Source organism: Melanotaenia boesemani, chromosome 2, assembly GCF_017639745.1.
Source record: "Melanotaenia boesemani isolate fMelBoe1 chromosome 2, fMelBoe1.pri, whole genome shotgun sequence".
NCBI lineage: Eukaryota > Metazoa > Chordata > Actinopteri > Atheriniformes > Melanotaeniidae > Melanotaenia > Melanotaenia boesemani.
The window spans coordinates 4,512,136-4,634,031 of NC_055683.1; the positions used below are offsets into that span (position 1 = coordinate 4,512,136).

General features: G+C 40.5%; 3 protein-coding genes and 1 long non-coding RNA gene across 12 annotated transcripts; 2 read left to right on the plus strand and 2 right to left on the minus strand.

Moving 5' to 3' along the window:
• Positions 1 to 11,125: 11,125 nt before the first annotated feature.
• Positions 11,126 to 21,880, minus strand: LOC121630181 (leucine-rich repeat-containing protein 70). Of its 4 annotated transcripts, XM_041970331.1 has the most exons (8): positions 21,694 to 21,880; positions 18,132 to 18,431; positions 17,488 to 17,601; positions 15,825 to 16,233; positions 13,414 to 13,559; positions 12,960 to 13,128; positions 12,683 to 12,845; positions 11,126 to 11,810 (listed from the first exon to the last, which is right to left on the minus strand). In XM_041970331.1, exons 4-8 carry the CDS (start codon positions 16,128 to 16,130, stop codon positions 11,518 to 11,520), a joined length of 1,077 nt encoding a protein of 358 aa, XP_041826265.1. In that variant the 5' UTR covers positions 16,131 to 16,233; positions 17,488 to 17,601; positions 18,132 to 18,431; positions 21,694 to 21,880; the 3' UTR covers positions 11,126 to 11,517. The 4 variants fall into 4 exon arrangements, with proteins under 4 accessions (XP_041826265.1, XP_041826258.1, XP_041826241.1 ...); XM_041970324.1 differs by lacking the exon at positions 17,488 to 17,601 and having other exon boundaries at positions 18,132 to 18,428; XM_041970307.1 differs by lacking the exon at positions 17,488 to 17,601.
• Positions 21,881 to 24,590: 2,710 nt separating this feature from the next.
• On the plus strand, positions 24,591 to 30,354 carry pex12 (peroxisomal biogenesis factor 12). 2 transcript variants are annotated; one of them, XM_041999119.1, is made up of 4 exons: positions 24,591 to 24,869; positions 25,073 to 25,196; positions 25,315 to 25,850; positions 29,723 to 30,354. In XM_041999119.1, exons 2-4 carry the CDS (start codon positions 25,074 to 25,076, stop codon positions 30,123 to 30,125), a joined length of 1,062 nt encoding a protein of 353 aa, XP_041855053.1. In that variant the 5' UTR covers positions 24,591 to 24,869; position 25,073; the 3' UTR covers positions 30,126 to 30,354. The 2 variants fall into 2 exon arrangements, with proteins under 2 accessions (XP_041855053.1, XP_041855043.1); XM_041999109.1 differs by having other exon boundaries at positions 24,593 to 24,869; positions 25,070 to 25,196.
• A 2,372-nt stretch (positions 30,355 to 32,726) lies between these two features.
• hdac5 (histone deacetylase 5) lies at positions 32,727 to 117,945 on the minus strand. 5 transcript variants are annotated; one of them, XM_041999083.1, is made up of 29 exons: positions 117,704 to 117,945; positions 92,454 to 92,586; positions 66,203 to 66,286; positions 65,648 to 65,901; positions 65,422 to 65,566; positions 65,214 to 65,319; positions 64,027 to 64,160; positions 60,711 to 60,842; positions 60,496 to 60,605; positions 59,224 to 59,340; positions 58,043 to 58,154; positions 57,859 to 57,969; positions 56,269 to 56,462; positions 56,065 to 56,177; positions 55,791 to 55,986; positions 53,299 to 53,410; positions 51,877 to 52,010; positions 50,824 to 50,944; positions 50,594 to 50,643; positions 50,405 to 50,512; positions 50,266 to 50,321; positions 49,350 to 49,437; positions 49,059 to 49,178; positions 47,947 to 48,044; positions 42,050 to 42,168; positions 41,826 to 41,959; positions 41,623 to 41,704; positions 41,359 to 41,533; positions 32,727 to 38,976 (listed from the first exon to the last, which is right to left on the minus strand). In XM_041999083.1, exons 2-29 carry the CDS (start codon positions 92,473 to 92,475, stop codon positions 38,937 to 38,939), a joined length of 3,267 nt encoding a protein of 1,088 aa, XP_041855017.1. In that variant the 5' UTR covers positions 92,476 to 92,586; positions 117,704 to 117,945; the 3' UTR covers positions 32,727 to 38,936. The 5 variants fall into 5 exon arrangements, with proteins under 5 accessions (XP_041855017.1, XP_041855024.1, XP_041855030.1 ...); XM_041999090.1 differs by lacking the exon at positions 117,704 to 117,945 and adding an exon at positions 80,840 to 80,916 and having other exon boundaries at positions 92,454 to 92,581; XM_041999096.1 differs by lacking the exon at positions 92,454 to 92,586.
• LOC121648776 lies at positions 33,303 to 51,874 on the plus strand. Its single transcript, XR_006012033.1, has 3 exons — positions 33,303 to 33,384; positions 38,764 to 38,769; positions 51,852 to 51,874. It is a non-coding gene; the product is annotated as an uncharacterized LOC121648776 (long non-coding RNA).
• Positions 117,946 to 121,896: the final 3,951 nt, after the last annotated feature.

A 121,896-nucleotide genomic window follows, 5' to 3' on the forward strand; every position in this document is an offset into this window, starting at 1 on the left:
TGTTTTTATGTTAGATTAAGTAAACACAGGGACACCCCCAAGTGGTGGCCAGGGGTGGCCAGTGCTACCCTGAACAAAAAGCTGGCCACCCCACTGGCCACCCCAGAAAATAGTGTATTTTTATTTTAATTTTTTTTTTTACTATTACCACTTCACAGCACACTTTGTTCATATTTGAATGTCAAACTATTTCAAAAGCTAATAAAAAGTAAATAAAAAGTATTTTAATCAGGCATACAGAGGGCACCTCACATGTAGGGTCCTACTGAAAGGGCCTTAGAGCAAGAACACCGAAGCGGGAAGATCAAAGACTGATGTTGCCATTGGTAATAGAATGGACGCAATCAGCTCAAAAGGCTCGTCAGTATGGTAAAGCGTGCACATTTTATTCTTACTTTTGTGCATACTAATGGCAGGTTAAGTGAATAAATTTAATAAGAACTTCAAAGAAAAACCCAAATACTTTTTTAAATGGAAGCTTTTTTCAAAATCTATGTTTAGTTCAAGGAAAATTGCTATTTTAAGCTAGTTTAGCCAGAGCATATATGTTAGCAACTGTTAAATAGCTGCTAGCATGAAACATGCTCATTTTATCCTTTATTTCCCATCCTTGTTTTTATGTTAGATTAAGTAAACACAGGGACACCCCCAAGTGGTGGCCAGGGGTGGCCAGTGCTACCCTGAACAAAAAGTTGGCCACCCCAGAAAATAGTGTATTTTTATTTTTTTATTTTTTTTTACTATTACCACTTCACAGCACGCCTTTTTTATATTTGAATGTCAAACTATTTCAAAAGCTAATGAAAGGCTAATAAAAAGTATTTTAATCAGGCATACAGAGGGCACCTCACATGTAGGGTCCTACTGAAAGGGCCTTAGAGCAAGAACACCGAAGCGGGAAGATCAAAGACCGAAGTTGCCATTGGTAATAGAATGGACGCAATCAGCTCAAAAGGCTCGTCAGTATGATAAAACATGCACATTTTATTCTTACTTTTGTGCATACTAATGGCAGGTTAAGTGAATAAATTTAATAAGAACTTCAAAGAAAAACCCAAATATTTTTTAAATGGAAGCTTTTTTTCAAAATCTATGTTTAGTTCAAGGAAAATTGCTATTTTAAGCTAGTGTAGCCAGAGCATATATGTTAGCAACTGTTAAATAGCTGCTAGCATGAAACATGCTCATTTTATCCTTTATTTCCCGTCCTTGTTTTTATGTTAGATTAACTAAAAACACAGGAACGCCCCCAAGTGGTGGCCAGGGGTGGCCAGTGCTACCCTGAACAAAAAGCTGGCCACCCCACTGGCCACCCCAGAAAATAGTGTATTTTATTTTTTTTATTTTTTTTTACTATTACCACTTCACAGCACACTTTGTTCATATTTGAATGTCAAACTATTTCAAAAGCTAATAAAAAGTAAATAAAAAGTATTTTAATCAGGCATACAGAGGGCACCTCACATGTAGGGTCCTACTGAAAGGGCCTTAGAGCAAGAACACCGAAGCGGGAAGATCAAAGACCGATGTTGCCATTGGTAATAGAATGGATGCAATCAGCTCAAAAGGCTCGACAGTAAGTATATCATAAAACATGCACCTTTTATTCTTACTTTTGTGCATACTAATGGCATGTTAAGTGAATAAATGTAATAAGAACTTCAAAGAAAAACCCAAATATTTTTTAAATGGAAGCTTTTTTTCAAAATCTATGTTTACTTCAAGGAAAATTGCTATTTTAAGCTAGTTTAGCCAGAGTATATATGTTAGCAACTGTTAAATAGCTGCTAGCATGAAACATGCTCATTTTATCCTTTATTTCCCAAACTTGTTTTTATGTTAGATTAAGTAAACACAGGGACGCCCCCAAGTGGTGGCCAGGGGTGGCCAGTGCTACCCTGAACAAAAAGCTGGCCACCCCACTGGCCACCCCAGAAAATAGTGTATTTTTATTTGTTTATTATTTTTTTTTTACTATTACCACTTCACAGCACACTTTGTTTATATTTGAATGTCAAACTATTTCAAAAGCTAATAAAAAGGTTTTAAAAAGTATTTTAATCAGGCATACAGAGGGCACCTCACATGTAGGGTCCTACTGAAAGGGCCTTAGAGCAAGAACATCGAAGCGGGAAGATCAATGACCGATGTTGCCATTGGTAATACAATGGACGCAATCAGCTCAAAAGGCTCGTCAGTAAGTATATGATAAAACATGCATCTTTTATTCTTACTTTTGTGCATACTAATGGCAGGTTAAGTGAATAAATTTAATAAGAACTTCAAAGAAAAACCCAAATATTTTTTAAATGGAAGCTTTTTTTCAAAATCTATGTTTAGTTCAAGGAAAATTGCGTTTTTCAGCTAGTGTAGCCAGAGCATAAATGTTAGCAACTGTTAAATAGCTACTAACATGAAACATTCTCATTTTATCCTTTATTTCCCATCCTTGTTTTTATGTTAGATTAACTAAAAGCACAGGGACGCCCCCAAATGGTGGCTAGGGGTGGCCAGTGCCACCCTGAACAAAAAGTTGGCCACCCCAGAAAATAGTGTATTTTTATTTTTATTTTTTTTTTTTTTACTATTACCACTTCACAGCACACTTTGTTTATATTTGAATGTCAAACTATTTCAAAAGCTAATGAAAAAGTTTAAAAAAAAGTATTTTAATCAGGCATACAGAGGGCACCTCACATGTAGGCTCCTACTGAAAGGGCCTTAGAGCAAGAACACAGAAGCGCGAAGATCAAAGACCGATGTTGCCATTGGTAATACAATGGACGCAATCAGCTCAAAAGGCTCGTCAGTAAGTATATGATAAACATGTACATTTAATTCTTACTTTTGTGCATACTAATGGCAGGTTAAGTGAATAAATTTAATAAGAACTTCAAAGAAAAACCCAAATATTTTTTAAATGGAAGCTTTTTTTCAAAATCTATGTTTAGTTCAAGGAAAATTGCTTTTTTAAGCTAGTGTAGCCAGAGCATAAATGTTAGCAACTGTTAAATAGCTGCTAACATGAAACATGCTCAATTTATCCTTTATTTCCCATCCTTGTTTTTATGTTAGATTAACTAAAAACACAGGGACGCCCCCAAGTGGTGGCCAGAGGTGGCCAGTGCCACCCTGAACAAAAAGCTGGCCACCCCACTGGTCACCCAAGAAAATAGTGTATTTTTATTTTTATTTATTTTTTTTACTATTACCACTTCACAGCACACTTTGTTTATATTTGAATGTCAAACTATTTCAAAAGCTAATAAAAAAGTTTAAAGAAAAGTATTTTAATCAGGCATACAGAGGACACCTCACATGTAGGCTCCTACTGAAAGGGCCTTAGAGCAAGAACACAGAAGCGGGAAGATCAAAGACCGATGTTGCCATTGGTAATACAATGGACGCAATCAGCTCAAAAGGCTCGTCAGTAAGTATATGATAAAACATGTACATTTAATTCTTACTTTTGTGCATACTAATGGCAGGTTAAGTGAATAAATTTAATAAGAACTTCAAAGAAAAACCCAAATATTTTTTAAATGGAAGCTTTTTTTCAAAATCTATGTTTAGTTCAAGGAAAATTGCTTTTTTAAGCTAGTGTAGCCAGAGCATAAATGTTAGCAACTGTTAAATAGCTGCTAACATGAAACATGCTCATTTTATTCCTTTATTTCCCATCCTTGTTTTTATGTTAGATTAACTAAAAACACAGGGACGCCCCCAAGTGGTGGCCAGAGGTGGCCAGTGCCACCCTGAACAAAAAGCTGGCCACCCCACTGGTCACCCCAGAAAATAGTGTATTTTTAATTAATTTTTTTTTTTTTACTATTACCACTTCACAGCACACTTTGTTTATATTTGAATGTCAAACTATTTCAAAAGCTAATAAAAAAGTAAATAAAAAGTATTTTAATCAGGCATACAGAGGGCACCTCACATGTAGGCTCCTACTGAAAGGGCCTTAGAGCAAGAACACCGAAGCGGGAAGATCAAAGACCAATGTTGCCATTGGTAATAGAATGGACGCAATCAGCTCAAAAGGCTCGTCAGTAAGCATATCATAAAACATGCACCTTTTATTCTTACTTTTGTGCATACTAATGGCAGGTTAAGTGAATAAATTTAATAAGAACTTCAAAGAAAAACCCAAATATTTTTTAAATCGAAGCTTTTTTTCAAAATCTATGTTTAGTTCAAGGAAAATTGCTATTTTAAGCTAGTTTAGCCAGAGCGTATATGTTAGCAACTGTTAAATAGCTGCTAGCATGAAACATGCTCATTTTATCCTTTATTTCCCATCCTTGTTTTTATGTTAGATTAAGTAAACATGCATAATTCATTAACTCACTTGAAATGGCACCACATGTAAGACATCCCTCATGTTTAAGTGTTTTCTTTCAAATGTACATGAACAGTTAGCTAAACAGCTGCAAGCATAAAACATGCTTAATGTTTTTGTACTTTTTCTCTTACTAATATTGGGTAAAGTGAACAAACTTAATAAGAACTTCTATATGATCGTCCCATACTTGTTTGATTAGTAATTTCAGCATAATAAACAACCTTAATCAATTAACTAACGTGATATGGCACCACATGTAAGACATCCCCCTCATGTTTAAGTGTTTTCTTTCAAATGTACATGAACAGTTAGCTAAACAGCTGCAAGCATAAAACATGCTTAATGTTTTTGTACTTTTTCGCTTACTTATTGATGCCTTGCAGCAGACGTCACAGACGCGTTCCACTGCGTTCGAATGCTTGCCGCCTCCATATTGAGTACCCGCGCTGAGTACCTGAACCACACAGGTAGTCGGAGATGCCGTCAAAATGCTGTGCAGTTGGATGTGACAAAAAGAAAGGAGACGGAGATATAGCTTTTTATCGATTACCATAGGAAGAAAAACGTCGTCAGAGATGGCTTTCAGCGATCAGGAGGGTTAACTGGACTCCGACTGCAAGTAGTCGTCTGTGCAGTGTACATTTCATATCAGGTGAGTTTCAATGCAAGCTAGGAGAGCTAGCTTTAGCTAGCGAGGTCTGATAAACAAACTTTTTAGAGAAGTAAGTGATTAGATTAAATCCGATTAGACCCTTTGTGCAACAAATGCATTTGATTAGCATTTCATATGAAGATCTTTCAACAGAGATAGCAGTTGTTAGCTTAGCTTACATATCGGTCTACAGCAACAAAAGTTAGCTTACACCACAACAAGCTAAGCTGCCAAAGGATGCTCCTCTGCAGTCTGTGCTGTCTTAATAATAACTGACGATCGGTAAAACAGCAGCGGATATTTTAATCGTTTCCCTGTTGTTTTATTTATGGCCACTTCTGTGCACTAGCAGCATTTACAGTTTTCAGCTTCTGTTAACTTCCGGTGGTAGGTCAATGTTGATAGTTTATTGTGCTTAGATCAACTTAAGATATTTCATTCATCTAGTTACTTGGTTGTAGCTGCCTGGAAAACAGGTTGAGTAATATTAACTGAAACCTCTGTCTCATCAGGTGCAGAAAGCCAGAACCCACTAAGCCCAGACTAACTCAGGCCCTGAAAAGAAAAAGGGCAGTGAGCAGAGCTGACAGAGGAGGGACAGGAAAAGCAGGAGAGGACAGACAGGAGGAGAACAGCAGCATCCCCTTCCCCCTGCTGGTCGCTGTTGTCCTCCTCCTGTCTGTCCTCTCCTTGGTCCTGCAGGTTGCTGCTGTTCTCCTCCTGTCTGTCCTCCTCCTATCTCTCCTCTCCTGCTTTTCCTGTCCCTCCTCTGTCAGCTCTGCTCACTGCCCTTTTTCTTTTCAGGGCCTGAGTTCGTGCCATTTGATAAATCCTCTTCTGTTTGTTGGGAGAACTTAGATGAGGAAATATTGTTGGCACATAGTCTGGGCTTAGTGGGTTCTGGCTTTCTGCACCTGATGAGACAGAGGTTTCAGTTAATATTACTCGACCTGTTTTCCAGGCAGCTACAACCAAGTAACTAGATGAATGAAATATCTTAAGTTGATCTAAGCACAATAGACTAACAACATTGACCTACCACCCGAAGTTAACAGAAGCTGAAAACTGTAAATGCTGCTAGTGCACAGAAGTGGCCATAAATAAAACAACAGGGAAACGATTAAAATATCCGCTGCTGTTTTACCGATCGTCAGTTATTATTAAGACAGCACAGACTGCAGAGGAGCGTCCTTTGGCAGCTTAGCTTGTTGTGGTGTAAGCTAACTTTTGTTGCTGTAGACCAATATGTAAGCTAAGCTAACAACTGCTATCTCTGTTGAAAGATCTTCATATGAAATGCTAATCAAATGCATTTGTTGCACAAAGGGTCTAATCGGATTTAATCTAATCACTTACTTCTCTAAAAAGTTTGTTTATCAGACCTCGCTAGCTAAAGCTAGCTCTCCTAGCTTGCATTGAAACTCACCTGATATGAAATGTACTGTACACTGCACAGACGGCTACTTGCAGTCGGCGTCCAGTTAACCCTCCTGATCGCTGAAAGCCATCTCTGACGACGTTTTTCTTCCTTTGGTAATCGATAAAAAGCTATATCTCCGTCTCCTTTCTTATTGTCACACCCAACTGCACAGCATTTTGACGGCATCTCCGACTACCTGTGTGGTTCAGGTACTCAGCGCAGGTACTCAATATGGCGGCGGCAAGCATTCGAACGCAGTGGAACGCGTCTGTGACGTCAGCTGCAAGGCATCAATAGCAGGTAAAGTGAACAAAATTAATAAGAACTTCTATACGATCTTCCTATACTTGTTTATTTTATAATTTCAGCATAATAAACAACCTTAATCCATTAACTCATGTGAAATGGCACCACATGTAAGAAATCCAACTTAAGCTTAAGTGTTTTCTTTCAAATGTACATGAACAGTTAGCTAAACAGCTACTAGCATAAAACATGCTTATTGTACTCTTACTTTTGTACTTACTAATGGCAGGTTAAGTGAATAAATTTAATAAGAACTTCAAAGAAAACCCAAATATTTTTTAAATGGAAGCTTTTTTTTCAAAATCTATGTTTAGTTCAAGGAAAATTGCTATTTTAAGCTAGTTTAGCCAGAGCATATATGTTAGCAACTGTTAAATAGCTGCTAGTATGAAACATACTCATTTTGTCCTTTATTTCCCATCCTTGATTTTATGTTAGATTAAGTAGACATGCATAATTCATTAACTCACTTGAAATGGCACCACATGTAAGACATACCCCTCATGTTTAAGGGTTTTCTTTCAAATGTACATGAACAGTTAGCTAAACAGCTGCAAGCATAAACCATGCTTAATGTTTTTGTACTTTTTCGCTTACTTATAGCAGGTAAAGTGAACAAACTTAATAGGAACTTCTATACGATCTTCCTATACTTGTTTATTTTGGAATTTCAGCATAATAAACAACCTTAATCCATTAACTCACGTGAAATGGCACCACATGTAAGACATCCAACTTAAGCTTAAGTGTTTTCTTTCAAATGTACATGAATAGTTAGCTAAACAGCTACTAGCATAAAACATGCTTATTGTATTCTTACTTTTGTACTTACTAATGGCAGGTTAAGTGAATAAATTTAATAAAAACTTCAAAGAAAAGCCCAAATATTTTTTAAATCGAAGCTTTTTTTCAAAATCTATGTTTAGTTCAAGAAAAATTGCTATTTTAAGCTAGTGTAGCCAGAGCATATATGTTAGCAACTGTTAAATAGCTGCTATCATGAAACATGCTCATTTTGTCCTTTATTTCCCATCCTTGTTTTTATGTTGGATTAAGTAAACATGCATAATTCATTAACTGACTTGAAATGGCACCACATGTTAGACATCCCCCTATTCTATTCTATTCTATTCTACAGTCATTTAGCAGACGCTTTTATCCAAAGCGACTTACATTTGAGTGTAAGAACAACACAAGCATGAATTCAAACAAGATGGGACATCATAATTAAGTGGTAGTCAGACTGCTTTGAGTCCAGTTGGACCCAAGTGCTGTCGTGTAGTGCTAGTGCAGTGCATATAATTTTATTTATTTATTTTTATTATTATTTTTTTTAAGTCATTTTATTTAAATACAAGATCACGATTTCATCACACAATATCAACTTAGTCATAAGTGCATGATTTCATCACATAATATCAACTTGGGCATAAGTGCATGATTTCATCACACAATATCATCTTGGGCATAAGTGCACATAGCTTCTTCAGTACTTGGTTGAGCCAAAGAGCTGGACAAATCTTTCTAACTCATTTAGTTAAGCTAAATGTGGAAATGCTCCTTAAACAACTGAGTCTTTAGCTTGCTCTTAAAAGTGGATAAGGACTCTGCGGATCGGACAGAGTTTGGTAGCTCATTCCACCACCGGGGAACAACAGAGGAGAAGAGTCTAGCTACTGATTTTGCGCCACGTTGTGGCTATTGAATGCCTCTCTCAGAGTGCGGGTAGAACTACAAACCCTGTCATGTTACACTCACGGGACGTCTGGACAAAAGTGTACAGGCTGCTTGGGTTGTCACAGTGTAAACAGTTGTATTCCTCCCCATGGCAAAACCTGTTAATTAGCATTGGGAAAACACCAGTTTACTGGAAGAGCTGGCATAACCATGGTATATGTATGCTGGATAATGCTATGATGGTGGAGTGTTTATGTCATACAATGAACTGCTGAAGAAATACAACCTGAATTGGAAAGGAACATTTCTGGAAATACCTGCAGATCAGGAACTGTGTCATGTCACTCAAACAGCAAAATGAAGAAAACCTCATTCTGGATTACTTCGCAAGGCCACTTCATCATCATCATGCTTCCACTTTTTTACAGAACAATCAGCTACGCCCTCAGCAGTGACTGTAAAAATTTAAAGGTTTTGTGGGAAAAGGACATTGGGTATGTGTTCGGCGATGAGGAATGGATGAAAATTGTTTCACAGACTGGAAAATACATCAGGGAATGTAAAGGTAAATTTACACAGTACAAAAGTATGCAGAGATATGACTGGACACCAGTGAGACTGAATAGAATGGGTCTTAAAAGTGACTCTATGTGCTGGAAATGTCCAAAGGATGCAGGTACACTGATACATTGTCTGTGAGGATGTCCAGTTATAAGACCCCTGTGGTTGATTATTGTACGAATCCTGAGTGATTGGTTGGGTGAAACAGTGCCACTCTGTCCAAGACTCTGTTTGCTTGGTGACAGAGGACGGATGTCTCATGTATCAAAAGGGAAGTTTTCCGTTATTATAGTTGGGATCTCTGTAGCAGCCAGGGTTATTCTTAAGCACTGGAAAACTCCAAAAACCCCACAAGTTAGGGAATGGGTCAACCTGGTTAAAATTGCCTCATATGAGTGTATGCTCTACAAACTAAATAGCAGGGACAACACTATCGCACCAGTCTGGGGGCCATTTTGGTCTTACATTACTATAACAGCCACCCAACAGGATGACTCCTGAAGGCTCTCTTACTGATGACTGTCTCGTGTTTTTGTATCTGGTAGCTACTGTCACACCCTGTGTTTATGTTTATGTTTATGTTCACTTATGTTTTATACGCGATAGCCCCTCATATGTCAAGGTCAATTTATGTCAACCTCTCCAATGTTAAAAGATGTTTAACAGAATGTTTTGTTACTCTGCCATGTCAAAAATGTTAATAAAAACTTGAATTATAAAAAAAAAGAAATATGCCATGATAATGATTGGTCATTAGCTTGTTTTTATTGTTTTCTTTGTGGTGCCCTATGTGTGTGTGTGGTGTGTGTAATGGGAGTGGTGGCTTTGCTTAACAGAGCCGCAATTTCTGATAATGAGTAATTCAAGTGACTGGTATACAGTATATAACACAGCTTTGGCAGTTACACCTTTCACCCACACACACCCATGGCTTGCACCACATTATGCTCATCACCATGTTAAATAGAGAATAATATAGAATAAAAATGCACCAGGTTTTATGTATATAACAGTGCCCTTGTTTGTCAAACCTGACGTTCTGTCAGTCAGATGGTGAGCCAACAATAGAATCAGGACTCATGAGGACCATATGTCTCTAGACTGCACGGAGGATTACTCCAGGACTAGTCGAGGGAAATAGGACACAATCATATTAAGGTCATACAGAAGCCCAGATGTCAAAGTTACCTCTAGACACATTAAATGTGTGTGCATTGGGCTTTGACCACAGATTTCAGTTTGTGGATGCTTTTCATTTCCATTTATTAACATTAATCAAATCTGTGAAAACCAAGAAGAATTTTTATGAAACAGAAACTGATATTTATTTTAGAACTGATGACAAACCAGATGACTGTGAAATCAGATTAAAACACCATTATAAAATACAAGGAGCGACAGCTTTTATGTTTATGTTTGTCAGTAAACATGAGCTGGTGCAGAATAAATTTCTCTACAAAACACTGTTTTCTGTGTTTACGCTTTGCCACAAACGCCCCTTTCCACACCCACCACTGTGATCTCTATAAATTGGTGGGCTGGCCCTCCCTTCACACCCGGCGACTCCATCATTGGTTTCTTTTTATTTACAAGTCAATCTTATACAAGACACCTTTCTATCTGTCATCTCTTCTCCACTTCGCTCACTGCACTCATCACACCAGGTCAACCGAATTTATTAAGCTCATTACTCCCAAGACCTCCACTGTTTTCGGCCGTAACGCCTTCAACTTTACTGCTGCAAATGACTGGAACACACTGCAGAACACTCTTAAACTTCCATCTCTGATATCTGTTTCTTTGTTTAGACAGAGACTTCAACAGATTATTGTCAACACTTGTTCCTGCTGACGATGCTGACTCCCACTTAGATACAAACATCTGTCCACTACTTTTTCTTTCACATAGATCTGTCCCATATACTGAGACCTACTCCCTTCCCCCTTTCATTTTTATATATTTGTACTTGCTCTGTGTTGTTAGGTGTATTTTTTGTATTGTTGTATTGTGGTTCTTGTGTATGCACAGTTGTATGTATGCACGTTATTTATTCCTGCTGGGGCCTCGTGGCCAGGTCATGTTTGTAAATGAGAACTGGTTCTCAAACATTTTTTACCTGGTTAAATAAAGGTTAAATAAAAATAAAATAAAAAACATATGATCGTTTGAGCAGCAATAAATCAATTCCAACTTAAAAAAAAAAGTCATTGTCAACATGTGCACCAGCTGCTTTTTTTACATGCCTTGTATTTCTGACAAAGTAGCTTCATGAAGAGTCGCCGACATATTAAACTGCAACTTTTACTGCATCACGTCAGACTGAAGGGGTTAAAACTTCAAAGAAAGCAGGAGAAATATTCTAAAAATGGTCCTAGGGATTTTAGATGTTCATTAAATTGCATGCTTCTAACTTTTTAGGGAAAACTTAATTTTTCTGTCAAATCAAACCATTTCTAACTATATGCTGCAAGAGTTCTGATCAGTAAAGACGCTGTCGGGATCTCAGTCTTCCATATATATCATTAGTTCTCTTCCTCATCCTCACTTGTGTTCTCATTATGGTGGACTCTGTGACTCGGTGTCCCAGTTCTTCTCATGGTTCCTCTTCCTGTTCCTCTCAGCCATCACCACAGCCGCTACCACGGTGACCAGCACAGTGACGGTGATGACCAGGACGGTGGCCGTCTCTGCAACACACAGCTGGCTGTCCACCCAGGCCAGCGAGGCCCCCATCAGCTGTGGAGGGTCCTGACACGTTACGTTGCGGTAGTCGTCGATGTGGAGATGCCGAACATGTAAAATCTTACTGAAGACACGATGCAGCTCACAGTCACAGCTCCACGGGTTTCCTGGAGGATCCGAAGAGAAACAGATGATAGGTAGAATGGCAGATTTCCATATTTTTGGTATCTGACTGCTTTAAGAACACATCTAAAAAAATTGGTAAAAACCTAAAAGCGTAGTGTGTGTCTACATCTGGCATCAGGGCCAGCAGCCGTATGAACATTTACTTTTCTTAACATATTTGTGACACTTCCCTCAGTGTTATGCAGGAACTAGTTCAAATTACAGTGTTCACTGAACGTGTTTGTTTTCCTGTGAAAGTTGGACTGAACAATATGTTTTTCCAAATGAGGTCACACACCAGTACTGCCTACATTTCTCTGGTGCTACTTCCCACTATGACGCATTGTGTACTCAAGCATAACAAACCAGGAATGCTCCGTGGCAACGCCGGTGCAGGTGAAGAGAGGTGCTGCAGACACAGTGTAAACATCAGGCGTCTCGTCTGCTTATGATCATTTATGGGAATATTGAAAATAAATCTAACATTTCTGTACAAATTATGTCGGTCTGGGATTTGAAAAATATCTATAATATTTCTACTTTTTGCAGCAGCTGAAAACAGCTGTTAAACAAAAAATGAACTTTGTTACACTGAAAAGACTTATTTTTGTCCTCTGTCCACACACATCTGTTCCACATGAGTATCTGCTTTGTGTGACAGAATTTAAGGTTTAAAGACACAACACTTTAGTTTCTTTTCTTTCTCAAGTCCAGTCTTTCACTTCTAACCTAAAACTAAATTAAATGAACTGCACTTTAAACTAGTTGATGAGAAACACTGATGACTTGCTTGGTTATATAATGTAGATGGTTGATTGATGCTATGAACTTAATTCCTCCCACCTTGTGTACTTGTGTTGACTAACCAGCTTACCAGAGAGCTGGATGTGTGTTGCTGTTGTATGAAGACTGATGAAGGTCTTAAATTTCAGATGATGCAGGTTGTTTCTTTCCAGATCGAGAACTGCCAAACTATAGAGAGGAGCCAGAGCATCAGTGTCAATCTGGGAGATGTTGTTGTTGCTCAGCTGGAGCACCTGGACACATAGATGGACAGACAGGGAGTCAGACAGACTGGCATACAGATAGTATGGGCTCACTAGTAGACCAGTGTTGTATGTATATTTATGATTTGGGTTGATTAGATTTACCTCAAGTCCAGGCAGCATATCAAGGCTTCCCTGCTGCACCACAGTCAGTCTGTTGTTGTGCAGGTAGAGCTGTCTGAGCCTCGAGAGGCCCCTGAACACACCAGGGCCCACAGACGCCAGCTGGTTATAACTGAGGTCCAACTTTTCCAAGTTGTCCAGATACTCCAGGCTTAGAGGGAAGAAAATAATTCACACAGACAGTGAGGAGGAGGAGTTTGTTCCAGCTGTTTGTCATTCAGCAGCCGTTTAATCTCCGATTAGGACAAAATAATTTAGTATTTCAAATATTTATTAATTAAATCGTTTTTATGCATAAAAGCTACAGAAATGAGTGAAAGAGTGTGAAAATGCTACAGACTGAATTTGGTGATGTTTTGAGACAAAAGATTGAGAAAAAAAAACAACTGATATGAAATGTCTCTGTTTAATACTAAGAAGATAGGTGGACAGGTACCTGTATCCTGATATAAAATGAAGGTTGTTGTGCTCCAGTCGCAGCTCTTTGAGAGCTGACAGACTGACTGAGAAGTCCACAGGAAGAGTTGGTAACAGGTTCCAGCTCAGATCCAACTTCTCCAGGAAGGACAAGGAGAAAAATGCCTGTGAAGAGAAAAGAAGGAAAACTCTCTAAACAGCTACTGTGTACAATAGGAATTGTGCCTTACAATAAAAATTAATGCAATGGTTTTCAAATCTCACAAAGCAATATTTGTTTTACAATAATAAATTAAACATGAAATGCTGAAAGTTAGACATTTTTCTATTTCATGAAAAATACTAGTTCATCTTGAAGCTGATGGCAGCGATACATCCCACAGTGACAGCACAAGGCTGGAAAAGCAGGAGTTGCTGAGCAAAACAGCCTGAGGAACATGTTCCAGCTAGTGAAAAGAAAGAGCACCTGAGAGAGGCAGAGTCTCTCAGACCAGAGGTGAGCAAAAGTTCAGCAATCTGCAAAAAAACTGCATCTTCAAACAATTTCCGAAATTTTTACACATGAAGTTGCAGAGACTTTGAATCCTGTTCCTGGACTGAGTGCCCTGCATGTTCTCGATCAGGACTGTCTAATTCCGGTCCTTAATGGGCCACAGTCCTGCAGTTTTTTGACGTTTTCCAGTTCCCTGATCACACCTGGCTTCAATCTGTTGAACAGGCTGAAGCCATTTCCATAAACTAGTTGCATCATATCAGCAAAGAAGGGAAACTTTGTAATTCAACATGCCAAACAGAGGCAGATCAGCCCCACATCAGCGTGTGCTTTCACACATTACGCCGGCATCATAAAATCAGCTGAGTGATGACAGCCTTGTTAATGCATGTAAACATGTTAGGTCCACCCATGTTGCCTGTGCTGCAGCCTGCTCTGCAGGCTCAGACGTAAATCAGCTCAGTTTCTCAGTTGCTTCATAAGTAACATGACGAGTTTTATTATTATTATTATTATTATTATTATTATTATAATTATTATTATTATTATTATTATTATTATTATTATTATTATTATTATAATTATTATTATTGTTATTATTATTATTATTGTTGTTGTTATTATTATTATTGTTATTATTATTATTATAATTATTATTATTGTTATTATTATTATTATTATTGTTGTTATTATTATTATTATTACCGTTATTGGTTGATACTGAAGAGGAACGAGACAAGTGAAAATGGTTGATATGTCTATGTGCATGTTTATGTGTGCATGTGTACAGATAAACTATGTATATGTGTATATTTTATATAATTTGTATAATTTGTTTGCTGTTGTTATTGACCTAAGGCTTGGTTGTACTACTTTAAATTTAGGGCTGGGCAGATTGATCCAAATATTGATAGTATCGATATCAAGGCTAGTGTCGGTATCGTTCGATACCAGCATGATGAGAGCGATAATTTTCTTGCAGGGGGCAAAAAGCCAAAGAATGTGAATGAGAGCCACCCAATAGTGGGTGCTGCTTTTTTTTTTAGCTAATTTGCATGATTGAGTTTATTTTTCTCAAACACGTGAGTGATAAAAGGGAATTATTCTTGATGTTATTTTATATTGTTTACCAAAAAAGGTAAAATTTTTAATTTCTCAGTTCTGCCATTCAGTTTGTTAATAAAGAATGTTTTATTTGACTAAAATCTTTATTCTGTGTTTTATTATGATCATTATTATTAAAGGCAAATCATTAAATGATTGTGAAAGCAAGAAGCATCGGTATCGTATCGGTATCGTTGATACTTGGTATTTGCAGTGTCACCCACCCTTCAGATATCCAGACCTTTTTTTCTTTATCTGCCCAGCTTTCTGTTATATTGAATGTCTATAAACTGTTATATTAAAAAATGTTTTAAATAAAATAGAAAAAAGCTGCATCAGTCCCAGTCTGAAAAAGCCTGATCTCTATGAACCCCATAAACTCAAGATGAGACAATATTATTCATGAAATGGTAAAAAGTTTCAATATTTAATTTGTTTCCTGTTTCTTCATTGTGAAAAAGTTTTACTTTTTACTGGGTTTACTGGGTACAGCACACCAACCTTGCTGTCCAGGAGCTTCTTTACTTTGTTTTCTGCTGTTTTAATCGACATGTTTGTGTTTTCAGCAAGCAGCACATCCATTTCACCATCCAGCTCAGACAAAAACATGGCCGCTTTTAGTAAATGTACAATAACGTTTCAACAGCCTTTTCTCTATACTAAACTCTTTTCAGAGATTACTATCCATCTGCCATCCTGAACCCTCTCAGTGCCTCATCTTGAGCTCTAATCAAACCATTCTACATCTTACAGAGGCTTCAAGTCATTTAGGTGTTTACACGTATGAACAGCTAATGATGTCTCTAATCATTCATTCAACTCTTTGTTCCTACCTGTGGTTGGATTTCTGTGATCTGGCTGCTGGTCAGCACCAGAACCCGCAGGGACCAGAGTCCAGTGAAAGCTCGGGTGCTTATGATGCTTAGATTATTTCCTTCTAACTCCAGCAACCACGTGCCATGTGGGAGGCCCCTGGGAACTTGCTCGAACCCGCGGTCGCGGCAGTCCACCAGGTCTGCATGCTCGTAGCAGATGCACTGGTGTGGACACACCCACGAACCCACGGCTGAGGGGAACAGGGTCCCAGGGGAATGAAAGGTGTAAATGAGGAAGAGGATGGCGGGGGGAAGGAGGTTCATATTTCCTGGACAGCTGAAGGTGAAGGGCAGCCTGATCAGAGTAGTTAGAAGCTTGATAGTTGACTCTTCCTGTTCTCCTCAGCGAGCATCACAGTCCCCGTAACTGAATAAAAAGAAAGTAAAGTTCATCGTGATGGATCTGTTACATGTTTAAAGTTGTTTTCATTGCTTTTATCCTGCAGTGTGTGGGGAAGCAGAAGAGGCTAAACCAGGGCTAACCAGTTCTGTCCCATAAGTCCTGCAGGTTTCCCATGTTTCCCTGCTCCAACACACCTGATTGAAATTACTGAGTCACAGTGCAGAACTTCATAGGCTGTTGGATTCATTTACTTTGAGTCAGGTGTGTTAGAGCAGGTAAACATTGAAAACCTGCAGGACTGCGGACCGGGTAGGCCCAGATCGAGGTCCTGGTCTAAATGAATTAAGCTCAGCTTTGGGTTTCTAGGTGTTTCCAGTGGAAATGTCGGGCTGTTTAGCTGCTAGGTGTTTAGCCCAGTAACACAGACTGCAGCTTAGTGTTTCACACCAGTTCAACAGTTTATGGGTTTGCATTTTAAATGGGCCAAATCCACAGAGCAATGTCATTCTCTCACAGTGTGAACTCTTTATTACTCTAAATATTTCATACTCCATACAAAACTCCATACTTAATATTTAGGTCCTGAAGTAGCAGCATAGTACAGGTGCGCCCTTCTGGTCTTTTTTGATATCAACCTGTTTTTATATATGTATATATTTATAATTTATACTTGTATTTTCTTTAATTCCAGTCTTTTTCTTGTTTTACTTTTTTAATTTTTTTCCTGTATTTACTTTGTTTTTATATTATTATATAATTTTATATAATTGTAGATAAATGCAGCTGTTAATGAGTTAAACAAAAAAAAAAGATAAATTCAGGAAACTGGACAGAAATTATTTTTATGTAAAATGATTTTGTTAATTCAGGAAATTATAACATTTAAATGTGGTATGTTTTCATACTGTCCAACATAAAACCATCTAATCACATAAAAATAAATAATAATAATTTTTATTTCACTTCATTAAAAATCAAACTTGTGCCTGACGGCTGTTTTTAATATCATTAATGTTATTTCACCACATTTAAATCAGTTCAAATGAGCATTTATAATGTTTATATTAGAAGTTTAATCTCACTTACTGTTGGTGGAAATGCTCATACACACATTCCTCTGGTGTAAATACTGACCCACTCAGTCAAACACACACCAAAGACATGCTGTCCTCCCAGTATCCAGACAGGATCAGGAGGGTCCTGTGCTTTTGTAGCTTTGAGAGAAACTTTAATTACTGTTTTTAAACTTTACAACTTCTGTAGAAAAATTTACTCAACAATTTCCAGTTGTTGCTGAAGAGATCCAACACTTCTCTTTGCCTCGTAAACCACTGGCTGCCCAAGCCTGACACCTAAACCATCCCACACAGTTAAGCCATAAACCTTCCATAACTGGGGAAAACAGAAGAAACAGCTTGTACTTTAATAATGCTGAACAACTTTGAAATCGTTTACAATCTATTATCCCAGCCTTTAATTAAAACTAAAGTCAACATTACCATAAAAACAAAGACAAATTGATCTATAATATAAAACACGGGGGCTTTCAGTGTTACATAAAACCTTTAGAAAAGATGAAAAGGAATTCTCTGTGGCTCTCGCATGACATGTCAGCATTAAGAGATGCATAAAATACTTTTTACATGTTTTGATCCATTAATGTATTTACATAATGACAGTCATTACGAGCAGAGCAGCAGATTAAATCCACTAAACCTGAAACTATAAAAGCACCAGTGATGGTTTCAGCTCGAACAGTGTGTGTCATAGATGTCCCAGATGTGCTGAAAACAAACAGAAAAATATTTCTCTGTCCAACATTCAGCTGGACAAGAAGCATTTTTCAGAGACATTTCATGACAAATCCACCATTTACACTACAGTGTACCACATTTAATTCCTTCTAAAGGTGCCCGACTCACCTCTTCCCCTGTGGAGGAACCCAGACATCTCCACGCTGGAGGCTGGACGTCTACCAGTCCACGCTGACGATGCTGAGACGATGGCAGATGAACAGGTGATGGTCAGAGAAGCAAGTGAAGGCTCGGGGATGATGCTTTGAGTGCAGACAGCTGTGTTAGTAATCCTCTAATCCTCTCCAGTCACCAAATGTTTCCGCTCATCCTCCGAACTCCGAAGCTCTGCTGTTTGTGTCTCCGCTGCCCTCCCTCTCATCTCAGCTTAATGCCGCCACGACGCCCTCCATCCAGCTGTTTCTCCTGCTTTAATGTTACATAAAGATGTCAAAGATGTGCATGTATGGATCTTTTAGAACCAGACAGACACAGATAGATAAGCACAAACTTACTCTTTCACATACACATTGATGTGACTCATATTAGTGGCTATTACAACCTGGTTGTGATGTTTCACTGTCAGAAGAAAGGTATGTTGGGATCATGTGTGAGTGTAGATGGTTGTCTGTGTTTACCCCATAATCCAGTGATGGTTTGTCCAGAGAGTGCCCTACCCATGACCTTTTTTATCTTAGGGATTTTAAGTTTTCTTGAGGATTTAACAGGAAATCAACATAGACTAATTTAAACCAGAGAAATAATTCTTGGAAGATTTCTTGCTGCAGCCTGATAATAAGTTCAAACTTTGAGAATCTAAAGCATGTGCAAGTTTTTCTACATCACTTCTTAATTCGGTTTATATTGTCTACAGTTTGTTTTATTAGATCCTTATTAGCTTCCCTCTTCCTAGAGTCCCGCAACATAACCATTCATTAAGATAAACAATCTCTCAGACACCTGCTCAAAGTACAAAACTAACAACATGGCAACCATGGCAACTATGCAGGAAATTAGGATGCCATGCGACTATGGCATCGTCACTCTGCATTCTCGCTTGTCAAACTAAGGAATTAATCATCACACTCAAAAACATCAATTTCTCACCTTAACAGTCCGTTTTACTCTTCATAAAGTTAACCATAGTATTATCTAACACTAACCAGTCTGGAAATTCATTATCTTGAATACAATATTATCCACTGATTGTAATTACATTACATCCTACCTTCCACACTTATCCAGGATAGATGGAGATTCGTTGGTCTGATGAGGACTCTGAAGAACTGAGCCGCCTGCAGTCTGGTCAGGTCGCATTTAGCTGAACGGGACCAAATCACTGAGCAGTAATCTAATGACTACTGCGGTATTTAATGGCAGCCATGCCTCCACCCATTCTCTGCAGGATCTGGCCAGCTTGTCTGTTCCAGGACGTTTGACTCTCTACAATCAACCCGGATAATTTACCTTCTGTTACTTGTTCCATCGCTGTGTCACATAGTTAACAGAGCACAGAATGCTGTAAATCCACAACAATACACTTTGTTTTATCCTTATTCAGAACTAATATGTTTTTTGTCCCTTTTTCTATTAACTGTATATCCTCCGTCATGTGAGAAAGGAAGAACACCTTCATTCAGTTTAACAGTCATAATTAAAACTAATCTGATCTTTATCATATCTTAAAACGTACAGCTTCAGATAAATAACAACACATAACATATTCTAAAGTGTTATTAATGTGCTAAAAAACAGATCCGAAATGCAGAAGCAGTGTGTAAAGCAAACTAAATCCACCCTCATGAAGCTACCAGAGGAATTAAGAAGGTCATTAGCGGCTTGGTTAATGAATCACCTCTTTACAAGCAGAAGCTCGTTCAGGAGGAAAGACATCACAACTGATCGTAGAGAAGCAACATTAAATGGTAAGTGAACTCCGTCTACATATATCCTACACAGTCTTACACCCGGTGCTACCCTGAGGCTTTTACCCAATGACAGCTCAGTGTGGACAAAGGAGGGTCATGTCACGCTAAGCCGGTGTTGAGCCAAGGCAGTTATCCCTGACAGAAATTGTATCCCCTGACACGGGATCGAGCAGTCGTTGCATCTAGCGTTAGTGTCTTCGTTGTGCTGGATTTCACCAAGTAAACTTAACTTAAAATAAACAGCGTGTTTGTTGCTCAAGTTATTGTTTGAGGTTTGTTGTTTTGTCGGCGAAGTTCTGCTAAGTTTGACTTAGCTTTCAGCGCGATATATTTCTTGTTTTTTGTTTTTTTTTTTAGTTTTGCGGGGCAATATTCATTTTTAAGACTTGACAACACCCACATAAAACACCAAAACAACACTCATGTAACCTAAGGCCTTTCCAACACCACAATGTTTAGCTGAGATTTAAAAGCCCTGCTATTAATTGTACGTATAAGGTACCTGAAGTCTGCCGTTTCCTCTCTCTTTAAAGCTCAAACACTGGGTGTTTTTCATTTATTTGTTTATTTAGCATGCAGGATAGATAATGAAATCAGAACTTTTCTCCAAACCTTTAATCTTGAAAATAATGTGTAGTTTCACATTTAGAATATATTAATACAGGCTCTTCATCTTCCTTTGTTTTATTTTTACAAAACGTAAGGGAATGTGTTGCTTAAGAAAATAAAAACCAGGTTCTAAAAACACCACTTTGTATTTGGAAAACAATTTGTTTGCTTTTAATTTATTCTCACATCACATGAATTTTCAAACGGTAAAATCTGTAGATCAGGATCTGTATTCCCAGCCAGTAGTGCTTATATTATATCCTACCTGTATGTGTTTGCAAGTCTGACCTTTAATTTTACAATAAAAATCCAAAGTAAAAGTTTTGGGCCCATAACAGAAGTCAAATAAACAGTTCAGCATAACGAACTGAAAACTAACTGACCTACCAAACTCACACAAGGGAAACTACATACACTGGCTGATCAGACCATTTTGACAGAAGAGGAAAAATCAAAACATAACTATCTTCAACTAACTTAATAAATTTAACAAATTCACAACAGAACTTAAACAATTTAGACTCTTAACTCGTTAGGGAAACAGAAATCTAAATAATCATAATTCTAAACCCCTCTTCCACCATCTTGTTGTGAGATGGAAGAGTCCAGTTAGGCTGCAGCCTCGTCAAAGGAGATCCACCTCAGCTGGGACTCTTAGCAGGCTTGGGCCTCCCACACAGCAACTTCCCAGGAACTAGTAACTCAAAGAAAATGCATATTAACTGAAAGTAAACCAAATTAACAAGGTGACAAGAATGAGTCAACTAAAAGTGTGGATGCAATTAGTTAACCAACCAACTTGCTAAGAAAAATGTGAAATATAAAAGAAATGGTAAGTATTACAAATAAAGTGTGTATTGAATTAACTGAAATGAAGGAAAAGGTTACCAGACTGGGCTCAACGTGTGTGGCTGCCTGGGCCGCCGTCACACAGGGATACAAATTCTGGCACCATCACTCACCCTGCCAGAATCTGTATCCCCTACCTTTACAGCAGATAGTATATTTATTCATCCAATGATTTTAACTCTGGACACCTTAGATCATACCTAATGTCTGTGGTAAACATGAGACATGCAGTCAAAAACTGGTTTCCCTTTCCGGGTGAGCACCTGCCAGGTAACCAGGTACCAGCAGTGAAGAAGATTACTTACACGACAGCTGTCAGTCTTCCCGGGAGTGGACGTCCCAGCAAGTTCAGTCCAAGGTCCACGTAACCCAACGAGCAACAGCTCAGACTCTCCGGCCTCAGTCAGCATGATTAATGTTAAAGTTCAGGACGTACGAGCAGAAAAAGACTGAACAGGCAGACAAGCGGTAGACTGTTTGTGTAATTTATAAATTATGTGGCCAATCCTGAAACGTGGATGTAACCTAATGAGATGCTCCTTGCACTGCAAACAAAGTACAGACGGAAGGAGAACAAGAAAGAGTAGAATTAACATGTCAGGGATTTTTCATTTAATGGAGTAAAAAAAAGTCACACAAACGAAGATGAATGATTCATTTGTTTACATGGCACACACACATAAATTCATTGGGCCTAATTCTCTAACATCTTCTCAAAAGTTAGATTAATTTTTTTCTGAAATGTTAGACTGAGCTGTGTGTCAGACTCAGTGCATCCTTAGACTAAAACTATCTTTGCTCTTAGATTGATGAATAACAATCTCCTAGTAAACTGGAAGGATGCACTAACTGTCCCAAGTCAAAAGCTCGAACATGTGGCTCTTCGTAGCTTAAAGCGTCCAGAGAAGAACTCATACTCGCTCATGGTCGTGAAGGATTTGTTCCACGTGTCTTACAGCAGCTGTTAATTTGCTGTTCTGGGTGCTGGACTGCGATAAAGAATGTGTGGTGTATGAAACTGGTGGAACTATTTATAAATAGCATGTTTTCAGTTAACTTCATGTAAATTAAAGAGCTGGCTAATTTATTATTTAATAACTTCATTCCCTTAAAATTGTTTATTAAGTCGCCAAAAGTATTGCTATAGTTTTGTTATTGTATTTTAATGAACGGCACAATAGAAACAAAACAAATACTGATTTTGTTCAAACATACCAGAACTTAAATGTGCATAAGAATCCTCCTGGGTCTTCATAAAGAAAGAAAATGTACATTACTAGTACTAGTCTTCATAGAAATGGGTAAAAAACAAATTTTCTCTTAAGAAACGTTGGTAAATGAGGTCCACTGTGCTAAATTAAGTAAGACAAACAGAAAAAAATGCCATATTTAACATATTGATATATAAATACTGACAAACGCACACACACATCCTGTAAACTTACACAAAACAAGTAGAAGTTCCAATAAACCAGTAAAATAAATGAGATTAAATGAAAACGTGTAAGCTATATTTACATCTAACATGCCTCACAACAATAATACCAACACACATAACAAATTAAAGAAGGAAAAACAGCTTTACACACACACACACACACACACACGTGTACGTACATATACATTACATAAAGAAACAGCGAGAGACAAAGAGGGAGATTTTTAAAAAGACTAGAAATTTTCAGTTGGCTTTGCTGTGTTCAGTTCTCACTGCTGGGCTTTTTATTTTTATTACAGTAAATGTAATGAGACGCTTTTCACTTAAGAACATGTTGAGTGTAGATAATAAGAGGTTATGTCATAATTTGACATTTAAGTGATATTAAAACAAATGCGTAGTTCTAATACATCCATTAGAATTCAGATATTTGTTGGAAAAGTAGGTAAAAGAGCTAGTGGTGCCCATTTAAAGTCGGTATACTCAGGGCTGTAGCCAGAGTTTTAAAAATACCAAGGTCCACCTCCCGTTGTGGCCCACACATGCAACAAAGCACAAAATCTATTTAAAATGGAAGCAAATTATGTTTCACACAAACCACTCTCTCTCTCTCTCTCTCTCTCTCCTGTCTCTTTTCTGCATCTGTTCTTTCCTCTTCGTTTGGCTCTCTATTCCCTCTAAAAATCTTCCTTACATAAATCCTTATGTATATATTACTTATAACCATATTAACTACAGCACACTGGAACAACATGACAGGCCCTAGTTTCAAGATTGCTGGGATCTCCTGTTTGATTAGAACAAAACCTTAAATCTAGCAGACAGATGGAAACTACTTTCCTAAACATCAGCCACAGTGTTACATGTCTCAGCTCCAGATTTTCTCCCTCTGTACCTAAATAGTACCTGGATAGCATCTGCCTGCAGCACCAAAGAACTCCAGAGTGATGTTTGTCTCGCACCTGTCCTCCTCCTCCTCCTCCTCATCTTCCTCCTCAGATCACCTCATCACCTCTGCTTCTGTGTTCTGGATGATTCTCAGATGTTTAAAGGGGTTTGTGGTCTTGCCACACATTAAACGGCTGTTTATGGAGCTTAAATACCTCCACACGACAACTCCTCGGACTGAATGATCAGTGATCATTGATCCCTGATCAGTGAGTGAGGGGCGCGTGAAGCCACACTGTGCCTTATTTCTCACATGACAAAAGCAAGCGGAAGAAAAAGTAGTTCCTACCAACCTGATAATTTAGTTACTTTTCACTGTGTTAATGTTAATTATTAATATGAGAAGGACATTTCGTTTGAGAATAAGTTCGAGAATATAGTGCGTATTCTGTAGAACTGTAGATGATTTTAAAGACGGTTTGTTATTTTTGTAAACTTTGGGGGCTCAAAGAAGGACTCAGTACATTAGTATGAATTTATCGACATCAAGTGGAATCTGCAACCTGAAATGGACGATGGTTTTACAAAATTTAAAGGAAAATGAGAAAAATGACAAGCACAGGGAGGACCAGGACAGGGGAACATGATATGGACACATTGACAAACAGCTCATTGAGCATATGAGGGTGTTTGTTAGTCTGTTTATTTGTTTGTTTGTTTATTTGTTTGTTAGTCTGTTTATTTGTTTGTTTGTTAGTCTGTTTATTTGTTTGTTTGTTTGTTTGTTTGTTTGTTTGTTTGTTTGTGAGCAACTTTCCGGTCTGCACTCCCTATCAGTTGGTGGCCGTAATGCACCAAATTGTTGTTTGCCAACCTCCAAAACACATCAGCAGGAAAAAGACAGCGTACGTGTACGTCATGACGTTGCGCAGTCGACTGAAACGTCATAGTGCGGAAGTAGTGCTGGCTTTGAACAGTGTGGTCAGTTTGCCTGAAGAGAGGTCAGTAACGGAACATGAACTGCTAATAAACAAACTGTGTTTTTGCTGTAAATTCTCGCGCAGCGCGAGCTCATCTTAATTCTCCGCGTGATGCTGACGGAGTGTGAAGAGACGTGAGTGACGCAGCTCTGCTAGCTTAGCGGCTAACAGTAAGGTATGTTGAAGTTCTTTAGGTTTTTGTTTTGTGTTCATGTTCATAATTGAACTGTGTTGTCTTAGTGACAGGATAATACAGTATTTATCTTTTTCTGAAGAAGTTTCAGTCCGTATTAAAGGACTGAAGTACATGTAACTTTAATAAAGTGTTATTATGAACCCAAGTTATAGTTTATAACGGTATCTGTGCATGTGCAGTAGCATGGCGGAGGCTGGAGCCCATCTGACCTCCACAGCTGCCAATGAGCAGCCGTCCATCTTTGAGGTCCTGGCTCAGGAGTCTCTGATGGAGGCGGTCAGACCTGCGCTGAGACATGCCATCAAGGTGGGGGTCACTAAATCACCAGCTTGTCTGCCTTATAAAAACCCTTCAATAATAAGCCTGTGTACATCCATGATGATGGTCGAACTAAGAGGACTCCTTATGCTGTGATCTCTCTCAGGTTCTGGCTGAATCCAACCCATCCCGCTTTGGCTTCCTGTGGAGAAGTTTTGATGAGCTTTACCTGCTGCTGGACCTCCTCCTCCAGAACCACTTCCTATTTCACTGCAGCGCCTCCTTCTCTGAGAATTTCTATGGCCTGAAAAGAGTTCCAGGCGGGCTACGGCTTCCTGTTAGCCTGGGGCTGCGCAGGACGTCCCGCTGGCGCTCCCTTGTCCTCCTGTGCCTGGTGCCATACCTTCGGGCCAAACTGGAGGCAACGCTGGCGCGGCAGAGGGACGAGGAAGATTTCTCCATCAAGCTGGCTCAGACCAGGAGCCAGAGGCTGTACCGGGCAACGGTGGCAGCGTACCCCTACGTCAGCTCCGCCTGGCAGGCCTGGATCTTCTGCCAGCAGCTGCTTTTTGTCTTTGGTGTCACCAGGACTCACAGTCCGCTGCTGTGGCTCGCCAATGTCAGACTGGCTCGACTTAATGCCCAAGATATCCGAGACATGGAGCGAAAAAGCAGCATCAATAACAACCCAGCTGACGGGAGGTAAATTCTGACTTTTTCTTCTAATTAGCTCAAAGTAACAGATTAAAGGGATGTTAGACTTTTTTTGTTTCGTTAAGTGCATTTAGTTTATTCAGCACCGTAACACAGATTATCTGGTGGAATGTAACTAGGTATTAATTATTATCACAGGGGAAGATTGCTGCATTAACTCCTTTAGTTATTTTACCAACTACGATTTTGACATGTGAAACCTTCAGGCAGAGATGGTGTAATATGGTGTCAGTTTACCAAACTGTTTGCCAACCACCAGGAAAAAAAACAACAGGAAAACACTTCACTGTTGCTAGGCGCTGGTTTGTGTGTTGCTAGGCGCTGGTTCGTGTGTTTCTATGTGCTGGTTCGTGTGTTGCTAGGCGCTGGTTTGTGTGTTGCTAAGTGCTGGTTCATGTGTTGGGGCTGGTTCATATGTTGCTAGGGGCTGGTTTGTGTGTTGCTAGGCGCTGGTTTGTGTGTTGCTAGGGGCTGGTTCGTGTGTTGCTAGGCGCAGGTTCGTGTGTTGCTAAGCGCTGGTTCGTGTATTGCTAGGCGCTGGTTTGTGTGTTGCTAGGCGCTGGTTCGTGTGTTGCTAGGCGCTGGTTTGTGTGTTGCTAGGCGCTGGTTCGTGTGTTGCGAAGCGCTGGTTCGTGTGTTGGGGCTGGTTCGTATGTTGCTAGGGGCTGGTCCGTGTGTTGCTAGGCACTGGTTTGTGTGTTGCTAGGGGCTGGTTCGTGTGTTGCTAGGCGCAGGTTCGTGTGTTGCTAAGCACTGGTTCGTGTATTGCTGGGGGCTGGTATGTGTGTTGCTTAGCGCTGGATCGTGTATTGCTAGGCGCTGGTTTGTGTGTTGCTAAGCGCTGGTTCGTGTGTTGCTAAGCGCTGGTTCTTGTGTTGCTAGGCACTGGTTCTTGTGTTGCTAGGCGCTGGATCGTGTATTGCTAGGCGCTGGTTTGTGTGTTGCTAGGCGCTGGTTTGTGTGTTGCTAAGCGCTGGTTCGTGTGTTGCTAGGCACTGGTTCTTGTGTTGCTAGGAGCTGGTTCGTGTGTTGCTAGGCGCAGGTTCGTGTGTTGCTAAGCGCTGGTTCGTGTATTGCTAGGGGCTGGTTTGTGTGTTGCTAAGCGCTGGATCGTGTATTGCTAGGCGCTGGTTTGTGTGTTGCTAAGCGCTGGTTCGTGTGTTGCTAAGCGCTGGTTCTTGTGTTGCTAGGCACTGGTTCTTGTGTTGCTAGGCGCTGGATCGTGTATTGCTAGGCGCTGGTTTGTGTGTTGCTAGGCGCTGGTTCGTGTGTTGCTAAGCGCTGGTTCGTGTGTTGCTAGGCACTGGTTCTTGTGTTGCTAGGAGCTGCTTCGTGTGTTGCTAGGCGCTGGTTCAAAGGGAAATTTATTGCTAATGGAGTACAAATATAAGGAACACTGAGAACCAAAAGCAACTGGCAAAAAGTTAAATAATAATAAAGAAAATGAGGTCTGGTCAGGCCTCCGCTCGCTAACTAGCATATCATCAGTCTACCATGACTTTGAACAGTCATCCAACAGAAGGTCCATCCACAAATCAGCAGCAGCTAGCTTTGTCAGCCGATGAAGTTTGATGAAGATCACAAAGTGGACCTCATCTATGAGATGGTAGCTAAACACATGCTTCCCATCAGGTTTATGGAAGAAAAGGGGTTTTGAAGTTTGATGGAATTAGTTGAGCCTGAGTTTAAAGTCCCATCAACAAAAACCAACGGACTGAAGAAACTGTCCGAAGATGCTGTTGGGGAGCTGAACACCACAGATTCATGGACGGGTACAGCAGCGTGGTATGTAACCCTCGTGTCATGTAAAATACACAGAGCTGCTCTGCAGACCAACATCATGACAGAGAGACAAAATGATGATAACCTTGTGCTTTTTGTGGCCACCAATCTCTCAACTTTATTTATACAACACTTTAACAAGCAGATAATTAATTACACAACTAAAACAATAGAAAAAAAATGAAGAGTTGACAAGAATAAAAACAAGTTGCAATAATAAGAAATAATAATAGAAATGTAAATGGCAATACAAGCAAATATGAATTAAAAAGTTAAAGTAGATTATGCATCATAACACAAGAGATTAACAGAAAATTCTCCTGTCAGAGTTTTTGTGTCCCAAACACAAACCAGCTGCTGCTTCCATAGAAGAGAAAACTTGGAAACTAAAGACTCTGCCCCCATTCTGGTCCTTTAAATGCTAGGAACCACAAAAAGACCTCACTGCTCTGGGAATGGATATTATGTTGTGGTTGATAGGATAGAACGAGGTTTTTTATATAAGATGGGGCCAAACCGGGAAGGATTTTGTAATAAACTAACAGGGAGGCTAAAACTGGAGAGATCAAACTTGGCTGGAGACTAAATGGAAAAGTAGCAGCATGTTAGCAACATGGTGTTAGCCAACACTGAACCCCTGCTGGGGGGGGTGGGGGTGTCATTTACAGCATAGAAAGAAAGCATATCGATAAAAAACTGTATTGATTGGTATTGATAAATATAAATACTTATTTGAAAAGTTTAAAAAATATTTTTAAGTGCAGCCCTGGCCATTTTATGCCATTGCTTTTAATGACCTACTTTTAATAAAAAAAACACTGAATTCATATTCAACCCTTCATTCAACCACCTTTTTAAACATAAATGAAAGTTTTTTTTTAAAAGAAAAAGAAATCAAGTTAAGAGACCTGTGTGACATCAGTAAATACTGACAAACATAAGGAATACACCAAAGCTCAGCGGGTCAGACAGGAAATCAGACACAGGAGCACAAATCCAGTAAGTTTCAAAATAAAAGCCCCTGTGCAGGTCGCTGAACTACGTAAACATGCCATTAATGGTCAGGAGGTCTCAGTGTTTGTTTTTTTCATCATGGATGACGAGGCCTTCATCCTGGAGGTGGAGAACCACGATTCTTTTTTCCCTCACCCGCGACCTCTTTTCCTAACAATTTCCTCCCAATCGTTTTCAGTACACATGCTCTCTGCTGTGGTTAGGAGGGGCAGGGACTTGGTGATGGAGCGAGCTGAGGTCTGTGTTTATGATGGGTTGGGAGGATATGATATGATAGGCTATAATGAAGGAGGACAGGAAACTGTTTTTCTATTGTACCGCACGTCTGTCAATCAATATATATTGTTATTGAATTATCGTCCAGCTGTAGTTTCATTCCAAGAATGATCCAGTAACTCGGTGATTTTGAATGTAATTTTTGCTTGAAATGCCCGTCGTTATGGAAACCATCTGAAGACTTTGGAATAAAACAGATTTTATCGGCAGCCTTGGATTACTAATGCGGTGGAACATCTGTTACTAATGCATCATCAACTTTCCCATCGTCTGCTGATCGTTTTAGCTTCAAACTGACTCCTTAACCCTGATTTCAATGTCTCCTACTAATTATGACACTGTTGGTAGCAGGATATCACTGTAAACGAACACCTTGCTTTCACTGTGTTGAGGGTTGCCTGTTTTTGTAGGATCTGTAGTTTTTGGTGAAGAAGAAAACGGTGGAGCCGCCGTTAAATGGAAAACCTGGCATCCCGTCTCTAACAGTTATGAAGCTCGGTTATATCATCGTAACTCATCCCAACGCTGACTTAAAAGATTCCCACACAGATTCATACACTTTCTACAGACGTCACCAGACGTCTCCGTACGTACGTTTGTCATTTCATGAGGAGCTGCTTTTGTCTCTGAGATGCTTCATGAATCCTTACGGAGCAGAAACTTGGAGTTCTGACGTGAAAAGTGACGAGATTTTAATTTCTGAGTGAATCCAGAGAAGATGTCAGGTGTTGCTTGTTGAAGCAGGCTGGGTGGAGGAGTTTGTAACGGTGTTGTCGTTGTGTTTCCAGCCCTCTGCAGCGAGCGTGGAGTCTGATGTCCCAAGCGGCGAGGGGCGTGGCCGTCTCCTTGTCCACCTCCCTCTCTCTGGGCGTCTTCTTCCTGCAGTTCCTGGAGTGGTGGTACTCGTCGGACAACCAAAGCACGGTGAAAACCCTCACCTCCCTGCCCGCCCCTCCACCCCCCCTCCACCTGCAGCAGGACCACGGCACGGACGCTCGGCCGGGCGCCGACAGCAGGAGCTGCCCACTGTGTCGCCGGCTGCGTACCAACGCCACGGTGCTGTCCACCTCCGGTTTCGTCTTCTGTTACCGCTGCATCTTCACGTATGTCAAAGCCAACCGCTGCTGCCCCGTCATCGGCTACCCATCTGAGCTGCAGCACCTGGTCAAGATCTACGAGCCGGACAGCTAAAGCTCCTCCATCAGGAGGAAACGGTGGCCTTGATCTCAGCGAATGTCCTCTGCTGTCTGGTGATGACGGCTGTTTGGAATACTGTGTATTTAAAGATGGACGCTGAAGATTTTTATAACTTTGTTTTTACTGCGAAATTCAGCTTTAATATGATCTGATTCAGATGTTAGATTGTTTTTAATATTGAGTCAAACTATTTGAAAATTCAGTAATAAATTGTTTTCTTGGTGATAATGGTTTTATTCTTTTATATTTATTTATTCATGACAAGTTTAAAAATAATCTAAATGAATTAGGACGAAGGTAACTTTCTGCCCGTCAGCTGACTTAAACTCTTCAGGATGTAAAAGTGTGATCGAGTTGCGGCTTGTTGATTCAACGGAAACCAACACCCACATCACAAAATCTGCCACCATTTTGATTAGACTGGATTCAGGATGCAGAGATAAATATCAGCTGATTTAACACGATCACATCCATCCAGATCATTTAAAGTATCAGTGAATTGATGCTGGACCAGACGGGGACGCCAGGAGCCAGTCCACCCATGTCCACAGAGGCTGCTGCCATAGCAACCACTGAGATCAGGGCAGGCTGGCGTCTGCGGTGCAGAACCCCAGCCAATCACCACGGCAACAACCCCTGGAACGAGCAGGCAAAACTCCCAGTGTGTAACATGTATTTTATAGTAATAATATATTTCATATTAATATAATAATCTATAGTGTGTAACATGTATTTTATAGTAATAATATATTTCATATTAATATAATAATCTATAGTGTGTAACATGTATTTTATAGTAATAATATATTTCATATTAATATAATAATCTATAGTGTGTAAAATGTAAAAAACAGAAAGCAGTGATTTCTAAATGTCATAAATCCATATTTTAACTACAATAAAACATGAAAACACACCTTAAACTTAGTTTTTAAATGGAGGACCGTGGGCCCATTTTTTGGTGGAAAGTGACGTTTAAAACTGAAGTGGAGAAGATTTGTAAAGTGATGCAGATAAACTTTTTTCCTCCACTCTTTATTCATTTGCAGGACTTTTGTTCCAGTGATGATGAATCTCGGAAGCGTTTTCTCCCTTTGGTGATGCCGGAAGCATCACCAGCTCTCGTCTCATAAAGCTCATAACCTTTCTTAAGTTATCTTCATCTCATATATCTAATCACTCAGTGGGTAGAGATCCGAATCTTCTTCAGCAGAATCCTCTGCCTCCTGTAGCAGGGTAGGACGGCCTTGGTGTCCACTGATTAAACCTTTTAAACAGTGAACAAAGTATCACAGCTTCATTCTTCACACCTTCATACAGGAGACTATGTATGAAATGAAAGCTTTCCTGGTGGAACCATGAAGAAAATACGACAAGTATTTGACTTTTCTCTCTTCTTACCATCAAATGTTTGCTTCTGTTGAAGCCGTTTTGAAGGAAAATATTACTGGAAACCCATGATGTCCTGTTTAGAATCTGTATGATACACATCTCTAAAGAGTGAAAGGAGGTTTATGGAAACAGAGGTTCATAACTTCAGGTGTTTTCATTTAGTCGAAGGTCAGTCCGCCAGCCAGACTCTTCTACTATGAGGCTGTAATAGAGGATGTGGTTTAGCAACGTCTGGCTGAAGTCACCTGGATAGAAGCAGATGATCTGAGAATCTCCCGTTCCACCACATCCCAAAGCTGCTCTACTGGACTGAGATCTGGTGGCTGTGGAGGCCGTTGGAGTCCAGAGAATTCATCGTTCTAGAAAGCAGGTGGAGATGATCTGAGCTTTGTAACATGGTGTATTATCCTGCTGGAAGTATTCTATTCTTCTATTCTACAGGCTTTTATCAGACTCTTTTATCCAAAGCGACTTACATTTGACAGTAAGAACAACACAAGCAAGAATTTAAACAAGATGGGACGTCATCATTAAGTCATGACTCCAAGTAGCATCAGAAGGGATGGACATGGTCAGCAACAATACTCAGGTAGGCTGTGGTGGTTTAACCATGTTGGTACTAAGAGGTTCAAAGTGGGCCAAGAAAATATCCCTCACACCATTACACCAGCAGCAGCCTGAAGCATTGACCAGGCAGGATGGATCCATTCCTGTTGTCTTTCTATCATCTCCAACCAGTCTGTCCATTCTCCTCTGACCTCTGACCAGACATCATCATCCGTGATCAACAAGACATCCTGGTCCAGACAACTGCTGCTCACTGGATATTTTCTCTTCTTCAGACCATTCTCTGGAAATCCTGGAGATGTGTGTGAAAATCCCGAGTAAATACCAACAACCGTTCAAAGAGCTTTGCCTCAGAGACTCTGCCTCTCTCAGGTGCTCTTTTTCACATCATTTACTGTTCCAGCCTTCTGTTGCCCTGGCTGAACATTTGGGTGTTTTAAATTTTTGTTTATGAAATTTGTTAATCGTTTGTATTTACATTTCAAACAGCGTACCACCTTTAAAAATACAAACAAACTGGGCTTTTACAAACATGACTGCCTCTGCGTCAGGATTCGGTACTTCGATCCGATGACAAGTTGTTTTGCCCAAACTTTTAACCATGTCTTTGAAAAACAACAGTGGTGCTGGCAGCTGTAAGGGTTTGTGAATTGCTTTATTGAGTTTCCAGACAAATTTAACAACAAGCCCACTTAAAAAAAACAAACAGAAAGAAAACAGATCATCAGGATTAACATCACAACATTAAAGTGAGGATAATAATAAAAAAGGGCTTTATTAAAATGTCCACAAACCCCTGAAATTAAACTGAGTGTGAAGAATCACAATAGTCATCTTCCCTTTTTAAGCTCCTGCAACAGAATCAGGACAAGGAGGAAAAAACAGGCTGAGACTGCGAAAGGTGACAATTATCATCAATATTAGTCACAGTAATAGATTGCTTGAATAGCGTGTATTGCACATGTGTACACATATATGCACTTTATATACACGTGAGTTGGCGGGAACCAGACGTGTTGTGTTGCAACAGGGGAGGATAAGCAGGACGCACACACAGAGGAGTCAGGAATGTGCTTGTGATCCGCTCCAACGAAAAAAAGTCTTCTGAAAACGGACAAAACAAAAGGTAACAGACATACGGTGCCCCCCCCCCCCCCCCAAAAACAGAAGGAGGTGAAAGGAACTGGGACCGGGCCTCACCCTCCCCACCAACACCGCTTCATAGCAGGACACTACATTTACACCACAGTATCAAACATATCAAGAAATATACAGTGTCATCATGTAGAAAAGTGTGTATGTGTGTGAAAATGTGAGTTTTCCTCGGTATGAGTGTGTGGTAGCGACGGTAAAGCCTCGCGACTGAGGAGGGGCCTTAAATACGAGAAGCGTCTCAGTCTGTCAACCCTGTTCACATCGTGTTTTTAGAGTTTGACGATATCAGGATGGGTCGGTCATTTCTGAAGTAAGCCTGATCTCAGAGCTGAACCAATCAGAGCGCAGCGAGCAGCAACCACTACCACAAGTTCATTCACTATGTTTACTGATGTTCTAGGGGGTTGATAAAGCTTGTCAACGTGATCTTTCAAAGGCATTTCTGGTGCTGGATTCCTGCATTCACACAGTTATTTCAGACAATTCGTACATTCGTCCCTTTGCACACCCATCAAGAGTTGTGGGCACCCCCTGAGGTCATACTGAAGCTTTTCTAACTTTCAACTCATTTTTATTTTCATGAATTTCTGCAAAAAGCAACAAAAAAACTAAACTATTTGGCCAAATACGCTGAAGAAGGAAACCTGTCTAAAACTCTGGCTGCTTCTAATTTAAGGATCTCAAGTCTAAAACTGTTAGAAAACCACGTCATTAAATTGTTATTTGGTGGTAAAATTTACAATTGTGCGTAGACAACCAGAGCGAGCCTCCAAACTCTAGGTTAAACTATGTAAGTAAGTGTAAGTTATCAATTTTTACTCAACTCAAGAGGAGCGGTTTTTAGCTCTACAGCATTTATGGTCATGAGTATTAACAACATCTCACAATGGAATTTTAGAAAAATCCAAATAAAAAATTTTAACTTGTGTGAACAAAGAAAAAAAATAGAAAATGTTCTGAAATTTCAGCACCATAAACACATCTTTCTATTAAAAACAACTAAATTTGTCCAGGTTCTGGACCAGACTGGACCTTTCGCGCTGATTAAACCCATATTTGGTCATTTCAGGCTGAAGTTCCAGCCGTGGCCACAAGATGGCGCTGAAATATAAGCATAAACGTTAAAGCATTGAACTGTGGGGTATAAACATCAGGGGTGTAGCAACACATCAATTTTTACATACAGTGATGCATCGACTCATCAAATATCAATACAGTAACTGTTAGTAAGACATGTTAACGAAACAGCATGCTGAAATATTTCCATTCGTTTTGTTCAAACAACCGAAACCAAGAAGTCGTCATATTCAGAGGTGTGGTGCTCTGAGAAAGTCAGACTGTACTACCTTGGTTATGTCCAAAATCCAGGATGTGGTTCAGTCTGTTTTAGTTAACAGAACACATTGATTTTCATTTAAATAGCTGATTACGCTCAGGAGGAAAATTAACCCCCGTTTCCACCGAGGGGTCTGGCTTGGGACGGTTTGGTGCAGCCAACGTAGGCAGGAGGGTATAACTTAGACAAGAAAAAATCCACCGAACATTTAAACGTGGAGCTGTTCCTGCTTTGTTCTTAGTGCCCAGTCGTGTGGGAGGAGACGACTCCTGCTACCGGTCAGTGGATTGCAGCGTGACAAGCTCCACCCTTCTGGGTCAGTTCGGTAAGACTGGGACCAGACGGAAAGCAGGACGGCTGGGATATTCTGGCACCCTTCCCAGTTTTTTGTCCATGGAAACGTACAAAAAGCGCACCGACCCGTCCCGTCGGGAACAGGACCCATTGGTGGAAATAAAAGGTTTATTTAGATTTTCATGACTTAGCTCCTTTTTGTGATTTGATAAGAATGAGAGTTTCTATGATTTCATCTCATATCGATTGCTTTTGTGATATCGGCAAACATCTGAAGAGTCGGTGTATCGTATCAAGGTTAGACTTGTTATTTACACCTCTGATAAACACATGAGCTGCTGCTTGCTCGTCCACACCACGGTATCCCTACTCTACCAACATGTTCAATGGGTCACTTTCGTTTTCAGTTCCCAGTCTGACCAGCAGCCTCAACAGCAGGTTGCATGGATACAATAGCCTCAGCTTTTTTACATTAGTAGAAAAAGATTACACTCAGGTGCCTGGAAACAGGTCAATAAGTCAATCAGTCAGTCCTGGCTATTCATTCCACCGACAGATGATAAGCATACAGCAGTGTTAAAATGGAGCCCCGCCACCTGGATGCTGCAGTCTCTCCTCACGTCCTGTAGTCCCATCACTGTGGTATTGCTTTGAACAGAAGGGACCCAGAGGTAGGGATCATGGGAATTGGAATTAGCGGAGTTGAGGTCTGCATCCAGTAGTTACCTACATGACACCTGTCCACCGTGTACCTGACAGACATGGATAACAGAATGGTCCAGTTTCTTTCACTGGGCGTCGTTACAGTGATTAACCGTAACTAGTTATCCTGTTGACACTGGTGAAGGGTGTGTGTGGAGTTCAGCTTCAACAAACCTTAATATGCCACTGATCCATTTTAAGTGTTGTAATAATAAAAAAAGAAAGAAAATGGGAGTTTGGAGCAACAGCTGATGCCAGCGGCAGCCCATATCAGCATGGAGGGGGTGGGGGCACCAGACCAGAACCAGAACACCTAATGTGAATGCTACGGTGACCGCAGGTCCTGACTGATCAGTTAGGATGGTGTTCATCTTTACTTTTTGACCTATCATGAACACAGCTGACTTTCAGGGATCATTTCATGTAAAACTGCAGAGTTCTGTTGGTGTCTGACGGGTAGGTCGTTTTCCCCGATCCAAACAGCATACCATGTGTTCACTGAGTGGATCCGTAGTCTGGCTGCTCTGTTACAACATAAAAGGGATTTTCTTTATTAATCCACACACATTACCCAACTTGCTGGGATTTTACATGACGGCGGTCTCTGGGATGAAGGGCAGCAGCTGCGGTGGGCAGAATCAAAGCTTTAAAATCACATAAACACTCCCATTAGGCCCAATTTCCAACATTCAGGTTTGGGGAGTAAATATTTAAGTTCCTAATGGTTTGCTATGTAAATACACTGAAGCATGAAGTAGATCCTAAAAATTGGCACGTTTATCGTCAAGTCTTCTCATTTTTCTCATCAAACTGATGAAAATCACAGTTAGCATCTGCAGAACATGCTAGCTAGATAGCGCTAGCATCAGGATATCTACCCCCAAATATACAAGATGCTCAGAGCATCTGTGCCATGTTGGATTTTAAATCTAAGTTTAAAGACATGCTCTCAGCCAGTCTTCCAGTGAGTTTGTGTTTTATCTTCTTTCTGTAACTAATTTTTGGTCCACTTGGTGACGGCTAGCGATGGCCGTAGCGATACTCCAGAGTCAATTCTTATATATCTGACAGTCAAAATATTGGATTCAGTACTTTTTTAAATATCCTGATACCTCCGTTTTAATACTAAGTAAAAGTACAAGTTTTAGGCAACATTATTATGTCAGAGTCACATGACTACGGTGGCCTATCAGATGTCATGATGATGATGAAAATGATGATGCTGTGTTTTAACATTTCACTGGTTTGATGCCGGTTCTTAAGCATTATGTTCTTTCAATTAAAGAAATGTAATTCTATTTAAATCAATCTGTAAACTAATTATTTTTATTATTTCAAAAAGTTTGATTCACTTCTTATTTCTACTTGATTTTTCTTATCAATCTTATTGTTTTGTTTTAATTTTAGAAGAATTTCTTTCAGTATTTATGTTCATTTATATTTTACATTGTCCTGCAATAAAGAAAGTACAATAGCGATTTTCCTTTAGGAGGCAAAACGTGTCCATATTAATATCGGTATTAGTCTCATTATTGGTTTCAATGATAACAACCAATACTTGTGTTGGTTTTGGTGTCATCGGTATCAGTATCAATATTGGTATTGGGTTCAATATTAATATTGGTTTAGTACTAATATTGATATGGTATTAGTATAAATATTGGTATCAACATTAGTAACGGTATTAATATTTGTATCGGTATAGCTATCGATAGGACCGTACACTCGTGGTTTTTGTATAAAGGGAAAAGTGTTGGTAGCAACCAGCCTGCTGAACCAGGACTAATGAACCGAGGGGGGATCAGGTTTTGTGGGCAGATAAATCCTCGACCAACTTTCCTGATGGGACACAAAACCACAACCCCCACACCAAATCCGTCACGATCTTTGACTTAAAAACATCTGTCTGTAGTTGCTGTTGTTCACCTGAGGAGGGCAGCACAGCGCTGGTCCTGCCAGACGAACTGGAGCTCACTGTTCCCCTCCAATAACAACAACAACAACATCCAGCCACCCTCAGCATCTGTAAACAAACAAACAAGCAGGCTGCGATAGCGGCTGACGCCATCGAACCCTGTGCTTACTTCCCATCAAACAGCCAAACCTTAAAAAACATCAAATGATTAAATCCAATCTGAATTGATAAAACACGGTTTACACGCTCTATAGAATATTATTTTTGCTTTTATACAAAAAGAGAAAGTATTTTGTGTTTTATACATAATACGTATGTACAGATATAGAAAAGTGAGCACACTCCGATCTGCTGTGACATGGAGAGTATTTACACCAAACAGGAAATATTACAATAAACAACAACAACAGAAAAGGTGGTCGTTGTGCAGTTTTAAAATCGTGCCACAATCCAACAATCCCCCTTTAGAGAATAAGAAAAAAGGGGCGGGGCTCAGGTCACATGACCCTTCACTAAATCAAGAGACAGAGAGAGAGGACCGATGGAGTTCCATTAGTCGGATGATTTGAACCATGAATCTTGCTGAAGCTGGAAAATCTGAGTATTTACTAACCTGTGATGGCTTCATGGGCTTTTCTTCCCTCAAAAACTCAGTCTGTTGGGAATATCAGCCATGAACATAAGAAAATGTAATTATTAGTCATTATTGAGCAGAATATTTACTCATATCAGCCCTCATGATAGTCTGAATCTCTCTCAGGGTTGCTAACAGTGACATTAGGACAAACTAAGGCCTCCAGATGAAGAAAAGACTGGAACAACAGCAGTGTGTGTGTGATTCTTCAGTCCTGATGGGCTGCTTGGTTTGCTGAGGTGCTGCGGCAGTGATTTGTGATTTCTGATTGGACGGTTTGTTTCTGTGGACAGAAAAAAGGCACCTAGTTCCTCCTCTTCCTCCTCCTCCTGGCTCGTTTACCCCCTCGCCTGAGCTGTCTCTCTAATGCTCTGACGGACGAGCAAGAAGACCAGCCGTCAGCTTGCCGTCTGACGCTCAGAGCAGATACACGTTATTTTCAGAGGAGAAGGGATGAAGGAAAAAAAACGACTGGAGGTTGGAAGAGAGAAGTTCAGTGGTGCTGTGTACAGGTGGTGAAGTATACAAGGGTACCAAAGATGCGTCCGTGCCGACACTCCCGCTGCCTCTGGTTTCCATGGAGATGCTAACAAGTCGTCGGCTCCTCCTTGGGCCGATGAACCAGAAGAAAAGACAGGTCCAAGTTTCTCTCAGGAATCTCCTCCGTCTGCCTCCATCATGTTCTCAGCCAATCAGAGTCCTCCACAACACTGTGTGTATGAACACACTCCATGGAGAATGAGATAAAGGAGGATGAGGAGGTGCTAGAAGGAGGTGATGGTGATTGTGTGCTTCTAGTTTGAGCTCCTCTTATAAAACGGGCTCTTCCTCCATCGGCTCCTCTGTGGACCTGCAGACGGTGAAGAATCAGAAAAAGTTTTAAATTACGTCTCTGTCCTAAATAAACCGATGGTTCCTCTGATCATCGATCACCGACTGCCCTCCGTTCTCTGACACAGCGTTTAAACTTTTTCATTTTTACTTTTCTAAAGTTTAGTTGAATTAAGTTTATTTCACATTGTGCTGCCTCATGTGTGACATGCAGCTCTTAAATAAATGTTAAAGGTCCCATATTATGCAAAATTCACTTTTTAATGGTTTTGGAACAGTCATACTGGTCCCCCCGCATGTGTAGGAGACCCGTAAGTGTGAAACTCTTTCAGGCGCTCTCTCTCCCCCCTGCTCCACCTCTAGGGAAGTAAGCGCTGAAATGAGCTTGTTTGAAAGCGTGTACGTTATGACGTCATAAGGGACAATAACCACTCCCCACAGAGCGATGGACCCGTCTACCGGCTCTCAAAGCCCGCCCTCTAAAAATCACCTAGCGCCCAGTGTTTTTCCCTCTTCGGCAACCCTCGTTAGCGGACATGGCTAAGCGACAGAAGCACTGTTCTGTTTGTGGCTGCATAAATGAACACGAAAACGTTTTTTTACTTCCATCCACTGAACCCACGAGGACTGAGTGGATTAATTTTATTTTTGGAGGAAATGTACCCGGAAAACTTCCAAAGGTTTTGCATGTCTGTGGCCAGCATTTCAAAGAGGACTGTTTCCACAACATGGGGGCATGGAAAGCAGGCTTCGCCAACCGTTTGAAGCTGAAAGCCAGGTTCAATACCAACTGTCCGTGACACAGCTGGAGAGGTAAGAGCTGGCAGTTATTTTATCGTTTCGGCCTTATTAGTCTGATAGCTTGAAAATATATTAGCACTGTTGTAAATGTAGCCAAGTCACTGTTTCTACTGTTTGTATCCGGTGCCATTGTGCATCAGATTGATGAGCGTAGCTAGCTGTGTTCTCCGTGCGTCGCGGTTTGGGTCGGGATATTACTATTGATTTCAGTTACCATGTAAACAGGGGTAACTGTCTGCGTTTGTTTATCCTTCACTACGCTGTAATCAGCGTCTAGTAACCGCTAAGGCCTAACCTGTCAATCACCTCATGACGGGCGATGCGATGGGCGGAGCCAACAGCTGAGCTGCTCCACCAGGGTTCCGCCCACCATAAACGGCACATTTCTGAAGCTGCTAAAAAGAGGGAGGTGAAGAGAAGCCGCTGCACTCAAACTGAGGGTCGATTTGTCCATACCATGGCGGAAATATTTCATTTAGATATTAATGAATGGTCTCAGATTGGGAATAAAGTGTATAATATGGGACCTTTAACACTTGTATCCTCCTCAAATGGTGGCCTTCATGGCCAAAAAATCTGCTATAAAAATCATAAAACATAAATTATTTTTCAGATTTTTTTCTCCCTTAAATCACTGAAACAACATCAGACTAACATGAATTATTTTCTACATAACACATATCAGGGTCTTTGGTTGTGATTAGAGTTTTGGAAATGTCAAAGATTAGCAACAAAATTGATTTGATTGCATTTGTATTTTTATGTAGTCTCAGAAACTCCCTCTAGGGACCTTCGTGGCCAAAAATGCCTTATTAATTTCCAATAAAACAACATACTTTAATCTTAATGTCAATAACGTTTAAAGCCATTCATTCTGTAATGTCAGCATTTTATTTGGAAGAAAAAGCCGTGATTTACATTTTTACTGGATTTCACCAGATTGCTCTGTTTCCTCATTGTAGGCAGATGCAGGAAATTCTGGTGAAGTCATGGGACTAACAGGGGGTGCTACTGGTGATGTGTGTGTGTGTGTGTGTGTGTGTGTGTGTGAGTTTGTGTGTGAGTTTGTGTGTGTGTGTGAGTGAAATAATTTTTGACTATTAAAATGTTGATTAGATATTGGTTTTGAAATTAGTTCTGCAATAAAGTGATAGCAAAATTTCATGCCACCTTAAGAAAAAAATTAAAAGTTGAGAAAAATGTATAAAAATTGCCTGAGAAGGGCATGAGGGTGAACACGACCAGTGAACTGACTGAACTAACCAGTGGCCCCCTCCATTCCACTCTGGGAAGGATACAAAAATAATTTCCATGTGCTTTCTGCAGGGGTTTGTTGTTCCATATCTTCTTTTCTAAATGTATATGCCCAGGAACAGGAACATGGTGCTTGTTCTTACATACTACGTACCACTGGCCTGCGCATGTTCGATAAATACAGTTTGTTTTTTAATCTATCCCAGCAGCAAGTAGGTGACGGGGGTACACACTGGACAGGTCTCCAATCCACTTTGTACTAAATTTATAGGATGGAAGTTAGAACATTTCTTATTAAATGTGATCAGTGCTGCTCTGCCTTACATAACCACGACTGTCTGCTGACCTGCTGGTTTCTGTGTCTTCAGGAACTGGCTGCTCCACGTCGACACTCAGAGAGGCCATGGCACTGACCGTCTCTGCCTCATCCTTCTCTGATTGGCCCTGGGCCCCCAGCGGCCCGTCCAATAGCGAGTGGCCGCTGGTCTGAGTCAAACTCTGGAGACAAGACCAGTGTTTACCTAGCGGGACAGAAAGAGATGGAGATGTAAATAAGAAGATGAAGAGCTGTGGTGTTTCAGCTGAGGGTGTTGATGAAGAAGCTTCTTACTCTGGATCTCGATCACTCTCTCCAGAGAGGCGCAGGCTTTAGGACATGGCTTCTCCTGAGGCCACTGAAACACTGAGTCACACTGACACACACAGACAGGGAGAGACGTGTCATTGACATGTTTTATATCTAGATAAACACTGACAGATGCTTTGTTTGAAGTTTATGATAAAAATGTTAAAGATCATCCCTCTCTCTCTCACCGGGTCTCCCAGCAGCGATGATACACAGGCCTCTGATGCATCACAGATAGCAGTGAGGTCATGACCTCCCTCCAGCGCCATGACAACGCGCCCACCTGCCAGACCCATCAGCAGTTGTGTGAGCTGACCGAAACCTGCCGAAGGTAACATGTTTTAACTGTTTGGGTTCATGCCGCTGAGATGATAAAGGAGCACGATCGCCATGGTAACAACACTGCGCTCACATTTGGCGGAGACGTTATAACCTCCCAGAGGAGACTGATGACCTTCCACTGCATCGAAGCCTGCAGACACCAGGACCACATCTGGGCTGAACTGCTGGGCAATGGGCATCACAACAGTCCTGAACAAGAAGCAGAAAAGATTCAGGACGTGTTTCACCTCATTCCTCAGAGTTTTTATCAACAGTATTTATTTATATAGTAATCCTTTTTATACTGTTAGCCATATGATCTTTGAGTGGGATCATCAGAACCAGCTCAGATTAGTTAAAGCACTGTATATCTGTAAGTTTAGATCTTTGAATGGAGCAGAAAAACAGGGCAGGATCTCATAAGGTCGATCCTACCATTATTGGTATCATTGACATCTTGGTTTTAGCTGGTATCTCTGGCTCTGCATTAGTTTTCTTAATTCCGTTTTATTCTCATATATCTGATAAGACTTTCTCTGTTATGACAAAAAGTTCAATGTTCACTAACATCGTGTCCTTAACCTGTGGAGTTCCACAAGGTTCAGTTCTGGGTCCATTATTATTTTCTTCCTACATGCTTCCTTTAACTGGAACCATTTAATCTTTTAGTGACATGTCTTATTATTTCCATGCTAATGACATTCAGCTATATATGTTTTTAAGCCTCATCAGCTGGATAGGCTGTCCACCCTAGTCCACTGTCTAACCCCGACTGGTGATTGCCTTTCCAGGTATTATCTGTTTTAAACACCGACATGACTAAGACTGATTATAGTGTCTCCTGAATTATATCCTGAAATCCAATTACAACTGTCCAACTACTAAGTCCAGTTTTCATAATCATGGTGTGATTATGGATTCTTCTTCCTGGGTTTCACCTCACATGTAAAATCTCAATTTTACTAAAGGAATATTTCTGAATTGTGACATATGGTTTCCGCAGCTGAACTGGAAAAAATGTTCACGATTTGTGTCATCATGTTTAGATTGTTGTTACCTGTGTACAAGCTAGGACAAATTATTTCCTTCATGCCTTTTTTTATATTCTTTACACTGGCTTCCAGCAAATCGTAGGATTTGTTTTAAAATTCTTATATTAACATACAGAGCACTTAATGACCGGGCCCCAGATTATATATGTCGGATTTTTACAAACTCTGCTGCTTGCTGTCTTCAATCACAAGCTCAGAATTCCAGGTTCACACTGCAGGGCATAATGCTTAATTTTGAGAGTCCGTTCACATTTCCAATTAAATGTGACTTGTATGTGATCTCCTGTATGAACCTTTTGCGCACCACATGTGTCCCGCATGCGTAGAAGACATGACATGACAGTGAATGTGTGTGTGATGTCTTCGTGTTTGCGGAAGTAAACATGGACGGTAACAGTGGAGCGTATGTTGCAGTTTTAAAGTTACTGTCCAACCGTCGCCAGTACATTTTCAATGGCATCGTTTTAGGGAGGAGATCACAAAAGAGGAGAGCCAGATTTGTGGCCATGGCAACATGGCAGCATTGTCTGTACAGAGAAGCATGTGGGTACAGAGCTGCAGCCAGGAGTGGTGGGAAAGTGATGTGGGTTCAGATTGCAGTCGCGTGACAAAAGATCAGATACGTATCGGTTTTAGGACCACATATCCAAGTGGCCTGGGTCACATTTGAAAAAATCCTATCTGTGACTGTACAGGAGAGATAGGAAGAGGTGACATGCAACGAAGGGCCCTGGGCCAGGATTTAAACCTGGGCCACCTGCTTCTGTGGGACGGCTGCCCTACCAGGTGAGTTTAACACCGCCCCCACACAAACCAGTCATTTTTTCATCTTTTCTTTTTTCTCCTGAAACACAACATTTTTGTGATGTTTTAATGAGTGAGTCCACATCGTGCTGATAGAACTAAGCAAGCTTCATCCTGCATTATGTGCATCTGACATTGTTGAGCTGAGTGAAACACGGGCGTGTTGCTCTGGTCTGTTGCTTCCATCAAAGGTGCAACGTTACCTGATCAATCTCACACACCGATGGCACTGGATGCTAATAAGTCAATGCTGCAATACCTGTTTAAATACATTACAACCTCACTTACATAAAGACTGACAGAAAAAAACTGTAATATAAGTACACTTTTATACACTTCCTCTGAGTTTTTAAAGGGTATCCCATCAAGTTTAGTCATACAAGAGATGCACTTGAGCAGTGAGCAGTCATTATGTAATATAATACACAAAACGAACTTGTGGCTTCACGTATTCCATCGAAATTTTTGTGCAGTCAATTTCTGTGCTACACATGCACATTAACCAAGGGTAGCTATTCTGACAACATATGCCAAACCGACACCTGTTGTTGCGCCTAACTATTGCTAAAACCTTTTCCTGAAGATTCCATGGATATGTGTGTGATACGTGTTTGATTTATTTATGGTTAGATAAAAGGGAGTTGAGATAATTTTGTTTGGTTACTTGAATTAATAGATACAGAATGGTTTTAAAAGTATGAAGTAGCCATGGAGAGAGGAGAAAAAAGCCCTGAATGTGGGAAAAACATGCACTGAAAATCCTGATAATCATTTACTAATTGAATCAAAGCACACCCCTAGTTAATCAGGTACACGTGACTGTGTAATAAACCTTTGTTGGTGTGATACGTTATCCAGCCTTAAGCTATATGTCCTCTTTAAGTTTATTTATCTTTACTTGCATCTCTACATCTTATTTAACCTCCCTGTTGTGCCAAAGGCACTTAACTCTAATTGCACCTCTGTTCATGCGTCCCTCACGTGTTGAATGCAGGCGGTGCAGTTGCGATCTGCGCCCACTAGATGGAGCCAGAGACCACCAGATTCATTTAAAATCTCTTTACAATCCTTTACTTGGCTGGATTTTGTTGATTTATGGCTTATTTGGTGTGATTGACTAAGTTAATATATTTCCAGTCAAGTATTTCCCATGTTTATTATTTATTTTGTAATGTCATACAATTGTACAGTATTAATGATATTATTTTGTACTTTATTTCACACACACACACAGGGTCCAAAATTAACACTCGCCAGGCGCCAAATGCCAGTAAATTTTCTGTTTGGAAGTAAATCTCAGAGGGCTATCCGCCATGCGGTGAGTAAATGTTTGTACCAAATTAGTTATGTTTTTCAGTCTTTATGTTTTCAGTCTTCCTTTTGGTGGATTTCATCTTCATGTTCCTGCATGTATGAACGACGCGCAGGTACACGAACATACACTGACGCAAACACTTGCATGTGACACGAGAACGCGCACCCACTATTTCAGTTCTGTTTACCGTTTAGCTCAGGCTTATTAAGTTGGGTAAATATGTGGAGATTTTTTAGCAGGAGCTGGCCAGCTTTTCAAAAGAAAGCACGGTGAACTGGAGGATAAATCAGCAGGACCAACCAGAAAGTTTGGTGAAAAGTGACGGTCTGGCTATATGGCGGTACGATTCCAGTGCCATGCTAATGAGCTGTTCCGTGTGTCGCCAGCATGCTAAATAGAGGAACAGAAACAACTCATTTGTGATAGCGTTAACAGTATGAAGCTGGCGAGCCTCCAGGAACATGAACACGGTAAATGCCACATTGCCTGCGTCCTTGTCCCGGGTTTAATCTGAGGCTCTACTCGCGACACCCTCAGTGACGGTGCTAATAACAATGTCGGAGCAAACAAGCTCGAAAATTAAAATAATGAACGTACATGCCATTGGCAAGAAGGCGAAGCCATTTCCGACTTCGAGTCGACGTGAGAATGTGTAAAACTTTTGCTTCTTTGAAAAGTCCATATAATTACACTCAGAGATGTAACGTGGCTGAGTAACTTTACAAAACAAAGAAAAATTTTCAAGAAAAATGCCACGCCGTCAGTTACATTTGATAACATATTTGCTTAATAATTTTTAATGAATTAGATTTTTGTTTGTTTTTACAGTTTGGGTGACTGGATTTGACTTGGTGCTGTCTAGCATCCATTGGAACAGGGACTTATTTCCGATTCTCCCGGAATCGTTCAAATTTTAAAATTTCGATTCCTAATTTCGATCCCTGATCTGCTGACCGGAAGATGAAGCCGCCGAACACCAACAAAGAAGAATCTGCCGGAAGTGTTTGCATTACCATGGCACATGGTGATTGGCCACACTTGTGATTGGCATGAATGACAGCCTATCATCACTGACGCTGTGTCCGAATGTCCACCCTACTCCCTAACCCCTCCTTTACTACATAGGGCTGCACTATATAGCACACTACATAGTGACTCATTCTCTTGGCGATTGAGACATGAAGCTGCCTATTATTTCCTTGCTGCAAACCATGTGACTACCAGGCGTCACCATGGCAACCACAACACATGTCAAGTTCTCATTCCAAATCCAATCCAAAGTTGTGTGTAAATATTATTTTTATTCCTTATGTTGTATTTTATTCTTTGCTGCATATCAACTCAATAAAAAATGTTTTTTCGCCTCCTTGCACCATGTTGAGCTTCTGCCCGCAATGCATTGTGGTCCATATTGACCCGTCTAGTGACCATCGATGCTCACTACTTTTCAAGATGCTTTGTGGTTAATTTTAAGTGCTCTACTTTTTTCTCTCTGGACATTCTGACACCCCTACAAAATGCCGTGCCAGACTTTTTCCAGCCGCAAAGAAAAGGAGCGCATGCGTTTTGGCTAGTCAAGCAGGAAGCGCTTGTTGTGCATCTCCAGGTGTCCTGGGATAAAAATGCCACATAAAACAGTGGGGACACTTTTTTTTTTTGGCCAGAAAGGTGAGGAATACAAACGTACCCAACAACACTGAAAGCAAATTTGATTTTATATATGAAGAAGGAGTTTACAGACAGACATTCATAAGGATTTTACTGGAAAAATACATAACTTGGAATAATTTTGTGAAAACTATTTTTGATATTTTTTATCACTGGACCCTTCTGTGGAAAAGTAATACAGTAGATCATTAATAGATGATCATGTGACGTCATTACTACAAAACAGGTAGGAAGTCCCGTTAGTTTTGTTGCTGCCATAGTGTTTCTTTTACTAACTGTGTTTTGGAGTTTAGAAGTACTGTAAAATAAATTATGTGGCTCGATTGCAGAGAATCTAAGCTTTCTAACAAGGTATAGCATGCCTACACTGAGAAAACTTATCTGAGAAGTTTTGAAGCTTATCGAACAAAACGGCGAGCAGGTCGCCGACAACCAGGTGGGAAAACGTAAACTTTTTTTACCCTGACTCTTAAAAGAATCGTCATCAGAAATGGAATAGTTCAAATTCAAATGATGCCCAACCCTAGTCCTGTCCCTCCCTCCCTCCAGTGCTGAATGTGAAAGAGGTTTCATCACAGTGAAACAGGTCAAAGCCGACAGGCGGTCCAATCTAAGCCCTGAGACTATGACTTCCACTTTCAGTTTGGATACAACACAACATAGTATTTTAGAAAATAGTGTGTGTAGAGGTATGTGTGTGTAAAATAATTTAATATTTTGGCCATTAAAAAATATGTTTGGCCAGTGGACTTTTTTATCTCCCAGACAACTTGGCCAGTGAGTCAAAAAGCTAATTTCGTACACTGCACACACACATATACACACTCCACCACCATCCTGTAGACCATGGCTACCCAATCCAGTCCTACGAGGGCCACAATCCAGCAGGTTTTCCATGTATCCTTGCTCTCACACACCTGACTCAAATGAATGACTCATTGTGATAGGCTGTTAGCACCATTTGATTTGATTCCGGTCTGTTGGAACAGAAATGTATTGAAGACCTGCTGGATTGTGGCCCTTGTAGTCCCAAACCAAGTAGACCAACTTTACGATTAAAGCGTGCTTAAGTTAACTTCTCCGTGCCCTTCTCTCTGACCGGAGCAGACCAGCAACATCCCCCCCGAGTGTCCCACTCTATCACATTACCTGAAGGCAGTGAGGTACTCCACATCACCCATCGGGGGCTCCACTCCTCCGGTCCACGCTATGTTCACATTAAAGCCGACTCCTGGACCCGACCCCACCTGCAGACAGAAAAGAAGAGATAATGAAAAAATGCTGAGGTGTGGCGTGTTTAGTCTATGACATGAAAATATAAATATGAACATGTGTGTTTGTAGTTAGCTCATAGCAGCCATCTTTGTCGTGTCTGAAGCTTTTGATATGTTTAAAGTTTCTTTCCATGATGTTTACGTGTATTTATTATTTTCTCTTGTGGCTTGTTGTATTTCTTACTGCCGACCTGAGCCGCTGACTTGGAAAAAAGTGTTTAAAACTTTTATTTATTTATTAAATAAAGGTGAAATAAATGATTAACAGTGTAAAAAGTATTTACAGGGTTATATATATAACATTTCTACATCATGTTCAGTAACATTCGGCTGCACAGTGAGAACTGATAAATCTGTGGAGGTGTTTCCAGCTGGTAGTAAGATGTTCTCCTTTTCCATCAGTTCCTTCTCCTGTTGTTAAAGACAGATAAAAACTGAGATGTGCTGTGTAGAAGTGCCACAGCCAGATGTCTCCGTTCTTTAAATACAGTTTACAGCTGGTTGTGGTCGCTTCACTCGTCACTGTGGCTTGTAGAGCTTTCGGCTCTCTCTGCATCTGTTACGGATTTTTTAGGCTCTTCTTGGTTCCCTCTTATCTTTCAGCTCTGCTACAAAGAACCAGTGATCATGACGCTTTGCGTTCAGGTAATATTTCCTGTACGAACTTAGAAAACAAGCTTTTGGTGTTGCCCCTCCTGCAGCCTGGAACTCATTACAATCTGTAACAAATCCTTTCATTTCATCCGCGAGGAGATATTGATCAGTGTGTGTTTAACTGTTTCTGACCTCACAGTAATATTTTGGTAAAGTATTGCTTGTTAATTTATGTTTTTTTTTATTTTTGAATCGTGCTGCTGACCTCTTGACCAGGTCGCCCTTGACTGGGATTTTAACCTGGTTAAATAAAGGTTTAATAATAATAATAATAAAAACGCGCTGGCTTGTCTGTCAGCTTTATATGTTATAAAGAGCTGTTTGTGTTTGTACCTCCTCTGGTGCTCCGCTGCCAGGGAAGAAATTTCCATCATCGTACCGATGGAGGGAGATGTAGAGGACGTTGGGATCATTGTAGAAGGCTTGCTGGGTGCCGTTGCCATGGTGAATGTCCTGCCATGATGGGTCACAGAGGCATCAGAGACAAGGTCGGCGCAAGAAGTTTTATTTTTATCCTCAAAAAATATGAAATGTGGTAACAATAAGTTTACACTTTGCTTTTATAGTGAATAAGTATGTTTATGGGAAAACAATAATGGTTTTAAAAAGGTGTTTTCTGCTCACCCAGTCCACAATGAGGATCTTTCCCACTCCCAGTTTCTGCTGCAGCAGCTTTGCAGTGATGGCGACTGAATTGAAGAAACAAAACCCCCTGTACATGTAAACAAACACACACACACATTCAGGACATCATCCAGATTTACACATTTGAAGCATCAGGTTCTGTTAGAATAATCGATGGTGAGAAAACTGAGCTACAAATGATGCTAACAATGCAATAATGTCAGTAACAAGAATCTCTGTTGGAGAAGTTATTGATTTGAAGAAGGCATTAATCATGACATGCTGCTAAATAAGGACATGTTTAAACCCAGCAACAGGTGTGTCATCGTTGTTAAATATAACATGTGGGGTACCACAAGGTTCAGTATTAGGCCCAAATAGTTTGTACTGTATTTGAACAACGTACAGTACCAGTCAAAAGTTTGGACACACTCCCATTAAATCCAGTGGAGAAGTGTGTCCAAACGTTTGACTGGTTCTGTACGTGAAATGTCTTACATGTTGAAATACGTCGAGTATCCTCAGCAGCTTCTGGAGGTTCAACACCGAAATAAGAAAACTAAAATAAAGATTTGACATGAATTTGGAAACCGAAGCAGCATGATTAGAAAAACTTTTTGTATTTCCATTTCCATAGAGTTATGGTCAACTAAATAAAAAAATTTTAAAAACTGTTTTTACCACACAGAGAAGAGTGCGGGTGGGTTTGAATGGATTTAAAACAAAACTAAAAAAAAAAAAAAAAATTCAGAAAGCAGTACAACTGTGGAGGACGTGTTGTTCTGATGGGAAAATTGATTGGCTTTAAATTCAGTGAGGTGTGTTAATCCAGTAATCCAGGCGATGAGGGGTCATGAAGTATTTTAGTAGCAGCTGGTTTGATCAGGTAAGAAAGGAAGGAGGAGGAGGTACTGACATGGCTGTGGACTCCTCCGCATGGTGACCTGGTGGACGGACGACTGCGAAGCCATTCTGGGAAAACCAGAAACACATTCAGAGGGTGAAGGTCAGCTCACTTTATGATGTTTAAGTTCACATCTGAGAATTTGTGTTACCTTCAGCTCCCCTGAGGCCACTTTGAAGGCCAGCTCAATTACCGAGCCCACCGCCATGCGGACCGCCGCTGAGGAGTGCATCTCATTCCACACGGTGTCGCTGTCCACCTGCAGGGGGCAGCACAGAGCTCAGGCCAAGAAACTCAATTACAAGAGATCAACTCACTGGGACAGAGATGAAAGTCTCACCCCGATTCCTCCACAGGGAAGAACGGCGTACATCTTCTGACTGATGGGACCTGAGAAAAGAAATCTCACATCAGGTTTCTGTAGCAAAGAAGCAGCAGGAGCCCAAAAACTAAAGGTTTCTACTGGAAACAACAAGAACATCCATCATAACTAAACACTGATAGAGGTTTGTGTTTGCATTAAGAGTAAAAGAAGACAGCTGCAGGACCCGCAGGCAGATAGATCGTTACCTAGAAGCTTCTTGTGGTCCAGTTTATGCCGATTGAGTGGACTGGTTCCGTACAGCAGAGTGTGGAACTCTGAATGGACCGACTGGATTTCATCCAGAGATGCTTTCCGCCCGCGAATCCTCTGCAAACAGTCAGAACCAGCACCTCTGTGAGGTCTAAATTATCTCACGGTTACACACAGGAAGCTAATAATTTAACCTTTGTGTCCTCCTCAAAATTACTCTGGTGATTTTATAGCCTTTTTGTCACCAAACAGGCTTCAAGATTGAATGTTGTCATCATTTCATGGCTGCAGCTGGAGCGAAAGCTCACTGCAAATTTCCCCTAGTGGCACAATAAAATGAACCTTGATCAAACATCTTTTTTTTTTTTTCCTGAATCTCTTAAACAACTTTAGAGATGCCCCAAAAACCAACAAATATTTAACCATTTTCAGGAGTTTAACCCTTTAAATGACAGTTCGATTATCTGAATAGTATTTATTTAAAAGAAATCTACAAAATATTAATTATCTTCCATATAATAAATATGAGGAGGATGGGTCTTTAGTTGTGATTAGACACGTTAATATGTGAAAGATTTGAAACAAAAATTCTTTGATTGCATTAGTATTCTTTATGTAGAGTCAGAAACTCCTTCTGGTGGCCTTCGTTCCCAAATATGCCCCATTGACTTTAATTACGACATTTTTTAATCTCACAGTCATTTAAGTTTAACATCTTTCACTCTTTAATTCCAGCATTTCATCTGAAGGAAAAATAGTTATATTTGACATTTTTCTGGATTCTACCAGATTCAACTGAATCTGTATAGATTGTAGCTCGATCTGTGAAACTCTGCTTTTCACCAGTCATGTAATGGAGCTGTGTGGCCAGCAGGGGGCACCGAGAGGGATTTCTGTGTGTGTCTGAAATCATTTCTGATTAATAAAATGTTGATTTAGAAATTATTATAGAAAAACACAAACACAACAATTTGGTGCACCTGCCATGTGAAGCCGCAGCTCTGATCAGCATAGTAAAATTAAGTGTGTGTGTGTGTGTGTGTGTGTACCTCACAGCGACCCAGTAAGCCCGTCTCCTGCAGTCTGGACCAGATGCTCTGGACTCTCCCAGCATGCTCTGGGTGAATGTGAGCATTTCCACACACACACTGATGCTTCAGCATCAGACTGTCGTACACGAGGCCTGAGAGAAGACGGAGGTATACGATGAGCTCAGATTCCTTATTAACTAACGACCGTGAGGATGATGTTGGAGGAGGAGAAACTACATGTTTAATGATGGAAATCATTTCCAATGCAGGACTAACAGGAGGTGCAGTAACAGAGAGGCGCCACAAGATGTCAGCAGCTACAAGCCAAACAGCAAACATGACGCTGGTTTGAAGGAATCAAACTAAATAAAAATCAACTGGATCATGTGAATCAGGACATAAATTTAATATTAAATATGCTGTATGAGTTTAAACTGATTTAAGATCTTATTCATTAAAAAAAACTTGTTACTTATTATTTACTCATCCTGTATTTAAATGATATCGATCTCTCACCGACGTCTCTGCTGATTGGAGGAACAGTTGATCAAAGTTATCTTTCTTACAGGATTTCCTCTTATATTAACATTTGTGAGAATTTAACCAGCTGTTATTAACGGAGGGAGGAATTCACTTTAAAAAAAAACAAACAAAACTGAAATAATGAGATAATTTTACGTATTATTTTCTGTTTTTCTGAACTAGACAAATTTCCTTTAACAATTTTAAGTCATTTTTTCTGAATATTGAAAGAAATATATTTTTAGGAATTAACGAGACAATCCGAAGCTCCCTGAGAAGCTCTCAGCGAAAAATAAAATAGTGAATATTCTCCATGACAAACAGTTTTGGCAATAAAAATGCAGAAATGAACTAAAGTTTATGAGTTTTTATTGAGCCTGACATGCTAAACATCTGTGAGCAGACGAGTTTTAGCTTCTGGAGCTGCAGGACGGTGGCGGAAAAGCAGCAGAGACAGATGAGTGTCAGCATCATCATCTCTGAGGAATAAAAATGAACTAATACATGAAAGAAACTACAGACACAGCGAAGCCTCTTGTAGATGGAGACACCTCCACCCCCATTCTGTGACATCAGTGTTTCTGCATTTATGTTTTAGCTTATAAACTTACAGATTTTATTGAAAACTTATCAAACTATTGTTAAATTTTACATAAAATTTACATTTTTTTTCTCTCACATACTCCATGGAGGACGCAGACCCCATCGGTTAGAGGACGGAAACAGTTTTACAGTAAAAGTCTACAAGTGAAGGAAACTTATTGAGAGAAAAGAAAATAGAGCCAAAAAAAAAAAAAAAAACAGGAGCGACCAGAGACTCAGCTCCCTGTTGCTAGGTAACAAGCGTGGAGGCTGACAGTATGTGGATTAACACCTTCAAACACTTAACCAATCAGAAGCCACATGTACATCACTGACCAGTAGTGAAGAGATGTTTGATGGGATTGACGGTGGCAGCTGGAGAGGACTTGGCTCTTCCCAGAGGTCTGTGGGGCAGCGAGGACTGAAACACACCCAGCTGCTGCAAAGGCTGATGGGAGAGACAGAAATTCATCTCAGGATGATTCAGAAATCTGTTCATTCACTGCAGAAGGCGGAGGTGTGTTTATGTGTGCTTCAAAAAAAAAAAAACTACGATTAAAACCAAAACACCTTCTGTCTGCGTCACACTCTGAAAAACACGACTAATCCAACCTGGTTCATTCAGAAAAATGTGTGATTTAACGGAGAAAGTGATTGATAAAAACTGAAGATATAATTCATCACCTCAGTGTGTGTTTAAGCTTTGTTTGACCACACACACACACACACTCTGCAGCAGCTATATATAGGGAGTGTTGCTGCGCTCCCTGCTGAGAACTGGGTGACTCATCATGCGTGGGTGGACACTCAAACACACACACTTGAAGATACGCAGACATATCGACACACACACACACCGAGCGGTGAGTCCAGTGGTTGAGTCACCCGCTGGTGATGTCACTGCAGCGTCAACAGTTGTGTGTGGGTTTATTTGTGTGTGTGTTTGAGTCTGTGGGTTCAGGTTGGACTGGGCGAACGGCAGCAAAGGTTTTTCTTTGTCTTTCAGACCCAAACAGTCGAGGATAAAACTTAAAAATCCCACGTTAGTGAATGTCTGATCTTTGTGCTGTGCTGAGTCCAGTTAAATGTAGTCACACATCTTTGATAGAATCAGAGAAGACATTATGGACGCCACAAGATCAAAGCAAACCCTGCCTTTAATAGATGATAGATGATTGGGGGGGGGGGGGGGGACTCAAGGAGGCAGAAAGTAAGAGGGTCAATGGGCTGCAGCCATAGCAGAACAAACAGCATTTATTTAACACCGTGAACATCTCAAGAAATCTTTGACTTCTAAAGGTGAGCATCACAAACACATAAATAACCAGAGATGCTTGACGGGAATTTGAAGATGCAATTAACAGACAGATGTGTTTCTTTACGGGACCGTGGCTGACTTATCCAAGAAACCAAAGAGGACATTATCCGAGGAAGAGAAACAGACAAGAGTCAACATCAGACACACACACACACACACACACACACACACACACACACACACACACACACACACACACACACACTGAGCTGTCATAAGACGGAGTTTTACCACCGGAAATGGCGGGGGCAGTGCTGAGCAGAAGAGCTGACATGCAACCAGGGAGAGAAAGAAGAAGAATGATGAAGAGAAGCCAGCTTTTGAAGAAAGACTATGTGTTTATAGAGACGCCTTACCGCCGCCAAGCGGTGTCTGAACTCAGCACTGCCCTCTAGTGGAGGAACCGCGACAATGCAAAACACACACGGACGTATGAGGACGACGACGTACGATAACGTTGGAAAAGGACGTCGCTTTTTACATAACGGAGCAGAAATGGACTTTTAGTCTTCATCAGACGGGGCCACAGTGAGAAAACCTGCCAGAGTTCAGCAGTGCTGCTTTAAATGCCTTCAGCCAGAATCTGGTGCTGTACAGAAAATACATTTTTTTAAATAAAAATTTCTTAAAAATGTGGGATGCACCACTAATACAATAATAAAAGAAAGATTTATTCAGGATGTTCATGCTTCTGCATTTCCACCATATTCCATGTTTTACAACCAGGTTTTCCTGAAGCGCCTACCTATTCTCCAGGTCTGTTTCTGAACTCTGAACTGTTGAAGTTTTTCTGTCCTGGATCAACTGTGTGACTGACGCTAACAGCAATGTCATCAGTTCACTTCCTGTTTCAGGTGCATCCAAATCTGGATTCACAGCCAAGCAGCATTGTGAGTAACGGATAAAGGTTTATTTAAATATCCGTAAGTTGGTTTACTATGGTAAATGGTTAAAAAGAAAACCTCTCTTCTTGCATCATGTCCTGCTGAACATACAAGCCTCATATGTTTTTTAAGGACTCATAGATCTGCTCCCCCACAGCAAGACTAAATGGAGACAGTTCATGTGGAATAAATGTAATTTCGCCGGTCAGAGTGCATCGCTCTGTCCACACATAGTGGGAGGAAAAAGATTTAGCCAAATTAAATCCATTTACTTTCTACTCAGAGGAAATTAGACAGATTATGTAAGCAGCTCATCGAGCCATAACAACACAACAATCCCCGGAGATATCCTGAGGAATGATACAGAAACGCAGCTCTGAGTCTTGATGTGAATCCTCCTTCGGTTTGGTCTGAAGCACAAGGACGACTGTTAGCTGGATGAGTCAGACGTCTCCAACACAACACAAACACGGCGAGGCAGAAAACATCAGGACGGCTGATGATGCAGCGCGGTGAGTCATCCGTGTGGGATGGCGCGTTTAACGCCGACCGGGACTATAGCGCTGCTTCCCAACGTTTTTCACTCCGACGTACGCCGCATCACTCTCAGCGGTGTGTGGACAAACCTGCATGTAGCCCCCTCTCTCCTCCTCCTCGCTCTCCCTGAGCGGGATGACATCATCGTCCTCTTCCTCTTCATCCAGCTCGCTCTCGGTGCTCTCCCCTTTGACATGCATGCTGCGGTGCTCATCCTCGCCCTTCACGTGCACGCTGAGTCGCTCGGATGAATGCGAGCTGTCGTCAGACCCCTCCTTTTGAAGTCTGACGAGGAGAAAGTATGATGAAGGTGTTTAATGTTGCAGAGTTAACGTGTGATGATGAGGAGGAGTAGAGACTCACCTGTAAACACCTCTGTCATCTTCCTGCATGTCGCTGGTCTCGGTTAGCTCCTCCTCTGTCTCCTCTGGGTAGGTGGGCGGCGGCCGAGGAAGGTCTGCACCTTTTGATAGCATCTAAACACACACACAGGATTATGTTTATGCGTGGAGGAGAGGCCGTCCATGTGTGTGTGTGTGTGTGTTCGTGGTGTGTGGACAAGCATACCTTATAGTGTTTCTCCAGAAAGTGCTGGTGTTGCTGCTGGACTACCAGCTGCTGCAGGGCCTGGGGGGACTGGGGCAGGGGGGCGCTCTGGGTGCGAGCCAGCGGTCTATGGCGAGGCAGCTTGTTGACGGCACGCATGCCCGAGGTCACGCCTCTCTCTGCGGTAACCAACGGTGACTGATTGTACATGGGGACTGACCAGAAAGAGACACAGAAACAAAGTGAGGATGAGTACGATGACGTGTGGACTAGGTCACGATTACTGGATTTCACAGTTAATTCTGGTGTTAAACGGCACAATTAATTCATCTTAAAGATCCCTCAATATCGTCACTTTCCTTGAAGGATTGTGTCTGAACCGTGTTAGCAGCATGGAAGAAAAACAAAGTTAAACAACATCCAAGTGTCACCGCTTGTGTTACTTTGTTTTTGTTCTGTGTCGGGGCAGGAAAGGCGGGAGTTATTCCATATAAACTAACAGATGAAATCCGTTTGGTTATAGGAAAATTCAGCCGGAAATACATCAAATATGTTTCACTGCCTGCAGGATAACCAGCAGCTCAAAACCTTTACTTAATGTGACATTAAAATGAAACTTTATTGTCATTTTCAGTGTACGACTCGTTACGGATGATAGAAAACCTCAAACTTTTTGGATTTAGTTTCATGTAATCGACTCTGCATGAATTTTTTGTCTTTTTTAGTCGTCAGTGTGCAATGAAACTGCATTCAGTTACAGACATAAGGCCTTGTATCTTTATTTAATACTGTTCCAGTGTTATTGCTTTTATATTTATGTTCCAGTACTAGAATACTATATACCATAATTCATCATATATCATATTTCATATACTTCACATATTATATAATTATATTCCAGTTTTAGTGGGAGTGGTGGCCTAGTGCTTACGGAGGTGGACTTGGGTCTGGACAACCTGGTTTCAAGTCCACTCTGGGCCCCTGAGCAAGGCCCTGAAACCCCCAACTGCTCCACCCCAAAAGATCACAGCCAGGAATAACAATATTATTATTATTATTGGTGTTTTAAACAGCAGATATTCTGCTAAGAAGAGCTGGAAGTCTAAACTAGCTAGATGTGTTTTTACATTCTCCAGATTTAGGCCTTGAAGTCCAGGTAGAGGTCCTGTAGCCTTTCCATCTGTTTCCTCTGAGAGAAATCCAGAGTTAATATGTAGGATTTGTTTATTCTTTACAGAACAGAGAGGATTTAGTTGGAACAAGACTTCTTGGTTACTTTACTTTGTTTCTATATTGTTTTGTGATGTTGGCATCAAAAGTAAATAAATAAAAATAAAAGACCTGTAAGGGATGTTCATGTGATTCATAGTTTCGGGAAAATAAAAAGATTTCTTTGGCAGTAATTGTACCAAGGAAATATATAATTGGGACATCGCTCTTGTGGACACGATCAGAGTTTTCTAAAGAAAGGCAAATTAATTTTTGAAAATTATTTTAAAAAATTAAGTAAATGTAATAAAAGTAACTAGGTAAAAATTAAAAAACCATATGACTTAAAAAAATAGAAATAATAAAAACAGGAATATGTGTGTGCTTGTGTGTGCTTAGCACCTAGCATCGCTGTCTGCTGTCTGGCTTGCTCCAGCAGCAGGACGTGCTGCAGCAAAGAGGAATGGGCTGAATGAGAGGAGGGGGGCGGAGCCTCCACGTCATGTCCCACACCTGCAAAACCAACACTGGTTGAAAATCATCCATTTACCAACGGTTCCACTGACGTTTAACAGGTAAAAATTACCTGCTGGTAGGGAGGATGTGGAGAGAAACTTCCCTGTTAGAGCTCCGCCCCCTCGCAAGGACTGGATGGCTTGACGCTCTGCCTCTTGTTGGGGCGACAGCTTCTGGGGGGGCTGTGGGGGCACAAGTTGTAGAGTGATCCAACATGTTTACTAGGAGTTAAGCTGCAGTTTACATCCTGAAACAGCTGGACTGTTTTAGCTAAGTCAGTGTTGCTGGTCTATTTTCTGTTAATGAACATTAACATTTAATACTAAACCCAAACAGGGATTAACACACTCTGCTCTGCAGGCAGAGGCTCGGGCACCCCTGCTCTAAACTTCTGCTGTGTTAACAGCTGAGGAAGAAGAAGATGATGGGACTTCTAAAAGGCATAAAGTTAAAAATGACACTCTTCAACATTTTAAGCAACATCAGTGTTTTATGTTTTCTTCCTTTAACATTTCTTTTTTAACCTGCTGTAAAGCTTTTAATGTTTTATGTGAAGCACTTTGACTTGATCTGAACATGAAATGTGCTATAAAAATAAACCCGCCTTGCCTTCTGTACACCTTCACAGTGAAAAAAAAGGAAGCAGCCCTCTGCAAATGTATGGGAACCCCGGGAAATTTGAGCTTTCCGATAACTTTGGCTGAAATCTCAGACTTTAATTAGCTTGTTAGAGTTATTACTTGTATATTAGGGCTGGGCATTTTAACGTACTTTAATGTCATTCATCCATCACAACCAGACAAACCGCGGGTTATAGCAGGGGGGCTACTAGGTTAGGATCATCTCCCGCCTCTGCAGCGCTCACATGAACCAGCGTCTGTTGACGTCTGTTCACCTCACACATCGCTGAGTCTCCACCTTTTCCCACATGGAGAAAAAAGGGCACACTCGATGATAACTCGTTCCTGGCGTACGGTGTTCATTCCACTAAACTACTAACATAAAATGTTGAATTACATATTAACTCAGTGGCTCCCAAACTGGGATAAACTTGATGCATAACAATGTGATTAACCATAGAAAATCATGTGATTAATCACAACTAAAACCTAACAGTTGCCCAGCACTAATATCTCCATAAATGTGAACAAAAGTATGTTCTCTTTAAAAGGAAACAGAGAGAGCGGGAAAACAAGCTTTTTCTGTAGAGACTGATGTAAACCTGCTCATGTGAGAGTTGCATTGACCCACCGTGATGTGTGTGTTGGCTGGGAGGCCGAGGGAGATATTTGGCAGGGAGGGTGAGGTGTAGAGACTCAGTGGACTCAATGTCCCATCAGCCCCCAGTGTCTGGTGAAGAGATCTCAGCTGCACAGGGACAAAGAGGCAGAAAGGTGAACTACACGACTCTCAGAAAGTTACACCGAAATTATATCGTACAAGAAGGATATTAAAGTGGAATCATGCTGTGGTAATTAAACGTACCTAAACTAAACTCCTGAACTATTCATAGAAATAAAATCTAACAACAGTGTGGGTATATACAACCTGAGGTGTCAATCACACGTCATGTGTTTGGTGTCGTCTTGATGACGATGTCTAAATGTGTGTGATGAAGAGGTTTAAATACAATCCATCATTAAACCAGAATATTTAGTGGTCAACTAAATAAATAAATGAATACTTAAATACTGAAAAGTTATACATGTGCATTTAAAAGTTTAAATAAAGTTTAATTAAGTTTATCTGTAAAGATTATATTGCATTTTAGGTTCATTCTGACATCATACAAAAAGCCGTAAATCTCAAACGTTTAACAGGAATAATTATCCAGCTGTTTTTATACAAACAAAAACAACAGAAACTATCATTGGTCCATATTTCTGCTGCTAATTAAAACTTGGACTACATTCACACTGCAGGTCTTTATGCTCAAATTCCCGACATCTGTTTTTTTTTTGTTTTTTGGAGCGGCCGTTCACATTATCATTTAAATGCGACCTTTATCACACTTACTGGTACGTGGCCGTGACGTGACACGCATGCAGAGATGACGTCACACAGTGCGCAGTGTTTACTGTCATTAAAAATCAGATATGAGTCACATATGGACAAAACAATCAGAATTGAGCTGCAGTGTGAACAGAGCCGAATACAACATGGTTGATTGATTTTAACTCACTTAAGTTTATTATAATTATTCTTCTGAGTGTTTTATGAAGCTGAGCCCAACGCTGTGTCCAGATTTAAAACCTAAAGCTCACTGTGGATGGTTAGAGTTGTAGTTTATGTAAAAGAGAAGTGAGTTAAATCAGAGCTTCTGGTTAACAGTGAAAGGTCTGAAGCAAGTGTCATTATCATATCTGTTTCATTGTTTTCATGTCAGCGGTTAAAAGATAAAAACTCTGATCTGACCCTGACTGAACAGTAGGGGGCGTCATCGAGCTGTGTTTTCAGACAGGAAACCAGTGGATGACAGGACACACTCTTACTGGGCCTGTGAGGGTGTGTGTGCATGTGTACCTCAGTCTGTATGTTGGGAACCGATCCTGTGTTGCCGTTGGCGATAGCTGAGTTGGAACTGTTTGGACTACTGGGACCTGAACCTGGAGCGCTGTTACAGAGAGAAGAAACTGCAGCAAAAACACACAAACACACACAGGAAGTCGTCCAGTTTAGAAAGGTAATGTTGAATGAGCTGTTCAAGCATGAATCTGGTGAAGCTCGTCTCTGGTCACCTGATATCTCGATGGCCCTCTTCTTGAAGGTGCTGATGACGGTCCCGTCCTTCCTGCGGAGGAGTGGAGAGCTGCGCCTCTCCGCCACCTTCTGCTTCAACCGCGAGCGCACCTTCAGGTTCGGTTCTGAGACTGGACGGGTCAGACACAGAGCCACAAGATCACAGATTACACAAACTATGCTCTGTCCACTCAACAAGTCTCTGCACAGACCTCTTCTTGATGAGGCCTGTTTTGCCCTCTGACATACCAAAATAAATGAAGTACATTCTCACTACTGTATAATCTTGGTCTCTACAGAAAGCTGAGACATGACAAATAATAACAGAAGTGTCAGAATCAAGATGTGTGGTACTGAGTCAGAGTAAACTCACCTGGAACACAGTAAAAAATGTAAATGGTTAACTCCTTTTGAAAGAAAACCACATTACTTGCAGTAAAAACCAGAGGACAGCTGCCCAGGTCATCTAGGAATGAGTAAAGTAACATCTGAGGGGAACTGTGCTACAGAGGACGGTAAAAGTGAACCTGAGCAGGTTTCCAGGTGTTTCAACAGAGGTGTTACTATATCTCAAGAAGTCATCGACCGATGATGATGATGATGATGATGATGGACGCCTCTATCAATGGTCAGAGTCAGGAGGATCCAGGGAAAGCCCCACATTCACCTTAGAAACACCATGAGGGTCCAGAAAGACCTGAAGCCCAAGATAGTCTATGCTAGGCAGAGCGAATCCTTCACTATAAAACCTCCTTCATCTCCATGGAAACCAGCAGGATCTTCATGGTTCATTTCAAAGACAGAGTCATAGGAGAACACGTTAGCAGAGTTTTTAGAGCTGGAATCAAACTTTTCACCACAAACAGCAACAGGAAGACCTGGTTTCTGATCCTGGCTGCTGGCTCCAGAGTTTCTGTCCAACCGTGATGAGACAGACGTCTTTGTAACCAGCAGAGTCTCTGCTGTCATGTGACTCCTTGTTTGTGTGGAGAATTTAGCAGAAGCTCTGAAGTGGACAGAGCTGTTCTCGTGGTTTCTACATTCACATATAACTGCTTGGGGTTTGAACTGTGTTTGGTTTAGATGTCAATGCTTGGAAGAGTCTTTTAGTCGGGTTTCTCCCCATCATGTTGCTATGCTACATGTTAGCATTGCTGCTTCCTGATGTCTGCAAACATCTTCTATAATGCATGTATTTATGTGTACAGGGGGCTCTTGTCAATAAGAGGTTAATGTCTTCAGCTGTCGTTTGTGTGTTGGTCAAGGTGAAGAGGAAGGAGCTGGAAGAGGAAAAACCTGCAGCCTTTATTGGTCCCAGCTGTGTAAACAGGATCTGGCTCCTCATCTCAGATTATTTTAGATTATGCCTTTGTTTTCAGTCACCAAACAGCAAATAATGAGAAGTAACATGGAGCAAGAAGACATTCAGATCTATTATTATGAGGCTGTAGGGACAATAAAAACATGACAAAGTGTCTTCCCAGTCCTCCATCTTCCTTTCCTGCCCCCATACTGTGTGTTATCTCCAGGTTTTGGGCTACCTCTTTATAGATGACTCACACTGAATCATCAAAACAGCCACATACATCCTGTTTTGGAAGAAAGTATCCAACCTTTCAACCAGATTAGCCTCACAGCTCAGGAAAAGTCTTGTTTTATATATTTGGTATATTTTAGTAGGTGTGGGGTTAACTTGCTTGAATAATTCCTCAAGCAATAATCCCACAAAAACGATGAAGCTGTTGAGGTCATATGCAGGAATAAGAGAGCCACTAATACAATTTTCGGACAGACGAAAACCTGTCTGCTCCAACATTTTAACATTTTAAACATGGTGGAAAACAACCTGTTAACAGTTCATAGTCTTGATCTGGTACATCGGACAGCCGAAACGGCATCTAAGATCCTTGACTCATGGATGAGACAAATCAACTAGAACCTGGGGATGGACATCTTTAACTCCCACGTCCTCTAAAGTACCTATCTGACTTTAGAGTTTAAATGTGTTCAGGCGAAATAATAATCCTAGTGATATCTAGGTACTGTTATCTTTGGAGAATCACATGCACACTGCCCATCCAGTAAATTTGTACGGTGTAATATTGCATTGGACCACCTTTAGCTGTGTTTACAGAGCTGTAGCATTGTTTCTATAAGCTTCTGCAATTTCGCAAGATTTATATCCGCCCTAAGTTGCATTCATTTTCCTTCTATTGATGATGAAACAGTCCGATTTCTGCACAAAGCCTTCTCCAGCACATCCTAAAGATTCTCCATGGGGTTCAGGTCTGGACTCTGTGGTGACCAATTCATGTGTGAAAATGATGTCTCCTGTTCCCTGAACCATTTTTCCACAATCTGAGCCCCATGAATCCTGACATTTTAGAGTATGGCCATGCCATCAAGGAAGAAAAATTCCATGGAATAACCTGGTCATTCAGTATATGCAGAAAGTCAGCTGACCTCATTCTTTGGACACATAATGTTGCTGAACCTGGACCTGAACCTAGACCAGAACCTAGACCTGAACCACTGCAGCAACCCCAGATCATAGACTGCCCCCACAGTCTTGTACAGTAGCACAAGACATGGTTGCTGCATCACTTCATCTTCCTCTCTTCTCACCCTGATGCTCCATCACCCTGGAACAGTGTAAATCTGGACTCATCAGACCACATGACCTTATAATACCATGGCCCCAGAGTCCGGTCTTTATGCTCCCTAGCAACCTGAAGCCATTTTCTCTGGTCAGCCTCACTGATTAGTGGTTTTCTTATGGCTACACAGCTGTTCAGTCCCTTGAGTTCCTTTCCCATTGATGTGGAAATGTTTTTACTTTCACTATTAAACATAGCTCTGAGTTCTATTGTTACTTTTCTTTCATCTGATTTCACCGAACGTTTTAGTGATGGCTGATCACTATCATTCAAGAGTCTTTTTCTTGGAAGAAAATCTTGGAACACGTCATCTCTTTTCTACATTTTAATAATTTGTTGAACAGTTTGTTTCAGTCATTCCATTCAAAAAGTGAAACTTGTATAATGAAGACATTCATTCCTCACTGACTGACATATTTCGAATGTTTATTTCTTTTAATTTTGATGATTATAACACCTGATGAAAACCCCAAGGAGACTGTGCATGTACAACATCCAAAGGGACAACACTTTAAACCTTCTCTTTTAACTGTAACCCATCACCATGGAACTCTATAAAGGTGTTTATCTGACCTCTAAACTCCAGAGACCGATCCGAAGGGATCTGTGGCATCAATCCACAGAGACCTAAAGGATCTGTCACGTCTGCCTTTCTTACCCGTCTTTCGGAGGGGGAAGTCGTCTTTGCTCTCATAGTTCCCCAGCAGTGGGGGGAGTTTGTAGGAGGGTGGAGTTCCAGGAGTGTTACTCTGTGGTGGAGAGCTCTGCTCCAGGGAGGTGTGCTGGCCTCCCCTGTAGACACACAAACACAAACAAGAAGGGTTTTAAAAATCTGCTACATCTTTAATCATACTGGAAATAAAAGTAAAGTAAAGTTGGTATCTCTGGGTTTCCTGTAGGCCTCAAAAAGTCTGATTTCCAATGGGAAATTCAGTCTGTCCCACACTGTTTACCAGCACTTCTTTCAGTCTGTGTCTCATTAATCAGTCACAGCGTAAACCTGCTGCTGGTCAGTCAGAAAATCCAACTGGTTTCCTGCTTAGCAACCAGAACACAGATGACACAAATATCTCCACCAAGGGGTCCAGCTCAGTACTCATTTAGCAGATGCTTTTCTTCAAAGCGACGTACATCTGAAGCTGGTTAGGCACCAGCGTTAGGGGTCTAGCCTAAGGACCCAACTGGAAGTTGTTAACATTCGTCCACTGTGGGATTAAAACTCTGGTCTCCCACATGGGAGACGGATGCCCTGCCACCTGAGAACAATAAGACCAAAGCAGGAACAGCTCCATGTATAAATAAAAGGTGGATATTTTGCTCTTTAAAGCCACATGAGAAGAAGAAACTGCTGGATGTCCACCATTCTCTTCGTTTGTTTCTGGGTGGCGGTCTTCTCCGTTATGATTCAAGGAAGATGTTCCGGTGTTACGTAGCTGATGCATCTATCTCTATCCAGTTTATACACCAACTACCAGGTAAGGTTATGGCTGACTGTGGGAACGCAACAGATATTAGAGTTTACGGAACCAAACCATCCCGTCCTGAGTCAGAACCCATTGGTGAAAACAAGGCTAACGAGGACCCTAAACAACATTAACATAGTGTGTACATCTTTATTTGAAAATTATTACATGTATATCATGTATTTTGGTCTGAAAACAGATCTTAAAATGATGAACTTGAGTTCAAGTTCATCAAGTCCTACTTTTTTTTTTTCTCTTTAAGATTAACATTCCTTTTGTTTGTTTTACCACACATCCTATGAGGCCAGGAAACTAAAGTTTGGATGTAAAAATCTTCTTTTTAATACCGTACACAAAGCCAGTTGTCTCGTGTGATCCTTACCAGCACTTTGGGGAGAAGGAATGGTTCAGTCCGCCTGTACCAGGCTCTTTCTTACTGAGAAGGAACTCCTGCAGCTTCAGTTTGACCTCTGTGCTGGCGATGGCGCCTTCAAAGACAGGAACATGAACATCAGGACACCTCGCTGCCTGTATGCTGACGGTTTACAGAGCAAATCAGGATGGTTGGTGTCAGCTGCAGAACAACTTACTCTCTTTCCCTTTCTCCTTGTTCCTGAGCAGCAACAGTTGTTGCTCCAGTCTCTGTTTCTCCTGTTCTTCATGCCTTTGTTGCTCCAGTTTCCTCTTCTGCTCCAACTCCTGTTGCCGTTTAGCTGCTAGCAGCTCCTGTTGTTGCTTAAACAAACACACATTCACCTTCAGTTTACTGGACATTTCTGGGGTCTCTGTTAAACTGATGTGACAGGAAAAACTCACCTTTAAATGTTCCTGCAGCTGGACCTCGTGTTGTCTTGTAAGCACTTCGTGTTTTTTCTGAAACTCTGCAAACAGCAGCTGTTTCTGGAGCTCCTGCTGCTGTTTGAGAAGAACCAGTTCCTGCTGGAGCTGCTGCTCCCGCAGGGCTGTATCCACCGCTGAGTTACCGGACAGAGACCCCACCCTGGGCTCTGTTCGCAGGTCCACCGGGCCTCCTCCTCCTCCTCCTCCTGGGCCTTCTCCAGGACCCCCACCTGGAAATAAAACAAATTATAAGGGTCGGATTTCCTAAACCTGGACCAGATTGAAGATTTTGCTTTTATATGGCAACAATCCAAACTGAAAATATCCATCAGCATGGACACAGCTTGGCTTTATTGCTGTAAAGATCAGTAGCAGCATTGTTTGCATCTCCTCATGCTTTTTGTTGTTTACTTTACATGCCGTCACTGTAGCTGCCAACGCAGTAGTTTGTTGTACAACTACATGCAGAAGGGACATGCAAAACAAAACTGAGGGCGTTTTGGGTGGATTTAGAGATTTTTCTCTACTCACCGCCTTCTCCACCACCTCCTCTCTGCTCGCTTGTTGTTCCTACTGGGCTTTGCATGCCTGACGGGAGGCTGCTCTTCACCTCCACTGCAGGGGGGAGAAAGAAAAAATGAGTGATTGATTGGTCTGGAAAGGGTTGTCAGGGACACCGCAGATGATTACATCACTCACTGCACACACACTGTATACAGTCAGCTTCCATTTCATTCAGACGAGCTGTGATTGTGTTGTTGAAAGAGAGGGACACGGCGTCCTGCCCCCTAAAAATATCTGCACGCTAACATTAGCCAAGCACCAGATAGTACTGACTTGTAGTGTTGCCTTGGCATAGCACAGCCTATATTCAGCTCACCGCCAGGCTAAAGGACACTGCAGAATATATGAACATGAGCCGGAAATAGAGACGAATTATCACACAGAGCTGCAGTTATTCATAGCTCAGCATGAATTAAAAACAAAAAGAGGTGAGCGTGACACTGAAGTGGGAATGTTTCCCTCCCCTGCTCGGCCTGTGGCAGCCACCCTGCCATGTTGTGCTCTCAGGCTGATCAGTGTGTCAGATTATTACTGATTTCCTGCTCCAGGTAGCCGACACTTCACCTTGTGAAATGACAGATATGGAAACTCATCATGCTGTCGAGTCTGTGTCTAATAATGTGGAGTGTTTGAGAAAAACATCCCCGATTGGCTGATTTGGTTACCTTATCAGAACCCTCAGACGGGTCCAATTTTACCAACCCGCGCCAGGCCGAACCCGTTAGGAAGATCACCAAACCTGACCTGTTACCCGCGGATATCTCCCAGTGAAATGTGGACCCAACCCGACTCATTGATGTATAACCCGGAGCCCAACCCGTGACCGGCATGTTAACACGTTAAGTTTTCATTTACAGTAAAAAGGAAAAGACAACAACACAGTAAATATATTTCAAGGTTTATTTTAAGCTAGCTAATACCGATATTAGCATCAGAAATACTCGCCAATCCTGCCAAAATAAAGGGGATCAGGATTGGCAAGAATTTCTGTCTAAACACCACCGATAGCACGGAAACTGAATCATAATTCTTTTTTTCTACCCAACCCCACCAACACCACCACACACACATACAGGAATCAAATCAAATCAAATCAAATCAAACTTTATTTATATAGCACCTTTCATACATAAAAATAGCAACTCAAGGTGCTTTACAGAGAGTAAAATCCCCCAGAACCCCAACCCAATAGCAGTAAGAAGTTACACAATCTTACGTGAGGAGTTGGTAGGCGGAGAAGCAACCGCACCCGAGTCACTGTTGTGCTAACAATTAGCATTATGTTAGCAATTTAGCTTTATTGCTCATCAGATAATCCTGATATGCATCATGCCTAATATGCAGGGCTGAAGTTTCCAGAGGCAACCTTTCAGCATCCTGTTGGATTGCCATCATGTAAAAAACAATCAGGAGTTTGTGGCCTTAAAGGAAAAGCAGAAGGAACTGCAGCAACAAAAAAAAAACAAATGCTTTTAAAAAGATGAGAAATTTGCAAAAGGAAGCCAGAGAGCCACTCCAACATCAAAGTTTGAGAATGTATTGATCTGGATGAGCAGCTCATGTCTGACATGGAAAATGTTTCCTGTATTTAAACTGTAATAAAATATCACAGGTATCAGATCGGGATTCTGTATCGGCAGATTATGGAGAACCAAAACTGCCAAAACAAAAATAAATGACTAAATAAATAAATAAAACAGAAATATAAAAATGGCTCAATAAAAAAAATTGATTATAATATAAAAAACTTTTTCCAATGAGAAACTTATTAAACATGACACAGATTTATATTTCTTAGTCATTTCTACCGTTCTAACTTAACTTTGTGTTAATATTTCTAGTTATTTACTTTTCGGTCTTTTTCGGGCAGTTTATTTATTTGGTGATTATATTTTTTTTCCTCCTTTATTTTTATGCCTGTTTTATGTCTTTATTATTTTACTTTTATATTTTCATATCCCTAAAATTATTTATGTATTTTATTTTTAATCTAAAATTGTATTTTTTTAAAATATTCAAGTCCTCATTATTTCCAGTCTTGGATTTTTTTCCTCTATTTTTTCAAGTGTATTTATTTCTGCATCTAATTTTTACATTTCTGTATGCATTTCTGCCTCATTATGTAAATGAGGGGGGCGTGTCCTTGGGGCAGATCCTTTCCTATTGGCCGGTCAGCACTAAGCAGGTCTCAGGCGGTTAGTGCAGCACAGCTGTGGAGCCGACCCTTGCTGTCTGGCTCTGTCTGGTTCTGATAAGTGTGGCTTTGGGAGGAAAATGAAGGTTTTTCAACAGGAGACAGGATCTTCAGCACGTTGCTCTTTTAGCTGAAAAATGACACAATCACTGATGACTGTTTACTGTTTGGTGTGGATGAAGTAACTGGGAGGCTCTTCCAGCTGCAGACGTGCTCTACATCACTCAGCAGTGTTATCCATCCATCCATTAGCTGTACTCGTTTTTTACAGCTTAAGTGAATAAAAATAGTTTGTTTCACAAAATGCGACAGGGTGCACCGCACCAAAGAGGCTGACATGGTCGTGAAGTTGGTTTCTGATTCGCAGCTTGTGAGATGCATTACAGCAGAGGTCCCCAACCCTGGTCCTCAAGGCCCACTATCCTGCAGGTCTTAGATGTCTCCCTGCTGCAACACACCTGATTCAAATTAAACGGCTCTCTGACAGGCTCTGCACAAGTCTGCAACTGAGCCATTCATTTGAATCAGGTGTGTTGCAGCAGGGAGACATCTAAGCCCTGCAGGATAGTGGGCCTTGAGGACCAGGGTTGGGGACCTCTGCATTACAGGACTTAGCGACGCGTCCTGGCTGTGCTGGACGCCGGGATGGCCAGAACATTCCTCGCGATAAGCGCAAGGTTGGGAAATATTCTTGCAGCACTTCACAATGAAGGTGATAAACAATTGTCACGTCCACAAAAATAAAAAATAGGAAGAAAGAAAAAAGAACCGATAAGAAAAGTTACGAGATGAGACGTCCTGATCTGCAGCAGAATTTTTGTGTGTTTTGTTCTTGCTGTGTGAACAATAAGCTGCAGCTGCTGAGTGATGGAAAAACTCTCACAGTGGGTTTATGTCAGTAAAGAATGCTTTAATATCAGAATTTTTATTTTAAGTGATTCATAATTTCATCATGAACCTAATAAATTTATTTCAGGCGCTTTTACAGGATAAAAATCTATAAATAGATTTTAAAACAAATAATTTCAGGTAAAAGTGTGTATTTAAGAAAAAACTTTAAATAAATCAAATATAAATAAAAATTACACTAAAAAAAACATGACAAAATCAGGTGTTTAGGTCACAACAATCAACCCCAAAAGATTCAGAAAAATCCTCCTCCACAGAGAAAGTTATTTTCTTTAAACACGTATAAAAAACAAAATAAATGGAAATAAACCTGCCTGAGCCACCTCTACCACTTGGTTTGGGTATGTAGTACCAAAAGTAATTGTATGTAATTGTGTTTAATGAATGAATAATAATAATAATGAATGAATGAATAAACACTATTTTGAACATGTTAAATCAAAATAAATAACAAATCAGCAAAGTAAAGAAAAACAAAACAACAAAACTAAAGTAACCATAATACTCAACATGTTTAAAACGGAGCAGGAAGAAGCACAAGCTTATTTACGCTTACCCCTTCCTCACGATCAATAAACAATAATCCCTCTTACTTCCTGTTTAGATTAGCCACATGTCCTAATTACAATTAGCTATATTTAAAATAAGTGCAATATTTAGTGATGACACGATTAAAAGCCCCTCCTCTTCCTCGTATCTTGCAAAAAGCCACATTTTTGAAGCAGGTTAAAACTGGGTCATTCCTGGATGTTGCTTTAGATGCACACTCGGTCGTTCCACAGCTTTACTCCAAAAACTTGGACACAAAAACTTTTCGAGATTATACAGACACAGACTTTCAGCCACGCTTCTAATATTTATCTCAGCCACATATTAAAAACATTGATTATTGTTTCTAATATTGTCCCATGGAAATGAAAAATACAAAGAAACATTTTTTTTACTTTCACTTTTTCAAGCACAAGAAAACAAAGAATAAATTTAGATTGATCGATATCGATATTAATATTAAAGCTGAACACAGAGTAAACCTTGCTCCTATTTAGAGCCTCAAACCAAATATTTTAACTTAGTTAAAATATTCAAGGTAGTACAGTCTGACTTTCAGAGTTCCATATGTACATCATAGAGTATTTTCTTGATGGTGACAAAGTTTTGTGGACGTCTGTAATGATGTCAGACAGCAGTAGCTTCCTGGTTCAGCTGTTTGTGTACTCATTAGCTCTCAGTCTGGAATAGCCCAGTCAGCTGCTTGTACAACGTCATTCAGACCGGCTCTAGTTTGGCTTCACAGAACCAACAGGAAGCAGGTCCCAGGATCCCATTTGCAGCTACTAAAGTACCCTTGAGCAGGGCAGTGACCCAGACTTGCCACAGCCCTGTGACGCCCATACTCTCCTTAGCCCTCAGCTGACCCCTGTCGGTTTTAGGCTACTTCCTAGAAAACGTGACACACTGCTACACTGAGATGTCAGGATATTTCCTACCTGCTGGCCAGCTAGGAAATTCAATTAGGACTTAACTGACAGTGAAGTCTGACCTTTGACCTCTGTAAGGTGCTCTGATTGGCCACCTACCCGCCTTTGGACTTATCATCCCAAATGGCCTCTAAGCTAATCAAACACTAACGTCCACAGCGAGGCCAAGCCGGTTAGCTCTGTCATGGAGGATCAGGAACAGTTAAGAATGAGATGATGACAGATAATGAGATGCAGGTGCTGACTGGGTTAACACAAAAAGCCAGTTTGGATCCACTGGTTTGTGACTGTGGATCTGTCCACGTGGCCGCTCAGAGAAAATGTTTTCAAACAGCCTAAAAACTGAGCACAAGGCTGTGTGTGTGCAGCCACCCCATCTAAATTACCTAAACAAATATCCTGGAGTTTGACTGTGACGCACGTGTCTCCCCTTCCACCACCACACACACCGTCTATGTGTGAGTGTGTACGTGAGAGACTTGTCTGTGAGAGTGTGTACAACAGTCCATATTGGCAGCAGAGCAGCATTCCTCAGCAGCCAGCGTCTGACGTCAAACCCAGGACATTTATAGTCTGGTAAACACACACACACATACTATCATACAGTCTGACAAAGAGGCGAGACCGAGGCAGCGCTTCGGTCCGTCCCTCCAGCATCTAACGGACCACTTCTCACCGCCGCTACGCGCCGTAACTCATGCTCCGGGGCGGAGGAGTGTGAATGCAGCTTGTTCACATGAAACAGAAACGCAGTTTCACTCTGTGATTATATCAGGAGAAGCAACGAGGCACATAAACCGCAGTCAGGCTCCGTGTTTGCACAGTTCAGGTCCATGTGGACTCCCAGCAGACGTTTCCACATCTGCACATCACTGAATGTAGCACTTCATCACCAAATACCTCATTTTTACCAAACCAACACTACAAATATACACATATTATAATACATGATACGATTTGAAAAAGTGACTGAAGTATTTGGCCTTCTTCAGTCGGAGCAGGACGGAGCCGTATTAGCAGATGTTAGCATCACGCTAACATGCTTGTAGCAACACAAATGTTTTAGCTTGTCAGCTACATGTTAATTTAGTCTAGAAACTACCTAAGAAGGTTAATGGAAACATCACTAGTTTAGCATCTTGTGGATAATTAACTAAAGTTTTGAAAGAAGTTTGCAAGTATCCAAAAGAAAAACTGTTTAATAAATTACTGAAAACTCTGTCCAGGTGATGAGGATGCAGTAAAAGTTGAAGCATCATCAAAGTCTGGGGATCATCACTGGGTAAAATGCTGGATGGTTTCAGAGAAACTTCAATTTAATTCAGCTTTTCTTGTATAGCGCCAGGTCAAAACAGCGTTATCGCAGGGTGCTTTATGTACAGTCAACTTAAGGCGATCCACTGTCATCCCATCAGTATTCATACAAGCTAATTCATAATAAATAACATCCTAGTTCAGGAAACCAACAGATCACACTGGAACTAAACTTTGATTCAATCCTCCATCCTGAGCTGCACAAGGTGACAACGGAAAGGACAAAAAACTCCCTTTTAATGGGAAGAAAAACCCTCCGGCAGAGCCCGGCTCAGGAGGGACATGCACCTGCCTCAACCTTGAAGTCTGAATCTGTGATGGTAAAACTGACAGATAAACCAGCCTCGTAGTCTGACTGGATGTCTGAATTTACAACTTTAATTCCCAAAAATGTAAATAAAAACAGAGTGCAATGGTTTATAAATCTTCATTTTTCCTTAATATAAACCCATGTTTTACTCCCAATAAACATAAAAAACAAATCAAATGTTGAAACATAAAAAATCTGAGCTGATAGTGAATCTGATGGCAGCAACAAAAGGCTGGAAAAGTAACCGGTACAAACCAGAAACAACTGGAGGATAACTTGACAACTAATTAGGTTAAAGGGCAACACATAACCAGGTATAAAAAGAGCACGTCAGAGAGGCAGAGTCTCTGATTTAAATGTGGAAGTAGGTTCACCAGGTATTTAAAAACAAATAGAAAAAGAAAAATAGAAAGATATTCCTCAATGTAAAATTGTGAAGACTTTGAAGATCACATGGTCCCAGCTTTTTTTTTTTTTAGTTTTTAAACAATTTTGGCAGTAAAGTCGACTAGTCGTTTTAATAGTCGGTGACTAATCGACTATCAGAATAGTCATTAGTTGCAGCCCTAGTTGTTACTCTGCCTTTGTGTAATTTCAGGCAGAATGACAGAAAGATTTCATGTAGCTTTGCTTTTATTCTACAAACTTCTCTAAATGTTTACTTGTCAGTAAAAGTCGCACATGGCCTCTCACAAGTTCAGTCTTTATGGATCAGACTGAACTCATCCAGAATTCAGCATAACTCCAAAAAAAAGCATCTAAATGTATTAAATTTCAACATAAATATTTGGATAAATATATTAATATCACTTTAAAAATATCTATATACTGCCCAGTACAGAGGGCACCTCTCCAGCCTTCCCAGTTGGACTCTCCAGCTTCTACAGGAATTTCCCATGCTGCTGCTTTCAAACCTCTGTGGCTCAACAAACATGAAGGGAGTCAAAGATCTGACACGGAGTGCAGGTAAAGATTCGTTGCTGATGGAAAGTTTCAGCTGAACCTGGCCAGACGCAACCTGGTACTTCCATCTTTATGATCTGGGAGTCTTGGGTTGCAACAGTAGGAGATCAAGTCGGTGATCAAGTAACATCAACAAGTGTTTGTTAAATAAGCTGTAAAACAAATTTAGATCCACAGCACCAGTCAAAAGTTTGGACACACTTTCCAATTACATGTAATGGGAAAGTGACCGGTACTGTATGTTTTGAGACTCTGAATAAGAGTTAGAACATTCTGATTTAATGTCTACAAGTAAAAAATGATCCTTTCAGTTTAAACATCCAGAATGTGGTTCAGTCTGTTTAAAAAACAAATTATTCTTCATTTAAATGAGACTTAGTTCAGGAAGAATTTTTCATTTTTATATTTCAATTATTTTTATGTGGCCTTGTCTTTTTTTGATCGCTGGATCCTGAATAAAATGTAATCAAAGCAGAATTATTTCAGAACAGTGTTGTTTTTGTCAACAATGACGAACTGACGAACCTTTTTTTCCTTTGCTCATATTTTGGACCTGTGTATGTTCAGGGTGGAGTTTTCACTTCAGAAAATTCTCAGAAATAAAGCCACAGTTACTAAAGTAAGGATGTTGATGCTCTTTGCTTTTTAGGAGTAATTGATTACAGTATCTGCTGTTGGCTGGGAAACCTTCTAAGTCTAAAAACATTCCTTTTAATTTAGTAATTAATGATGAAAATAACCAAACAACAAGCTCACAATGTTGCTATATGTTGAACTTATAGATCAGCTATTTTCTTGTGTGACATGTTTGTATGATGAAGTAGGGCATCAATTCATGAAAAAAGCTGAAATATAGAAATAAAAGGTTTCTAACAGCAGTTCGTATAACACGGCAGCTGGGCGATATGGCCTGAAAATAAAATGTCCGATTTTAATCGATTTTTTTCTTTTCTTTTACAAAACATAAATAAACTTATTAAAAACATTTATTTGTTTATATAAATGAATGCCAGCAAAAATAAAGCATATAATGTCATAGCTTTTCCACCATATAAATGACTTAATATCTTACATAGAAATTTGCGACACAATGCATCCGTGATCTCTTTCCATCTGGATCCTTATCATCCAGGATCCACTGCAGAAATTATTCCCCTGATGGAGGTTGTCTCTTAACTAGAGTTTGTGGGCTAAAGTTGATTTCTGCATCTCATAGTGAGATCCTAGCAGCATTTCTCACTGCAGTTATACACACAGCTAAATCCCAGGCGTGAGTGAAGGGTCACTTCACTGAAAATCTGTCAGACAAACACCGTTCTGGTGTGGAGGGGGAGCTAAGTCTGCTGCTAGCTAACTATGGAAAAAAATCCAGATTTTCATAAAAATAAATCTCCAGAAATGGAAAATTCGATTTATCGATTTTATCGATTAATCGCCCCGCCCTTCATTCTGTATATTGTACAGCCGCATTCTGCTTTGCTCTGCCATGTGTCCGTGTTCACTCGTTCAGCTGAGCTCCACTGTGCTACACAGGTTTAGTTAAACAATGTCATCGGGCTGGAAATGTGTGATCACATTTCTACCAGTGTCAAAAAGTCTACTGGTATTACAGCTGGGCGATTAATCCAATTTTAATCTAAATTACAATCTCGTTTTTTTAAATAAAAATTAAATGATACGATTTTTTGCTCCTTGTGCTGTTTTCAGTTGAAAATCTAGCGCCACTGGCATTGCCGCGCTTTGCTGATGACTCCTCCCACAGCCCCAGCTGCTTCGGTTTTATTCAACACGAGCTGCCAACACCTCAAGTTAAGGTGGATTTATGCTCGCGCGGCATCTGAGTGCGGTTGGTTGTGGCGTGACTGAAGAGTCATGACTAAATAATACACCAGCTCCCAGAGACACAAAGTCAAACAGAACTTTTTTTCTCACCAAAGACCAGGGCTCAGTTAACACAGTGAACAACCCGGGATTTAAGAACCTCATCAACACGTTGGACAAACGGCATCGCCTCCGTGTCGTCACCATGTTAGTGGAGTGTCTCTCCCTGCTCTGCATGATGAGTGTGGTGAGGGTGTTTTGAAGGACGTGGCTACAGTCCAGTGTTTCGCCATCGCTACGGACCTGTGGTCATGCCGCACCATAGAGCCGTATATAAATATCACGCTACATTTCATTGACACGGATTTCAACGTGAAAACAAAATGTCTGCAGATCACACCGGGCAGAACATAACTGCTGGTCTGAGACAAACAAGAGCTACGTGGAACCTGGTGGAAAGAAACTAGTCTGTATCACCACAGACAAGCTTCAAATGTCTCTTTCTCTCTCGATCGATAGATATATAGAATTCACATTATTAAAGTGATTATCATTTTTACCATAACTGAGCAGCCCTAACTGGTATGACTGCGACACCCCTACTGGCCACCACAACAACCTGATGCTCGTTTTTTTTTGTATTAGCAGCATTTAGTTTGAGCTACTTTTACAAAATCACCTCATAATCAATCACTGCAACAGCTCCTACAATCACTTGCTCAGGTGAAAACTAGCATTTTAAGTGGTCCTGTTACAGCAATCTTTATTATGATAACTGTTTTAACAAAGCAATTAATCAAGATGAGAAGCAGCTGTGATGACTCTGATCTTGGTCTGAGTATGATTCAGCCAACGATGGTGATGATGATGATGGGTTTTCACAGCCTTCAAAAAGCTCCACGTCCAGCTAATGCTTTGAAACCTTTGGCTAATGTATCCTGATAATAGAGTTAACATGGAATTCTATATTGCCAGCCTGAACAAGGTTGAGGACTAGCCGTTATTTCCCTCCAGTCACCGCTGCCTGTTTTCTGTTAAGAGAAGAGGCTGAAGTTTGATTAGAAATACACCCTCGCCCCCATTCTTTTGACTCTGGCACTATAAAAACACTTTGGTGCTGCATGTACAGGAAGGGAAAAACATGGAGAAGAGAAAAAAAAAAAACTTCCATAAGACAAAACTTTTAGACCCTCTCCATGCATTTCATCTTGTTTCCTGTAGAAAGTGATGAATAAATACATCTAGATCCAACCAACCATCAGCACTGCTGCAAAAAGAGTAACCGAAAGCTCATGCAGACATGAAACCGGCCTATTCGGATGCTGTGGGGTTAACTGAAATGTGTGCATGTCTGAAATCCATCTTTTTCTGTTTCCCATGGCTGCTGCAGTGAAGTATTTCTGGAAACTAATATTCATCTTTTGTGTTCTCCCTCTACCTCTCCGTCTTGTTGGTTCTGCATTGCTAAAAGAAAATAGGCACCATGACGTCAGCCCTGCAAAACACTCAACTAAAAAAAAAGCTGAGAGGGAGATAGAGAAGACAGCGAGAGCGAGGTAAAAATAGTATAATGGCTGTGTGGACTTTAGACAAATTAGAAGCTTACAAAGAGACGGGAGTCATGAGTGGTGTTGCTATAGAGACCTAAGGGTGGGCTAAGTATTATGGGCTGGTTGGCTGTAGGTCAGCTACAGTGGATGTTGTCTGTTCATGTATTAATTGTATGATCTGCAGCTACGTTCACATGGACACAAGTTCTTCTCTCAGCTTCCAGTTCTGATCAAACCGGTTTTGTTTTCAGGCAACTGGAAAATATTCTTCTGGGCATGACGTGTGTTTACATGCATCACATGTTTAAGCAGAATAAATCATTTTGACATGTGCAGAATGGCCTGACTGTTCAGACACTTTCTCCCCCTTAATAATTTATAATAATCTATTTATACTATTCTAGGTTCCCGTTTAGTCCTGTCATGGCTTCCACTAGCTGAATCCTTTTTTTTTTTTAAATAAATAAACTTTATTGATTAAAATGAACAGTCCAAAACAAACTGTAGCAAAGTTCAGGATTATGCTAGGTTGACGTACGACTGACGTAGCAGGTGGGGGTCATGTCTACCTGAACTTCACAATATGTGTTCGCATATAGTTATTGTCATATTTCTAATGGGTGTGAAACACGTATGCAACATAAAGCCATGTTAACATGGACATAAGCCAAATTTATGTGCTATTTTCGGTCTGTTTTTGTTTTGTTTGTTTTTATGTAAAAATGCATGTAGAAGCTAAACTCTTTTAATCCCAGTTAACATCCAGACATTACAGGACTGGGCAATGTTAAACAAATTTCATAATCTGGATATTTTTTACCCGAGTCACGATATATGATATATATCTCGATATAATATTTTTTTTGTCAACCAAAGAGACAGTTCTTATTTATAGCCTTGAGTGCTAAATACACTTTTATTTAAGATCAGCAGCACATGTGCATTAAAACAGTTGACTGAAATTAAAGTAGCTGTATATTAAAATAAATGCTCTTAAAACAAAATTAATATAAAATATTTTTCAATGACTATCAAAAAATTACTTCTAACTCAAAACAAGCTATAGTGATTTGAACGATATTTCTTCATTTTATATCGTGCGTGAAAAAGTCTCAATATATTTGAAAATCTTGATATAGTCCTAAAATGATGTAAAATGAATGTATGAATAGATATAGCAGCATAAAGGCCGACCAGAAGAAGAAAGCAGAATTTATTACTAACAGAACTTTGTAGAAATAACACACAGATCAACAGTGACCAAACCTTTTCTCATCTCATCGTTCTCTCAAGTCTTTCAGGAGACAAAATATTGTTATTGAAACAAACACACAACAGAAACTATTTCCATGTTTCCACTTTTTCCTCATTTCCAGTTATTTCCAGTTAGTTAAACCAACTCCAGCTCAGCTGCTTTGTGGCGCCGCCGTGCATCAGAAACGTCTTCTTGGCTTTATTCCAGCCATAGAGGAGCATTATTTTTCTTCTTTTCACACACACATAGAACTTTCTGCTCACTGGTTGATCTTTGGCTGCTCCTGATTGGACGTTACCGTCAATCTAAGCTCTCTGATTGGTGGAAAGTTTGATGTTCAGAAGTGGCTTCATCATAATTTCTTGGTCAAAATAGAGGTCTCTTAGAAGTGATAGTGATCTGTTTTTATGATGAAAAGGTGATGAATAATGGTGGTTTTACCACATAGTCTCTGAATAAGCGCGACATGGATTCTAAGTCTCCTAAACGGGCGATAAATGCCTGGAAAACGTCGGTAGATCACCTAAAGGGTAGCTATCCACCACGATTTACCCCACAGAGCTACATACTACAGTTCGTGAGAAATGGTTGACAGCGCTCTGAGGCGCTGGAGATCCAGAAGTTTTAAGAGTTAAAGTTTGTTTAAACCAGAGATGGACTGTCTGGCAGAAAATAAATCTCATTTGTTGAATTTCATCTCCTACAGGTCCACGCAGATAACTGTCGTCCTTCCTGGTTCTGGTTCGGATGGAGGTTTTCCTCTCCACTGTCTCCTCATGCAGCTCAGGATGGAGGATTGAATCAAAGAGAATGTTTGATGTAACCTGTTGGTTTCCTTAGCTAGGTAGCTATATTAATGAATTAGTTTATATGAAACAGTTTTAAATTGGACTAATGTGGATCATACAGTGGATTTGTTTTATTGCATTATAACTGGACAACAGTGAACTGGGTTGAGTTGGACCATGTCTGTAGAAGTACTGGTGCTGTGTGAATTAAGCTGAACCGAAGTTAATTTAAAAAGAATTTGTTGGTACACTAAAAATGCTAACCCAGCTGCTGGGTTAGGCACAGTTGGGCACAGGTTGGGTAAGTTTGACCAAACGTTGGGTCAAACCCGGTGTGTTGGGCTGGAAACTGAAAAAAGAGACTTGTCATCTTTCTCTTTAGTCCGGCATCTTTAACAAGACAACGAGCTGATCAGACCACACTGTGGTGCTGCTCCAGCATGAAATAAGAAACGATAGGATAGTAAAATCTATCCATATGAACATGTAAGCTGGCAATGGAATAAACTTTAGTTTATTCTAGACAAGATTTATGTGTCTAATTCACACATAATAAAATTCTTTTTAACTGTTTAACTGCCAGCAGAAGTCGTAGAAAAGGGTGTAGGTGGACTTTGAGATTAAGTCATGATACCTGGGAGGATCATGCAAGCTCAACAGAGACAGGAAAGAGACAGTGCCAACCACTGTAAACACCACGTCACCACCTTATTAGAGCCTATTAAAAGCAGGTGAAGTAGGTAAAATAAGCACCGTTGCTTTGTGCTAGTACATGCATGTGTTTCTTTACTGACATCGCTAATACACACCTGTAAATCGTGTCATCAAATTGTGGGTGTGTTGGAGATTTTAAGACTTGGGCTGATTTTTTAAAATCCCAACTCAACTGTAAAATGATTTATTCTACATAATTTCTAGATGTATTTAAATCTACCTGACTCCTGCAGCCAGGATGATTTTCTAAACACCTGTAGGCATGTCATCTAGGTCGCGATAAAATTCTTCTTTTAATTCATTCAAATGATGACAGACACGTCATTCGACTGACACTCGAGGGAGCTTTTCTGTTTTCATTCATGTGATGTAAAAATTAACCTGCTTTTATTACAGTTTAATTTTAGTCAAATATGATAAAATGTCATCAGTAAAACAGTGTTTGCTCCTTTTGATTAAATCAGATTTAATTTTTAGATTTTTCTCCTTGTCATCCTCCTCAGATGGAGCCCACCAGTTGTCTAAGAGACAAAATGACTAATGGTTTGTGGTTGAGGGGATTTAGACGGGATGATGTTTTATTTCTTTCATCCTTCGTCTTCATTTTATTTGCTGTTTTTTAATTGATAAAGGAATACACTTTGTGTTATGAATCATTTTATATGAAAACTATTAATAATTAATTAATAATAAGAGAAAAAAAAGACTTTTTTCTCCTTTATTTTTTAGCCCTGAGAAGCTTATTTTTTCATTAAATACATCGGTTTTGAACATTAGTATCTACGTCTCCCTTTTTTTCCATCAATGACATTTCATTTTCTGACAGAGAAAAGTTACAACAAATGCAAAACCGATGCTTGGATTTTTTTTTGTACATTTTTTCCCCAGAAAAACTTATTTTTTCATTAAATACATCAGTTTAAAAGGTCTAATTTGCATCATTTCAGAAAAACTGCAGGAAATCAACTGTTGCGTCTGAGTCATACAGTTGTCTTTTTCTGTTAGGGTCAGAGTAAACCGCCGATCATTTTCTTCTTGTATAGCTTCATGCTGCAAAGCTTCCAACAACTAATTGTCCAATGTTTTCACCACACCTGAATGCACCGTCTCCACGGTCCCAACCCCACCCCTCCAAACCTCCCATTCTCCTCCTGACCTACACCACCAAACTCCATCCATGCACCCCCTTCCAACATTAAAACATCAGAACAGTTCCTGAACACACACAAACACACAAAGCCAACATTATTGATTTGTTTCGTCAGCTCTCTGCTTCGCCCCACCTCTGCCTTCCCAGAGATGACTCACCAGCGGTGGGCATGGCTGCGGCACCGGAGCCCCTGCTGCCACTCAGGAGCTCCAGAGGCTGGTGATGGCTGTCTGTGCTGGTGGAAGAAAAACACGACTCAGTCTCATAAATGGTCTGCAACATGGCGCACAATCCTGACACGGTGGGATGTAACAGCATGCCAAGACAAAAACCAGAGCTTCGATTAAAAAAAATGTAAAAAGTCAGGTCTTCCTCAGGGACAGCAGCATGGTTTGTGTAAACTATGAAATGCTGCTTAAACTGTGTGCTTTCATGGCAGGTAGCCTCGGTTACATCGGATCCGTCACCATCACCTCAGACAAAATCCTCTGTCGTCGTCTCAGCTGCAGGTTCCAGGAAGTCTTTCCTCCGATGCGACTGAGGGATTGGATCAGAGTAAATAAGGAGCTCCAAGCTTGACTCCTGATCCGTCCACAAACCCTTAACAGGCTGGAGCGTTTTGGAAAGAAAGAAAGAAAGTTTGCTCTACCCGAGCCGAGGAGCTGCTGCAGCCTGTCCGCCGCCAACAACACACGGAGACGAAGGAAAAGCAGAATGCCCTGCTCGGGAGCATCAAAGGATTCTCTCCTGGCCGACAAGAGAGAGAGGAGAGGAGGAGGAGGAGGAGTAGGAGGAGAGGCAAGGACATAAATAGCTTTGGGAGAGCGCTCCCCGAGGTTCCATGTTTCCAAAATTAGAACAAAGCGCTGAGAGAATGATAGAGAGATGGAAAAGGAAAGGAAGAAGGAGGAAGATGAGTTTCAGGGAGTGCCTGACGTCCCGTTATCCCTCCACTCGCTAAAAGAAACAGCAGCCAACTGATATTCACAGTCTGAGTCGCTGGCGAGGATGAGTGAGACGCTCTGTGAGCTGCTGAATGAACACAGAGAGAGAGAGGGAGAGAAAGAGAGAGAGAGAGGGAAGGAGGTGGAGAGAGGGAGGCGGAAAGTAGATCACTGGGTGGGAAGGAAGCTGGATGGATGAAGAGAAGAGAAGAGAAGAGAAGAGAAGAGAAGAGAAGAGAAGAGAAGAGAAGAGAAGAGAAGAAGTTGGGGGGGTTGATGGAGGGATTGAGACTAAAAATAGGCTGGCAGAGTGGAGGAGAAGCTGGAGATAAAAATAGACAGGAAAAGAAGAGATAGAGGAGTGCCTCCAGCTCTGGGGGGAGGGGGCTGCGTTCAGTGCTTTCATGTTTCTGCACTTCTCAGAGATCATCTGTCAATCAGAATGAGTGGGCGGGGCCTGTGGAGGATTCCTCTCATTCTGAGTTGCAGGTTTTAGCTGCGTTAGCTTTTCATGCTAACATCCCGGTACGAGCTATAGGTCCAAATGTTTAACAAGAAAAAACGAAGCAACAGATCGCCAGGAAACCTGCTCCACCCTCATGTTTCCTGCAGAGGTCCAGGTTAAAGGTGCTGCTTGTCCAGCTGAACAATCCCATGTTTACCAGTAGGCTTTGTTCGGACATTCTCTAAACAAAATTCTCTCCTTCTGCTACTGTGAGGTTTGCATTTGTAATTGTAACAGAACTCTGCAACTATTAAAACTTTTTATCGTGATGTGATAAATTGCATTGTTCAAAAATGATTTCGAGGAGGGGCTTTTCTTTGCAAGTACTGCTAAAAGAACAAAAGTGCAGTAACTTTTGGTTCAAGCTGGATTTTAACAACAGTATTCCCTTTTAAGGTAGGCGTTAAAATATGTCTCGTAAACCCCATTTTAAACAATAATGCAATAAAATCAATTAGTGAAAATGCAGCAAGTCAGCAGTATGAATTTCAAAAGCTGTGTGAAGCTGCCTTCCTTTTAAACTGAAAGGGAACATTATCTGATGGTGGAATTCATCCATCATGAGTGTTCCTCTGCGGGAACTGACAAAGAACTGGAATTTCGTTTGTCTTCTACATCCATAATTTGGTCCGTTTTTCAGAGAGCTTCAGTAGGCATAACCCGACGTAGCCAACAGAGTAGTACCGCCGGGAACTGTGGGGGCAGTGTAGAGCAGCATAGCTGACGTGTGACCAAAGAAAAGGTAGAAGAAGAAGAGGCTGTGACGTATTTAATGGTCGCCCAGACCACTGCTGTCTACTGGGCTGCCTCTTTTTTGTTTTTTTCTGCCAATGTACATCACCATGATCTCCTCCACCGTCACCATGTTTATTCTTTGTCTGAAACTGACGTTGACACTTGGAAGTGAACTCTGAAATCGGCCCTGCCCTCTGTCGGATGTATTGGCTATCAACCATGCCAACTCAAAGGATGCATGAATATTAGGACAGTGACGTTTGAAATTGACATACCTTTTATTTACGCAGGCAAAGGGAGCATAAATGGGCCTTAGGATAAGATTACAGATAAAACATAGAAGAAGACACAGAGCATGCTCAGACCTCACACACAAACCCATCAGTTCAAGAAAGAAGTGTTTGGATTGTAAACACGGAAACGAAACAATGGCGTGCTCAGATTTATTCACTTTGGGACCCAGTTTTAAAAATTCCCATTTTCTGGTTCACTGAACCATCTATTCCATGTTGACGAAAGTCCAAACAATGAAAACCTAGTACATAGACCTAAACTGGTTTCCATGTGGACATGGCCATAATCTCTGTGTGTGGTAAAAAGGAGGACAAACACTACCATCAAATGATCTTTGATCTGTACACAGGTTCAATGAAACTAATGTGACAAAATGTCAACACCTGTGAGAAAGAGAAGAGTCACCAGAACAACAAAACTGAAGCAACATTTTCACATCATCTATCTTGAAATCCGTGCAACGCGTAGCATGCTAAAGCTAACGCTACATCATGAGGTGCGGGTGCTTTTGCAAGGCTGTGAGCTGAAAGATCCACAGCCGTCATGTTAACGTTATCAAATACAGAAGTAAAGAAATCACCCCTACGTCCACCTCGTTAACATGTCACAGTAACCGATTGATTTGTAAAATTCTGAAAATCTGGCCGTACTTCAGTAGACGCCGTGGCTACCGAAGATGCTGGAAATCCAAGTGCTTTCAGCAGCCGGTGGAGGTGCAGCAGCTTATTCACAGCTATGTGTTGAAAGAAAACTGCAAACGAACATTTTGTGTTTGGGTTTGATGTTCAGGGAAAGTTAAAGACGATCAAAAGTACATGTAAAAAGTCACTGAGTCAACAGCTTGAAGACAGAAAGCATGTACCAAAATATTTTTATGTATTTACGTATAAAATCTGCCTGAATATATACCGGTAGATTTTCAATATTTTACAGCTTAGGCCTGGTACACATAACAATATTTGGACTGCTTTTGTCCTGATTTTGCCTCTTCCCAACCTCGCACGGCAAACGCCGGATCATTTTGAGTTTTCCCTGTCCAGTCATCATTTGGTCTGTGCTGTGTTACGCGTCGATTTATCCCGATAATCCACTCTGAAACAGGTCATAACCGACAAATGGGAATATTGAACATGTTTAATATTTTAAAGCTGATTTCTGAGGAATGCCGACGACTCGTGCACTGTGACTGCATGGATGGTGACATGGCATGGAATGTTGCCAATCAGAGAGCGAGCTGACTGGAGAACAAGGAAGTAAATAAAGTCCATGTTCACGCCGTTTCCAGTCTATTATTTTTTTCAGTTCTGGCTTTTTCTGTTAACAATAGTCCCAAGACCACCATCATTCCCTCATCCTGTATATCCTCTTCCATGCTGTGTGTTAGGGCTGCAACTAATGACTATTCTGATGGTCGATTAGTCACCGACTATTAAAACAAATAGTCGACCAATCGGATTATGTATCTCATGATTATTATAAATGGATCTTATTTCACTTTCAGCTTTGAAATTTTGCATAAGGTTGTTAAGTCTGACGCGCCTCCTCTTTAAATGTTCGAGCATTGCAGATGTACTTCCGTGGTACACAAGGTCCGTTTTACAAATCTCACATGTATTTAATTTATTTTGTAAGTTTTTGCCGCCGTTTTCTTCCCTAGTCCGCCACCATATTTTTCCCCTGGCGGACTTCACTGCGCATGTGCAACTCTCAGCAGAGATTAAAAAAGAAGACGATGTCTCACTCAGTATTTTTTCCCCCTCTTTGCACATGTGCACTGTGCAACTCTCAGCAGAGATAGGATTAGAAGACGATGTCTTACTCTGTAGTGTTTTTTTTTTTTTTTTTTTGTCGACAATAGTCGACGGCTAAATTCGTTGTCGACTATTTTTATTGACAACGTTGACTAATCATTGCAGCCCTACTGTGTGTTGTGTTTTCCGGTTGTTGCTATGTTTTATCTTCTTTGTTTTTTACCGGTTGTTGCTGTGGTTCTTCTACGTTTCGATGTTTGTCCGGCTAAGAGGACTAGATTGCAGATGAATTGTCGGACAGCGTCTTTATGTGTGTGTTGTTCTGTGATTACATTTTTAGAGAACACCACACACAATACGATCAAAACAGATTTTTTATCTTCATGTGTGAGGTCTCGACCAGATAAAAAATCTCATAAGATTAATAAAATCATTATGTGTGTACCAGGCCTTAGTAGAAAGTTGTGAAATTTTATGAGTGAGGTGAAAAGTTGGGGTGAAAGTCGTGAAAAGATATTATATTGATTCAGTGGATAACAATTTAACATTTGCCTACATAAAAAATAATGTCAGGAAAACTATTTCGATTTGATTCAATTTGCTGTGAAACACTTTGGTCAACTTTGTTGTTTTAAAAGTGCTATATAAATAAAGTTGAGTTGGAGGATCCACGGACCAATATGAGATGAAATCCTGTGATTTAACGAAATCACCTCAACTAGGGAGGGGTGGTATAACCTTTAACTGATATCACAATATATATTTTTGCCTTATCCTGATACAGAATATAGTGCAATGTTTTGACATCTCCATCTAAAACACTGTGTAAATGATAAATGCAACTTTATCATGCATAAAAACACTGCTAAATTTAACTTTATTGTTCATTTTTCTCTTTCAACAAACTTTTTATTCTGAACCAGGGACCTGAACTCATAAATAAAACACAGTTTTTCCCCAACCATTATATTAGGGAAGCGCCTCAACCCCCTAACATCAACCCCCGCTACCCCTAGAAGATCAAGTTTATTTTATTATTTATAATTGCTCAATATCATATATTTCTTTTAATTTAAGTATTTTACAATTAAATTTGATCTCATTACTTAAGGTTTCTTTTTATTTTCCATCAGTTCACAACAGCAGTAACCCAGGGTTCACTTTCCTCTAAAGCAGGTTTATATTTTGTTCTTTTATTATAAAAACTAACCAAAATCGTTTTATTTATCAAATTCTCATGTTGACATGTAATTACATCGCGTCATGTCTCTACGTGTACCTGGTGAGCGACACTCCCACCAGCAGAGAGAGTGCACGATGGAAATAGCAGCATCGATCGCTTATAAAACAGCTTATATAACTTATATGTGCTTTAACGATAACGTCAACTTTGATTCAATAATAAGAGCAGCTGAAGCTCCGGTGGACGAAGAACTCCACGTCCATCGGGAAACACCAGGTGTTAGGGCTGTAACAATTAGTCGACGTTGTCAACAATAGTGGACAATGAAAATAGTCGACAACTAATTTACCCGTCGACTGTCTGCAAAAAAAAAAAAATCACCTACAGAGTGAGACATCACCTTTTCTTTTTATCTCTGCTGAGAGTTACACATGCGCAATAAAGTCCGCCAGGGGAAAATATGGCGGCTGACCGGGGGATAGAACGGCGGCAGAGGACGTCAAAAGTCTGAAATAACTTCACGTTAAACTTACAAAATAAATTAAATACGTGTCAGATTTGTATAGCGGACCTTGTGTACCACGGAAGTACGTCTGCAATGCTTGAACACTTAAAGAGGAGGCAAGTCGGACTTACATAACAACCTCATGCAAGATTTCAAAGCTGAAAGTGAAATAAGATCCATTTAATAATTATGAGATACATAATCCGATTGGTAGACTATTCGTTTTAATAGTCGGTGACTAATCGACCATCAGAATAGTCATTATTTGCAGCCCTACCAGATGTCTACGTGGTAACGGGTTCCGAGCATTCCAAAAGCTCGATTCTTTTTCCGGAACAATTGTTCCAAACGATTTTATCTCCCGGACGTTCCATTTCTACCATCACTGCTGCTCAAAATGGACGTCTCGCATTTACTTCTGTCTCTTGATGCTTGTAAACTAGCTAGATGGCTAGCTGCATACGCCCTGCGTCCATGGTTTTTCCTGAAACAAAACTACGAATGTGTGCTGGAGAGTCTTCTGGATGGACGGAGAGTAAACTGTCTGTCTGCTGTGCCCCACGCGGTGAGCTTCACTCCGACCAGCAGACCCAGGCTGTGATAGTTTACATTGGATGTTCGTGATAAAGCCATTTTATATAGCCTACGTAAAACGTCTCGCAATACATCGAGTATACTCGATCTATCGCCCAGACCTAACCTAAACTTATGTCATTTTCTTTCTGAGCACAATCAGACATTTATGAAAAACGATCTTTTCTTTGAACAAAAACAGACCGAACAACATCCTGAATGTTGAGCTTTAAAATGTTCACATGATGGAGGAGAAAACTAAAAGAAACGTTCATAGTGAAGAAAGCAGCCTTTCAGAGGAGTGCAGCAGATTCATAGCAAGGTGACTTTTTAACCAAAAGCTGCAGAGCTCACTGGGCTGTCAGCGTGGATATTATTAATTGAAACTGCTGGCTGCTATTTATAGGTTTTGTTTGTTCCATTCAGCAGCTCAGTCCTGACTGAGGCTGTGTTTTATGGGGAGGTTTCCACTGTTACAGCAGAGGGGATGTCTGAGCTAAGGAAAATAAAAACAAACCACAGAGCATCACAACACAGTGAGCTGGAGGTAATCGATGTGAATCTGTTTCACAGATCCTGTAAATGGACTCTGACAACTCTAACCACGAGCTTTCTCTGCATCATCCCTATATCATCACCTTCATCCCACCTCTGCTTCGTTACCTTCATCTCCCTCATCATCCTCACTTGAGTCCTGAACCTGTTTTTTTAGGGCTGCTTCAGTATGACTCAGTGACTCAACACAGAAAACCTAAAGAGAAGAAAAGTGATGCTTCGTTGTGTTTGCTGTGATTAAACACACCTCTTCTCCTCTTTGATGAGCCTTTCAGAGGGGTTTTGGGGTAAAAGAAAAGAAAAGAGACTGGGCGGGCATCAGGTCGGACACCTCAGTGGTCCAACTCACTAAACACATCTGCTGAAGGTGTGTGTGTGTACTGCAGTAGCTCAGTGGATGACTCATCTCTGCGTTTCTATTTGAGGCACATCAACCCCTGGAGTCACACTGCTGTCTGTGTGTGTGCATACTATAACTGTAGCCATGACAACCAAATTACAGTCAGTCAATTAGTTAGTCAACTAAAAAGCTGTCAAACCATACAGAAGGGCTGAGTCTGAAACATCAGTCTTGTTCTTTCTGTGTGTATGTTGTAAGGATGTCATGATTAATCGTAAAGATCCCTCAATAATAGGGATTCACGATATATCGGCATTGATATCGGTATTGGTCGATGTTAGTCTTTTTTTTTTTTTAACATATCGGTATCGGTCCAATAACCAGCCGGTATTTATTTTCGTCTAATAGCTGTTTGTGTACATGTGTCGGGAGGAGAAGGGGGGTTTGGTCATGCGGCCATGTTTGGACATGTGACAGTGATGCAGCACTGCATTGTGGTATGTAACTGAAGCTAAAAGCATGTCAGCTGTGTGGTCATTTTTTATGGTGTCAATAGAAGATACTCGAAAAGCAGTATGTAGTATTTGCAAAGTCAAAGCGATGCAAGGAGGTGCCGTGTCAAGTCATTCAACACCACAAATTTGATGTCATCTGAAAAACTACCATCCAGAAGCTCACAAACAAACAATGGCGGGAAGCTAACGCCCCTAATGTTTGCATCATTTTTACTTTGTACAGAATTTGATCATCTTAAACCTTTTGAAACAATATATATATATATATATATATATATATATATATATATATATATATATATATATATATATATATCGACATCGGTAAATATCAGTTATCGGCCATAACAATATTAATATCAGATATCGGTGTCGACAAAGCAGTACCACCGAAAGCCACAGGCAATGTTGAGAAGTTTAGCTGATACGCAACCCGCCAAAGTAACAAAGACGACGCCACCGTGCTGTAGATAATGGCTGCACAGAACATCGAAGTCTACTATACTGCCTCTTTTTATGTCTCTTTCTGAGAATGAACATTATCAGGAGGTATAGCCCAATTCAGGGCGTGCACACTTCGAAGTGCGGATTTGTCGGCTACATACGTCATTGTGATGTGGGAGCCTTCGAATCCACCCTTCAAATCCACACTTCGATTGGCCCCAAACGAAGGCTGCTGGTGATGCATCCTTCGCGGCCTCTTCTCTCCCAGAATTCATTGCGCACAAGACGGCGAATCAGCAACCGAGCTCAGAAGAGTATGTTTTAGGTTTAATAGAGTTTTGTTAAAAAAAAAAAAAAGTACTTTTTTTTTTAACTACACTTTACCAGAAACGTTAAAAAAGCAAGTACAGTCCCTGACAAAAGTCTTGTCGCTTATCCATTTTGTAGAAACAAAAGCTTATAACCTGACTTTAAATTCATCGATTGGTTTTAGAAATGTCTCATATGAAAGCTAAAACCCTCCCAAATTATGCTCAATATACTAAAATAAATTTGCTTCACTGAAGAAAGATTGATCATTTAATGAACACAGAAAGGTCAGATTTTGGCAAGACAAAAGTCTTGTCGCCTACAGAAAATTGAACAAATAATTTACTTCAAATACAAAAATATGTTGCATAACATCAGTGAATTAAGTAGTAGTGCTGTGAGATCCATATTCAGTATCTTGTATGACTTCCATGAGCTTGAAGGACTGCATCCATGCGGTTCGACAATGATTCATACAATTTGTTGATGAAGTCATCAGGAATAGCAAAAAAAGCAGTCTTACATGCCTCCCAGAGTTCATCAAGATTCTTTGGTTTTGCCTTCCATGCTTCCTCTTTCATTCTACCCCAGACATGCTCAATGATGTTCATGTCTGGTGACTGGGCTGGCCAGTCCTGGAGCACCTTGATCTTCTTCGCCTTGAGGAACTTTGATGTAGAGATAGAAGTATGTGATGGAGCACCATCCTGCTGCAAAATTTGACCCCGTTTATGGTTGGGAATGTAAGAGGTAGCTAATACTTCTTGATATTTTAGGCTATTGATATTGCCTTCCACCCTGCAAATGTCTCGCACACCCCCATACTGGATGTAACCCCAGACCATGATTTTTCCGCCACCAAACTTAACTGTTTTCTGGGTGAATCTTGGATCCATGCGGGCTCCAGTAGGTCTCCTGCAATATTTGCGGCGGCTGTGATGTAATTCAACCGAGGATTCATCTGAGAAATCCACCTTCTGCCACTTTTCCAGTGTCCATCCTTTTAGCAGGCTGTGGGCCTTGGCAAATGCCACACGGTTTTTTAATTGCCTTTTGTTTAGAGCTGGTTTCTGTGCACTGATTCGACCATGGAGGCCATTTCGAGACAGGATTCTACAAACTGTTCTGGTTGACACAGGAACTTGAGGTGACCAGGCCTGGTGGAGCTCTGCTGCAGTGGAAAAGGGGCTGGCCTTGGATTTTCGAAGCAACAAACGGTCCTCCCGAGCAGTTGTCTTGCGGGGTCTGCCGGACCTGGGCTTGTCAAAAACATCTCCAGTCTTTTCATATCTTTTTCTTATTCTTTGTACTTGACGCTGAGACACATTGAAGGTGTCAGCCACCTCAGCAGTGGATCTGGTCTTCAGCCTCTTGATAATTAACGCTTTGGTCTCAGGGTGGATCTTAGGCATGTTGTCAGAGGTCAAGTTGCAGTTGATGTGAAGGTCTGGTGTGCTGGGGTTCTTTTTATACACACCCACTAAGTGATTGATCAGTAACTGATCACAGGTGAGGCTGTAATCTAGGATTGGGTGCATCATATGACAAGGCGACAAGACTTTTGTCTTGCCAAAATCTGACCTTTCTGTGTTCATTAAATGATCAATCTTTCTTCAGTGAAGCAAATTTATTTTAGTATATTGAGCATAATTTGGGAGGGTTTTAGCTTTCATATGAGACATTTCTAAAACCAATCGATGAATTTAAAGTCAGGTTATAAGCTTTTGTTTCTACAAAATGGATAAGCGACAAGACTTTTGTCAGGGACTGTACATTAAAAGCATGTTTGGTAAATGGTGACATTAAAATTTGGTAATATTTGATATTCACAGATTTTTAATGGGTTAATGAATTGTGTACCAGCTGGAAAACAACAGAGCCTCAGACCGTGTGTTTTTTTTGTCGGTGTTAACCTTCATTGATCCTATGAGTAATTTCAGAGGTTTTAGTGATTAAACGTCCTGTGTCGTTGCAATGTGAAATTTCTGATGAGTAGGTAGGCTGTCCCATTTCAAGAACGTTAAGCGGACTTCAAAGTGTGTAGACTACGGAGGACACTCTGTAGCCTACGTACACACCTACTATCTCCTCCACCATCACCATGTTTGTTGTTGTCTGAAACTGGTGTCTCAGAGGTGAACTCTGAACTCTGCATTGCCCTCTGGTGGATGTATTGGCTAACAACCATGCTAATTTAAGGGACGCATGAAGGTATGAAGGCTGTGCCGTTTGAAACAGACATACCTATTTACGTACATACAGGGAGCATAAATGGACCTTTGGAGTGGGAAACTGAAGCAGAGGAAGAGTTATTCCCCCCAAACAAACGGATTAAATCATCCTGGTCAGATTCTGTTGGTTATAGGAAAAAAAAAAGACCAAGGTGTCATTGTGGAGGACAGTTATTATTATTATTTATTTTTTATTATTAATTTTTTATTGTCTTGGAAACTAATCCCACAAAATTTTGATTTCAACTCTGGTTTTTTAGACAGAAAACACAATGTTCAAGTCATTTTAATACAAATTTTCTATCAAAATTTACTAAGGATGTCAACGTAAAGGATGTCAGCAAAATGGTGGACGTGATTACATCCACCATTCTGGCTTGCAAGATAAAACAAATTCATGTCAGGTGAGCAGGAGTGAGAGGTTTACAATGCACCATAAAATCAAACATCTGACAACAATCTCGATTTTAACAGCAGCCAAAATTCTGCAGTGTTTAAATGTAGCTGTGCTGCTTTGATGTACCAGATGTAGAAAACAAAACTGCATCAAAACAGATCCATAGAGGAGTTCTAACAACTTCATAACCTTTAAAAGATCTGATTCCCAAATCTAATGATTCGGAGCCAGATAACATAAAAAAACTTGTAGCTTACCATGCTAACAAGCTAAAGTTTTTTAATCATTGGCAAATGTGACAGCAGTCTGTACCAACCACCAGAAAGCATCACACATCTCACGGCACACTGCTGACCTCCACCAAGCCACAGCATCTTCCTGAACCAGCATTCAGTCCAACAGGCTGAGCTCACAGCAGCAACAAGGGACCTAACGTCCAACCCATCGCCAGAATCGAGCCACTAACTGCTTCACGTCTGACCGAGACTCACCTGAGGGGTGTGACGAATTCATCAAGGTTGGATCTGGACTTGCACTGGGTTAAAGTGGGTCTTCTGAGTCAGCCATCAGGTGGAGAACAGAGCAGGTAGACGAGCCAGACTTTGTTTTCAACGTGAAATTTTCCTGTAAAGGACATTTTTTATCATCACTCTGACTTGTTTTATACTCAGACCACTTTTTTATACCAAAAATCTCTAACATTAGCAACATGGTGCTCGAATCAGGATTTCTGCTGATCACTGATCACATGACATATTTGACTCATTATGCAACAGATTTTTATTCCCAACTAATTACACCTGACTGCTGATGCCAAGACAGATACAGATTTATGACCTGATAGACATGTTTGATATTATTTACATCACAGATATGATATAAAGTCATTTCCGTTCCCGAACTGAGAAATTACTTCTACTGTGATCGAATAGAAAATAACTTCCCTACTGACACATCAACAACGCTACGCCCACTGGACACATTATCAGGTCCACCAGTTCAATTACTTGTTAACCCAAATATCTAATCATCAAATCTCATGGCAGCAACTTAACGCATTAAGTCTTGTAGACATGGCTAAGATGACTTACTGAAGTTCAAACTGAGCATCAGAATGAGGAGGAGATTTACATGACTTTGAACGTGGCATGGTTGTTGGTGAGTATTTACTGGGATTTTCACACACAACCATCTCCAGGGTTTCCAGAGAATGGTCTGAAGAAGAGAAAATGTCCAGTGGGCAGCAGTTGTGTGGACCAGAATGTCTTAGTGATGTCAGAGGTCAGAGGAGAATGGGCAGACTGGTTGGAGATGACAGAAAGACAACAGGAAGTCCAACACTCACTGGTTCCAACCAAAGTCTGCAGAACAGCATCTCTGAACACACAACACGTCCAACCTTGAAGCAGATGGGCTTCACCAGCAGAAGACACACCGGGTGCCTCCTGTCAGCTAAGAACAGGAAACTGAGGCTACAATTCACACACACTCACCAACACTGGACAACAGAAGATGGAGAAACGCTGTCTTGATCCGTGTGCTAATTGGCTAAATGTGCTAGCTGAACCTTTACTTGCCCTTTCACACTGGCAGGGCACAGTGAACAACAAAACATCATTTTAACTGGTTAAAAAAGTTGGTTCTTCATGAACAGTGATGTTATCAGTAGGCAAACACTGAGTTCACCTGAACTCCGGAGGATATGCTGGCTGTCAGTGTTTACACACGTACTGTATTACAAGCTATGTTTCAATAAAGTTTAAAAATAAAAAAAAAAACAAACAAACACCAGATTAAACTATCTATAAGATTAAGAAAGAAGGAATACCAGCGATCACAGCAGCCACCACTGAAGAGCGAGTGGAAAGAGTATCTCCTGCCACCCCTGGGTCCTCCACTAATGAAGATGCTAGAACGAACACAGACCACCTGGTAACAGTTCAGATCAGCTGACTGAGGTTTAACAAACCCCATAAAACCTGAATAGTGCAGTGTTAAGTTTAGGGTTGGGCATCGTTTCAATTTGAACATTTCAGTTCCGATTCCCGGTTCCTAACGATTCTCGAATCCGATTCCTTTAAGAGTCAGGGTAAAAAAAGTTTACATGTTTTCCCACCTGGTTGCCGGCGATCCGGTCGCCATTTTGATCGATAAACTAAAACTTCTCTGATAACACTTTTCTCAATGTAGGCATGCTATACCTTGTTAGAAAGCTTAGATTCTCTGCAATCGAGCCACATAATTTATTTTACAGTTCTCCTAAACACCTAAACACAGTTAGTAAAAGAAACACTATGGCAGCAACAATCTGCTCCTCCTCTACCTCTGTCAGAGCCACCGTTACACACCTGGTCTAACTCTATCTGTCACCTTCTGCACACACCCATCACTTCGCAGTTAACATATCTTTGCATATGCAGCACATGCTAAATATATGTATATATAGGAAAAATGTATATGTCTACATATACTATTAAATATTAGTATTGTTAGGGTCCGAGCCATACAAAGTATGGCAAGGCCCTATTGTGGTTGTAATGTTTATTATTATTATACTCCTTCTAAGCGCTTCCACCCCAAATTTGACCCCCTAAACACCCATGAAAAGTTGTGAAACTTGGCACACACCTCAAGCCTGGCGAAAATCGGATATTATAAAGTCCGCATACTATTCAATGCAAAATTGGCTCAACAGCGCCACCTACAGTCACCAAAAATCACCACATGAATGGGGCCCCGGAAGTCTACTTCAACGTAGGAAGACGAAACTCGGCACACACGTGTACCACCCCGTGTTGACCAAAAACCTCAAAGTAACACCTCTCGCCATGGCAACGTGGCACCCGCCATCTTGGTGTGTGCGGCCATTTTTTTGCCATTTTTTGCACTTTACACACATCGTATTTGAACAAACTAGTCTGAGGGGATTCGTGCGATTGCCTCCAAACTTGGTGGGGACCTTCCTGACAAGTTGGGGACCAAACGCTCCTCAAATCTCTCTAATAGCAGAAAGCGTGTTACCGTGGCAACCGACGGAAAATGACCTTCTCGCCATGACACACGGTTTGCTCATATCTCCATGGGAATGCATGGGATCTGCACCAAAGTTCAGAGTATTCATACCTGTCACACCCCAAGTGCAGCACAGAAGTCAATCGAACACCTGTTGCCATGGCAACGGGGTGCCCGCCATCTTGGATTTCACTGCCATTTGAACAAACTAGTCTGAGGGGATTTGTGCCACTGACACCAAACTTGGTGGGAAGCTTCCTGACAAGTTGGGGACCAAACGCTCCTCAAATCTTTCTAATAGGAGAAACCGTGTTACCGTGGCAACCGACAGAAAAAGCCTTCTCGCCATGAAACACGGTTGCTCATATCTCCATGGAAATACATGGGATCTGCACCAAACTTGACAGTATTCATACCTGTAACACCCCAAGTCCAGCAAAGAAGTCAATCGAACACCTGTTGCCATGGCAACGGAGTGCCCGCCATCTTGGATTTCACTGCCATTTGAACGAACTAGTCTGAGGCGATTCGTGCGACTGACTCCTAACTTGGTGGGACGCTTCCTGACAAGTTGGGGACCAAACGCTCCTCAAATCTTTGTAATAGGAAAAAGCGTGTAACCGTGGCAACCAACGGAAAAATGCCTTCTCGCCATGAAACACGGTTTGCTTATATCTCCATAAGAATACGTGGGATCTGCACCAAACTTGACAGTAATCATACGTGTGACACCCCAAGTCCAGCAAAGAAGACAATCAAACACCTGTTGCCATGACAACGGACTGCCCGCCATCTTGGATTTCACTGCCATTTGAACGAACTAGACTAAGGGGATTCGTACGACTGACTCCAAACTTGGTGGGAAGCTTCCTGACAACTTGGAGACCAAACGCTCCTCAAATCTTTCCAATAGGAGAAAGCGTGTTACCGTGGCAACCGACAGAAAACGCCTTCTCGCCATGAAACACGGTTTGCTTATATCTCCACAGGAATGAATGGGAACTGCACCAAACTTGACAGTATTCACACACATTGGGTCCTTAACGCGTTACACCACCTGTTGTCATGGTGACATCGGGTGGCGGGGTCCAGGCAGCTCGGACCCGATGGATGCCGCTTGCGGCTTTAATTATCATTACTATTATTAGGGTCCGAGCCATACAAAGTATGGCGGGGCCCTATTGTTTCTGCTATGTTTATTATTATACTTCTTCTAAGCGCTTCGACCCCAAATATGACCCCCTAAACACCCATGAAAAGTTGTGAAACTTGGCACACACGTCAAGCCCGGTGAAAATCGCGATATTCTAAGGTCCGCATACACTGCAATACAAAATTGGCTCAACAGTGCCACCTAGAGTCACCCAAAATCCCCAAATGAATGGGGTCCCAAAAGTCTACTTCCACGTAGGAACACGAAACTCGGCACACATGTGTAACACCCCGAGTCGAGCAAAAAAGTCAATGAAACACCTGTTGCCATGAAAACGGGGTGCCCGCCATCTTGGCGTGTGCGGCCATTTTTTTGCCATTTTTTGCACTTTACACACATCGTATTTGAACAAACTAGTCTGAGGGGATTCGTGCGACTGACTCCAAACTTGGTGGGAAGCTTCCTGACAAGTTGGGGACCAAACGCTCCTCAAATCTTTGTAATAGGAAAAAGCGTGTAACCGTGGCAACCGACGAAAAATGCCCTCGCCATGAAACACGGTTTGCTTATATCTCCATAGGAATACATGGGATCTGCACCAAACTTGACAGGATTCATACTTGTGACACCCCAAGTCCAGGAAAGAAGTCAATCGAACACCTGTTGCCATGGCAACGGGGTGCCCGCCATCTTGGATTTCACTGCCATTTGAACGAACTAGTCTGAGGGGATTCGTGCGATTGACTCCAAACTTGGTGGGAAGCTTCCTGACAAGTTGGGGACCAAACGCTCCTCAAATCTCTCTAATAGGAGAAAGCGTGTTACCGTGGCAACTGACGGAAAAACGCCTTCTCTCCATAAAACACGGTTGCTCATATCTCCAGAGGAATACATGGGAACTGCACCAAACTTGACAGGATTCATACACGTTGGGTCCTTAACGCATTACACCACCTGTTGTCATGGCGACATCGGGTGGCGGGGTCCAGGCCGCTCGGACCCGATGGATGCCGCTTGCGGCTTTAATTGTTATTACTATTGCTATTATGTTATTATTATTAGTGTTATTATTATTAGCATATGCTATTGCTGCTACCATTATATACTATTATTACACAGTTACTTTTACTATGCTTTTAAGTGCCCTTAAGTGTATCTATTCTAATTTTCTACTTTAAACATTTCATTTTATTGTGTTTTTTGTGTGTATTTTGTGCACTATACCGGACTGCTATGACAACTTAATTTCCCCTTGGGGATGAATACATCTCTCTCTCTCGCTCTCTCCATCCATCCATCCATCCATCTAACTAACAAAACTAACGGGACTTCCTACCTGTTTTGTAGTAATGATGTCACATGATCATCTATTATTGATCTACTGTATTACTTTTCCATAGAAGGGTCCAGTGTTAAAAAATATCAAAAATAGTTTTCACAAAATTATTCCAATTTTCCAGTATAGTCCTTTTGAATGTCTGTCTGTAAACTCCTTCTTCATATATAAAATCAAATTTGGTTTCTGTGAACCAGTGTTGTTGGGTATGTTTGTATTCCTCATTTTCCTGGCCAAAAAGAAAAGTGTCCCCATTGTTATGTGGCATTTTCATCCCAGGACACCTGGAGATACACAACAAGCGCTCCCTGCTTGACTAGCCAAAACGCATGTGCTCCTTGGTGGCCTGAAAAAGTCTGTGATGACAGGCTGTCATTCATGCCATTCACAGGTGTAGCCAATCACTGGGCGGTAATGCAGACACTTCTGGCATTTTCTTCTTTGTTGGTGTTCGGCAGCTTCGTCTTCCGGTCGGCGGACCAGGTATCGAAATTGGGAATCTAAATGTAAAACTTTGAACGATTCCGGGAAAATCGTATAGTAAGTCCCTGTTCCAATCGATGCTCGATGCCCAACCCCTAGCTATGCTGCCTGGCAACGGATTTAAATTTGGTTGGTGATGTATATTAGCTCATGTCAGGCCCGGACTGGCCATAGGGAGAACCGGGAGTATTCCCGGAGAGCCGGTCTAGAATTGGCCTGCTGGCCTGCGTCTCTTTTTTTTTTTTTTTTTTTTTCCTTTTCTTTCTCTTCCCGCCCAGGAGACAGGCCAGGCCAATCAGAGGCCACTCAGGCCAGTAGAATGTAAGGAGGGCAAGACGATTGGTTTATTACAATTAACACCCGCCCTAATAGTCCGTAGCAACCACACAGACAGCCCGTGTCGAGGGATGAGACGTGTGTCTGGTGCTACGGTGTGGGGGTGTAGCTACTGCTAGCAAACGACGGGATGGACTCCTCCCAACGAGGAAAAAGGAAAGGCGGCGCCGAGAGGGAGAGAGAGAGAAAAAGAAAGGCGCTGGAGGATGATGCGGCGAAATGCCTTAAAGTCACAGACTTATTCAGGCTCCCCATACCATTAAAAAAAAAGATGCGTCTACAAGTAAGTTATTTAAAAAAAACACACAAAACTTTGATACAAAATACTCTTTTAAACACAGTATGAGGTCCAAGGACCCAAGGGTCCTTGAGGCTATACACTTTCAGGCTTCACAGTGTAAATATGTAGCCTGTGTAGCCCTTGCCTTGAAATGAAGATAAATAAGACATAGGTTACACCAGGGGTTCTTAACCTTTCATGCACTGGGGCCCAACTTTTCCAGTACAAACTGATCCGGGGCCCATTCAAACACCGTACTGGTTTAATTGGTCTCATTTTTGGTATAATTTATATTGAAAAACTAAACCAGATCTGCTTCCAGTTTAACAGCTAAAACCTTTTAAAGTATGACATGATGCAATGACACCACCACAATGATACATATATCATTGTATATATGTGTTATATATATGATTGTATGTGACACTTCACATAAAACAAGAGGCCTGATATGTTGATAATTCATAGAATGTAATCAAATCAACTCCTACAAGAACACATTTAAAGGCTCAAGTCAGGCTGACAGACACAATATATGTAGTAGATTTAACTACAGCAAAAAAAGGGACTTGGAAAAATATGCTAATTTGATCAATAAAATGGTGAAGTGATTAAATATATTCGAACAATACTAGGTTTCGAATTAAATACATAAAAGTAAATTAATTTATCAAATATTTAAATGCATATAAAATATTTAATGACACTGATTTATGTATTTCATAAACTTTTCTTACAATTTTAAGTTTTAAGAGACTTACAATTGAAAGTTGATAACCATGACAGATGTTTTTTGCTCTCTAATTTTGATTCTTCTCTTTTTTTTTGTTTGTTTGTTAAAACTTCCACCATCTTTCCCTCCAGTATTGATATTTGGTTACTAGATGCTGTTGAAGGCTTCAGTACTTCACTGCTAGTTAGCGTTAGCTTTCCCTCTATGTTGGTGTTTGGTTACTAGATGCTGATATTCTACATGACATGGTTATGTTTAGCTCTAACCTTGGCACTACTTATTATGTAAAATATTTATTCTCTTAGTACTATCACAAATACAGCATTAAAGTTACTGTATATTTCAACCTTAAAAATTACATTGTGTGTGTGTGTGTGTGTGTGTGTGTGCGCGCGCGCGCACATGCATGTGTTTTGTTTGTGCCCATGCATTTAGGTGTGAGTGTGTGAACATGCGTGTGTGGTCAAGACCAGGGTGGCCTGATGCATGAATGACTCTTGGCCTGAAAAAGTTTCCCAGTCCGGCCCTGGCTCATGTTGACTTCCTAACATCTCAAGAAATCCAATCAGCCATCTGAAAATATAGTTTATTTTGGGAAACTGTAGGTGATAATGGAGCGTGATGACTTAACCATCAACTTTCAGGAACAAATCTTCAGCATGTTTTGTTTACTCCATGGAGTAAAGACTTTCCACTCTGGCTCTGGTTAAATTGGTGTGAATATGGGCCAGTTTACCATAAAGGTTCTGGGACTAGAGAATAGAGCTGAAGCCAGAACCAGAGCGGTTGTTGTCTAAAAGCACCATGTGTCAAGATTCACGTTTCTGGGTTTAAAAACAAATTCATCCAGACTGTTTCCTTCTTTCAGACAGATAACTCTCATTCAGGGTTCACACTGGCAAGATAGTCCGGTCCATTTGTAGTAGCGTGCACGGTAATATGGAATCTAATGCGGACCAAAGCAAACTTTGGAAAAATATGGCGGTGGACTAGGGAGCAAAACGGCGGCAGAGGACGTCAAAAGTCTGGGATAACTTCACATTAAACTTATAAAATAAATCCATGTCAGATTTGTAGAGCGGACCTTGCGTACCACGGACGTACGTCTGAAATGCTCGAACACTTAAAGAGGAGGCACGTCGGACTTACAAAACAACCTCGTGCAAGATTTCAAAGCTGAAAGTGAAATAAGAGCCATTTATAATAATCGTGAGATACATAATCTGATTGGTCGACTAGTCATTTTAATAGTCGGTGACTAATCAACCATCAGAATAGTTATTAGTTGCAGCCCCACTATTAACATACTTACCAAGACATTCACAATCCAGATAAGTGGTACTACGAAATTGGTTATCAACTTGGTAATTCAGCCCAGGGTTGTTCCATCTCAATCAGTTCACACGAGCATAAAAGGGGTGGTGTTTGAAGTCTGACCAATCGCAGACATGGAGAAACCCTGCAGAGCAGCTTACTTTACGGTGGAGAAGCAGACAATTTTTTGTCAAAAACATGAAGAATTCAAACACATCATCCAGGCCAAAAGCAACACTGTTGCCACGGCAACAGCTAAGTATGAATGCTGGCAGAAAACTGCCGACTCTGTTAATGCGTAAATTAGTGAGATTAAACAATATTAATTCACGGGACAATATAAACAGACAGCACTCTGATCATTAAATGTCACTTTATTACAGCACAGACGACTCAGACAGAGCTTCCTCAGTTCTTTCCTTCATTTTTTCCAGTGACTTCTTTTGAGCACCCCTGTGTGAGCGCGTTTTGTGTTGGAATATTAATTCCTCACCATGACGGCACGAGTGGTTGTGCATTCCATAAATTCACGGTTCTGTAGTTCTGCTATGTGTGACCGGTATTATTAACTCAGGTACAACGCTAGTGGACCTGAAGTTGGGAACAAGTCAAGAACAAAAACAAAACGAGGCTTTAATTCTTCATCAAAAGAATGCATCTATCCCTAAAAACTCTTTCTTTCCTAAGCGCTCCTTTCACAATCCATGCACAAACGTAGATGGGATCGCCTAAAAACAGGCAGGCCATTTTCAGAGAGAACTGACTGGTCAGGAGGTGGTGCTTTCATGTGCATTGATCTCTTATCCAGAACATAACCTGCTGCGGAGCAGGTTAGCTGTTCAGTGTAAGTTACCATGGTGATTTACCCCGACACACAACCCAGGGTTAATCCTGGAGTTATCTCGATAAGAGAAAATCCAGCTTCGTAGTACTGGCCTCTGAACATAAAGCCTAAAACACTCAAAATAAACAGACACATGGTTGAACTCCAGTGAGATCAGATCTTTTTAGAGACCACCAATCAAATGATCAAATATTAGCTGATAACAATCACTGCTAAATCAGCGCATTTTAACATAAATCAAATATCATGAAAAGACTAAAAGTATAAATTAATTCATGTGAAAACAGCTGGATAAATATTTTTTAATACTTTCTTTGCAATCAATACTACATTCACTCAAATCGACTTTTGGGTCCTAAATTCTGAGATCTGACAATATTAGCATTTTCCATGTAATTTAAAAAAAATACAAACAATAAAATTATTTATTGTTTGTATTACATTACAGCTTAAGTCAAAAGTGTAAACATGTTTACAAAAGTTTACAATGAAGCAGTGAAGAATTTGAAATATTTCACAGCTGTTTTTAAATGTTTCCACATCTTTAAACCACACAAAGAGAGATTTTTGTTGCCGTCTCAGACATTGACTGAATGTTACTGTAACGTCAGTGTATTTATTAGAAAATACATGTTGATTTTTAGCCCTTTAATTCAGTCTCAGAAAAGACTGGATGAGATTAAATCATTCCTAACCATCCAGTTTTCTTCATTCCAACATCTTAAAGACATTTCCATCCGCCTGAACTGGTCTAAGTCAGATCTTTCTTATTGTTTTTTGTTTGTTTTTCAACATTAATGAAATAAGCTGCTCTGATAAATAAACTGTAGCCCGGTCCTTTGGCGCCACCTACTGCTCATGTGCTGACATAGAAGCAGGAGACACGGAAAAAAACGCCACACTGATATCCTGAAGGCTGGTCTTGAATGAATGTCAAAGGGCCTTTGTGTGGTTGCATGTTGCACATGAGCGCTGACTTCCCCCACACCCCCACCCTGTGTCTAAGTGTATTCAAATACAGCACATGAACACAGTGCAGCAGGTCGGCCTGAGGTCTGCTGGCTCTCGGCCCAAACTCTTACCAAGCTGTTTAATCGTTTAACGCATGGATGTTGGATTTCTCATCAGCATCATCACATCACCCTGATCCAGGATTTACTAACCTGTAATGGCAACTGAATGACTCTCAAATAGTTTAAAGTAAACCATTAATCCTTCATCCTCTGCCGCAGTAAAAATAACCCTGATTTTTCACAAACACCCAAACCTTCTACAAGCTGATAAGCCACTACAATTAAGTGCAAACTGGTCCAACACCAACACCGTTTGCAGGAATAGTGGCAGTATGTTTTGTTTTTGTAGTTTTGATCAAGCTCATTTATTTTGTTTGTTTTCATCACCATGAAATATTCTGTTTGCATCCTGAAAGATTGGAGTTTGTTTAGTTTGCATATGTTTAAGTGCACATTCCTGCATGGATGCACTTTGTGCAGATGAAGAGGGACAACTTCTGTCACAACAAACGTAACCACGCCTGGTGTGAGATGATGGTTCATGATTAAATTAATGCTTTTTGTTTCATTTTTCTATGGTTTTACCCTCCATCAGTTTCAGCCACTGAAAAATGTACATTGTTGGTGTAACACATTGAACAGCACAGCAGCTGCTAAACTCCACCATCCATCTATCTTTAATATATTCTTATATTCTGACGTGAAATGTTAAACTTCACGGTGTTATAAATATGTTATTACATAATGTTGCTAACGCGTCCGTGTGGCAGCTCAGTGCACTGCTGATGTATTAATTCCAATCAAAATGGTCAATGGTCCATATTTATATAGCGCTTCTACTGTACCTGGAACGATACCCAAAGCGCTTTACATCATACATCACATTCACACACACATTCACACACTGATGGCGGAAGCTGCCATGCAAGGCGCTCAACCACGACCCATCAGGGGCAATTAGGGGTTCGGTGACTTGCCCAAGGACACCTCGACATGACCTCGACTTGGCCGAGGATCGAACCGGCAACCCTCGGGTTACAAGACGACCGCCCTACCTTGCTGAGCCGCGCCACCAAAATGACCATCCTGTCCCAGAACGCAGTCCTTTCCCGTCTTTTAACAGCCTGTCAACCTGTGAAAATCTCTACATTTAACCTATTCAATGTCTCAACGCTTGTGTGGATTCAGATTTCTTAAAGTTAAACTTGTTCTCTATCTTCGTCTTCTAAAACAGCTGTAAATGTTATAATTCTGCATATACATTTCTTTTTCAAGAATCTAGTTTTTCTTCATTACAACGACAGCAATCCAGGCTCAGAAAGACAGACTACTTCTCATTTTCTGTTAGATTTTCAGTATAAATCATTATTGTAAATTTATCCACATTTTTAGAAGCTAATAAGGGTGCAAATGAGAGTAAACCCACAAAAATACATATAATTATCTGAAGTTTGGATTACCTTCAAGGACACAGATTCATTACCAATGTGTACCAAATCTATTCCACCGAGTGTCTGGTTCAAAAAGAAGATTAATGGCACCATTAAAGGATGTGACTGTACAAGGGATTTAGATGCACTGGATGCTACACAGGAAACCCAAAACTCGAGGGCTGAACTGTCAGATGTCATGGACTTGGTCATGAAAAGGTGCCATCTCGCCACTTGCATTTTCACCAGGAGTTTCTGAGGTTGTTGTAGAGTTACGACAGCGTTATAATATTCTGGCCTCAGTAGTTACAGATGCAGTGTTTTAGCAGGAACCTGCTGATCTGACTGCACAAGTGAAGTAAAGGATGTTTTCTTCTTTCTTATTTATTTCACAAAGCTATTTCAGATCATACTGATGCGTGCATCCTTGTGTTTTGGATCTCAGACAGCTTGTAACTCTCTCAGCCAATCATGGGAAACCTGACAGTCAGCACATGATGTGGGGCCACGTGATTGTCGCAGCAGTAACAGGGAGGGTCCTCCTCTTTGTGTGCCGGAGGTCCAGGCTGTTTTTTTCTGTCAGCTGGTTCAACGTCAACATCTGCTTCAGCTTCACTTTCTAAACGTTTACTTTCGCCATCAACATCTCCAATAACAGTTTCCCCGCTGCAGCCCGTCCAGCATTATTTAGATTGTCTGAACCGGTGTTCTCGGTGCCGGCTGAAGGTAACTTCAAAAACAAAATATGTAAAAACCGTGTTTTCCAGCAGCAACACTGTGTCGGTGTTTGGCCCTGCATCAGCTTTTTGCATTTAACTGAAAGTACATTTAAACAAAATATCTCTAAATGCCCTCACAGTTCCATTTTATCATAAGAACGTTTAACGTAAACAGAAAGATGATATTTTACTGGATTATAATGCTACTGGACTAATGGACTAACCTTGTCCTGGCAGGACTTCTTCACCTTTTACTGTACAAAAGGGCCAATTTATATAATAATTCTGTTTTGGTTTAATTTGTAATAAATAACTAAACCACTTGTTTAACAGCTAAAACCTTGAAAAAATATGACGAGGAATAAAAAAATCTAAAAAATATGAGATAATCACAAAGATATTTACATATAACAGGAATGTGAAGCTATACAAGACGGCCAGTAAAAAAATAAATTATGGAACAAAGTCAGGCGCAAACAAAAACTAATTTAAAAGCTCAAAAAAGTCTAATAAACACAAAATCTAGTAAATATTCCTTCTTTACAGCAAAAACATAAATAAATAAATAAAATGAAGGACTTGAAAAAGACGGAAATTTAATCAAAATGATGCAGTTTCAAATGAACTAAATAAATCTATTGTGTAAATATATATGTAATATTTAAATACAATAAAAATCATTAAGCTATTTATTTAATAAACTTTTCTTTTAAAGGGACATTGTGTTACATTTTCTGTCGTTTACTGGCAAAGTTCATGTCTGCATGTTTTTATGTCTCTTCATTGGGATGCCTGTTGACTACATCATAACCTGCTGAGTTAACACCTGCTGGTTAACCCCGCCCCCCCGTGCATGGCGACCTAGGTGACCCGCTACATCGCCTGTATGAAAGGCCAGCACTGGGTGTTGTAGTAGAAGACAAATTCATATCACATATCAATAAAACCAGCGTTCATCCAGTTACTTGCACAACCTGAAGAGGCCCCTTCTTCTTCAGATATAAATATAATCCTTATCTGACTACATGCACATTTAGGAGGGGACTCATGTGGTGGAGAGCTTTCTGAAAAATCTCCCAACGTTTGGTGCTTCAAACGCTGTGAGTGTGTGCATGTTTGTGTGTGTGCAGGGATTAACGGGATAACTAGTTGTAAGCGACTAACCTGATGGCCAACTGATCCATTAGCCTAATGACTAGCACACAGACGCATGGAGGCTTAGAGGGAAGAAGCAGAAGACGACTTAGAAACCAGATCAATCTAACAGTCTCGTTTCTATATGCTGCTCAACGTAACTAGAAATCTCTCTCTCTCTCTCTCTCTCTCTCTCTCTCTCTCTCTCATGACACCTCTTTTTTTCCCTCTTTCTCCCACCTCCTCCTCCTCTTCACACCATCATTTCCTAAAATACCTGGCCCCTCCCAATCTGTAGAGGAGCAGGAAGTGGTGCCTGGTAACCGTGGGTCTGGCTGTCGTGGTAACAGTTCACCTGAACACCTCCTCCTTAAACAAACAGCAAGTGTGAGAGAGCGAGAGGAGAGGGAGAAGGGATATGGAGTTAAAAATCACTGCAGATCTCACGGTTTCTGTCACGCAAACACACACACCAAACGTGCACAGCCATGGCTGTGAGCGTCAGCCATGCAGATTCAAGGAGAAATGAGACAAAAACACACCCCAGACTGATAGAAGGGATACGGTTACTATGCATGATGGAGCATTAATCTTCATTACATTTAATGACAGATTCTTGCTTTTATTTCGGTGGAAGGTTGATATGAACCACAACCTGGACTACACCTTCCTGTGCAGAGAAGTCGCACCATCAGGTCAGCCATCCAGCCGGAGTTTGTGCACGCTCCAAAAACAGAAAAACATTTCTAAAAGCTCAACATCATGGAGTCACAGTGGGATGAGACAAACAGACTAAGCCACTGTTGAAATGTGGGAAGTTCAACAACCTGACAGCCAAGTACCCTGAAAAACAGCCAACCAGGACAAACTACAGCTGTTAAAGGCGGAGTACTTAAAAAATACTGATCTGATGGAACACAAAGTTTTTCATGACGTTAATTTAGAATTTTTCCTCAGTTCCAAGACGAAGAAAAAGCCAAAACATAGACACATAGGAGGAAAACTTGAGTTAAATATATAAAGACTATAAATGGTAATTACTATATTGCCTTTTCACTGCACTATTATTTCTACGTAGCCTTCCTGTATGTGTATATATATATATATATATATATACATATAGACTTTTATATTTTCCACTTTCCATGTATGTTTTTTATCTTTCTTTCTCATGGCTGCTTTGACAAAACAATTTCCCTCAGAGGTTTAATAAAGCATTTATATATCCATCTGTGAAGTTAGGTTTTAAAATTAATCATGGCAAATTTTACATATTTTAATAAGTAATATTATGGAAAAATATTTGACAAATTCAAGCAATATTTTCTTATTAAAGGGATAATGTGCCTACTTTTTTCATCATTTGATCAAACTCTTGAGATTTAAAATCTCTTTTCCTGGAGCGTCCTTGCCAAGATGGGCAGCAACTCAAGTCAGAAAATCAACAATAAAATACTAAAACAAAACAAAATGCACATGCAAATCTGTATAAAACTGCAAGTTTAAGGGTTTAAGGGACTTAAAAAGGTCTGCCAAGAAAATACCCCCTGTGCTGAAATACAGTATTTCTGTATCACAATCAGACTTAGATATCAGAACCTTGAAATCAGCTCTGCTGAACCAGGTATTAATAAACTGCATAACTGTAAGAGGTAACCTTCCCATTACAGAGTTATAGTGTGAATATGACACATGTAATCATAACTAAACAGTTTAAGAATCATCTGAAAGCTATATGGAAAAGGGGGGATCACAAAGAAACTGTGTGTTGACTTAACTACATGCCCTGTAGAATAATTTAGTCCAAGTCTTGCAGTTTTTTAGCAGGACTACATGGTCGCATGTTGACAATTCTCTTCCACCTCGAACACACAGACAGTTATATCGGTTTCTATCAACTGTGTATGTTATATGTGCTGAATAAAAAAAAGAGAGAATAGTGTTTTCTTTCCAAGGTCAGTACGGACATCAGGGACAGATAGCAGCAGCACATCACTGGAACGAAGACCGTCAGTCCCAGTACTTCAACATAAGCTCATAGGTAACTTAAAATTAATAGGTAATCACAAGCAAACCCTCTACGTCCTGTCATAGAAATCTATTCCTGTGACAACATATGAGCACATTTGGAAATGGTAAAAATGTAGAAGAAAAAAACAAAGGTAGGTACTTTTAATTATAAACATTTGTTAATGATGGAATAAAATTTGTGTCAGCATTGTGGATGCTGGGCTCCCATAGAGAGGGAGGAGGGATTACAGCTGATGGTGAGGCAGCCTTGCTTCAGTGGCTTAAATTAAATAAGACTTGCTTGTTTGAGGTTTCTAGAGTGGTCTGCAAAAACCTGCTGTTCAAGTGCTGTTACTGAGCAGATACTCAGCACAGAAAGGTACGCGGTGACCTGACATTTTCCCAACTGAAGAGAAACCAACTGAAGCTCTTCTCGGAGCTGTAACATTAAAGTCATCATTAATCTGCTAAGATCAGATACAGGTAGGGCTGGGTTTAAAAAACAAAATCCATTTATTCACTGATATCTAATCAAATATAATAAATCCAATATCGATTCATAAACCTTGGATATCAATTTTTTTATACGTCTTCTTTTCCAGTAACGTGACCCCACTCTCATGTGACTTACCAAGACTTGGCGAGATCTTAGCATATATACACACAACTGGTTTCCGGTGTGGATTACATTCACCTATAAAGTATTTTGCCACTCACATTAGAAGCTAACACTAAGACTGCATGCCCTCACATTAGCAGCTAAAGCTATCACTGCATGCTCTCACATTAGCAGCTAATGCTAAGACCGCATGCTCACACATTAGCAGCTAACGCAAAGACCGCATGCCCTCACATTAGCAGCTAAAGCTATCACTGCATGCTCTCACATTAGCAGCTAATGCTAAGACCGCACACTCTCACATTAGCAGCTAATGCTAAGACCGCACGCTCTCACATTAGCAGCTAACGCTAAGACCGCACGCTCTCACATTAGCAGCTAATGCTGAGACCGCACGCTCTCACATTAGCTGCTAACACTAAGACCGCATGCTCTCACATTAGCAGCTAACATTGAGACCGCACGCTTTCACATTAGCAGCTAACACTAAGACCGCACGCTCTCACATTAGCAGCTAACATTGAGACTGCACGCTCTCACATTAGCAGCTAATGCTAAGACCGCACACTCTCACATTAGCAGCTAATGCTAAGACCGCACGCTCTCACATTAACAGCTAACGCTAAGACCGCACGCTCTCACATTAGCAGCTAATGCTGAGACCGCACGCTCTCACATTAGCTGCTAACACTAAGACCGCACGCTCTCACATTAGCAGCTAACATTGAGACCGCACGCTTTCACATTAGCAGCTAACACTAAGACCGCACGCTCTCACATTAGCAGCTAACATTGAGACTGCACGCTTTCACATTAGCAGCTAACACTAACACCGCACGCTCTCACATTAGCAGCTAACGTTGAGACCGCACGCTTTCACATTAGCAGCTAACGGTAAGACCGCACGCTCTCACATTAGCAGCTAACACTAAGACCGCACGCTCTCACATTAGCAGCTAACGGTAAGACCGCAGGCTCTCACATTAGCAGCTAATGCTAAGACCGCACGCTGTCACATTAGCAGCTAACGCTAAGACTGCACGCTCTCACATTAGCAGCTAACGCTAAGACCGCACGCTCTCACATTAGCAGCTAACGCTAAGACTGCACGCTCTCACATTAGCAGCTAACGCTAAGACCGCACGCTCTCACATTAGCAGCTAACGCTAAGACCGCACGCTCTCACATTAGCAGCTGATGCTAAGCCCGCATGCTCTCACATTGGCACATTGGCAAGACCGCGGGCAGCATAAACTTGCTGGTAAAAAATCCTTATTCAGCATGTTCCAAAGTGAAAGTTAGTCGATACATCTGCTACATTAAAACAGTCATTAAAGCAAAAAGCTACTGAAACTGTAACTACTTGGACCAAATTTAAGCTATTTTTTTCCTTCTTTCTTTTTTATAAAAAGAAAAGGAATTGCTGTGTATGTTGTGTTTTAACCCCCCTAGTCTTTATGTTGTTTATCATTACTTTTATTATTATGATTTTTTTATGTGTTTTTGTATTAATGGATCAATTTGCTAATACCAACTTGTATTGTGTTAATGGAATGAGTACTGTTTGTGTCATTATTGCTTAAATAAAGGTTTTAAAAAAAGCTGAATCTACGTCGTTGAAGGGATTTTTCAGTCATATTATGACCTTAAATATTCTTTGTAGGTAGGCCTGTCACGATAAGCAATAAGTCCATTAATTGCACGGTAAGAAAAAATGAGCGCGATAGGTTTGCCGACCGTGATCATTTTTATTTTTAAAGGCAATTTTGTTTACAGAACAGACTTTATTATCCACCTTACTTATTGTGTTTGGTTTTCATTCATTGTTAATGAGATTGAGAGTCCATTTTATTTATTGTTTTTGTTTTGTTATTTAAAATGCCTTCCAGTTCTTGTGTAAAATGTTTTTTAGAAATGAAAGTTTATTGGTCTTTGAAAGGGCGTACTTGCATTATTATGGCATTGTCATTATATTAGTTGAAAATGGTCTTGAAATGACAACATTATCGCTTTGCGCAATATTGTCGTTTATCGCGATCATTTCTGAGAAAATTTATCGCCCAGCAAAATTTGTTATTGTGACAGGCCTATTTGTAGGTTTTATTAACATCAACACGTTATCTGAGAACTGAACTTTAAGAATCGTTACAGCGACTCCACTGAATGAAACGCTTCATCAGGACATTTAGTTTACCTTTTTTTTCTGTCCTGAGGGTTTGTTTTTTTGTTTTGTTTTTTTCTCCCTCACAGCATTTCTGGCTGTGAATCTGTAGAAACACTGCATTGTTCTGGTAATAGATCACATTATTAAAGTAATGCGATTACTCCCAGATAACTGATCTGATTGTCAAGTAAATACATTCAGTGTTTTATAAAAATAGTTGTCTGAGAATGTTTCTAATATTCAAGAAAAATAGGTGGTTTTACTCAATTAGCTGTAAATGAATCAATATCGAATCAAATTTAACCAAAATCGAATCGAAATAGACTATTGTGAATCGAATCAAATCAATTCAGGAAATTAGTGACAATACCATTCTGGTCCCAGCTGAGCAGATAGTTTGAGTTAGTTGGTAATCTATCAGCTCAGCTTCCAGCTGTTTTCACAGCCACAGAAGCTGGTTTGTGTTCCCACTCAGGAATAAAACCCCTTTCCTCCGTCAGTAAGCTGCACCAAGGCCATCCCATTTTAAATGGACTGTGTTATGCTCAGCTTTCAGTTTGAGGATATGTGAACAGCAAGATTTGTGATTAAGATTAGCAGCAAATGCTTTTCTTTAAACTGCAACTTGCATGTTGTAATATTAAAGAATGCACAAAATATCTTGGTTAAATGCATCTTTGATGAGTTACTGATCAATAGAAAATATTTTATGTACAATATTTTGATGTTGGGAGAAAATTTGATGTTACGATCAGTGCTGCTGAAACATTTTTTTCTCAACACGTGTTGAGTACATGTGTGGTACTTTGTGTGCTAGTTTTTCTGCCTGTGTGCACTTGGTGCTGGGGAAGAAACCGACTTTACTACCATTCATAACAGAAAAGGCAGTCGTGGTGACATTTCCTTTAAACAAGATAAGCCTGATGGGATGTAGAAACCAGAATTTGATTTGCTTTGTCCAGTTTTTTTTCCTCATAACTTCGTAGTTACGCTTTATCTTAGATATTATGTCATACAACTAACAGCCTACCAGTTGTCCTTGTAACTTGTTTTTGTTTAAGTCCAGATGTTAACAACCACTTCATATTGTTAACAGTACTTTGATGTTTCTACCTACCATCTATCTACCATTTATTACCATGTGATATATTAAAAATATTATAATGTGGTTTTCTGCCTCTGGGTATCTATTAGGGGACAGAAGACGAGTATCAGATTGTTTTCAACAGGATTTTGAGCAAAGTTTATACCATAAATAGAAGCAAAATGTCTCAGAAAATGTATGTGACAAATATGTCACGTCGGGCTCTTATGGGTTAAAGCGTCCTCTGAAATAAATGCTACAGGGATGGAAGATGCTACAGTGTGTCCCCAACAAAATTCTGTAGCCGTGGTGGTACCAATGGTCGAACCGGGGTAGTATTATGCTTTTAAATGAAAAATTACAACCACTGCAACTGCAACCACATTGTAATGCGACAAACGAGAGCTTCCTTAATGTAGTGGTTCCAAACATCAGACATAATTCTGCAGCTCCAGCAGTTTTCATCCAAAACTAGAATCATGTGACCAGACCTCATATATTTTCTTCAAGTTCTACATTTTAAAATTTAACTACTGATGTCACGATCACTAGATTTCACAATTACAGTATTAAACACAACCACTCATCAATAGTCAAGATTCCTCAATATCGACACTTTCCACAAAGGTTTATGTCTGAACCATATCGGCTTGTAACGGCAGTATTTATTTATATAACATGTATTTATTTATCGTTTACAGCACGGAAGGGATTTTGTTGGAATAGGTGTTTGTGGTAACTTTTCTTTGTTGCTAGATTATTTTGTTGTGCTGGCATCAAAACATAGAAATAAATAAAACTCAAAGAGCTAAAGACTTAAAGAGTGTTAATGTGATTTTACACCGTTACAGTCTTGTGAACGTAATGCATAATAATCGTGATTATTTCTCTGAAAATAATCGTACCAAGAAAATCTCTGATTTTGCCAACCGCAAACAGTAGAACTCTTTTTCACTAATATAATAAATAATTCCAACAACCCACACGCCAAGTTAAGAAAACTTAAACATCTAGAATTTCTTAAATTAAATAAAAATCTAAGAAATGTTATTGGTATGAAGTTCTCATTTCATTATAAAAGCAAAGTCATAGTCTTAATTAGACATGCTGCGAGGCGTTTAGTCTTCTAACACTGGTGCTTAGCAGTACACTGGTTCACACCAAAAAGATTATTTTAATTTTATTTTTGCTATGTATGACTTATATTTTTTTTCACCCAAATTGAAAGGCTTCATTTTAGTCTATGTTTATAAAACTTAAACAAAAGGTGGACAATGGTGGACAACTTGCAAAAATGCGCAGAGATAAAACCTCCACCATCACATTTAAATCCGAAAGCATGGACACATTTTGGAATTGTTTTTAATTAATTATTTTTTTATTTATTTTTTTGCTTGGAAGGGAAAATCAGAGCTGGACATGTCTAAAGCTATTTGTAAACACTGTAATGCACACGTGGCGTACTGTAGAAACACGACAAACGTTACTGCGCACCATCCTGAGGTTAATGCAGAGCTAACAGCCAAACGCACTGCAGCTGCAAGCCAGCAGACACTCACTGTACAAACTATCCAGCAGCTCTGAAAGAGCAAAACGCATAAATTAAATCGCCGACTTTATTTGCAAAGACCTGCAGCTTTATAGTGCTGTGGAGAACACGGGATTCAGGAACATGCTACACACACTGGAGCCGAGGTACGTGATATAGGGCTGGGCGAAATTAACCAAATCTTATGTCTCAATATTTTTTACCTGAATCACGATATACGATATATATCTCAATATTTTTTTTTTTTTGTCAAGTAACTAAAAAGACAGTTCTAATTTACAGCCTTTAGTGCCAAATATACTTTTATTAAGGATCAGCAGCACATGTGCATTAAAACAGCTGACTGAAATTAAAGTACATTTATATTAAATTAAATGCCAAATTTAAACCAAAATAAATTAAAAATACTTTTCAATGACCATAATCAAAATACAGCTGTGCAAAATGCAAAAGAAAAGATGCTTTTAACTCAAAACAAGCTATCTCAATATAAACGATATTGCTTCCTTTTATATTTTATGAAGTCTCGATATATTTAAAAATCTCGATATATTGCCCAGCCCTAACGTGATACCTTCCAGAAACCATTTCTCTGAAACAGCAGTGCCTCAAATCTACAAGGACATTAAGGAGAAAGTCAAAGAAAAACTCATCAGAGCGGAACGTGTTGCTCTTACCTGCAGTGTATGGACTTCACGGAGAACACAGCCTTACATCACCATAACAGCCCATCCCATCACTGAAGACTGGTCTCTGTCCTCCAGACCAGGGACATGCGGTGTCATACCGGCTCAAATGAAGCAGAGCTGCTTTGTAACGTGGTGATTGAATGGGACATCACAGATAAAGACCCGGCTTTAGTGTCAGATAATGTGGTTAATATGGTTGTCGCCGCACAGTTAGCCGGCTTTCTCCATGTCCAGTGCTACGCGCACACACTCAACCTGGCCTCCCAGCGTGCGCTAAAACTGCCGGCTGTAGCACGATTATTCGGACGAGTACGGCGTGTGACTGGATTTTTCCATAGAAGCGCCAGCACTTCATGTTTTGGAGAAAAACAGAAGTTGCTGGAGCTCCCCACACAAACTAATAACTGACGTATCAACCAGGTGGAACAGCGCGTATGAGATGGTCGAGCATTTCCTCGAACAGCAGCCAGCAGTCATAGCTGCTCTGCTTTCCCCCCATGTGAAGAAAAAGGAGAACGACATCAGCACCTTCACAGAGTCAGACATATCTAATGCGGAGGAGTTCATCCGGGCCCTGAAGCCAGTCAAGGTGGCTACAAGTGTTTTATCTGATGAGAACAACCCGACAGTCTCGGTCATAGCCCCACTCCATGCACAACTCCTGCAAGCCACGCAGGAAAGCCTCAGAGATCCTCCGTTTGTTAGAGACCTGATAGAAGATGTTCACTAAGGCTTAAGTAAGAGGTACACGTTGGAGGTGGAAAAGGCCACACTTAAACTAGCATCAGCACTAGATCAAGTTTAAAGTGCTGCCATTCCTGACAGAAGAGGAGAAACAAGAAACATTTGCAAGAATGTTTGCTGAAGCTGCAGCCACTGTGCAGCATTGTCAGGTAAATAAATAAATAAATAAAGCATTAGAGACATGTTGTAGGAGTATTTCATTCTCAGTGTAGTCTACAGGGTTTTCTGTGTGTGTGTTCGAACGTTCTGGAAGTATATGCATTTTAAAATGTTTGCATTATGATTATGAATAATAATGTATGTAGAACACTTTGCTAATATTGTCATGATGTGTTGCAATTTAATGATCAAATAAGCAGAGTGCTGTCAAAGAAATAACAAAAAGACATTTATATAGTGTATTAATTATTTGTACCACTGTTTTATTTGTTGTAGGAAGCAGTGAGGCAGAACCAGGAGGAACTTGGTGATTGACCCTCTTCTGCAGCAGCTGCAAAGAGTAAAGGAGAAGGTGGACATTTCCAGGGCCCTCCATCTGCAAAAAGAACAGTGTCCTGTGCACTAGATGAATTGCTTGGGAACACACCAGCAGGCAGGTGTCAGCACTTCCTGAGAAGTCAGCCTTTGACAGTGCTGCAGAGGTGAAGGAGTACAACAGAGCTGCTCCTTTGCCACTGTCTGAAAGTCCGTTAGAGTGGTGGAGAGAACATCCTGAGTACCCTCTCCTGGCTAAACTAGCCAAGCGGTACTTATGTGTACCAGGGACAAGCGTCTCTGCTGAACGTCTTCTCTACAGGTGGGGACATTGATCCCACTCAGAGGAGCAGCCTCACCACAGAGCATGTTGACCAGCTCTTGTTTTTGCACAAGAATCGTGGTATTCCCAGCACTAGATACATGTAGCAGCTGAGCATCTGAAAAAGTGCATGTTCTTGTTCACTGTATTGTACATTTTATGTACTACTTTTGAAGTCCAGGGTTTTGAAAGGACACTTTTCAAATTCCATTTCATATGAAGTTAAAAGCTCACATTTGAGTTTTCAGGAGCTCTATCCATTTTGGCCTGACATTTGTTTTCTTATAGCACTGACTGAGCAGGAACAGCTAAATAAGTACTTGAGTACATCTGTTTGCCTCTTTTATATGCAGTCCAGGCTTTGAAAAGAGAGTTTAAGTTCACTTTATTACTTCCTTATTAACTTTAGGTTAATTTAAAGGCTGCTATTTGTATTGTGTGCAGGTAAATGTAGCAGTTTATTTAAGGAAGTATAGATTTTTTATTAATTTTGTTAGAAAAGTTTAAGACATGAAAGCATTTAGAAAAGTATATATTTTTTCTAAACCTCTTTTACATGCAGTCCAGGCTTTTGAAGAGTATCAGCTGAAACAGCTGGTTGCATTTTTAATGGGAGAAATGGCTCCTGATATAGTCTGTAGACATAGTCATCATTCAACTGTTTCACACGGTCTGTTGTTAATAAAGCAAACAAAAAAAATTTACAAAAATCGAAGAATCGCAATTTAAATCGAACGGCACGCAAAAAAGTCGTAAAAGAATCAAATCAGGAGAAAAGCATGTCGTCCCGGCCGTACTTTTCCACACCTGCACCACTAAATATGCAGCAGAGCAGCTGTGTTATTGGAGATGTCGAGCAGGGAAAATAGGAGAAAATTCAGAAAGTGAAGCTGTAACAGACACTGAAGTTGAAGACAACAGAAAAAATTTGTCCTATTTGCTGTCTAGAGAAACTTTGGTTTTAAAATGTCGGGTTTGGGCCAAACGAGTGATTGCCATCGATGTCGGGCTAAAGTTGTCACCGGAGGAGGCAACATGAGCAGTTAGCTGCAAACATGCTGCGGAGTACCGAGAATGTCTGAAACTAAGATCAGCACCCTCTACAACCTCAGGTAAAACTGAATAAGACTGAGGACACTCAGGTCCAGATGTCCCTTGTGGACAAAAAAACAAGAAGAAGAAGAAGAAGAGGTGGATCTTGACAATTAACACCATCAAAACCCATAAAGCCAAAGACATGGTTAAAATACGCTCTTTGGAAATTTAGAGCGAGGATCAAACACTGGATCCCAGGCACTGCAGACATAAAATTTGGGGGACTTGGTATATAAAATTCTCATGACCATAAACATCTATTTTTAGCCAATCTACTACAGTGCTTCTTTTCTCAATCAGTGGAAACACCCACTTTCGCATGAAGAAAATACCATCAAACACAACTTTAACAAATACCATGACATAATATGGTTGTACCACACAGCAATAGTTTAATGTTAATCTTAATGCCAACTAACAGCCAGTCAAACAAACACCTGCTGAAATAAAGTCTCACAGCAAAACCATCACCACTAGTTGACACTGTAAAGCTGACAGGTGATAAGGCTACTATTTTTATTGCTGCTGCAGCTGTACATAAAGTCAGTAAAAATAAAGAATAAATAAAAACTTGACAGCTTGAGGAAGTCAGTGTGTGCTCATGTCAGGCTCTAATAAGGAACCTCATTCATAAATGTATGAGTATATTTGTTCTGTTAGTGTTTAACTGACAGTGACTTACAGTTTTCTCACACACCGGACCTGCTCTGGTATTACCACTTCTTACTGGGAGGTAGAAATGATCGTTATTGGTGGTCGTGGGCGATTACAAGTTGGCTCCCTGTCACCAGCATCCATCAGTATGGAGTTAATTGCTGCCATCTGTTAGCTCTGGGCTTGTACTGTATGTGGTGCCTGGTTAACTTTTGGCTGGATCCTTGTTAGCTGGAAGCCAATGAATTAAGTCAAGCCAGCTGAATTAAACAAATAATACCTGTAATAACCTGTCTGTGAACCAGCTAGCCGCCGTGTCCGTCAGGCATCAGCTTATGTCCTTTAGCTAGCTGCTGTACTGTTTCCAAGTAAGCTAACGTGTTAATAAGTCAGTAGTAAGGATGAAGTCAGTGGGTTAGCATGTTCTAAATGTCACTTCAAACCCTGTAACGTGGAATAAAAAATGTTTAACTGCACAGGTATGTTGTTTTTTGTAAGCGGTCACGCACACACTCACTCACGCACGCACTCTCATAAACCCTCACGGTACCGTGGATGTCGGCGGAGCTGGGGTCGCTTCCTCCCGGCTCCGCTTGCCGCCGAGGATCGGTGTGTCTTCCCCCGCAGACTCCGCCGCGCTCCGCCTGCTCACGAAAAGCCGTAAACTAAGCAAAAAGATGCGTCTCACCTCCTACCGTTTCACCTCCTCCATATTTACAGTCTCCCTCTCTATCCCTCTTTCTTTTTCTCTCGCGCTCTCTCCCACCACCAACAACAACATTACTGACGTCCTCCTGCTGCCACGTGACCAGTCTGCTGGGGCTAAAAATAGTCTCTATGCAAACCAACGGAGGCAGACAGACAGGCAGGCAGGCAGAGAGACACCTACACTGGTTTACTTTCTCTACGTTTCCTGCTTCGCTCACCATGTTCCCAATTTTTTTCAGTACACTCACTACAATATTTTATTTCTTTTTAAAAAGATCTATTATCCATATCTATGCCTTTTATGTTTTGTGCACGCCAGGGCCGGTCCGAATCTCAATGCGGCCCTGAGCGGAATTTAATGAAAAGCACGCTGAACTGCTAATTTTCTGTATGAAAAGTGCTTTACAAATAAAGCTGGATTGATTGATTGGTAAGCACAAAATAGGGACCCACAGAGGTCCCTTGGAAGACAAGTATTTTTACACTTATAACAGACATTTATTTGCAATATCATGGAAGCGAGCTGATAGAAATTCTGAATAAGCAGAAGTTTATCATGCAAGATATGCTATTTATCGATAAGGAATTCACTACTTAAATTCATCAACTTAATGAAACCTTAAAGGAAAATATACTCATTAAAGTCAAGAATTGCAAGCACAGTGGTGAACCATTGTTATACAGTACATCAACCTTACAGTTATAATAATTTTGGTAAAGATATATTGATGATCTGTGATCACTTTGGCTCATTGTATTTGCATAGAATTCATGATATTAGATTAAATGTTCATTTTTACATCATTATTATTCTCATTTCATTTGAAAATTGTCAAAATTATTATAGTAATTTTTTTCTAGGATCTGTACCAAACAAAAAAAACTTTTTTAGTCGGTACAATATTAAGTGAAGGTCAAGTAAACATTTTAGTATGACATATTATGACTGATAAAATTTAAACTAGACCAAGTAACAGCTCAGAGTGCTAAAGCTTATCACTGCTGTGACCCTGCCTCACCATCTTCTCCTCTCTGAACTGCCTGAAGCATATTGACTATTATTAATGACTCAACAGAAGTAAAGAGAAATATTTCTTTGTCATTTACTCTTTCACGTTGACTCACTCAAAAATAACTCCTGATGTCCACCTTCCCTTTCTTTGCTCCTGACATGCAACCACCGCTCTCTGCCATTAGCATTAGCCAGAAGCGCTAACTCTTTCAACAGAGCGAGTGACAGCAGGAATTGCCAATCACATTAGAAAAAAAAGAGAATGAATTACAGGGATAACTTTGGACTTAGGAAATGTTCCTAACATCCTTACTCAGTTCTAAGCCAGTATATCAGGGATGTCAAACATACAGCCCGGGGGCCAAAATTCGGCCCACTAGAGTCCAGTCTGGACCGCATGATTTGGGTGACTGTAAAAATGACATTGCCAGAGGTGAGTGGAGTTATTTTGAAGGGTTTGATCTGACTGGGATTCTGAAATCTAACAAGACTAGAATTAATCTAAACTCAGCAAAAAAGGAAATTTAGGTCAAACTTTTTGTGGTACTTTTTCCAGGATAGATGTCGAGTATTTGTAGTTGAAACGCTGGTTTGTTTAGGCCGACACAGAAGACACCGCATTATGTAGCTGTTCTAGTCCATTAAATGCTTCGTATATGAGGCCTGGGCTGATCATCCTCCTATGTTTTAACATTAGAGACAGCTGCCTCTGGACATTTTTTCACGTGTTTTTAATTCCCTAGGTATGAAGGTCTCCTAGGTATGAAGAGTTTGTGTAGCTGTGCCACCAGGTGTGTGAGTGGTCATGTGACTGCATGGCCATATCTGATTGGTGAAAAGAATTGTAACGTCTGATTGGTGAAACTGGCAAAAATTAAAATTTAATTTATCATGAGTCATGAGGTGCTAAATAAGACTCAGAGTACTGTTCTCCGTTGAAAAATTTACTCATGTGAAAGTATTAAGTATGGTGCCGTAAAACTACTCAGAATATTTTTAAGTTACTTAAGTAAACGTAAGAGATCCAGTTCAGGTGGTCAAGATTACTACACGTGGAAATGTACATGTATGTACATTAGAAATAACATATGTCTTGAAAAGCTGCTCTAATCCTAATGTGAATACAGTATTTGTTAGTTCCAGATACCTGTGATAAAATGTTTTGTGATTTTGTAGATCCACAGATCCATACTTTGTATTTTAACCTTGGACCATCAACTCTGCTGAACGTCAGCATTAGTCAAGCCAACAGATTAAAACATCTAGAGCCTGAAAACCAATTTACTGATGTTTACTTCTACAGTAATGTGTGGATATGAAAACTATGATTACAGAATTTGTGTTTAGGTTTTGCCTTTTTTTATTAGTATGAAGCCTTTAACTTTAATCACAAATGCACATGTTTAAAACGTTAAACTCTAGGTATTTGAAGAATGTAAATAACATGGTGGGATATTTGCTATGTGTGCTGGTCCCAAAAAGCCAGTATCAGTCAAGCTCTAAAAGCTGCCAAAAGCTGCCGGCTCACAGTGCAGCCGACAGCTCTTTATGAGCAGATTTTCAGCTAACATGACTATTATGTGGTTTACCTCATGCTTGAACTGGTAAACAAACCTGATTCCAGCTCATCAAGAACAAATGAGTAAAACATTAAAAAACTAAAACACCCAGCATCGAGAACATTGAAATCATTATTCTAAACCCTATTTTACACGGAGCAGTGATTTTTTAGTTTGAATCTTGGGTGCCAGCTCTCTTTAACCCAGACTGAGCATCACCTGCTGGTATTGTTTTCGTGCACTAGGTCAGGTGCAGCAAGAACACCAAAAGGAGGAAGGTTGGCCAACACACTCCCTTCCAAAATGTGCTCAGATGAGTATTTTCTTCATCAATACAGAGGATTCCCTCTGCAGATTGACTGTAACAGTCCTGGTCAGATGGATCCTAACAAAGAAAGAAACAAACAGAAAATGAAAATGAAGAGAAAAAACACACAACTGCAACATTTTCAACAAATACATTTACTTACAGAAAAAAATCTTGAATAAATCCAATGGATTGTCTCTGAAAATGACTCGGCAGTCCCTGAAAGCAGAGGCTCCTGATGTCTGTTAGTCTGAAATTTACTGTGAAAAGATATGAACACAAAATATTTGTCAAACAAATTCTAACTTCTCCACAAGTTTAAGACCTAAATTGTTATTTTGCAAGACTAGAAAATACAAAAGACAAAATCGAAGAAAGGAAAAGAAAGAAGAAAGGAAAAGAAAGAAGGATCAGAAAGGGAATGAGGTGAAAAATGATTAGAAGTCAATAGTTGACTGGGATTAAAGAAGCAGGAGAGACCAGAGAAAAGAAGGAAATATCTGTAATATTTAGGACACAACAGAAGAGAGACAAACTAAAATATAAAGTTCAAATCAGAAAGGAGAGGACAAAAAAGGACGTGAGATGTGAAATGTTACTGAGAAATATGGTTTATGATGCAAACTTTAAAAAGGTCACCCATGAAGAGACAAAGGACTGAAGATGGCAAACGAGAACAGGAGAGGAAATGAAAAGATCTAGAGAAAGAGAGAAAAGTGTTTACCTTTTTTTCTTTTTCCTGCTGTAAAAGCTGTCCAGAAAGGCCTCTTCTCCTCCTGAAATGTCCATCGAGCTGGAAGACAAACGATTTTCCTCCATCACTCTGCTGAGCTAAAAAAACAAAACCAGAAACAGAAACACAGCAAACAACAGATAATTAGATAATAAATGAATAGTTAATGGTTTGAAAAACCTCATATATTCATGAAAACAGAATGTCAGAAAACCTTTAAAATGAGACAGTAAGCAGACATACTGAGGCATAAATTTACTTATTAATTTAATTAGCTTTCTTATCAGACTTGGAGCACACATGGCATTGAATCATTCACCAAAGCTGACCATCGATGCACCATCTGATCGCAGGCTTGTCGTCCACAGCTTCTTTTCTGCAAAATGTCACATTTATTTCTGTCTTTACAAGGGATCTCTTCATT

Bases quoted from the DNA above. Each gene is read 5' to 3' on its own strand.
- hdac5 (XM_041999064.1), bottom strand. From the start codon at position 80,999: ATGCTGTTACATCCCACCGTGTCAGGATTGTGCGCCATGTTGCAGACC. The intron at 65,902-66,202 runs GTGAGTAGAGAA...TTTTATTTCCAG, and splicing joins AGGAGGTGGTGGAGAAGGCG to GTGGGGGTCCTGGAGAAGGC. The intron at 55,987-56,064 runs GTGAGTCTCTAC...TCTCCTCGTCAG, and splicing joins GATGACAGAGGTGTTTACAG to ACTTCAAAAGGAGGGGTCTG.
- LOC121630181 (XM_041970324.1), bottom strand. From the start codon at position 16,130: ATGAACCTCCTTCCCCCCGCCATCCTCTTCCTCATTTACACCTTTCAT. The intron at 13,560-15,824 runs GTAGGAACAAAG...TTCTCTTCACAG, and splicing joins TCACAGAAATCCAACCACAG to GCATTTTTCTCCTTGTCCTT. The intron at 13,129-13,413 runs GTACCTGTCCAC...CTTCCCTCTAAG, and splicing joins CATTTTATATCAGGATACAG to CCTGGAGTATCTGGACAACT.
- pex12 (XM_041999119.1), top strand. From the start codon at position 25,074: ATGGCGGAGGCTGGAGCCCATCTGACCTCCACAGCTGCCAATGAGCAG. The intron at 25,197-25,314 runs GTGGGGGTCACT...GATCTCTCTCAG, and splicing joins CGCTGAGACATGCCATCAAG to GTTCTGGCTGAATCCAACCC. The intron at 25,851-29,722 runs GTAAATTCTGAC...TTGTGTTTCCAG, and splicing joins AACAACCCAGCTGACGGGAG to CCCTCTGCAGCGAGCGTGGA.